Source organism: Culex pipiens, chromosome 1 (genome assembly GCF_016801865.2).
Source record: "Culex pipiens pallens isolate TS chromosome 1, TS_CPP_V2, whole genome shotgun sequence".
Lineage (NCBI taxonomy): Eukaryota > Metazoa > Arthropoda > Insecta > Diptera > Culicidae > Culex > Culex pipiens.
Window position 1 is genome coordinate 90,586,607 of NC_068937.1, and position 111,495 is coordinate 90,698,101.

General features: G+C 38.7%; 4 protein-coding genes and 3 long non-coding RNA genes across 9 annotated transcripts; 3 read left to right on the forward strand and 4 right to left on the reverse strand.

Annotated features, from left to right (window-relative positions):
• The first annotated feature begins 210 nt into the window (after positions 1-210).
• Positions 211-68,498, forward strand: LOC120418736 (protein TRC8 homolog). Of its 2 annotated transcripts, none has more exons than XM_039581209.2 (8): positions 211-996; positions 47,653-47,929; positions 47,994-48,683; positions 48,742-48,883; positions 48,944-49,118; positions 49,468-49,664; positions 64,128-64,349; positions 64,415-68,498. In XM_039581209.2, the coding sequence occupies exons 1-8, from the start codon at positions 660-662 to the stop codon at positions 64,811-64,813; spliced, it is 2,439 nt and encodes an 812-aa protein (XP_039437143.1). In that variant the 5' UTR covers positions 211-659; the 3' UTR covers positions 64,814-68,498. The 2 variants fall into 2 exon arrangements, with proteins under 2 accessions (XP_039437143.1, XP_039437145.1); XM_039581211.2 differs by having other exon boundaries at positions 214-996; positions 49,483-49,664.
• LOC120418738 (uncharacterized) lies at positions 3,154-4,591 on the reverse strand. The gene is made up of 2 exons (XR_005605615.2): positions 3,646-4,591; positions 3,154-3,534 (listed from the first exon to the last, which is right to left on the reverse strand). It is a non-coding gene; the product is annotated as an uncharacterized LOC120418738 (long non-coding RNA).
• On the reverse strand, positions 20,498-26,785 carry LOC128092535 (uncharacterized). Of its 2 annotated transcripts, none has more exons than XR_008211854.1 (3): positions 22,601-26,785; positions 21,868-22,544; positions 20,498-21,808 (listed from the first exon to the last, which is right to left on the reverse strand). It is a non-coding gene; the product is annotated as an uncharacterized LOC128092535 (long non-coding RNA). The 2 variants fall into 2 exon arrangements; XR_008211853.1 differs by having other exon boundaries at positions 21,868-22,082; positions 22,143-26,755.
• On the reverse strand, positions 40,912-43,782 carry LOC128092272 (uncharacterized). Its single transcript, XM_039581212.2, has 2 exons — positions 43,089-43,782; positions 40,912-43,028 (listed from the first exon to the last, which is right to left on the reverse strand). The coding sequence occupies exons 1-2, from the start codon at positions 43,429-43,431 to the stop codon at positions 41,320-41,322; spliced, it is 2,052 nt and encodes a 683-aa protein (XP_039437146.1). The 5' UTR covers positions 43,432-43,782; the 3' UTR covers positions 40,912-41,319.
• On the reverse strand, positions 43,806-46,159 carry LOC120418737 (uncharacterized). Its single transcript, XM_039581213.2, has 6 exons — positions 45,799-46,159; positions 45,618-45,745; positions 45,260-45,559; positions 45,000-45,192; positions 44,332-44,676; positions 43,806-44,275 (listed from the first exon to the last, which is right to left on the reverse strand). Exons 1-6 carry the CDS (start codon positions 45,938-45,940, stop codon positions 43,809-43,811), a joined length of 1,575 nt encoding a protein of 524 aa, XP_039437147.1. The 5' UTR covers positions 45,941-46,159; the 3' UTR covers positions 43,806-43,808.
• A 4,921-nt stretch (positions 68,499-73,419) lies between the features above and the next one.
• On the forward strand, positions 73,420-74,280 carry LOC128092536 (uncharacterized). Its single transcript, XR_008211856.1, has 2 exons — positions 73,420-73,950; positions 74,018-74,280. It is a non-coding gene; the product is annotated as an uncharacterized LOC128092536 (long non-coding RNA).
• Positions 74,281-90,297: 16,017 nt separating this feature from the next.
• Positions 90,298-94,624, forward strand: LOC120418749 (uncharacterized). The gene is made up of 3 exons (XM_039581225.2): positions 90,298-90,803; positions 93,317-93,423; positions 93,491-94,624. Exons 1-3 carry the CDS (start codon positions 90,746-90,748, stop codon positions 94,580-94,582), a joined length of 1,257 nt encoding a protein of 418 aa, XP_039437159.1. The 5' UTR covers positions 90,298-90,745; the 3' UTR covers positions 94,583-94,624.
• The last annotated feature ends 16,871 nt before the right edge of the window (positions 94,625-111,495 follow it).

The window sequence follows — 111,495 nt, forward strand, 5'->3', positions numbered from 1 at the left end:
CGAAAGGATAGCTGACAACCACAACTGAAAAATATCAATCAAACTAGCATTGCCGTCTTTCACAATTAAATATTTTTGTTCCTGCGCGCACCGTCTCTGACACTGACAGTGCTTTGCTGCCGTCAAATTCAGCTGCGCGACTGCACGCACACCACCTCTCCGCTCTCGGCAGTTCGTGTCAAAAGAGGTGGTCCCATCAGGCAGAAGCAGAACCTGACTCAGTGCTTTAGATCCGTACCGAAAACCAGCCAGACCACCAGCCGCGAAGACCATCGCGAAAGTAGTAAATTCGGAAAAAGTGCGTCAAGTCCCGAGGTGTTACGTGTCCGTGTACCGGTGTCCGCGTTGGTGTCTCGTTTTGTCCTGCACCCGGGGTGTGGGGGTAGCAGCGGAAGATGGTTCCGCCGCCGGAGTAGAAAATGTGAAAGTTTGACCGATTTTTTTTTCGCAATCCTTTTGAAGCAACCAGGTGGGGTGAATAAGTGGTGTGAAGGGGGGTGGTGCTACTTCCCCGCGGGGAAGTGTCTAGTGAGGAAGTGTGTGAAGAGCAGTATCACAACAACAGCAGCAAGGGAGAACAAGGCAATCGATTCTTCCGGAAGGTTTAAAACCTTTGTTTTTGTTTTTGGTCAAGGGGCGCTGCTGGAACATCAGCAAAAATGTCCGTGGTACGGACAAAGGTCCTCGGGCTGGTGGACGTGATAATGCGCGTTCCCAGCCTGTTCATCATCGACGAGATCCTGAAGATTAGCATGGGATTGCCCAACTCGTCGTCACCACCACCGACACAATCCGCAGCCACTGCGGCCGTGACCAGTTCAGAATCGCTGGTCAACCTGACCGTGAATGCTTCTGTCAGTGTGGCCACCAACATGCTGGATGCTGCGGCGGCGGCAGCAGGTGGAATCGGCAGCCCCGAGGACTCGCTCAAGGACGACATCGAGTTCTACAAGTTCATCTCGCTGACAACGCTCAAGTTTCTGCTGTGTCTGTTCGGTAAGTCCCGGTCCCGAGCAAAGAAAAGGGAATGACCCTTTTATCAGAGCCGGTTCGTGGTGACCGTGTCCACAATCGGGGTCGAAGGGAAGCTTGACGTGTAGATTGTTTTATGCAATGTAATAATGACAACGATAGCCTTGAGAGTGTAGAAGAAGGCGAAAAACGGCGTATACGGTCAAGTTACAGCCGTCTGACGACGGCTTGAGTTAAGGCTGTAGTAACTGTTCTGCTGTGCATACGTTGATGTGTGTGTGTCGGTCCGTCTACGTATGAGCAGCATGACACACAAAACAAGAGTATTTACCGTGGCTAGCAAACAGAGCTAACGCGAGTGCTTTTTCGAGCGCTAACAGCGTTAGTTTGTCCTGAGATGTACCTTGATGAATGATCGCGTCGTTATCAAATCGTTAGAAATTATGATGATCATTCATGGTATCGTTGTCGAATCAGCGCTGAAAATTGTGAATATTCAATTACGAATACTCATTAGATCAATCACTGCGTAATTGGCCTGTGTTTGCTTTGAGCTTTTAACTTAGCTCCATGGAGCATTTTGATGTCCAGGACAGCTCGTCATAAGTACAACACGGTGTATTTTTTCGAGACCTCAAAGGTAAAAAAATCGGTATGTCTGATATTTGGCACCGTGAAAGAAGAGCTCTTTCCCGGCATTTTGCGGGGTATACCGAAATATTTCGTCGGGGGGTCTAGAACAACTTTTTTTTAGAAGATTATTTTTCGATTTTATGGGATATTTGCTTTAAAAAATCACAGAAAATCAGTGCATTCATGTTGATATCACTCAAATTTCTTATGAATGTGCCTTGGGGACTCTAACCAACTATATTTGACCTCCAATAAAAAAATCGAACCAAATTACCAGATTTCTAGCTTTCTTTGAATTACCCCAAAATCCAAGCTGGAAACCTCGACCGAAAGTAAATCTTTTCTTTGTACAATTTGTCAAAAAAACATGATTTTTCAGAAAATCATACCTGCTATGGCTGGTACAAATATTTTTGCCTTCCTCACCTTACTGTGGAAAGGCTATAAAATCACTCGAAAAATGAACTTCTTAATTCGACCTCGTAGACCTACCTTCACGTATACCTATCGACTCAGAATCAAATTCTGAGCAAATGTCTGTGCGTGTGTATGTCTGTAAGTCCGTGCACCGAAAAAAATGCACTCGATTATCTCCGGACTGGCTGAACCGATTTGGGCCGTTCTGGTCTCATTCGATCCGTCTTAGGGTCCCACAAGACCTATATTAACAATTACGAAGTTTTGTTAAGTATTTCAAAAGTTATGCTAAAAAAACGATTCTGGCTAAAGTTTGAAAGATTGTAAAAAGGGTGGTTTTTGTAAGAAAACCCGTCTGATCATACATTTTTAGAAAGGTATTTGAAAGACCTTTCTAATGAGCCCAAAACATTGAAGATCTGATAACCTTATCAAAAGTTATGAGCACTTAAGTGTCATTTGTACACATTTCAGAGGCCGGATCTCAAATATTTTGATGAAAAAGTTGTCCGGATCTATCATGCTACCCATCGTTGAATAGGTAATCAAAAGATCTTTCCAACAAGCCCAAAAGATTGAAGATCTGATAACCCTATCAAAAGTTATGAGCCCTTAAGTGTCATTTGTACACATTTTAGAGGCCGGATCTCATATATTTTGATGAAAACGTTGTTCGGATCTATCATACGACACATCGTTAGATGGGTAATCAAAAGACCTTTCCAACGAGCCCAAAACATTGAAGATCTGACTACCCTTTCAAAAGTTATGGTCACTTAAGTGTTTTTTATAGACTTTTGGGAGGCCGGATCGCAGATAATTCGATGAAAATGGTGTCCGAGTCCAACATGCGACCCGTCGTTAGTTAGATAATTGAAAAGCCTTTCAAAAGAGCCTAAAACATCAATGATCTGATAACCCTATCAAAATTTATAAGCACTTCAGTTTCATTTACACACTTTTTTGAGGCAGGATCAAACAAAAAGTCGTTGCGGTCGTGTGCTGGTCATGTTCCCGGTGGGCGTGTTTTGAGTGATATTTTTGAAGATTTTACCCATTTTCACTCGAACGGGCCGTAAAATTAAATGTAAATTTTCTAATTGGATTTTTGGGTGCACTAAAAACACCATATTCATGCTGAAATAACTATTTATTTCCACTTTATTTTTATAAAACGAGTGTTTCTGCGGGAGCAGATTGACAACATTTAATCACCCGCGTTTGATTGCTCGACAGTCCAGAGATTCAAGAATTATGATCTGCGCCATCGAGATCACAATGAGCGGAGTGCTATCCTCTTGGTTCTCCTTCTTCCATCCATGCGCGCCACCGGAACACCCGCGTGCCGAAAATAATCTGGATCTTGCCACCCGGCTAGACGACCGCATTCAGGTCGGCTTCGTCGATCCGACCCCGCTCCACACCCATACAGGCCAATGGTTGCGCGTCCCGGAACAGCACCGTTGGTGTATCGATGCGGCTCCTGCTCGAAGGTGGACGGTACAGCTCTTCCTAGCCGGAATTAAGGATTCAAAATTTATATTTAATTTGAGAATTGATCCACTAGTCGATAGCACTCTTCTGATATAATTACATTTTTTAACAAAAGTTCATCACACTTACCTTAGTCATTAAAAAGCTGAAATACTTGCGCCGAAAGTTAAAAAATTCTCAAAACTTTCTAACGAGACCAATAATATTTTTCGCGATTATTAAATTAATTTAATTAATTGTCAAAACATTCAACATGACTGGCGTTTGCTGCACTGTGAAATGAAGAGCACAAAATGAGCGTATAATTTGGTCAATTCACACCATGCGACACCTAATGTTGACTAGTAGAACAGAACAAATAATGACGGTTGAAATTTTCGCACATTGAGTTTATTGAGTTTATAGGCCCCCAAAACCAAAGCTAAAAACTCTATTCGCCACCTACATTCGAGTAGGAGAACTTTGGTGCAAGGTTACGTTTACGGTTTTGCGCGATAAGTGCAAAGGGGAGTGAAAACTATTCTAAGATTTTTTAAAAGAAAATTGATCTTTTGGAATAAAATAAAGTTAACAGGAGGTAAGAAATAAAAAGTTCTATCGACTGACTTTTTGATTTTTTTTGCTAAGTTGCCTTTTTCATTGAAAATTCTGAGATCCGGATTGAAAACGCGAGAGTGAGGTTAGATTGCTAATTTTGAAAATCAATCCAATTATCATTTTTCAAGCAGATCTCTGCTTTTATGGTAGAAGTGACTTTAAAAAATAATTGTCCACTTGAATAATCTACATTCTCAATTGATTAGTTATGTTTTGGTTGATTAAAACATTCCCTTATTTTGAATCAGATAATGAACAGGTTAAATCGACCATCACAAAAATATTTTTGTTTATATCAATTAAGCTATTCATTTCTTACCTGAAAATGGTATAATTTGCTATTAATGTCGATTTTATGATGAAATAAAACAATTTCAAATTTCAAACCAATTTACTCGCTGTAGGTTATAATGAAAACATCACCCCAAGTTTGAGCGCCCTCTAGTGGGGGGTAATTTTGACGTTTGATTGCCTATTTCTGTTCTGTGAATTTCCAGCGTTCTAAACATATTTTGAGCCAAAATTCGCGGTAATCCTGGTAAGACTTTTGATACTCTTTACACAATTTTACACAATATTTTTCTCAAAATCCTTTTTATCGCGTTAATATTTTTTTTCTTTTTGTATGTTGCTGAACACTGGTGGTTTTAAATACACTTAAAGAAGCAAAAAAATACAATTTGGTTTATTGGACCTTTCATCATATCAAAATTTCTGCTGAAATGCAATAAAATCACTCGAAAAACGAACTTCTAAATTCAAATTCCTAGACCCACCTACACGTACAGTATGTAAAAAAAGTATTTACACCCCTTGGGCACTACGCACATTTTGTGATGAAACATGTAAACAATTTAAAGTATGATAGAAACCTGGTGCTACGCATTTTTCGCATTCGCATTCGCATGGAGATGGTGATCTTAGCGGGTTGCAGACTGGATTTCGTCATGTATATGTGATGATTGTCCAGCCCAAGTTGCTTAGAAATTGATTAAAGGGAATTAAAACCAATTCTACCAGAACAAGACAGGCAGCACCATGAAAGCCATCCATTGCCGGCCGCTCCCATCTCCACCATTCACCGGGAGAGGAATAAGGATTAGGAGCACGGGAAGTGTTGATGCTGAACTTACTTAGAAAAAGGTAGCGAAACCGCAGGCTCTTTTTCCCAACCTTATTGTGGAACTCGATCAAACTGACCGTTTGATCAAAATTAATCGAATTTAAACAACAAGGATGCGCAAGTGTCGCGTGGAGTTGGTAGTTGTGAAAGGTTAAGGTCTGGGAGTCGCCCTAAGCAAGCGATACGACCATTGGCATAAGTGAGGTTAAAGGGTTTTTTTTTTTATTCTCAAGGCAGACTATCGGAAGCTGCTGTTGAGACTGTTCCCGTTTAAATTTATTTGATTTTAGTATTTTAACAGGATTGAAATTTATTCTCAAGGCAAGCAATCGGATGCTGCTGTTGAGATAGTTATTATTTAGCTGATGTAATTTTTGAAAATTTTATCCCGACGCGAATGTTTGTTAATGGTCCAATATTAGACAGCCGGCTGTGGAAATAAAGGACCCGATGAGTAAATGTACCTCTTATTACTGACACATACATATTATTCTATCTAGCTACTCTCAACCAGAATTACTTTCAGAAATACGTTCTTTTGATTACAACCGGATTGTTTTGATAACTGTACTCTTTGAAGAGTTAACGCATAGTCACGATAAAATAGCTGAACAGCCCTAAAAAGTAGATTGATAAGTTTAAATTAATCCTGAACACATCGAAAAATTACTACCGCGTTCTTTTGTTTTTTTTTTTAATATTTCAAACTTAACAACAATCAACAAGCGCGCATCCCTAACCATTCTATTCATTACGACATTGCATCCGTCTGAAAAAAGTCTGCAGAAAAATCATTTATTCGGCAACTCGGTTTAGTCTGACAGATCCGCTGACGTTTTCTCCCTCTCACAAACACACACTCACTTCCCAGGCTCACACAACACAAACCGAAATTTGTTTGCCCAAGGTGAGAAACCTAACATAAAGCATACAAAAAGAACGTTCTCACCCGGGTTCTGATCCATCATGGCATGCGCTGCTTTGTGCAGCATTACAACCGCGACTCGATTGATGCTGCCTCACACTCCTCAGGCACCAGACGATACGCTCGTCGTTCAGCCAGAACGTCCCTCTAGGTGCTGCAGTCGTCGGACCGGGTTGGCTGATGCTTTTTCCGTACGCTTAGCATCGACCACTAATACGATCACAAGCCCGACCGAAAGACTTCTGAACACGAATACAACGAAAAGATAATGGGAGAAGGAATCGAAAAATGGGGTGTATCCCATTTGGCATAAAGCCATTTGGCATAATGCCGTTTGGCATAACGCCGTTTGGCATAATGCCGTTTGGCATAATGGACGTTTGGCATAACGGTCATTTGGCATAACTGCCATTTGGCATAATGGTCATTTGGCATAATGATGTTATAATTTCAAAATAAAGTTAACATTGGAATTGTTTTAAGAAGACCATATTAGGATTGATAACTGCCGGCGAAAGCTGATTTTTTCTTTCTTAAAGATTTTTTTTCTTGATTTGAAAACTGCTGGCTATTGTTCCCAGCGTAAGATTACACGTTTTTTCACACAAGAGCTGTCACCATTTCCTGATGAATATTACCATAATTTTTTCTGTGTATTTTAAGCCATTGAGCCAAATATATTCGACATTTATCCATCGATATTTCAGGTTAAAGATTGTATGAAAAAATAGGGAAAATATATGCAAGATTTAAAAACTAGTTTTTCTAAGATTATATGAAAATTCTCAAAAGTTAGATTCTCATTTGAATTCAAGAGTAAATATCCAAAACAACCTATGTGCTATAGGTTACCTATGTAGTAATGACCTTTTGAAAATTTAATCTGGAATTGTAATGCTCTTTAACTTTGTCTTACAAGTAGAATTTACTTTTTTTTATTTTGTATTTTCCTTTCTTTAAAGGAGGAATGGCTTTGGATATATCCCAAAAAAGCAGCGGGTCATTTCTGAACTCTCAACTGCTGATTCAAGGTTAATATTTTCTCTGAAGAAAGGGACAATTTCTAGACTAGCGACAACTGCACAGAACAAAAAATTGAATTTTGGAAGGTTGAAAATTTGGTTAGTTAGGAATATTATCTCTTTTTTGAGTAGATAATATTACTTTTGTAAATGTGTAAAAATGTGAACCTGTAAATATTCATCAGAAACTGATGAATATTCACCAATTTCTGATGTAAAATTAATCATTTTTTTGACATAAAACCTGTCACCATTTTTTTATGTTTGCTGAAAAAGTTGAATTTTTCTTCTAAAGTTGAATTTTCTTCATTAAACAGGGGAAAATACGCTTCAGCTGTGGTCACAACTCAAGCGAGTTTTCCCTTCTTTTTTTTAATAATAATAATGTTTTATTAAATTCATTTTATGTTAACAGTAATGTCTGTCTGTTTATTAAATTCATTTTATGTTTACAGTAATGTCTGACTTCCCTAATGAATAGAATTCTTTTAAAGGGATGTAAAGACGTTTTTAAAAATATTAACCTATATCAGCAGTTAAAGAGTTTTCCCTTCTTTAAAGAAGGGAAAATTCAGCTCATGTTCGTAGTTATCTCAAGTCAAAGAAGGTTTTCACTTCTATAAAGAAGAAAGGTGAATTCAACTTGTGTCAGCAATTATCACAAGTTAAGAGAATTTTCCCTTTTAATGGTGAGAAAATTCAAACATATTAGGGATAATTCAACTCGTGTTAGTAGTTATCACAAGTAAAGAGTCCATTATTCAAAGAAGGGAAAAAAAACTCACTGACTTGTGATGACTACTGACACAAGTTGAATTTTCCTTTCTTTAAATAATGGAAAATTCTCTTTACTTGTGATTACTACTAACATGAGTTGAATTATCCCTACACAGTCATTTTTAATTTTCGAGCTCGGCAGAATTCTGCCGAAAACAGAACAACTGATTTTTTCGGCAGAAAAATGCCGAACTTCGGCATATCAACTGTCATTTTTCGCCGAGAATTCGGTAGAATGACTTCCATTTTGCCGAGATTCGGCATATATTTCTGCCGAGCGATAAGTTGTTCTGATTTCGGCAGAATTTTGCCGAAGTTCGGCATAAAAATCTAAGTGTGTATGTGTTTGAATTTTCTCTCCATTAAAGAAGGGAAAATTCTCTTGACTTGTGATAATTGCTGTCACAAGTTGAATTTACCTTTCTTTTAAGAAGTGAACTTTCTTTGACTTGAGATAACTACTAACATGAGTTGAATTTTCCCTTCTTTAAAGAAGGGAAAACTCTCTTGACTCCTGATACAAGTTGATTTTTTCCTTCTTTAAAGAAGGGAAAACTCTTTGACTGCTGATATAGGTGAATATTTTTTAAAGAAGGGAAAACTTGAGTTGTGACCACAGCTGAAGCGCATCATCCCCTGTTTAATGAAGAAAATTCAACTTTAGAAGGAAAATTAAACTTTTTTCAACAGTTGTCACACGTCTAGAAAGTGTCCCTTTCTTATATATAAACCTTGAGTCAACAGTTGAGAGATCAGAAAAAAATTATCCGCAGCTTTTTTGGGTTAGATCCAAAGCTGAAGACGGTGAATTAATATGTTCCTACGTAAATGACAAAGTGGAATGCTTTACATTTCAAATACAAATCTCACTTTTGTGTATATTTGAATGGAAGTAGCACTACTTGCTGATAAAATCGTAGAAAAACTAGTTTCTAAATCTATTTTTGATATTTTTTTTCCTAACTAATATTCACCCTGTAATATAAATGAGTATATGTTAGTAGGATGTTACAAAATGGGTGAATTTTGCGGGCATCTCAGGGCATGATCTCCTGGATGTACTGCCCGAATCCCAAATATGAGCTTGATTGATTATGACAGGATCTGGCGCTTGAAATTTAAATGGGATTTAAACCCGTATAATCGGTGCGTTCTGGTTCTGAGTTTTGAGTCCTTTAATGATTTTTGGATTTTTCATCAACCTCAAGAGCTCATAGTTCGTGTTCCAGGGAACAACTTTGCCGAAGAGTGCGAAAAGATTCGTCAAATATTAATAATGTTACAGAATTTATAACACCACCGCTGAAAACTTCAACTCTTTAAGCTCTTCTGGCAGCACTTGCTGCTACTGCAGAAAAGATTCAGGATCGATCTCGAACCAGATCGCTTCGAGGCTCGAACCAAAATTCTCAGTGGGCAAGCAAGCTGCCAGAAGAGCTAGAATAAAAAGTTGAAATTTTTAGCGATGGTGTTATAAATTATGTAACATTCAAAAAAGTGCATTGTTTTTTAAATGTCAAGCTATAAAATGTACTAAAAACTGCTGTCCTCATTCAAAGTGTACACACTTAGATTTTTATGCCGAACTTCGGCAAAATTCTGCCGAAATCAGAACAACTTATCGCTCGGCAGAAATATATGCCGAATCTCGGCAAAATGGAAGTCATTCTACCGAATTCTCGGCGAAAAATGACAGTTGATATGCCGAAGTTCGGCATTTTTCTGCCGAAAAAATCAGTTGTTCTGTTTTCGGCAGAATTCTGCCGAGCTCGAAAATTAAAAATGACTGTGTAGTCCCGATTGATCCCAGTATATGGAATTGAAATAATTTTGAAAATTTAATATCATTATGCCAAATGACCATTATGCCAAATGGCCATTAGGCCAAATGACCGTTATGCCAAACGTCCATTATGCCAAACGGCATTATGCCAAACGGCGTTATGCCAAACGGCATTATGCCAAATGGCTTTATGCCAAATGGGATACACCCCGAAAAATGAACAACCGACGCGAAGCCATTTCAACAACAGCACTTTTTGCCAAAATTAAAATCTTTTTCCACGAATTTCGGACCAATTTCCAATATTCTTTCACTTTGTACTGATAGTAAACGTATTAATCTTCACTGCTAAACACTTTTCACATGTATTTTTGCTCAAATCTATGAAATTTTCACAAAATAACCGGGAGCAGAATAGAACAAAGCGCGCTGCCACCTAACCAGGGGGGCGGTTCAGTATGATAGAAACCTGGTGCTACGTTTTGTTCAGAAACTCATGCCGAACATTTTGCTATAAAAAGCTCATGAAAAGATGATTTCCATAAAAAGTTATATAACAAATACTTTTACAGAAATCAAAAAGGTGCAAAAAAAGTTTGTACACCTTTCGAAAAATTAACATTTGTTATTTGTTATTTTTATTTTATTGTCCATCCGACATTTATCTGTCTTAATGGACTGGGTGGTAAAAGCCCGTTCGAGTTGGATCGCTAAATTCGCCACTCTCGAATAGGCATAAAACCCACCGTCTTTTAAACATGGTCAATACATTTCACGAGATACAATATAAACTTAGATCTAAACAAAAATAGTACGGCGTAAGTTAGAAATAAAGGAATCTACAGACATCGAGTAATCAAATAAATCGTCAAAATCATTGAAAACGTCACACATCGCCCGGATAGGTTCCTGCTGTCCATATTGAGTACGATGAAAGTCTAGGCGGAGTGCGTTCCACGTTCTGAGCGGCCGCGGGATGACGTTGAAGTTGATCCTGGCGAGGATATTAGGAGCGTCGATGGCACCTAATAACAGTTTCCCCACGAAAGCCGCCCGTAAGAACTGCCTTCTCTTAGAGAGTGTTTCCATCCCTAGAGCCTCGCAGCGTTGTTCGTAGGATGGCGCTACAACTTGATCAGGCCATGAGTGGAAGCGCAATGCGAATCTTGTGAACTTCCTCTGTACCGACTCGATTCTAGTCACCCATTCATCAGTGTGCGGGCTCCAAGCCACCACAGCAGTCTCGAGGTGAGAACGAACGAGTGCGTAGTAAAGAGCTCGTAGGCAGGCAGGATCACGAAACTCGTTTGCGATCCGAAAAATGAACCCGAGATTGCGGTTTGCTTTGGAGATAACGGCGTTGTAGTGGGCGGAGAGGCTGAGCATTTCATCGAGGAGTATGCCAAGATCCTTAACGACGGTCACCCTCTCCAGCGGCTGGTCTCCGATGGTGTAAGGCCAGCAGATGGGGTGTTTTTTGCGTGTGAAAGAGATAATAGAACATTTAGAGAAACTTACTGACAACAAATTTGAATCACACCACTGAGTAAAAGACTCAATCAGCTGTTGGAGCACCCTGCAGTCGTCTACGTTGTGAATTGGCTGGTAAATCTTTAGGTCGTCGGCGTAGAGAATTCTGCTTCCGGGTGGGAGCACAAAGGTAACGTCGTTGTAGTAGACAGAGAAGAAGCTTGGTCCTATATTACTCCCTTGAGGAACGCCGGACGTCATACAGAACGGAACTGATTCGGAAGCACCGATTTTGACCGAGAGTGTTCTGCCAGTCAGGTACGATGCAACCCAGTTGACGACTTTGCATGAAACGCCGAGGTGGTCGAGCTTGGCGAGTAAGATGCGGTGGTCGATCCTGTCGAACGCAGCCTTAAGGTCGGTGTAAACAACATCCACTTGTCCTCCGCCTTCCATGTTTCGTTTGCAGAATGAGATGAAGTCGACTAAGTTTGTACTTGTCGAGCGTCCCGAAAAGAACCCGTGCTGTGCTGTTGAGATGTAACCCTTCGTTGCGTTTATCAGGAGCGTGTTTACGATGATTTCCATCAGTTTGGAACCGGCACAAAGAGATGTTATTCCCCGGTAATTGGAAACGTCCCGCTTATCCCCTTTCTTGAAGATTGGGAACATGTACGATGATTTCCAGCAAATCGGGAAGGTTTCGGATTGTATGGACAGGTTGAAAATTCGCTGCAACGGTTTTGTGACGGCGACAGCACAGGATTTCAGCACAATTGATGGGATTCCGTCAGGTCCGGCAGACGATGAGGACTTCAGCTTTGCGATCGCCGTTCGTACGTCCTCCTCCGTGATTGGTACAGCGCTCAGGTGAAGTGCGTCTGCGGGGACAGCGCGGAGTGCGCTGCGCACTTGATCCGGAGTTGCAGGCGAGGGACGAAATACGCTCAAAAAGTGCTGAGCGAACAAGTTGCACGTCTCCTCCGTGGAAGTGGAGTTAGCTTCGCCGAGGAACATTTTAGCTGGGAGCCCGGTTTCTTTGCGTTTCTCGTTCACAAAAGACCAGAAAAGTTTTGGATTACGTTTCAGATTCTCTTGAGTACGGCGAACATGGATTCCATAACGGTGTCTTTTGTAGTGCGTGTAACGTTTGCTGGCGAGACGGAAGGCGCGATGGGTTACAGGATTCCGTCTAGCTGAATACTTCCTCAAAGCAGCGGCACGCCGTCGTTTCAGTTTTTTCATGCGATCATTGGACCAGGGAGGTTTCCGAGGAGGTGCACGAGTTGGAACGTGATCTCTGAAGGCGGTTTTCAGTGTAGAGTTGAAGAATGCCACAGCTTCATCCACATTCTGCGTTTCATTGAGGGCATTCCAGTTTACTCCAAGAAGTGCGCGATTGAGGGCGGGAAAATCCGCCTTATAGAAGTTGTATGATCGGGTATCAGGTTCGTCGATGAACGGCACTGGCACCCTCAGCGAAACAGTTATCTCCAGTGGGGGATGTGGCGGGTCGATTCTAAGCAGCGCTTCCGGGGCCTCAGCGACAGAGCAGTAGTTTACAGAATCGTCATCTATGAGCACCAAATCAAGTGTGCGATTTAAGTTATTGCTAACATCATTCAACTGTTTCATTCCAAGCAGTGCCATGCCGTCGAGTAGTGTAGAACTGGAAAGCGGATAAGATGCAGACGAAGAACTGGGGTAATGTTAATAATAAATAATGTTATTTGTTGACAAATTACCACAAATCCAGTCTCCCAACTCCTGATTAAAAAATAATTTGGATTGAATATAAAGATAACTAATTACTTAGTATAAAAAATTATATAACTCTGGAAATTCTATATAAAACTTATCTAAACTTAATTTTGCAAACTTTCAATTTAACTAAATGTCAATATATTACCATACAATTGCTAAATAAACATTCTGGTGTGGGTATAACACCGTTTTGTGGGTCTTTGTATCGAAAGAATTTCGTACCAACCCGGAATTACGTCGTCGGAAAATCCGCCGGCATCCGAACCGGTCCACGATTCACAAGTCAACATATCGGAAAGGGCATAAAATTTCCGATCTTTTGATACCCATACATCTAGGTTTTCTATAAAACCCACGATTTTAAAAAAAGATGAATGGCACTTTTTTTTTGTAATTTTGTTACCGCGTGATTTTGACATTTCGGGTGTGCACCATTAAAAACCTGAATATGAATGTGAGGAAGGCACCAACCACCTAAAGGTGGATTAAGTAACGTTTTTAAACTTCTGTCACAACATTTTTTTTTGTTCATGAAATGTGCCAAATCTATTTCAAATTTTCTTCCATCACCAACGTTGGCCCGAAGATATCAGAGCGCTGCAAACCACTTTGCAATTCTCTTTTTTTTCTATTTACCACCTGTTCTACCTCAACCCCACCACAATCCGTGTGCGTTTTACCCCGCGCTCATCTGACCGGCTGTGGTGGTCAAATTATAATTTTTATTTAACTACACTTAGTGCATGAACCAGCCATTCATACAACGTTGACTAGGGTGGACACGACACACTGCACCCGAGAGCAGCTGTTTGCAAAATTTCACACCTTGAGACACAGCCGCCACACATATAAACGTGAGTTAAGCAGAAAAAAAAATCTAAACAAAACAGCACATTGAGCGAAACTTTTCATAAGGGCTCATTGAAATAATGTTAGTTGACTTGTTGTTTTGAGTAGTTAAAATTTTGCATTTTTGATAAAAAAAAATACTAATTTTAGTACGTTTTTGTATGACCTTATGTAAAATTAGTTTCGACTTAACTGTAAGGTCTTGTGTTTAACCAAGAAACTTGTTTGGAGGCACCACAAGTTGACGTCGTCGTGCTATCTTGTCGCACCCGCCATTTCGACGTTCCTAGAAAAACGCGTTTTAATGTTTGACCTTGAATAAACAAAAACGAGAGCACGTGATGTAAACAATAACAAACTCATTTTGTTTGGTTGACCATTCTGTGCATTGCCCCGAAGTTTGGTTGAATTCGGTTGCTGGAGTCCCGAGTTATAATTACAAATGTTTACGGTAGTCTAACTTGTACGTGCGTCAAACGCATTCTGACCTGAAATCCCTTTGCCCTTTGTCGCACTTTCATCAATTTTCAGGGAGTGACAAGATAGCACGACAAGATTGAAACTACTTTCATATGTAAAGTGACAAAAATGCACGGAGTTTATTCGGTTTTTGTTGAATATCTCAGGATTGAAATCGAATTTTGGGGATCTGTGAAGGTCAAAAGATGAGGCATTGCGAGCTGCACAAAATGGCGTTCTTAACTCAATTTGGACCAAAATGCACGTACGACAAGTTAGCACGACGGCGACGAAGTGCAAACTAATCACGAAGATACCAGTTTGATTGCTGCAAGCGTGACATCTCTCAGCAGAATGGGTCACATGTGTGTGTGTCGTAATTGGTGCATCCAAGAACTTCAAGGTACTAGCGTTGAGTGTTCTAAGTAGGCAACTTAAAACTAATAAAACGACCAATTTTAGATCTCTTCAAAGCAAACACCAAAAGTAGAAAAGTTGAGCCAAGTTGCGCAATGAAAAAGAAACAAGAGAAACTTCCCTCGCTTCTGAAGCTTTCCAAAAAGTCACCCGAACCGAACGATTCGGACTTGGTAGTAATTGATATATACTAAATGGTCACTCCGGGCCAAGAACCATCAAGCTCAAGGGGCGACGAGGCGGGTTGTGCAAATCGACATTGACTTGAAGCCGGCGGTGATGACTTTGAACGAGTCTTGTGTGCGTGTTGTTCAACGGCTAGCTGTCCGGCATGTAGCATTGTGGGCTGTTTTTTTTTTTATTATAAACGTAAACAATGTTTTCGCTGTTGTCGACCTCTGCTCATGCTCGCATATGAAATGTAGAGGTTGAACAGTTGGACAACTGTATTTTTTATGTTTGAAGGGCAGTCCTTGATCTTGACACTGAAGAGGTGAAATTGGATTGGTTTACTTTCGATCCAATTCGATGGTTTGATTTATATTTGTAAAATTTGTATTTAATATATGATATTGTAATAAATTGTATTTAATATATGAGTTAATTTTTTTTTTGCAATTCCGTCGTGAAACTTCTTACTTTTCCTGTCATTTTTGAACGACGAAATAGCCTACTTTTCTGTACCAAAAATAACAGAATCGAATAGCAACACTTTTCAAAATAAATGCTGAAAAGTTCTACTTTTCAGCACTGAAACGGTTCCAGGTGCCCGGGGGAAGAATTGGCCACTTTGGTCCAGTAAAAAGCGCAAGATGCATGTCAAAATTAATGATTTTTTAAATCCACTGCATAAGAAGCGTTTAAACATATTTTTTTTATTTTGAAAACGCTTTTTAGGCATTGGAATTGAAAAATCATGAAGTTTGACATACATCTTGCCTTTTTTACTGGACCAAAGTGGCCAATTCTTCCCCCGGGGCTCCTGGAACCGGTCACAGTAGGTCAGAATTGTTTGTTTTACTAATTGGACACTAGTAGTAGGCTACTCTGTTGAAATCATGACATTTGAATGTAACATGCCAAAATTACTGGACCTTCCTGGTCAATCTTCCTCTGGGGTCCCGGATTACGGTTCCTGTGACCTATTCTGAACTGTCTCATCTTGGGGGATCTTTAAACGTCATATCTTGTCAAAAGCGAAATTTTTCGTTGATACTTGGACGAAGGGGAATTCGAATACATGATCAAACTGCATGAATTTAAATAGCAACTTAGGGGACGGAACTTAAGACGGATCGATTAAAACCATTCCGGCCAAAATCGGTTGAGCCTGTGACAAGATATTCCAGTGACATTGATTTGGTACACATGTCTACATACAGCCAAACACACAGACATTTGCTCAGCTGGTGATTCTGAGTCGATATGTACAAATGAAGGTAGGTCTAGGAGGTCTAACTAAAAAGTTCATTTTCCGAGTGATTTTATAGCCTTTCCTCAGTAAAGTGAGGAAGGCAAAAAATATTAGAACAATCATTCAGTACACATTAATATTAAATATCATGAAATGTTTAAAAATAAAAACAATTTGATTCATCCGGAACAAAAAGGAAACAGTGTCAAGAGCAGCGATTTTTCGGTATTTGCCTCAGACGCCGCCCTACATTTTCTCTTATCTATAAAAATAAAATAAACGCGATCGCCTCCTTTTGCGTGGGTATGCAAATTGATTGTGTTTCCTTTCTTTTTTTGTTTGTTTGCTGCATCGTCAAACTTAAAATAAAAACAAAGCCACGCCAAATTTTGTTTACATCATCACCACTTTCTCTTGCACACTTCCTGACCGGGTCTAGTCACATTGGTCATTTATGGTTTTATTTATTAGTATTGTGCATAGTAGGGTGGCATGAAGTTGTATGGGTAAATTTCAAAATAGACTAATTCAATCAGACCAGCCTTTTTCCGGTTCCATTAGGGCCCCAAACAACCCCCGAAAATTTGGGAGCGATTGGATTTTCAAATTTGTATGGGAAACCCCTCTTTTTTACATTTTGATTTTTATTATTTTCATTTTTCACTCAATTTCAAAACTAACACCGTAGAAGTTTAGTCCTAAATGTCCTCTAAAACTTTCCGTAATGTCGATGAGTAATTCACCACCAAACCCGGAAATGGATTTTATTTATATTGTGGCTCAAACTGTCATTGGTTCACCCATAAGAGTCTCCATACAATTTTGGCAGCTGTTCATACAAACATGGTACCGTAAACTGGGGTCAATCGGGACACTTAAGGGTGAATTGGGACAGCAGTTTAACCATGATGTAGCACAATATTTTGATTTTTCTGGTTGGCTTCAGTTAGAACAGACTCAGGCCAACAAAATGTGTACATCCATTTCCAAATTTAAAAGCATTAGGTGCTCTAAAAACTGCTGTCCCTATTCAGACTGTAGTCCCGATTCACCCCAGATTACGGTACGTAAATATTCGAAAATCTGTAACTTTTCAAGGAATTTTCTGGTTGATTTGGTGTCTTCGACAAAGTTGTAGGTATTGATGAGGACTTTTCAGAAAAAAGGAGGTACGTGGAAATAAATTGTATTTTTTCCATTCGTGATTTTTTCAAATCGTGAATCGTGATTTTTTCAAATCGAAAAAAAAATTTAAGGCCAATTTAACCAACATTCCCCAAAAATATATTTTATGGTAAACTAGGCCATTTTCGAGAATTGGGGGTAAATATTATAAAAAATCTGAAATTATTTTATAGGAAAGACCAGACAATTTTACAAAGCAATAACCACAAAAATTAATAGTAAGAAAAAAAAATGTTGAGAAAATTTGCATTATAAACATTTACCAAGTTTTTAATCATGCGCAATCGATTCCCCAGGAAATTTTATGTGAAAAACTGACTTTTGACGAATTTGCGATTTTTACCCTTTTTCGCCCACTTTATAGTGATCAGAAAGGTCTTAAATAGAAGCTAGAAATGGGTTGACACCCTGTAGATGTGCCACCATGTCAAAATTTCTTGAAATAAGTAGCTTAACAACTTTTCCTAAGACACCAACGCGTTAAAAGGTCACCAGTAGAAGTTAGGGCTTGGTTGACACCCTGTATGTGTGTCACCCTGCAAGTCAATAATTAAAAAAAAAGACACATTAATATACAACAACTTTTCCTAAGACACCAGTTTGCTAGATTGCTTCCTTATTACGTTAAAAATAAAGATTTCGAAATATTTACCGACGTACTGGCTGTGTTGGCAAGAAATATAATTTTAAGCACTTATTTTGAAATGCCTCTTTTAAAAACTCTGTATCTTTTTCCAGAAGCATGATAGGACCATACTTTCTTCGGGAAAGTTTTAGGGGACATTCAGGACTAAACTTCTACGGTGTTAGTCTTGACATTGAGTGAAAAATGAAAATTATGAAAATTAAAATGTAAAAAAGAGGGTTTTCCCATACAAATTTGAATCGCTTTGCGGAAAGCCGGGTCAAATCCAATCGCTCCCAAATTTTGGGGGGTTGTTTGGGGGCCCTAATGGAACCGGAAAACGCCTATTCTGAAGAATCGATCATGTCGAGCCACCCTAGTGCATAGTTTTTTTTTGGGTGCGCAAAATTTCGCACAATCACCAAACAGGTAAGATCGTTGTTGTTTCTATAAATAACTTTGAAACATTTTAAGATGTTAGATGTTTAGGGTTGTGGCTAAACAACCTTCAATAAATATCACTTTTTAATAGAAGTGAGTAAATTCAAAAATTAATAAGTTTTTTTTTTCGAGTAAATTCAATAACGGTTACTAGGTCTCACTAAAATAAAAAGCTTCTACTTCGAAATCGAAGAATGAATAATTGATTAGTCCATCAAAGTAAAGATACAACACACATACAAGTCTAGAAAAGCAAAGTCATCGATGTGTATTTCATTAGGACAGCAGAGCGACGTGACACGATAAATGCACTAACCCCAACACCACGTCACACACGACATGGTTTGGCATTTGTTTTCATTTTACCAGGGTCGCTTTTTGGGATTAGTCTTTTTCGTCTCGTTTTGCCGGTAACCAACGCGGGAAATCAAAACCGCGCTTATTCCGCCCAGGTTTACACTTTTGCACGTCATTAAGCATTTCAATTTAAATGCAATATGATATAAATTTGCAACAATTCATCGAGAAATTAAAAAGCGAGAGTGTGTGCAACATGGAGTTAAACTTTCTGTGAAGTTGCTGTGAAGATTACCATTTGGGAGCGGCCGTGGCTGACTGGTTACGGTGTTCGCTTTGTAAGCGAATGGTTTTGGGTTCGATTCCCATCTGCTCCCAACGAGAAAGTTAAGAACACATAAATGTGAAATGATGAATATGAACGAAAAATCAAAGTCGCTCGAGGCAAAAATGCTAACCACTAGGCCATTACGACTTGGTGAGCGTGGACTGGAATTAGGAATACTGTTACAGAGAGCGAGTTGTGGCGCTATAACCACGGCAAATAGTGTCCAGGGCATTCGTGGAAATACAATGTCCCATCGTAGAGGGTCCCGGAGTTCTAAACCTTCTTAGCTTGGTGCTCCCAACGAATACAACCAAGTCTTGGAGCGTATGTAACCTAAGGCACTCTCAAGGATCCCTTCGAAAGATTGGCTGCGCTAGGGTCTGATTAGATTAGATTATATTAGTTGCTGTGAAGATTACCATGGCACTTTGAAATGTTTAACTCCATGTTGCACGCACGTACTCTCACTTTTAATTTCTCGATACGTATGACAAAAGAAATAATTTTGCATCATTAGTTTTTCCATCCAAGTCTCCATACAATTTTGGGAACTGGTCATACAAAATTGGTATGTAAATGTATGAAATTCTGTATCTTGAGAAGATATTTCTGGATTTCTGATCGATTTAGATCGACTTTTCAAAAAAAATAGGTACACAGAAAAAGAAACGATTTTTTACACTCAAAAAATGAGTTCGCGTAAACGTGAACAGAGTTCATGCCAACGGGAATCAGGAAGAAAACTGTTAACTTTCATGGTGTAATGCACTATAAAAGTTGAACAGTTTTCTTCCTGGTTCCCGGTGGCATGAACTCTGTTCACGTTTACGCGAACTCATTTTTTTTAGTGTAATTATACTTTTTATCACTAAAATTAATTACCAAAATACTTATTTTTCAAATTTTTGCGAAATTTTCTTATCATGCAACATAATTATTTCAAAATTTGATAATTGGGTCTTACCTATGAATTAGGAAAATTATTTATTTGGAGATCTTTTCAATAGCTTGATGTTAAAATTTTAAAATTATTTTTATTGAAAAGGCGTCATCCATAAAGTATTTCACGCTCTAGCGGGAGGAGGGGAGAGTACTGAGCAAGCGTGACTTTGCATAGGTATTAGAGTGTAACAAAAATGATTTTTTGGCGGGCATTCAGGTGTTTGTTCCGGTGGGCATACTGAGCCCAAATCCCAAACACGAGCTTGATTGGACGTAACAGGAGCCGGCGCTTTTTTAAAAAATGTAAATTTTTGAGGCATTTTGGCCACTAATGCGTTTACCAAAAACATCACTGGCGTGTAGGCCAGATCCTTGCGCGTCTTTTGGTATATATAACATTGAAGTTTGGAGCACCCTGGAGCTCGGTACATACCTTCAAAGTTTGGCATTTTTTTGTTTCGAAAAATCGGCCCCGACAAAAAAAAAGGACTTTTTTTTAATATTGCGGATTTCAGAGATTTTTAGACAATCGTGCAATTTGTGGAAAGCTCTCCAACAAAGTGCACACTAGCGTGGTTCACGTTTCTATGAAAAAGACAAAAGTTGTTATTTTGTCTTGCATCAACCGGAATTTCGTTCTTTTATGTCCCCAGAAGCACTCCTGAAAATTTGAGCCCATTTGGTAAGGTCTAGGAGCTCCAGTTTTAATTTGAAATTTATATGGGATTTTGATTTATTTTCCATGGGAAACTATCTTTTTTTACATTGTATTAGGATTTTTTTTTTATAAATCGATGAAATGACTTGATTCTTATAGTAGGAGATAGGTTTTGAACTGGGGAACAACTTTGTAGAACATACCAACATGCTAGGAAGTGACCCTTTAAAGATACAGATACTTTTAGATGGTGGCTTTTGAAGGGGCTTTACTGTGTGGGGTGAAACGGGCTAGCTGGCGTAAGTTCAAGATATCTTTGGTTTTTAATCGATGGTGCTTTGACTTTTTCTAGTCATATTTACAAAGTTATTTTTAGAACATTTATTTATAGACAAGCATGGGCTACGGTTTTGGCCAGCAGTGTTTTGTGAGTTTTCAACGATAGCAAAATCTTTTCCTTGGACAATCTGGCCACCGGTGTTGTTCCAGGTTATCAAATGGATGATGAGACAGTTCGGACACCGGCACTGTTCCGGGTTGGCGGTTTGCTGTTTGTCAAATATGTTTTACAAGAATTGGTGGACAGTTTCGACACCGGCATTGTTCCGGGTTGGCGGTTGGCGGGTTATCAAAGACTGTTCTTGTTAGGGGATCGACACAGTTGTCTGTCGATCAGTTAAGAAGTTTGAAAAGATGGGAGGACGGGGAGGGGCTGGTCACGCTTACGAAATTGGTCGGGATTGAAGGATATAGTTTGGGAGTCGATTTAATCAGGGGTTAGTTTCAGATTGGGAATTGCATTTCGGGACAGAATCTAAAGTAAACAACACTGTTTCGATTGTTTGTGTATTTCAGTTTTTTATAACAAATAATTAAAACAATCAACGCAATAACTCATTTTAACAGCTGTTGATAAGGTTGAAAATAGATTCAAAACTCCTACTTCAACCTCGCATGTCTCTGATGTACGGTGTTGCCGAGCACGAAGCTTTGCGTCCGCCCGACGCGTAGGATATTGTTGCGCGTACGGTGTTGGCACGCACTCCGCTCTGCGTCCACGTGATGCGCCCGATTTTCGAGCACTCCATCAGCGCGCATGGCCCTGCTCTACCAGATGCTTGGAGCGAATGAAGCGCTCTAGTCGAATCCACCAGCCAATCAGCTCAACCTGTGCACGATTGATCCGTCCTCGCGCTCAGGGACAGGAACACCAAACCTACGGAAACAGATTTAGTTAGCTCTTAATGTTCTCACTCGAACTTAGTTTGATCTTACCCCGTTCGGTCCATGGGGCGTTTTTTCTAGCTTCAGTTACTCCTGTAGTTATCCGTGTGCTTCGAGTACCGCTCTTGTTGTCTGAGTTGGGCAATTTATTGGTATCGGTGAGACTCCGCGTGGTTCAGCGAACATACATCTTGTTTCCATGTCTGCTTGACCTTGATAATGGGCCGTGCTTCACTTGTACCCGTGTTTGCGGTGGTGACCTTTAACTTTTGAGAATGAGGAAAACTTGGTCAGAGATAGGCGTCATTTGCTGCTGACTCGCTTACGGTTGATTTCTGGCGTGCGATTCGTCTCTCCTGCCGTCTCCACTCTCGCGCGTCCGATCTAGATCGGAGTCGTCCTAGGGTGCATAGCCGGTGTGTCTCCGTGTGCGTCTGAACGCTCTTGCTCACCTGAGACAGGGTCTTAATTATTGTCTGCCAGCTTGTTCCTAAATACCTTCACCTACTTCGTGCGTCCGATCCAGCTGGCGGTGTTCAGAATCGTCGTTCTCGGCGCTTCATACAGGGCGAGGTTCTCGTTGTTCTCCGCTTTGACCTTCCCGAAGTACTCGTTGGATGTTGTCGGGATTTGCGACGTGCTGATTTTTTCTGTATGGCCTTGTGCTCTTCACCTGGTCCACCTCTACAGAGCGCTAATGGTCGGTCCGGCTCAAAGAGCTGTGATATCTGCGGGTAATGTGATGGATATACACTTTGGCAGCTATAGTGGAACTAACTCTTACCGATCCGGAGTGAGCGGTCGTCTTCTGGGAAGTCATCGTTGCGTCGTTCACGTGCTGCTTAAGAGTCCGAGACGCAATCGAACGATGTTCCACACGTGTTCGTTCTTAAACAGTCTTTGATAACCCGCCAACCGCCAACCCGGAACAATGCCGGTGTCGAAACTGTCCACCAATTCTTGTAAAACATATTTGACAAACAGCAAACCGCCAACCCGGAACAGTGCCGATGTCCGAACTGTCTCATCATCCATTTGATAACCTGGAACAACACCGGTGGCCAGATTGTCCAAGGAAAAGATTTTGCTATCGTTGAAAACTCACAAAACACTGCTGGCCAAAACCGTAGCCCATGCTTGTCTATAAATAAATGTTCTAAAAATAACTTTGTATATATGACTAGAAAAAGTCAAAGCACCATCGATTAAAAACCAAAGATATCTTGAACTTACGCCAGCTAGCCCGTTTCACCCCACACAGTAAAGCCCCTTCAAAAGCCACCATCTAAAAGTATCTGTATCTTTAAAGGGTCACTTCCTAGCATGTTGGTATGTTCTACAAAGTTGTTCCCCAGTTCAAAACCTATCTCCTACTATAAGAATCAAGTCATTTCATCGATTTATAAAAAAAAATCCTAATACAATGTAAAAAAAGATAGTTTCCCATGGAAAATAAATCAAAATCCCATATAAATTTCAAATTAAAACTGGAGCTCCTAGACCTTACCAAATGGGCTCAAATTTTCAGGAGTGCTTCTGGGGACATAAAAGAACGAAATTCCGGTTGATGCAAGACAAAATAACAACTTTTGTCTTTTTCATAGAAACGTGAACCACGCTAGTGCACACCTCAAACTACAGCAGAAAAAAACTTTCCAAGACACATACCCTAGTTTGAATTTGTTCTAAAGTGTTCGAAAGCAACGAAGCTCAGTCGAGACACACACCACTCTAGGCGAGAGGGGGGGAGAAGGGGTAGGATTTCAAGTGTGCAAATATTTGGTGTGCAGATATTATTTGCAAGGGTGGAGAATTTGGTGCAAAGTGTTGTGCAATATTGAAAACAAACAACAACAACAAATTTACAACTCCGATAGTTAAAACCTGGGTGATGAATAGAGAGAATGCGTAACGTGATTTTCGAAAGATCCCACATTGTTTACATCTACAAAGTAGGAGGCTGTTCAAGCACAAGCATTACTTTTTTCTTAATTGTAAATTAGCTGTTTTATAATCAGTAGTACTTGTTTTATTTTGTCTAGTTTGTGACATTTTTAGCTGGAAAATTGAGTGTGTTTTCAAGTTTCGATCGGTTAGAAGAGGTTTTTCTTTTTTACCGGTGACGAAGAACTGCAGCGAGATTGTCATTCTGCGATGTCGCAGATAAATTCCCTGGCTGGTTTTGGAATCCTGTAGCTCTTCCTGGTCCAGCGAAAAAAACATCGCTAATTCTAGCGAAGCTGATTCAACAAACAGAGAAGATTTTCACTAAACCAGCAGGTTTTCAAACGGAATCAAACAATAAAGACAGCTTCTGGATGGATACAACCGCATCGACTCCATCAAGTTGTTTTATAATAAATTATAAAACTATAAAAAATTACGATCAACTCCAGGTCCTCAAAAACCACACATCTTTCATTCTTGCAAAAAAAAACAAATTTTAATGATCGATAACAATACTCTCTGCTTTTGGCGAATAGTAAATTGGTTCCACTTTGACAGTTTAAAATTGAGGCCGTTTTGCGAACCACTATTCAGCACCCAGGTTAAAACTTACGTGAAATTTTCCGAGGATTCCGAATAAGACAAAATTGAGACCAAAAAGGGCCGCTATAGAGGCCTACAGGGCAAAAACTAACGTTGTAAGATATTTGTTATAGAAAAATTGAGAAATACTGCAATTGGCCAAAAAGTTAATACTGTAGGCTTATAGTCCATGAAATTCCCTTACTTTTGACCTACTGGAGTATGCGTGTTGTAGGCTGTTGCAAAAAGATATTAAGGTTTTAAAAATATCCATTTTTAACAGTAATTTGCAAAAGCTATGAGAAAAAGAGTTCGGTTTGTGCTGTCACCGAGTGCGGATCGTTGTGCTTCGCGTGTGCGGTTTTTTTGTGTTTTTTTGCTGTTTTGGGAAGTGTTTATTCCATGTTTTGTGTGATTCGGCCCATGTTTGTGCTGGGATTGGTTTTGCGGTCGAGTTTTTGATGGTTTTGTGTTCGATTCCCGTTAAATTCATTTTTTTTTTCCTAGATTTTTCCAATCCATGTTGATGGTTTGCGCGGCGTCGGTTCGGTGTGTGCTTGTGTATTAGTGTCGTCGAAAAGAAAAAGGAACGAGTTTGGTTGTCTGTATGCGTGCGTTGTTCAGCGATGACACGAGGTTACAGCGTATGTTGTAGCGCGGGCTGCGTTGTGGTGTAAGTGCGCTGTAATGTGAATGCGGTAACGGGACTCTGGACGAAAGGAAAAGGGCGAAGGAGACACGCAGCACACATGAAGCCGAGGCGAGGTTTTGTGACAAATTCTTTGGTCGTGCCTTGGGACTGGTGTTGAGTTGTCGGCGGAGGCAGCGGCAGAAACTGGTGAGGAAATTCCAATAGGAATCCAGAGCGAGAGTGTGCCAAACAACCGGACCCTAAGATGACAGTTTTCGTGAGTTGCGCGTATTCACCGACAGATGGCAAGTGGGCCTCGTCGGAGTCCGCCAAACAAATACGCAACTCAAAATTTGCAAAGGAAACTTTGTTTTCGTGACGGCTTTTGCGGTACGCTCACTTCAACTGTTCTAGACTAATATTTGAACGTGGCGCATCTCTAAACAAGTTTTTAAAGAAAATGATTCCAGAATGCTTATTTTGTCGTTTTAAACCAAACAAGGCAAACACTATATTTATTTAAACTATTCACCATTTTAAAAGGTTTGGCTAGATAATATCGAAGGCCGCCATCTTAGGCCCACTGGGCCCACAAAACGGGGTACGCTCAGTTTGTATGGGAGCTGTCAACATGCTCCCGGGCTGGTGCCAAAGCATGTATGCGTGTGTGCATGTGATTTTAAAGTTCAGGGTTGCCGGATTGTCTAATTTTTATTTTTACAACATTTTTTTTTTTTACGATTAACTAAAAGATGAACCTTTTTACGTTTCTTTTATTTTGCTATTCTTTGGCGCTAAAATGCATCAATAGCTAAAATGAATTGATATTCAAGCATATGTTTTATTTCTTACTATCGCTGTTTGTGTGCCTAAAACAGTTATTTAAATTAATTAGTTTTTTGTGTGATTGGTTGAGTGAATGAAAGAATGATAGAGTATAAAAATTACTAATGAAATATTTGGTTTCAGGTTAGCTTACTGCTGATATAAAAACAAACGGGTAGCGTTTTTCGGTAGTCGCGTGAGTGATTTTTATATTAATGTTCATAAATAAATAAAGAAATTAAGTCCGAGCAACTCGTCGGGTCAGTTTTGTTTTGCGCGTTCGTCGCCGTGTTTGATAAATGTTATAGCAGTTTTTCCTTGTATTATTTCTACAACCTGAAAATATGTGTTTTGCAGGTGCGCGAGGTATAAATTTTTAAATTCGAAAAGACGTTTCCCGTGAACGCGTGAAAAAACTCTCAGCATTATAGCTCGGAGCTTCGTAACTCATCAGTTATCGGTCGCTATTCTTATAACTATTCAAAAGCTGAAATCGTCTATGATCCACTCGAACTAAACACTTTACGTAGAGTTTAAAATCTTACCTGTTAAATACATTCTTTGTGGTTTTATCTTTCCACAGCCGGCTGTCAAAGATAATCCATCTAATCCTAAATAAATCACAAATAAACGGGAATAGTCTCAACAGCAGCATCCGATTGCTTGCCTTGGGAATAATACATCACTCCATTAAACAAAACTTATCGACTATTTGGGTCACATCATCATCTTCTATGATGAATCCTGACCATTACCCTTCCCTACTAACATAATCCCAAGTAGAAGTAGTTTTCCGGCACACGCGGGGGTGTGGATATCGTATAGAACCCACCATTGGTAGCAGCCTGTGCTAACTAACATTCCCGTCCCATCCCCGGTCCTGTTCAGCAACGGAGAAGGACAACCATTGGTGGTCTCTCATGCTCATGCTCATGCTCATGCTCATGCTCAAAATCGGCCTCGACAAAAAAGATATGCGTCGCACCTCGCGACGCCCGAGACGCCGTTTGATTTTGCTGGGACCGATTTTTCGAAAAAAATGCCATACTTTGAAGGTCTGTACCGAGCTCCAGGGTGCTCCAAACTTCAATGTTCAAAAGATGCGCAAGGATCTGGCCTACACGCCAGTGATGTTTTTTGGTAAACGCATTAGTGGCCAAAAAGCCTCAAAAATTTACAAATCTTTTTTTACGGGTTAAATCCCATTTAAAATTGAAGGGTGGAACGCCAGCTCCTATTACGTCCAATCAAGCTCATATTTGGGATTTAGGCTCAGTATGCCCACCGGAACAAACCCCTGAATGCCCGCCAAAAAGTAATTTTTGTTACATCCTAATAGGTATATGCTCAAGTACATTATAATAATTTGTTAATAAGCCTTATTATGTGTTGTGTTTCAGAATGTTTTATATTTCTTTAAACATACAGTATGTAAAAAAAGTATTTACACCCCTTGGGCACTATGCACATTTTTTGATGAAACATGTAACAATTTAAAGTTTGACAGAAACCTAGTTCTACGTTTTGTTCAGAAACTCATGCCGAACATTTTGCTACAAAAAGCTCATGAAAAGATGTTTTCTATAAAAAGTTATATAACAAATACTATTACAAAAATTAAAAAGGTGCAAAAAAAGTTTGTACACCTTTCGAAAAATTAACATAAATAATGTTATTTGTTGAAAAATCACCATAAATCCAGTCTCCCAACTCCAAATAGGCATCCTTGACTGATTAAAAAAATAATTTGGATTGAATATAAAGTTTACTAACTACTTAGTATAAAAGTTTATATAACTCTGGAAATTCTATATAAAACTTATCTAAACTTAATTTTGCAAACTTTCAATTTAACTAAATAAAATTGCTATTTAAACATTCTGGAGTGGGTATAACACCGTTTTGGGGGTCTTTGTATCGCTAGAATAGATTTTTCGTTGGAATTTCGTACCAACCCGGAATAACGTCGTCGGAAAATCCGCCGGCATCCGAACCGGTCCACAGTTCACAAGTCAACCTATATGGCATCGGAAAGGGCATAAAATTTCCGATCTTTTGATACCCATACATCCAGGTTTTCTATAAAACTCACGTTTTTAAATACCTAGGCAAAAAAGTTGTTATGGTTTCATTTGAGCAACCTGCCAAAAATGTATGGAATTTCGTAATTTTTGTTCTCGTGGATCAAACTAACTTTTTGCCCAGGTATTTAAAAACGTGGGTTTTATAGAAAACCTGGATGTATGGGTATCAAAAGATCGGAAATTTTATGCCCTTTCCAATGCCACATAGGTTGACTTGTGAATCGTGGACCGGTTCGGATGCCGGCGGATTTTCCGACGACGTAATTCCGGGTTGGTACGAAATTCCAACGAAAAATCTATTCTATCGATACAAAGACCCCCAAAACGGTGTTATTCCTACTCCAAAATGTTTATTTAGCAGTTCTATGGTAATATATTGAAATTTAGTTAAATTGAAAGTTTGCAAAATTAAGTTTAGATAAGTTTTATATAGAATTTCCAGAGTTATTCAAACTTTTATACTAAGTAGATAGTAAACTTTATATTTAATCCAAATTATTTTTTTAATCAGTCAAGGAAGCCTTTTTGGAGTTGGGGGACTGGATTTATGGTGATTTGTCAACAAATAACTTTATATATGTAAATTTTTCGAAAGGTGTACAAACTTTTTTTGCACCTTTTTTGATTTTTGTAATAGTATTTGTTATATAACTTTTTATAGAAAACATCTTTTCATGAGCTTTTTGTAGCAAAATGTTCGGCATGAGTTTCTGAACAAAACGTAGTACTAGGTTCCTGTCAAACTTTAAATTGTTACATGTTTCATCACAAAATGTGCATAGTGCCCAAGGGGTGTAAATACTTTTTTTACATACTGTAGATTTGGGTAATTCTCTACCAACTCACACGAAATCGGGAAAAGTTGCCCCGACCCGTCTTCGATTTGCGTGAAACTTTGTCTTAAAGGGGTCACTTTTGTCCCTGATCACGAATCCGATGTCCGTTTTTTGATATCTCGTGACGTAGGGGCGGTACGACCCCTTCCATTTTTGAACATGCGAAACAAGAAGTGTTTTTTAATAATTTGCAGCCTGAAACGGTGATGAGATAGAAATTTGGTGTCAAAGGGACTTTTATGTAAAATTAGACGCCCGATTTAATGGCGTACTCAGAATTCCGAAAAAACGTATTTTTCATCGAAAAAAAACACTAAAAAAGTTTTGAAAATTCTCCCATTTTCCGTTACTCGACTGTAAATTTTTTTGGAACATATCATTTTAAGGGAAACTTTTCCGTGTGCTACTTTTTACGTATAAATCTCCCATGGGTGTTTTCGATTTATAATCAAGGGTCCTGATTTTCGGTTCAAAGATCTGAAATCACTCACTCATCGCCGAGCGAATCTTTGCCGACTGGAGCTCGCAACCGTTCACGAGCGAACACTACTCTCAGGCTGAAAGCGACTTGCTCAATCGCCATCTCGCGTTCTCTCATTGCAGTTTTAGGAGAGATTGAGAGACTCAGCGGTGAGAGAGCGTAGTCGAGGAAAAGTGGAGGAGTGATAGAAAGAGAATGACATCGCTGGGAATCACGAGACACAAGAAAAGATTTCACAAGCTATAGTGACGGCCGCTATACTCTCGGATTTTTTTGGAGCAGAGATAATCAATTGATAGCTTTTCTATCACTCATTTGCAACACTGATTATTCACTAATAAAACCGATTTGAATTGAAAAAAACATTGAAAATTGAAATGATAATTACATTATAAGATGTCAATTGATTTTTTTAATAAATGGAATGACAAAAAAAAATCAACTTTCATAAATACATTTATTGATAAATGCCGTTAATTTAAAATCATTTCCAATGTTTGTCCAGTTAAAAAAAGTAGTCTATGCAACAAGCTGCATTTTTCCAATTGAGTTTACTACGTGTTCCATACAACTAGAGGGTGACGAGCGGGAATTCCCGGGAAAAAAAATCCCAGGAAATTGACAATTATTGGACCTCTCGATTCTCGGGAAATTTGGTCGAGACTCCCGGGAAACTTTAATTTTAAAAATATCGAGGCAAAATTATATGAACTAGTCAGAAAATCATTTGAAAAAAATCGAAATTGTTTAGAATAATGGATGTTTAAGTTTTTATAAACCAATGCTTATTTAAACTTATAATTCAGAAAGTGTAAATTTTACCTAATCAAAAATTCGAATAACTATAATTGAGAGATCCTCAAATAATGTTGACCCCATATTTTACCTTAAAGCATACTTAGCAATTATTGCACACTTTGCACCAAATTCTCCCCCTGTGAAAATCATTACTGCACACCAAATATTTGCACACTGAAAATCATACCCCTTCTCCCCCCCGCTCGCTTAGAGTGGTGTGTGTCTCGATTGAGCTATGTTGCTTTCGGACACTATACTGTTTCAAACTACGGTGTGTGTTTTAGATAGTGAGATAATGATAATGTTTTTTTTTTTATATTATTTTTATTTCTAAGGGGAAAAGCCTTTTTCAGATAAGTATAATTTCCATATCCTCTCTCGAGCATAGCAATCCTTATTCTAAGTAAGTTAATATCGCTGTATCAAGATGATTTCCTTTTTTGATGTCAGTAAGTAATATTGTGTTTCGCATCAACCTCAATATTAAATTATATTTTCAAAGAAAAAAGCTCTGTCAAGCTTTGTAAAGTTAAGGTGCGCCAAATGTGTACATCCGGGATGTTTTTTTTTTAATTCTTTGTACTCTATCTTAACCTATAGTCAAATTGGCTCAATCGGCCTTGCCATCTCGGAGCCGTGCGTCTATTTATAGATCCGAGATCTATTGTTCTTCGTCATGATGGATGTTGTTGATCTCCTGTGGGTCTTGTTGGAAGAATCTTCATTCCTTCCTTGACGCGTTGTGGTGTGGTTGGTTGGTCATCTTCCCGTCCATTCCCCACTCACCCACCGCTAGTTGTTGTAGTGGGGGAGCGGCATGTGTGTGTGTGTGGTAATTAATTACCGAGTATCTGTTGCTCCTAGAGGGAGCAGGGAGTTCTGGTTGCCACCGAAAAATCGGTGGCGAGGTGACCGGGTGGGATTCGATCCCTGATCGTCTGCTTGAAAGGCAGATCGCTTAACCATTCGGCTAAGTACCCGGACCAACATTTCGGAGTTCCTGATTACTATTTCTTTAATGAATATTTACAGTTGACCTTAAAAAAGAACAAAACAACTTTAAAGTTTTTTTTTGAGTCGTTATTATTATATATTCAGATACTGGGATATTATATATTCGCTATTTTTACTTCCCAAAAATCTAATATCAAGTTTAACAAGTTTGTGCAACTTTGTGCAAGTTTGTTGTTGTTGTTGTTGTCTTTACTTCCCAAAAATCTAAAAACAAGTTCAACAAGTTTGTGCAACTTTTGAAAAATCACTCAGTGCGAATTAAGATTCGAAAACATTTTAAACTACAATTTTGAGTCCCAAAAAGCTCAAGAAACGTATTTGCAGATTCAGAAAAAAAAATCAAAAGGTAGATGATAGTGCCCAAAAATAATGAAGCTATAGTAGGCAAAATTCTACCAAAAACAAACATAAACTAAACAAGATAAATGCAAATTAAGATACTAAAAATGAAACAACAAAATCATAAAACAAGAGAAGTAAAGTTTTTCGTAGAACAAAAGTTGCTCAAAATGACCTCCTGAACAAGGGAAAAATAAAAAATTTCGAAAAAAAAAATTGGGCAGTAGAGGGTTAATTGGCATAGTTTGGTCCCGCATAAACAAAGAACAAACCCTTCTCCAAAAATGATACCATTCTGGTTAGATAATATTCAAGCAGTAATCCCCTACTGAGAATAAAATAAATCTTACGGACACTGACTACTAGGGTAACTTAAATAATTGAAAACACTTTTGACTGACGTTCGTAAATATCACACACTGTTGAAGCCAGTCAGCCCTCTACGACAAAGGGAAGTGTGTAATAACTCAAATGTTCGGCAGTGCGAGGCGTAAGAACCGCGGGGAAACCTGCAGGGACTTTCTTTGCATTAAGAGCTATCCAAGGTGTGGTAGACTGCGAGGAGCAGTAACCAGCTCGGAGCTCGAAATAAAGTAGACAAGTCGCCTTGATGTTCCAGCCGAAAAGACTCCTTTTTGTTTATTTGAACTCGGGTATTTATACTAGTCAAATTTGTTGCATCACATGTAATTTGAGTGGTGACACTTACGTGCTACAGTATAGACTTCTGGAGTTGGCTTGTACTGGGTTGAACCCTTGCGCTGGCTCAGCAGGAGTCAGCGTCCCGGCCAATTGTCGATGAACCGAAATATGGTTCGAAAAAGGCTATACGCAAGCATCAGCAATTATGCTTGCGCCAAGTGGTTCTAACTGTGTGTGAGCTCTACAGCCAGGCAGGGTTTGTGTTTTGAAAGACAAAACCTGGTCTTGTTGTGCGAGGTCCGGGTATGGTAATAAAAATGGAAATTAAGTGTGAATGGGTATGTTGGGAATGCAGTGGTGTTCAGACTATTACAAGTGGGGTAAAACGGGCATTGAAGTTTGAGGTCCAAAAAACATGAAAAATCATAAAATTGCTCCCATTTGCGTAAAACTTGATCAATTCCAACTCTCTTAGATGTATTCGAAAGGTCCTTTGAAGCACTTTAAAATGTGCTATATACATCTTAGATTGGTTTGACTTTTTCCCATAGCTTTTGCAAATTACTGTTAAATTTTTTTTTTTTTAACCTTAATATCTTTTTGCAATAGCCTCCAACACCAATACTCCTATGGTTCAAAAGATAGGCAGTTTTTCTCATAGATTTTTTTCTATAACAAACTTTTTACAACGTTAACTTTTGCCCTGTAGCCCAAGAAGACGGCACTTTTTGGGCTCAATTTTTACATATTCGGAATCCTCGGGAAATTCCACGTAAGTTTGAAGTATTCGAGTCGTAAATTTGATTTTGAAAAATAATTAAATAAAACATTTTTGACAAAAAGTTAGATTTGGTTTACCCTGTGATCTATACGTCAAATGCTGTATCAAGTAGGCGAATATCTGTTTTACCCCTAATCTGACAAAATGTTAAAAAATATTTTAATTCATTCTAAATAGCATTTTTTTCAATCAAATTAACAACTTTTTAACTTCAAACTTACGTGGAATTTCCCGAGGATTCTGAATATGTAAAAATTGAGCCAAAAAGTTAATACCGTAGGCTTATAGTCCATAAAATTACCTATCTTTTGACCTATGGGAGTATGGGTGTTGGAGGCTGTTGCAAAAAGATATTAAGGTTTAAAAAAAAACATTTTTTTACAGTGATTTGCAAAAGCTATGAGAAAAAGTCAAACCAATCTGAGAAGTATATAGCACATTTTAAACGGCTTCAAAGGACCTTTCGAATGCATCTAAGAGAGTTGGAATTGATCAAGTTTAACGCAAATGGGAGCAATTTTATAATTTTTCATGTTTTTTTGACCTCAAACTTCAATGCCCATTTTACCACACTTTCATTTGTCGTAGAGGGCTAATATTTGGTATGAGTTCATCTCATGTATAGACAAACAAACGCTGAAAGTTTCATCCAAATCGGAGCACCTCGATACGACCTGTTACACACTGGTGAGAAACTCGCTCTTAAGAACACCATTTTGTGCAGCTCACAATCCCTCACCTTTTGACCTTCACTGATCCCCGCACGGTGTGTTTTCTAGAACAAACTTTTCAGGAAAAAATATAGTCATAGCTACTTTCAAATACGTCTTATAGCAATTTTTTCAGCTTTCCAATGCTTCTTAGAGCGAAATGTTTCATCGCGAAATTTCTGAGATATCATTATTTTAAGTTTTTTTGTTTTAAAATTCCTTTATTATTTATTGGAAACTTTATATTAACAGTTCAGAAAACTTATCAAATGATGTGTTTTATGTATCATTTACTCATCAAAATGTGCAAAATAAGACAAAAAACAACTTTGTAGAAGGTTGCAAACCGCTAAAATTTTTGAAAATTATGTTTTGCCTGAGTTTTTAAATATAAGGGATTCATTCAGAAATTAAAATCATAAAACCGTGGTGAAATATATTTTTACGAGAATTATAAGATTATTACAAATTTTATGTACAAATATCACGAGTCTGCTCTGATTTAGCTTGTACAACCAAAATTTTGGCAGGTTTGAGTTTTTTAATGGTATTATTGGATTTTAATGAATTAATTCGATATTTACTGAAGCAAACATTAACCAGGAACATAAATTCAAACATGATTTAAAATCGAAAATGTACTACCTATTACTGTTGCAAGCTTCAAAAATCATATTTTCATGAGTATAAAATTAAGATAAAATTTTATAAAATGTTGACTGTTGAAAATGCACTGAAAAGTAGCAATTAAAACTTGAGTCTTTCAACTCAGAATGCTAAAAACACCGTCACAGACCTTTTTTTTTTGTCTAAACGCAAATTAAATATTATTTTAACAAAAAAAAAAACATACCGAAACTTGTTTTCCAAACTATTTGAACAAAGATCAAGGTATATGTAAAACATGTTTAAAATAATGAGATTTATAAGACTTCTATAATATTGCTAATTCCTTGATCATTTCATACAAAACAACTAAAACAGTCAATTCATACTCATGAAAAGTATTTCTCCTTATTTCGAGTATTAAACATGTTTTGTATCCATGCAACTGGCTTATGTTTGGTTAAGGAAATATGATATTTATTCATAAAAATCTAGTAATATCCTATCAATCTCAAACCCCGTGGGCTTTGGTGATGAATGCTAGTCTTAAAGTCTTTACGCTTAGGGACGATAAGATTGGTTTTCCCAGGTCCTGTGGGTCGTCAGGACTTTGGCAACCCTACGGCGCGTGCCTCCGGGTGGCGGATGGAGGATAAAGGGATGAGTTAACTGTAGTGACAGGCTGCAAGGGATCCGGATCCTCAGCAGTCTTCAAAACGGTAAGCTATCCTATGGGCAACGCTTACAAAGATGTTCTCTTAAGAACAAAACGACCTCTTTGAAGAAAAGCGCTCACGCGGACCAGATTACCACATGACGGAACGTGCTTTTACTCTGTAGTACTAGCGCGAGTACTCACACGATAAGCTACGATGCGCGACGAAATGTTGTTGTTGTAATTTTTATGTTAGTCTTTTTTTTTCGGAAGATACTGCTGTCCTTTTTGTTCTGTTCTTTTCGAACCAGTTCCAGATCATACCAGAAAGGAGAACAAGAACAACCAAAGAAAGCAGCATACACCAGAAGGAAGGAAGACGAACACTAAAAGGACGATGAGAAACTACGGCGTCTGCGTGATGCTCCGGATGCGGCTGTAAGCGATTGAAACTTCAACTTGGGGATCGCCAAGGCATGTAGGCCATCAAGCAATTGCAGTTCCCGCAAAAAGTGCCTTTTTCCAGTGAGCGGTAAGATGGGTATTACCCAAGGTGTTACCCATCATCAGGTATGTGACTTTAGTTGTCTTTATTGTTTATAGTCGGCTCACTGGTTGTCAATCTCTCTATGTATTCCTCCTTCTGTAGAAGATTAATTTAGTTTTTCAAATTTCATATTTCGATGCTTTTTTTTCCATTTCTCTTTATCCCAACTTTTCTCTATTTTGACGGTCCTTATGATTTTATTTTAACTTTATTTTTGTTGATATGATCTCAAAATGACGATCATGCTTTGCTTAGATTTTCTAATCGAATCGGTTTTTGGATTCTTATTTTATCTGTCTCGATGGTCCCTTAGTTATCGACAACATGACAACCAGAGAGTCGACTCTTATTATTTTTCATAACTATAATTATTATAACTTTAACAGGTTATAATATATACAGTAATTTCCATTTAAAAAAAAGTTTTGCTGGCATTTTCCCTTAACAGTCAAAACCCGAAGCCTGCAGAATGCGTTACAGTAAATTTTGGCAGGCTTGGGAAATATGCAAAATAACACCAAACTTCAATGTTTTATAGTGTTTTGGAATCGTCAGGATGTCTACTTTAAGTAAAAAATATGCAAATTAGTGGATTTTGGGGCGGGGCTCAGGGGGGAGGGGGTGAACGAAAAAATATCCGAGCAAAATGCGTTACAGTAAATTTGTAAAATTTATATCTCATCCAAACCTGACCAAAACTCAAAGTTTTATAGTGTTTTGGAAAGGTCTTCATCTGAACTTTATGTTAAAAATTTAAAAATACTATGTTTTCAATAAAGTTTTACTAAAAAAGTTTAGTAAACTTTTATTGTTCTACGTACTTACATCAGTAAGAGAATAAAAACATGACTTTTCATAAGAAACATAATCATGCGACATATCTAACTTCCCAAAATTTTATGACTAGTCATTCTGAAACAAAATTGAACCGATTCAAATGAACCGGTTCATCAAACCGGTTCAATAGTTGTACCGGTTGAACGTTTCTGGTACAAAATGTATCATGCGACATATCTAACTCTTTCAAATTGCCTGAATAGTCATTCTACAACAATATTGAACCGATTGTGCTAAACCGGATCATCCAACCGGTTCAATAGTTGTACCGGTTGAGCGTTTCTGGCACAAAATGTATCATGCGACATATCTAACTCTTTCAAATTGCCTGAATAGTCATTCTACAACAATATTGAACCGATTGTGCTAAACCGGTTCATCCAACCGGTTCAATAGTTGTACCGGTTGAGCGTTTCTGGCACAAAATGTATCATGCGACATATCTAACTCTTTCAAATTGCCTGAATAGTCATTCTGCAACATAATTGAATCGATTCAGCAGAACCGGTTCATCCAACCGGTTCAATAGTTGTACCGGTTGAACGTTTCTGGCACAAAATGTATCATGCGACATATCTAACTCTTTCAAATTGCCTGAATAGTCATTCTGCAACATAATTGAATCGATTCAGCAGAACCGGTTCATCCAACCGGTTCAATAGTTGTACCGGTTGAACGTTTCTGGCACAAAATGTATCATGCGACATATCTAACTCTTTCAAATTGCCTGAATAGTCATTCTACAACAATATTGAACCGATTGTGCTAAACCGGATCATCCAACCGGTTCAATAGTTGTACCGGTTGAGCGTTTCTGGCACAAAATGTATCATGCGACATATCTAACTCTTTCAAATTGCCTGAATAGTCATTCTGCAACATAATTGAATCGATTCAGCAGAACCGGTTCATCCAACCGGTTCAATAGTTGTACCGGTTGAACGTTTCTGGCACAAAATGTATCATGCGACATATCTAACTCTTTCAAATTGCCTGAATAGTCATTCTACAACAATATTGAACCGATTGTGCTAAACCGGTTCATCCAACCGGTTCAATAGTTGTACCGGTTGAGCGTTTCTGGCACAAAATGTATCATGCGACATATCTAACTCTTTCAAATTGCCTGAATAGTCATTCTGCAACATAATTGAATCGATTCAGCAGAACCGGTTCATCCAACCGGTTCAATAGTTGTACCGGTTGAACGTTTCTGGCACAAAATGTATCATGCGACATATCTAACTCTTTCAAATTGCCTGAATAGTCATTCTACAACAATATTGAACCGATTGTGCTAAACCGGTTCATCCAACCGGTTCAATAGTTGTACCGGTTGAGCGTTTCTGGCACAAAATGTATCATGCGACATATCTAACTCTTTCAAATTGCCTGAATAGTCATTCTGCAACATAATTGAATCGATTCAGCAGAACCGGTTCATCCAACCGGTTCAATAGTTGTACCGGTTGAACGTTTCTGGCACAAAATGTATCATGCGACATATCTAACTCTTTCAAATTGCCTGAATAGTCATTCCGAAACATAATTGAACCAATTCAGCAAAATTGAACCAATACAGGTAAACCGGATCATCTAACCGGATCAATAATTGTGATTCTTTAAATTCTTTAAATTCTTTAAATTCATTAAATTCTTTAAATTCTTTAAATTCTTTAAATTCTTTAAATTCTTTAAATTCTTTAAATTCTTTAAATTCTTTAAATTCTTTAAATTCTTTAAATTCTTTAAATTCTTTAAATTCTTTAAATTCTTTAAATTCTTTAAATTCTTTAAATTCTTTAAATTCTTTAAATTCTTTAAATTCTTTAAATTCTTTAAATTCTTTAAATTCTTTAAATTCTTTAAATTCTTTAAATTCTTTAAATTCTTTAAATTCTTTAAATTCTTTAAATTCTTTAAATTCTTTAAATTCTTTAAATTCTTTAAATTCTTTAAATTCTTTAAATTCTTTAAATTCTTTAAATTCTTTAAATTCTTTAAATTCTTTAAATTCTTTAAATTCTTTAAATTCTTTAAATTCTTTAAATTCTTTAAATTCTTTAAATTCTTTAAATTCTTTAAATTCTTTAAATTCTTTAAATTCTTTAAATTCTTTAAATTCTTTAAATTCTTTAAATTCTTTAAATTCTTTAAATTCTTTAAATTCTTTAAATTCTTTAAATTCTTTAAATTCTTTAAATTCTTTAAATTCTTTAAATTCTTTAAATTCTTTAAATTCTAAAAAAATAGTTCTTTAAATTCTTGAAATTATTTCAATTATTTAAATCCCTCAATTCATTAAATTCTTTAAAAAATGTAAATTATTCAAGTTCTTTAAATTCTTAAAATTATTTCAATTATTTAATTTCTTTAAATTCTCTAAAACAGCGATTCTCAACCTTCTTCTAGGCCGGTATCCCCTACCATGTATATCAAGTAGGCCCGGTACCCCGTTGAGAATCGCTGCTCTGAAACAATGTCTATAAAATGCAACCTGAAGAAAGTTTTTTGGTCTTATAGTTGAAAAGTTACGAGTAAAAGAATACAAAGGTTTTTAGAAAATCGTCAAAAAAAGAAGGCGGTGCCACAGAAAAGGGATGGCCACATCGGCCCTAAGGGGTACACAGTTCAGACTCGATTATCCGAAGCTTCGATTATCTAAAGTTTCGAAGTTCAATTATCAAAATACGAAGTTCAATTATCCGAAGGTTTGTATGGGACTTCGAAGGGTGCGGGACATTTCGCCGAAGGTCGTTTCGACGAATCGACATTTCGCCAAATGGACATTTCGCCGAATTTAAAAAAAGAGAAAGCGAAAAAGGAAAAAATAAAAAGAAAAAGAAATGGATAAAAAAAGTACTAAAATAGGGTTTGAGGATACTTCTGTGAGTTTTTGCATCCTTTCAAACAAGAATCGTTCTTGGTAATTTTGGTGTTTTTATATTTTTGTTTACCTTTAATTTTAATCTTTTTTTTTAATTCGGCGAAATGTACATTCGGTGAAACGACCCATTCGGCGAAACGACCTACGGCGAAATGTCCATTCGGCGAAACGACATTCGGCCTGCCTTGTAAATAAAAAAATGCATTTTTAATATATCTTGGATTTGAAATTTCTGAAATATTTCAGAGTAGTTTATGAGTTGTTTGTGAGGTTTAAGCTCGACCATCAAAAATAAGAAAACAAAAAAAATATTTTTCGTGATTGGTTATCCGAAGTGATTTTTTCCGAGGCTTTCGGATAATCAAGTCTGGACTGTATAGGCGAATTTTAACTTTTTAAATCCCCCCCCCCCCCCCCTCCAGATTTTTGTGCTGACTTTGAAAGGAGACAAAACCCATAAATATTTGTTTTACCAGCCTGAGAGATTTCAAGAAATTTTACAGAAATTGGATAAATCTTGGTGAAAACTTATTATTCAGGCATAGGATATGTTTATTCTACAACAATTGAAGTCGTTTAGTTTAGCTGAAACGGTTCAATTATGTTGCAGAATGCCTATTCAAGCAATTTGAAATAGTTAGATATGTCGCATGATACATTTTGTGCCAGAAACGCTCAACCGGTATAACTATTGAACTGGTGTGATGAACCGGTTCAGCTGAATCGGTTCAATTTTGATTCAGAATGACTATTCAGGCGATTTGAAAGAATTAGATGTGTCGCATGATACATTTTGTGCCGGAAATGTTTAACCGGTACAACTATTGAACCGGTTAAGCTGAATCGGTTCAATTTGGATTCATAATGACTATTCAGGCAATTTGAAAGAGTTAGATGTATTGCATGATACATTTTGTGCCAGAAACGTTCAACCGGTATAACTATTGAACCGGTGGGATGAACCGGTTCTGCTGAATCGATTCAATTATGTTGCAGAATGACTATTCAGGCAATTTGAAAGAGTTAGATATGTCGCATGATACATTTTGTACCAGAAACGCTCAACCGGTACAACTATTGAACCGGTTGGATGAACCGGTTAAGCACAATCGGTTTAATATTGTTGTAGAATGACTATTCAGGCAATTTGAAAGAGTTAGATGATGATGATACATTTTGTGCCAGAAACGCTCAACCGGTACAACTATTGAACCGGTTGGATGAACCGGTTTAGCACAATCGGTTCAATATTGTTGCAGAATGACTATTCAGGCAATTTGAAAGAGTTAGATATGTCGCATGATACATTTTGTGCCAGAAACGTTCAACCGGTACAACTATTGAACCGGTTGGATGAACCGGTTCTGCTGAATCGATTCAATTATGTTGCAGAATGACTATTCAGGCAATTTGAAAGAGTTAGATATGTCGCATGATACATTTTGTGCCAGAAACGCTCAACCGGTACAACTATTGAACCGGTTGGATGATCCGGTTTAGCACAATCGGTTCAATATTGTTGTAGAATGACTATTCAGGCAATTTGAAAGAGTTAGATATGTCGCATGATATATTTTGTGCCAGAAACGTTCAACCGGTACAACTATTGAACCGGTTTGATGAACCGGTTCATTTGAATCGGTTCAATTTTGTTTCAGAATGACTAGTCATAAAATTTTGGGAAGTTGGATATGTCGCATGATTATGTTTCTGATGAAAAGTCATGTTTTTATTCTCTTACTGATGTAAGTACGTAGAACAATAAAAGTTTACTAAACTTTTTTAGTAAAACTTTATTGAAAACATAGTATTTTTAAATTTTTAACATAAAGTTCAGATGAAGACCTTTCCAAAACACTATAAAACTTTGAGTTTTGGTCAGGTTTTGCATGCACGCAGAAAAATCGGATAGTGCATCCAGCAAAATGTTGGTTTGTGCCCACAAACATGATTGTCATCTCAGGGCCAGCAAACATGTTTATCAGATTCAACCTAACAAGTTTGTGGGTTTGATAAACGAGATAGTTGCCATTCAAACGTAACTTGTTTGTAATTCCAATAATCATTATGGCCAGAGTAACAAACATGTTTGTTGAACCTACAAACATGCAGGGTTGAATGAATTATCACGATTGTTGACTCAATAAATTATTCAATTGTTTATTAATGCTACAATTCATTGGGCCAAATTGGCAATGCTAGCAGCATTGTCAATGTGGCCAATGAAATGTCTTGCTGAAAGACTTTCTTTGGCTTTATACTATAGTAAAAATAGAAAAATAGATTTTAATTGTTTTATTCTCAGTTGATGCTAACGTTCAAGTTACAGTAACGATAGTACAATTTTCCGTTTAACGTGTGTAGATTAGTGGCCCTAATATTAACATGGTTGATGTTGCTTATTAATTCTGCCTCGCTTGTTTTGATAACCTCAAATGATTGTAAATGTTCGTTGAAGTGCTGGTACTGAATTTTCAATCCGATCAATGAAATGTTTTCGTCCCTGTCAATTAATATTCTTTCCAATTCAAACAACTTGAACATGCTGCCATAATCAATCACAAAAATTGTTCCTTGTGCATACACTGATCCGTACTTAATAAATTTGTTGAGGTATTGTGAAGATTGGTCGTGTGGCGTTCGTTTGGACTCAGATAAATCGATTGCAGGTGGAATAAAAACATTATTGACAACATTATACGCAAATTTGTACCCTACTTTGATACCTAATGATTTGCAAAGATTTAACTTGTTGTTGTTGCTTCTGCAATACTGCTTTGCTTCCTTATGCTTTGCTTCTCCCCTCATAGCCCACTGGTGACGAGGTGTTCCAGAACTTAGTATAAATGATGAGTAGTGTACAAGGTTATGGTGCTTAGGTTTAAGTGTGTCGTTGAACAAATGTTGGTATTGTTCATGATGATTACTTACTAAATTTCTTAGAATATGGATTAAACTAGCATTAATTTGACGCAACATTAAAATATGGCAAATTTTTAAAAGATTACAAAAGTATAACCAGACTTCATCGTTTGTTGGAATCTTATCTCCTATTATCAGTGGAATAAATGTAACAAAAGTTTTTACCTCACTCGCGGTCATTCGCAGTTTGTTCTTGGCAAAATTCAATTCTTTAATATCATTCGGAATATTTGACGAGTTCAGCTTTCCGAAAACAAACAAATTTTTCCTCCTGTTAAGATCGTCTAAACTAAAGTACTTTTTGATTGTTATAAAATAGTGAAGACAGTGTTGTAGTCCGTAAAGGCAAACTCCCTCCCACAGATCATGCATAACGTCGAAATAAACATTGTAGACTAAGTGAAACGAGGGAATTTTGTTGAACACACACTTATTTTTTATGCCTGTCTGCGATGGGTCTGCCAGCTGTAAGTCACTTTCGTAGTTTTGTCTAGTTCTCAAACTTTTGCTATATTCGATCAAATCCGTCTGCCTCTGCTCGTAGTTTCTCTTACACATTCGACAATAGAAGTTGGCTCGCGTTGATTCCACCAGATCGAGTATTCCTGACAGACCTAGATTATCTCCTGTTATGAAAGCCAACATAAAATAAACACGAATGGAGTTTCCTTCATAACTAATCTCTAGACCGTCAGTTTCTAACTCGATTAAAATGTCTATCAGTGAGGTGAACAGGACGTCGTTACTAAACAACTTGCGATCTTCTGTCAGCACATATCCAGCAATTAAAATGTTAACAAGTTTGGATAGGACGTAGCTCGGCAAGCAGGGAATGTAATAATAAATGCCACAAATAGATGTTGATGCTGCATGGGGCGAGACTGTGTCGGTTGTCGTAAAGTCATCGAAGAATAGGTTTAAAGGAATAACGGTTTTGGCTGGGTCGGTTCTTGCTTGCCACACGGTACCGTCAACGACTGTCCTGACGTAACCGTCTTTCGAAGGCGACAGATGATCCAAGATTGTTTTTAACACGCCCGCCGACTCAAGATATTTCCGTAGCTGAAACTTGATAGGCATCAATATTCCTAAAATAAATTAAAAAAATAGTCAATTATTTATAAACTTTTATTAGATCGAATGCTCACCTGTGATCGGGTCGTTATCCATCTTTAATTCGTTCCTAACAACACCTGGCTGCAGATGATTACTTATGACAAACTCTCTAGCATCGTGGTACAGGTCAAGTTTTTGAAGTTTTTTCTTGAATAAATACTCGCTTTCGTCTCCTTCGAGACTACATACTAAATCGTCAAGAACCTTTCGTCCTTCAGGTGTGACCAATCCGATGGTTGCCAGTTGAGCAAAAACTTGATGAAACGGGTCGTAGATTCGCTCGTGCAGGTCCTTTTTCAAATCAAATACAGTACCACGGGGCATTGAACTAATGTCGAGCCATTTTAAGCTCAACTCGAGATTCATCATTTCCATTTTTGCTACTAACTCGTCTTGAATGGGGAATCGGTTTACTCGGTTTTGAACATTACTTTCCAAATTAGGTACTATTGCAAGTAGATCATGATCTGGGACGCTGACGTGTTGTTGTGAAGCATTATCTGGTCTATTGTTTACTGTAGTGGGAGAAATGAGTTGTGTTTCGTGTGATTGGAAAGAGTCGCTTGTGTTGTCTGTATTTTTGAAATGACTGTTGAAATGTCGTATAAAAGATGCTCTTAAGCCGAAAGTTCGTGTGCACCTTCCGATGTTGCATCCGTACTTAGTCAACGCGCCGTGAAACTTGTTTAAATGATCATACAAACGGTGGAACTCGGCAGCCTTCCAGGTGCACGCTGTTACGATGCAATGAATCATTTTTCTTCGGCGAGTCTCTTCAACGTACGGTTCAGTCCAGCAATGGCCGGTTTGGTGATGTCAAACTCGTACAGATATCCGGCCAGAAGGCTCCAGATATCATCCGATTGTGGTGGGTAGCTGATATCGTAAGCTTTGAACAGCTTCAAACACACGTCCAACGCTTTCAAAAAACTGTTGAACTTGAACGAGAACGATTTGTGCCACAACGTGAAGCCACTGGGGGCTTGGCCACCGAGTACGACGATGACTGGAGTAACCGGTAAGCCTTTCTCGTCGAAACGGGCGGATACCCGCGACAAGTCTTCTTGAAGTAAAGCAAAATCCGTGACTGTCACGCACATTGTCTCCTTTGTCTCGGCAACTGACGGTTTCCAGGGTTTGGATTTGGCGGTCTTGCCGACCGGATGTTTGCACGCTAAAAAGTGAGCCAGCAGCGATAGCACGGTAACATTTTTAGAATCTGAAAAAAAAGAACTATTTTTTTATTCTTTTTGGTTTCAAAATGATACTATTTACCTTCTGAGCAGTTGCCGTCCAGTGAAGTAAGAAGCGCCTTTCCTTCTGCGTCAGTGATTTCCAGTCGGAGAATCCGGATGATTGCACTGGAGAAACTTTCCCAGCGATCAAACAAGCTGGTCTCTCTTTCGGGAAAACGTTTAGCAAAATCGATTTGTATTAGTTGATATCCGAGGTGGTTCTTCAGAGTAGGATAAAGATCAGCAATCGTTTCACAGGTTGGGTGGTCCAATTGGGATAGTTGCAGCAATCGAATATGGCTGGTAGCTTTCCACTTCGTACGCAAGTCTTCCCAATCGTCTTGGTTGTGTATAAACCACTGCTTGAGCTTCTCGTACTGTTCAACTAAAAAGAAAGAAAAAAAAAATCAACATACGTCTACAGTATAACCGTACTGTTTCGGCATTTTGTAAAACGAAATGTTAAAATCGATGCACCATCGGTTTAACAAAGTGATTCAAAAGGTGACCACCTGTTTCCTCTTTTTCACTTGCACACACACATACACACACACACACACACACACACACACACACACACACACACACACACACACACACACACACACACACACACACACACACACACACACACGCTTAACTTGTGGACGTTGTTATTGTCCATCTAATTTGATTGATTTTTCGAAGAAATTATAAAGATTTTAGTACCTTCAGATTTGGTTATTCCGCTGGCTTGTGCTGAACTTGGTCCAGCCTCGGATGTCGAACTGATCGCAGAGGCTGTCGTCTTCTTTTTCCCAGGGATGTTGGCATTGCGGTCATACAGACAACCTCGCGCGTACCTCCGTTTCACGATTTTTCCGGAAGCGTCCTTGTACTGGGAAGGCTCGTACCACGTATTCTGAAATGAAAAAAGAAAAATATTGATTAATAGGCTGAAAAAACTATGAATCAAAGAAAAAATTTACCTCGGGAACGTCGGGAAACAACTTGAAAAGCTCTTCGGCCCTTTGCTTCAACTCCGACGGCGTTAGTTTGGAAAAGCGGTAGAAGAACTCGTCCACAACGATGTTTGTAATTGCAATTCGGTCCTTCCGGGTTAGAAACTTCAGTTCCGATGCGTTGTAGTGATCAATTATCGATTTGCCTCTTGGGGAGTTCGTGAGCAGGTAAGTGGCCGTGCACTGCTCTCGGCCGACAGCGGTTTGTGCCGTCGTTTCCGGATTGACCGCTGGAAGAATCACTCCGGTCGTCAACGCTGGAAGTCCCTGAAAATATATTTTTCGAGTTATTGTTAATGAAAAACCAGTTTAGCATAATTTTTACCTGGCTAATCCGCCAATTACTCAATCCCGCGATAATCTTAGTCCTTTCCGCCAAGAAAGGTGGCTGAACCAAGGCTTCCACTTCTGGCCGCTCGATAATCCGTAGAGTAGAAAGTGTGTAACGATTTGCTTTAAAAAAAACGGATCAGAACTAATCCTTTTAACAAATAATGAATACTTACTTATGAAAGCTGAAATCACCTCCGCCTGCACTTCAAACTCACTAAGCAAATTGAACACTTCTATTTCCTCTGGACTTAGCGATTCAAAAACAAATTCTTCCACAATTTCCACGGCGTCTTTGGAATCGGTTTCGTCCGCCATATTGATCTGAGTAACGGTAAATGCCACAGCGAAAAGTTTTCTCAAGTACACTGTCAAATTTAGCTACACGCTGCAAAAAAGAAACGCGAAAACGGCAAACCAGTTTGTTGAACCAACAAACATCATGGAAGTGTCGATAAAATCTGTTTATTAAATTGGTAAACATGGTTTGTTGCCTTAATAAAACATGATTGTTGGTGTTAAATAACATGTTTGTTGATTCAAGCTTACAAAATTTTTGTGCGTGTGAGATATAAATTTTACAAATTTACTGTAACGCATTTTGCTCGGATATTTTTTCGTTCACCCCCTCCCCCCTGAGCCCCGCCCCAAAATCCACTAATTTGCATATTTTTTACTTAAAGTAGACATTCTGAAGATTCCAAAACACTATAAAACATTAAAGTTTGGTGTTATTTTGCATATTTCCCAAGCCTGCAAAAATTTACTGTAACGCATTCTGCAGGCTTCGGGTTGTACAGGGAAATTTTTTCCTTCGGGTCTTGACTGTTAACTGTTAATTTTGCTTTTATTGCTTTGTTGGAACAGTCAAGTTGTCAATCAGTAAAAGTCCGTTAGCGTATGGAAAATGTACTCCGTTTGCACGTGCTACTTGATCCTGGTTTTGGGAGTTTAACAGTTTTACTTTTAACAGTTAGAACCTTCAAACCTTCACTGTGGGGGAGCGGCGATAGAGAACGAAATATCAAATTAGAATATTTACAACAATACACACTCTCACATACACAATCTCATTATAACCTACCCAATCATGTCCTCTTTCCCCGCTCCCCATGGGGTGTAAGTGGCACTTCACAGGCTAACACATTCATTACCTTTCCTTGACAAAACCGGACTGACTTGATCCTAGCTGTCCCACCTCGCTCCGCAAAAAAAAAAAAAAAAAAAAAAAAAAAAAAAAAAAAAAAAAAAAAAAAAAAAAAAAAAAAAAAAAAAAAAAAAAAAAAAAAAAAAAAAAAAAAAATCCTATCAATCTCAAACCAGCAAAAATTTCGGTTGTATCAGCTAATTCCAAGCTAAATCAGAACAGACAGGAGTTATTTGTATACAACAATTATGATAATCTATTTGTTCTTGTGAAAAGCATATTTTAATACGGTTTGAGGATTTTCATTTCTGAATAAATCCCATATCTTCAAAAATTCGGTTAAAACTTCATTTTTAAAATGTTTAGCGGTTTGCAACCTTCAACAAAGTTGTTTTTTATCTTATTTTGCACATTTTGATGAGTAAATGCCACATGAAACATATCATTTGACAAGTTTTCTGGACTGTTATTTAAAAGTTTTCAATAAATGGTTAAGGATTTTAAAACAAAAACTTAAAATATAGATTTCTCAGAAATTTCTCGATGAAACATTTCGCTCTTAGACGCATTGGAAAGCTGAGAAAATTTCTTGTAAGACACATTTGAAAGTAGCGATGACTATTTTTTCTCCTTAAGGTTACCCAGAAATTCGATTTCAATCCTGAGATATTCAATAAAAACCGAAAAAACTCCGTGCAATTTTGTCACTTTTCATATGAAAGAAGTTTCAATCTTGTCGTGCTATCTTACCACAGCTTGAAAATTGATGTAAGTGCGACAACTGGCCAAAGGGATTTCATTCGATTTTCAGCGTCGATTTGAAATGTTAACTTGACATCGTTTCTAATGACGTCCTACTGCCTTCTTCCCTTTTCACTTCCAGGTTGCATCAGCGCGGCATGCGTGTTCATGCTCTGGACGCGTCACCTCGTCATCGTGTACATGTACATCGTGTCGGTGGGGCTGATCTTCCTGTCCTACTGGAGCAACGTGTCGGCGCTGTCCGTCATCTCCGACGGCCCGAGCCTGCTCGAGGACATCCTGTCGCTGAACATGGAGCGGCTGCTCGACCCGGGAGGTGTCGCCCTTTCGATTCTGCCCCATCTGCTGGCCCAGTGGCTGATGGGGGTCATCTTTGCGTACATCCACTTGGGACCAAAGTGAGTCGGGGGTGACGTTAGCCCCTTTCTTTTGAGGGTTTTTTTAATGAGTTGCTTTTTCCAGATACAAAATCATCCAGAAAGCGCTGCCATTCAGCTTCCTGATGCCACTGTTCCTGGCGATGCTGCCGCTGCCGACGGTGGTGCTGAAACATTCCCCCGCGTTCGCAGCGATTCTTCCGCTGGTCCTGTCCAAGATTGCCCTGTGGAGTTCGTCCTTTGACGTGGTCAAGACGATCCTCAACGGGTACCAGCACGCGCGCAACTTTGCCAGCAACTTTGGCATTTCCGCCCTCATCGAGAACGAGTGGCAGCGGCTGAACGTACCGTGCGTGCTGCGAGCCTTCTGGACGCTTCGACTGCTCGAGCAGCTCGTCAGCCTGCTGGTGGCGTCGGATGTGCCGCTCCGGTTTGCCGCCACCATCCAGAGTTTGCTGGTGAGCGGGTGCGAGACGCTGACCGCCGTTCTCGGCATGACCAGCATCATTTCACTCATCTGTCACTACATCGGGAAGGCGTTCCAGCTGTTTCTGCTGTCGGAGGACTACGACGAGGACAAGTCGATCGGCACCGTGTCGGCGATCCTGTTCTACATCCTGGCGCTGCAAACCGGGCTGACGTCGCTCACGCCGGACAAACGGTTCGTGCGGCTTTGCCGAAATCTGTGTCTGCTTATCACGGCCCTGCTGCACTTCCTGCACAACATTGTTGCACCGATCCTGATGTCGCTCAGCGCCGCGCGGAATCCGTCGAGGTAAGTTTTGAGTTTTGTCGGGCCAGCAATTGTCTTAACATTTCAATCGACCTTGCAGGAAACGTCACGCCCGCGCCCTCATGGTGTGCGCATTCCTGCTGCTCACTCCGGTTGGTCTGCTGAGCATCCTGTGGTCACGACACTCACCGTCAACCTGGTTACTGGCCGTGACGGCGTTTTCCGTGGAGGTCATCGTTAAGGTATGTCCTTTTGCCTTACTATGCTGAATGTTGAACCCAACTGAAGTCACTATTTTTAAGGTCCTGGTCAGCCTAGCGACCTACACGCTATTCCTGCTGGACGCCCGGCGGCAAACGTTCTGGGAGAAGCTGGACGACTACGTGTACTACATCCGGGCGTTTGGCAATTCGGTCGAGTTCTGTTTCGGCATCTTTCTCTTCTTCAACGGCGCCTGGATTCTCATCTTCGAGTCAGGTATTTCCCGCGCAAACTTGTGTGCCCATCAATTGGTTGCTTTCTCTCTGCACTTATATTTTTTGGTGAAGCTCATCCGTCTGGGACGTTCTTGTGTTTAGTCGTACTGTTTGTTATCTTTCTTTCGTTTTTTTTTATAGTTTTGTTTCAAAAGTTTTATTTTTACTTTTCCCCCTTCTCTCCTGTACCCAAAAACGACCCGTCTTTTCTTTTGAACTTGCTTTCCCCCTATTTTTTCCTTATACTATTTCTACGAAAAAAATGAAAAAAAACCAACACAAAACTTGCGACTGTTTTTGCACACAAACCCAAACAAAAAACTATACCCGTGCGACTTGACAAAACTCAGCTACCATTCCTGTAGGCGGTGCGATCCGGGCGCTGATGATGTGCATCCACGCGTACTTCAACATCTGGTGTGAGGCGCGCGCCGGCTGGGGCGTGTTCATGAAGCGCCGGACGGCGGTCCACAAGATCAGCTCGCTGCCGGAGGCGACGCCGCAGCAGCTGCGCACGTTCGACGACGTGTGCGCCATCTGCTATCAGGTGAGTCAAAGGGGGCCAACGAAGCTGAGTAGGTACCTACTTTGAATGTCTGAAAATTACCAATTTTGTGTAATGCACCAAAAGATCGCTGTCTAAGTTGCCACAGAATTCATCAAAACTGATCCGGAGCGTTTGGTACGGTATGTCCACGCATCCTTCCTCCTCTGTTGATTCTATGAAACATGTGATCCGTTCACAGAGTCCGTTTCTGCGGCCCGGCCACTAAATGTTTTTGCTGTTCATAACGGCTTACTGTTACACGTTTCAAGAGAGCGTTATTTTATTACGTAACGCAGATGGGGGGGAGGGTTGTTCGATGGCCGTGTTACGCTCCATTCAAAATTTTTAAAATAAGTATGGAAATATTGTTAAGAGGGAGGGGAGAATTGATCCCAAAATCCGAATTTTTGCGTTACGTAATGAAAGAATGCTCCCCAAATAACCCCAAATTTTTATGACATGGCTTATACTGCCGTTCTACGCATAATTGTCCCATGTTCAAAAAAGTGCAACTGAGAAAAACGCGATTGAAATTTTTCGACCGTTTTTTGTGTTTCTACGCAGAATTGTCCCTATTCACCCTGTAAGTCCCTAATCATCCCAGTTAGCAGTTTATCACTCTTATTAGTATTCCTCTTGCTATACAATAGGTAAACAAGACACAATACTTCGTCAAACTGATAATTTCGTGATAGAAAATACTTGGTGGGACAATTATGCGTAGAAGTACAACGATGGGACAAACAGACTTGGTGTTGTTTTCAATGAGTTTCCGAACAAAGTACTTGATTTTATGTGTTTTTCGAAAAGTAAACGTCAAACCAAACCTAAAAATGTCAAGAAGTCAGAATCGACCAAAAATGACATGGGACAATTATGCGTAGAACGGCAGTATAGGTCAGGTAACTACCTTTCAAATGCAACTGGAATCATCTGACGGTTGAACCATTTCAAAGATACAGGCTTTTAAACTTGAGAGTTCAAAATTGAATCTACAGATTGCATCGATTTATATATCAAAATAACCATTTGCAACAAGAACCAACCAAATTGGTTGTAATTTCTATTTTTGCGAGCCAAATACTTTTCTAGGTCCGTACGGACCCGAAACATAGACGCTTATATTTTTTTATCGAGAAATTAAAAAGAGAGAAGTGAGCCGGTAACATGGAGTTAAACTCTCGCAACTATCATGGTAAATTTCACAGAAGCTTGACAGAAAGTTTAACTCCATGATGCACTTTTAATTGCTCGATAGCCGGGTTGATTTCACTGACATAACGGAGTTTTTGCCTTCCTCGCTGAGAGGCTATAAAATCATTCGAAAAAGTCAAAGTAGTTATGTCACAGACATAACCGGAATGGCGTAGACCAGGGAAGGTATTTGCCGATGGGCCTCCAAAAAGCTTTTTTAATTTATTTCCTTCCAGTTAAGGAATTTACTATAATCATGTATGGAGCACTTGTAGATATTTTACTAATGAACAACTTTGTAGAACATTGTTTTGTTCTAAACTGAATGCTATTGACATTAGAGCGTAAACAAAAATTCCCTCACCATCGCGAGTGAGGGACGCAGATGGTGGCATTTTTAGACATTGTTTACGCTCTAGTGTCAACAGCATTCACTTTGGAACAAAACAATGTTCTACAAAATTGTTCGTTTGTACAAAATCTACAATTGCTTCATACATCATTATAGTGAATTCTGTAACTGGAAGGTAATAAATCAAACGAGGGCTTCGCGATGGTTTTTTGCCATTTGCCATCCCTGGCGTAGACTACGTAAAGTTTTGAGATGTGGACATAGAGTTTTCCATATCTTAATTTTGAAGAATTAGCTAGATACTTGAAATACATTAACGGAATAAGATCGTAAATGGGAGATGGACCCCCCAACAAGACAGAACTTACACACTCCAGTCAACTCAATCGGACCGCAACTGCCATGTAACCATACTTTGAATACATACTTAGAAAGCCTTATTTAAATAATGGAAACATCGAATGGAGGAGAGAAGAACGAAAAACGATTTTTTCGCGAACCGAATGAAAGTTTGGTAGCATGTGGGGGAGATAGAGGGGTTGGGGGGGGGGGAGCAGCCTCAGAAAGCTGTGCAATCCGTCACCCCCGAAGACCAACACTAGTTCCTGAAAGGCATTTCACCGACTCATCACGGGTGGGACGAGGGACTGGGGGTGAGGCAACTCCGAAGAGTTGGGAAGTCCTCACCCCCTTCCTGATTGTTTCACAACAACGACCCACGAGAGGCAACTGTTCGGCGAGAAGGCAGCAGGCGTGGCCTCATCTTGTTGCTGCCTCGTCGTGGGTGGGACGAGGGACGGGGGGTGAGGCAACTCCGAAGAGTTGGGAAGTCCTCACCCCCTACCACGAAAGATCCAAACGGTCCGGCCATCGAGAGGCTACTGGCTGACGGTGACGACGAGAAGGCGATGCGCGCTTCTTTTGCAGTTCTGGTCCCTCTCTCTCCTGCTGCTGCTGCTCTGGTCTCTCTCCTGCTGCTGCTGCTCTGGGCTGAGCTTTCCTGCTGCTGCTGCCGGTCCGACGTCTGAGACGTGAATGATGGTCTTAAATCTGGCGCAGTTTCTTATATATATTTTCGGCCTGCTACTTCCCCTCCTTTTTCGCGACCTGTACCGGTCGCGCTGCTTGTGTGATTTTCCCCTCAAAATAGGTACTTGCCTTCCCGTTCGTGAGTGGGAAGCGCTCATTTTGCTTGCAAAATCTCTGCATTTTGAAAACATTTTGAAACATTGAGTTGTTACAATAGTAAAACTATTTTGCCAACATTGAAAATTAAAAGCAAATTGCTGAATAATTTTCGAATCGAATGGAACCAAAATCGTGCCGATTCGATTTGAGGGAAGGAAGATATAAGCGATTGACGGATGACGCAATATTCCAGGGCCTTCGGCCCGGGTTTTTTGGAATGACACTCCAGTACCTTCGACAAAGACGTAAGTCTACGTCAAAATGAACTTCCTCATTAGACCTCCTAGACCCACCTTCACGTATACATATCGCCTCAGAATCAAATTCTGCCCAAATGTTTGTATGTGTGGTTGGATGATGATCAAAATAATTGCACTCGATTTTGTCAAGACTGGCCGAACCGATTTTGTCTTTGTGGATTCATTCGATCCGCCTTTGGGCCCCATAAGTCACTATGTATCTATATATCATGATGTTTAGTAAAATACATCGAAAGTTATGTTTAAAAAACGTTGTTTACTTAAGTCCGAAAGATTGTAAAAAGGGTGGGTTTGTAAGCAAATCCGTCATGTTATACATTGTTAGAAAGGTATTTGAAAGAAAAAGGTACCGTAAAACGGGGTGACTTTGATAGCCGGGGTGACTTTGATAGGTTTGCGATTTTTCCGCAAAATGCAGAGTACAATTAAAATACGTAAGGAATGGTTTAGAAACATACTGACCGTGGTCGAGAAGTGTTTTGAAAAGTTTAAATAGTTAGTTAACTATAATTAAGAAAATGTTGATGAATTGCATTATTTTAATATTCTCAAAGTGTCATGATTTTCTCAATGAACATGATTTTGAATTGGAAAACGGAATGCATTTTCGGATTCTTTGGATTAAACCAGGTTAAATGAGTTTGTGAATAATAAATAATGTGTTCTTGAAACACAATTAAAAAAAATCTCCAAATTTATAGGCAATTTCAGTAGAACAAAATTCATGTAAAATGTGAAAACGTGTGATTCGTGCTTGGTATTCAGTATAAAATGCAATATAAATCGATTATTTTATAAACAAAACTAGTTTTAACAAATTTCAGGCAAATTTCCGACTTTTTAACAATTTAATAAAAACATTGATTTTTTTTTCTGAAAAACTATATCAGCTACTTAAGTGATGGTACATTAAACGAACAAATAAAGTTTGAACATCTTAAATATGATTTTAACAAGAAAAACTATGCCTATCAAAGTCGCCCCGGAATTAAAACTACGAATTTTTAACGTAACTATATTTTTAAACACTATTGAAAAAACTTTTTTTTCCAAAATTGTGCATGGACTTTGTGTGGCCTACCCCAGTACATGTTTTAAAAATAATAATGTTGAGAAAAACCTTACCTGTTGGAAAAAAATCTAAAAACTAGTTGAAAGCCTATCAAAGTCACCCCGGTTTACGGTATTTCCAACGAGCCCAAAAGATTGAAGATTTGACAACACTATCAAAAGTTATTAGCAATTGTGCTAAAACATAATTTCGACGAATACAAAAAGGGTGAAAATTGGGGGGAGGTGTCCACGTGCTTCCATCCCGCCAGTTCATATGTATAGCCTTAGTGTTGTGTTCACTGTATTTGATATTTTGTGAACCACACCGTATGCTGTACTCGACAGATATGGACTGGTTCCCGGCCGGGCTGATGGGTCTCGCAGCTGGCTAGTTGAACGTACCTGTTAGAACATCAAATCATGATGTTTTATCCTTTTGTTTCCTTAGTAACAGTAGCATAGTTAGTTCAGCAAGGGAAGCAATAGTTTGATCCGTTCAGCTGTTCAAGCAATTGCTTTCGATTCAAACTTGTGCTGAACATTGTTGGACTACCTAGACTACTGTTCAAAGGAAACAAACACGAGGGTACAAAGGGATAAGCTCCCCCCGGATGGGGCTAAATTGTGGAACGCTCCCAGTAAGTTTTACTGAGCTGCTTTGGACATTTTAGGTAATAGTAGTAGGAAAATAGTTAAAGCTCGGTATTAATTCACTGGGAGGTCGTGTGGAAATTCCCGTGCTTGTGAAGTTCTGTTTCTGTGTCACTGTTGTGTTAGTTTGTAACATGTTCGACATGAAACTTCTAACCAGCAATGATTAGTTATGCGGAATTCTTCAAGTACGGGAGCACGACGAAAATTAGACGACCCGAAGAAATAGTGAAAGTGACAGTGAAAGCAAATAAATAAAGTGTCAATAAATAATCATAAAGTGAAAATATTATTATAAATATATTTAATATTATATTACACTTTATATCTGTGTGAAACTCACTATCAGAATCTAATGTTTTCTCGTGTTCTCTTTTGTTCTTCTCGTTTCAAACCGAATGAGCGAGCATCTGACTTGCTACACAGCTGCAGGACAAATTAACACCAGCTGTGATCAATACCACACCGACTGACGAGGTTTGCTACCAAGCTTGGTGTCCACGGCTATATGTCCAACCGAGAGACCTCCAAGGTCGCAGGGAAGTATTAATTAGTATCGTCTTTTTATTTTTGACCCTTTTGTTAATACAAATTTCTTTGCAGATACCACTTTAAAAGTATGCCTCGCGGCCTGCTTTGATCTTTTGCTTATTCTATCCGCTTTCTACCCCCAATGTGTCCTGCACTGGGGGTGCCTGGGGTAACTTCGAGTTGACCTGGGCCGCCCGAGGAATTATGTCGTAGGTGGCTCGTGTACTGGTTCACTCACCTCTCCTCGCGGCAAGGGTTTCCGTAGGTCTACACTCGAACATGCAACATGGGACAGCATGAATCTTCAGCTGAAGCCGGACGAATGTATTCCGAAATTACAGAATTACAGAATACAAAAAGGGTGAAAATTGCAAAAGATCCGGCTGAGGCAGCATTAGGCTTTATGGAAGCTTTTTTCATGTTATGGCTTAAAGACTAATGCCGGTTTTCCGTGCATGATAAAGCTGTCAGACCAAATTTGTCGGACCAAGACTGTCAGACCAAAGAGTAAAAAGTAAACAATCTTGGTATTTGACGTCGGTGTACACAAATGAAGAAAAGAAAATTTGAAAAAGAATTTTATTTTTTCAATTCAATAACTAGGTAGTTTTAGACTGCAAAATTAAATGTACGCCAGGAAATTATTAAATAGTGCGTTGTCCTGTACACCGACGATTAAATAAGCAGTTAAGAACCTTATTCGTCCACTTAAATTTTTGATCGGGTTTTCGGTTTACACCTGAACAATCTTGAAATTATATATGCGGATTTGTGATTCCTCTCGTTCCATCATTCCCTTGAGCAATTCTCTACCAAAACCGGAAATGGATTTTATTTGTGTTTTTTGATTTGGCTCAAACTTTGTGGGGGCCTTCCCTGTGACCAAATAAGCTATTTTGTGTCATTGGTTCACCCATACAAGTCTCCATACAATTTTGGCTGCTGTCCATACAAAAATGGTATGTAAATATTCAAACAGCTGTAACTTTTGAGTGAATTTTCTGATCAATTTGGTGTCTTCGGCAAAGTTGTAGGTATTGTTGAGGACAATTGAGAACTTTTTTTTCACTAAAACTCAATTTCCCAAAAAACGTACTTTTTGATTTTCGATATTTTTTGATATGTTTTAAGGGACTCAAATCCGCAACTTTTGAGCTATAGATAAACATGGTCAAAAAATCTGCCGCCAAGTTATGAATTTTTGAAAAATAGTGATTTTTGGAAAAAAATCCAAATTTCATGCAAAAACAAATTTGAAGTTATTTTTTAATGCAAAATTGAATTTGCAATCGAAAACTAGGGGAACATCATCTAATTCCAGCGTGCCTCTAATGTTGGCAGGTCAGAACTTGGACATTCAATTAAAGCTAATTAAAAGCGTTTTCAACTGAAATCGAGTGATAAATAGTTAAATAAGAAGTGAGCAAGCATGTTTCTATCAAAAGTTTTGCAAAATTAGTTGTTTAAATAGTGAAAACCAGCTAATTGGACGGAATTAGGAGCGAGTGCTTAACCTGCCAAACATACGAGAATTTCCCCTACTTTACAATTTATTTGATAAAGGGCTTCGTTTTCAAGATATAGGCACCGAAAGTTTGATTTTAGCAAAATATTTGCAGTTTTTCGATTTTTAAAAATAGTGACCATGAGCGACCATTTCTAAAAATATTTTTTTTGAAAAGTTCAGAAAGTTTGCTATAAAATTGTCTAAGAGACATTGAAGATTGGACCTCGGGTTGCTGAGATACAGCCGCTTTAAGAAAAAGAAACACGAAAATTGAAGTTTTCTAAGTCTCACCAAAACAACCCACCATTTTCTAATGTCGATATCTCAGCAACTAATGGTCCGATTTTCAATGTTAATACATGAAACATTCGTGAAATTTTCCGATCTTTTCGAAAAATTTTTTTGAAAAAAATTAAATCAAGACTAACATTTTAAAAGGGCCAAACATTGAATATTACGCCCAAAAATTCATAACTTGGCGGCAGATTTTTTGACCATGTTTCTCTATAGCTCAAACGTTGCGGATTTTAGTCCCCTAAAACATATCAAAAAATCTCGAAAATAAAAAAATACGTATTTTGGGAAATTGAGTTTTAGTGAAAAAAAAGTTGTTTTGAACGCTGGAATTTAACCCGGGCATGGTCTTCGGGTCTATAGGACCCAGTAGCACTATAAAAGTGATTGTAACTTTTGACCAAAAACACCTAGAGATCTGAAATTTTGTGACTTTGTGTAACTTATTAAGACACACATTCTGGCCAAAAATGAACTTCCGGTGGCCACCGGAAGTGCCCGCCAAAAAAAAAAAACTGACACCAATGGTATTCCGGGTCTATAGGACCCAGAAATGTTTTCGGCTGCCAAAATTCGAGATTGTAACCGATTTTGGATGTCTTGACCTCGAATGAAAGGCTAGGATGTCTACTTTTTGAATCCGACCGGCAGAACCGGTTTTGGACACCGTGGCCACCGGGAACCTGCTATAACCGAAAAAAGTCCTTTTTGAGGCCCCTACTTTGAGGAACTGTATCTCCGAAACGATTGCACATAGCAGGTTGCTTCCGGTTGCATTCGACAGATAATAACCTGAATTTTAAGCCCCAGAAAAAATAATTGGTCCATAGTGGCCACCGGTTTCGGTAACCCGGAACTTCCGGAAAACTTGATTTTTGAAGTTTTTGACATAAAACCGTCACACGGACCAGTCTTTTGAAACGGATTATTTTGCAAATCATTGCAGAAGGATACTACATACTACCCCTGACTGTTTGGTATCGGTTCTGGCCAACTGTGGCCAATCCGGAACCGGTTCCAGGGGTACCCTAAACGGTTCCAATAATTGTCACGCTAGAAATCCGTCATGTTGCATATCAAACTTCATGAAATTGAAAGTTATGACGATCTGAGGTCATGTCGATGTCCTCTGACCCAACCTGGTCACTCCGGAACCGGTTACCGGTGGCCACTGAGGGACACTATCGGAATATGCAATGAACCCTATCATCCGACGTATCAAACTTCATGAAATTGAAAGTTATGACCATCTGAGGTCATGCTGATGTCCTCTGACCCAACCTGGTCACTCCGGAACCGGTTACCGGTGGCCACTGAGGGACACTATCGGAATATGCAATGAACCCTATCATCCGACGTATCAAACTTCATGAAATTGAAAGTTATGACCATCTGAGGTCATGCCGATGTCCTCTGACCCAACCTGGTCACTCCGGAACCGGTTACCGGTGGCCACTGAGGGACACTATCGAAATATGCAATGAACCCTATCATCCGACGTATCAAACTTCATGAAATTGAAAGTTATAACCATCTGAGGTCATGCCGATGTCCTCTGACCCAACCTGGTCACTCCGGAACCGGCTACCGGTGGCCACTGAGGGACACTATCGGAATACGCAAAGAACCCTATCATCCGACGTATCAAACTTCATGAAATTGAAAGTTATGACCATCTGAGGTCATGCCGATGTCCTCTGACCCAACCTGGTCACTCCGGAACCGGCTACCGGTGGCCACTGAGGGACACTATCGGAATACGCAAAGAACCCTATCATCCGACGTATCAAACTTCATGAAATTGAAAGTTATGACCATCTGAGGTCATGCTGATGTCCTCTGACCCAACCTGGTCACTCCGAAACCGGTTACCGGTGGCCACTGAGGGACACTATCGGAATATGCAATGAACCCTATCATCCGACGTATCAAACTTCATGAAATTGAAAGTTATGACCATCTGAGGTCATGCTGATGTCCTCTGACCCAACCTGGTCACTCCGGAACTGGCTACCGGTGGCCACTGAGGGACACTATCGGAATATGCAATGAACCCTATCATCCGACGTATCAAACTTCATGAAATTGAAAGTTATGACCATCTGAGGTCATGCCGATGTCCTCTGACCCAACCTGGTCACTCCGGAACCGGTTACCGGTGGCCACTGAGGGACACTATCGGAATATGCAATGAACCCTATCATCCGATGTATCAAACATCTGAGATCATGCCGGAAGACGAGGGGTCATAACTTTCAATTTCATGAAGTTTGATACGTCGGATGATAGGGTTCATTGCATATTCCGATAGTGTCCCTCAGTGGCCACCGGTAACCGGTTCCGGAGTGACCAGGTTGGGTCAGAGGACATCGGCATGACCTCAGATGGTCATAATTTTCAATTTCATGAAGTTTGATATGCAACATGAAGGATTTCTAGCGTGACAATTATTGGAACCGTTTAGGGTACCCCTGGAACCGGTTCCGGATTGGCCACAGTTGGCCAGAACCGATACCAAACAGTCAGGGGTAGTATGTAGTATCCTTCTGCAATGATTTGCAAAATAATCCGTTTCAAAAGATTGGTCCGTGTGACGGTTTTATGTCAAAAACTGCAAAAATCAAGTTTTCTGGAAGTTCAAGGTTACCGGAACCGGTGGCCACTATGGACCAATTATTTTTTTTGGGGCTTAAAATTCAGGTTATTATCTGTCGAATGCAACCGGAAGCAACCTGCTATGTGCAATCGTTTCGGAGATACAGTTCCTTAAAGTAGGGGCCTCAAAAAGGACTTTTTTCAGTTATAGCAGGTTCCCGGTGGCCACGGTGTCCAAAACCGGTTCTGCCGGTCAGATTCAGAAAGTAGACATCCTAGCCTTTCATTTGCGGCCAAGACATCCAAAATCGGTTACAATTTCGAATTTTGGCAGCCGAAAACATTTCTGGGTCCTATAGACCCGGAATACCATTCGTGTATGTAGAAAACGAAGACCATGGCCAGGTTAACAAAACAGAATTCGCAAACATAACCTCAAAGGGCGGAAATTTCAATCGACATTCTTCGCTCTTCGCATTGATCGTATCGTCCTCCATGCTTAAAAATCTGGAATTAATCATCTTAACCCACCGGCGTACGTGTACTTTGTATACACTTTGTAAGAAATGCCAAAACACGCGACTTCCGAAAGGTTAAGCAACCATAAGAACCAAAGTTTATCTGTGCTCCCGTTCTACGCATAATTGTCCCATGTTCAAAAAAGTGCAACTGAGAAAAACGCGATTGAAATTTTTCGACCGTTTTTTGTGTTTCTACGCATAATTGTCCCGTGGGTTCCTATTCACCCTGTAAGTCCCTAATCATCCCAGTTAGCAGTTTATCACTCTCATTAGTATTCCTCTTGCTATACAATAGGTAAACAAGACACAATACTTCGTCAAACTGATAATTTCGTGATAGAAAATACTTGGTGGGACAATTATGCCTAGAAGTACAACGATGGGACAAACAGACTTGGTGTTGTTTTTGATGAGTTTCCTAACAAAATACTTAATTTTATGTGTTTTTCGAAAAGTAAACGTCAAACTAAACCTAAAAATGACAAAAAGTCTGAATCGACCAAAAATGACATGGGACAATTATGCGTAGAACGGCAGTGTGGGGTTAGCAAAAATAAGTCGAGTTGTGTAATGATTGTTGTTTTTTTTATAAAACACGAGGATATTTCAAATATTTTTAAAAGTTTTTTTTCCTCATACTGTATCTCGTAATTTTTAGAATTTTATAATATATTGATGAAAAAGACTACCAGAATCAATCCCTTGGGCCTTGCCAGGGGAGTATTATATAGATCGTTATAGTACTCATTTTGTCAAGGGGCATGGATAGTTCCGTCATGGTAATGAAATTGAGGGTTTAATTGTATTGTTCCAAATACTGTTAAAACTTCCATTTTATTAACACAATGGATATCGTTCCATGCTGATGAGAACCCGCTTTGCCGTAGCACCAAGGCTTATCGATGTCTTTTGGCTTAACCATCTAGAAGTCGCGTATTTTGGGCACTCTTAAAATGTCCTTACAACGTGTGTACAATGAATACTAACGCGACTGCTGGTGAGTTAAGCTGGCGTCGAGACCAAGAGGTTCTCCGATAGTGGAAATATCACAAATGTACAACAAACCGCTACATATGTGACATTTCCCCTATCGAAGGTGGGAGTTAGGTTAGGACTTAGTTTTCAAAAAAATAGTTTCTCATTCGAATTCCAAATTAAAATTAAAATAGGGTCTTTGAAGATTTTACATTTAGTAATTTTAGGATTAAGATTAAAGATAACAATTATCAGAATTACATTAGGCAGTCAGCGGGGCAAGTAATACAGCCAGAATCGTTAATTTTCATTCATGTTGAGTACTGTTCTGATTTGTCAAAGTTGCCATTGCATCTCGATCAATCAATAATGAAATGATATCGGACAAAATTCGTTAATCTGTTGAACTAACGGTTCTCGGATTATGGTTGTATCGACCATTGTTGCGAATCGAGGATCTACTGGAGTTTTGACGATCAAATGGAGCCTAACATTTCAAAAGGGCGCATGGGTTTTGTGAGCAGGATAGTGTGTCCCTTTCACTTAAATGATAGTTTTCATATAGTGTGAGAGGGTTACACTCTTGTTTACAAGAGTTATGTGCCCTAATGAAATGGAAGGCATGAAATGGTCGTCTATTTTCTCATTCACGACGCCTGTTTAACTGTTCACGTCGACTCCTGGAACTGTTCATTTATGTTTATTGGTTTTGGAAGCGGCAAGACAGGTTTAAAGGCAAGATAAAGGAATGTTTGGCTTTGTTACTAAAAATTTTGGGGATTTAAGATTAAAGTTATTTCAGATAGTTTAGTTAAGGTTTTGGCAGAAATGCTTCTAGGTGCAATGTACGACAAGACTACTGACGGACGTGACAGGACGAGGACCCCGTTTATAGGTGAGCAATTCTCTACGAAATCGGTCTTTTTTCTTCAATTTTAATTTTTGTATTTTTTAATCCGGCTGAAACTTTTTTGGTGCCTTCGGTATGCCCAAAGAAGCCATTTTGCATCATTAGTTTGTCCATATAATTTTCCATACAAATTCGGCAGCTGTCCATACAAAAATGATGTATGAAAATTCAAAAATCTGTATCTTTTGAAGGAATTTTTTGATCGATTTGGTGTCTTCGGCAAAGTTGTAGGTATGGATACGGACTACACTGGAAAAAATAATACACGGTAAAAAAAAATTTGGTGATTTTTTTATTTAACTTTTTATCACTAAAACTTGATTTACAAAAAAACACTATTTTTAATTTTTTTTATTTTTTGATATGTTTTAGAAGACATAAAATGCCAACTTTTCAGAAATTTCCAGGTTGTGCAAAAAATCACTGACCGAGTTATGAATTTTTTAATCAATACTGATTTTTTCAAAAAATCGAAATTTTGGTCGTAAAAATTTTTCAACTTCATTTTTCGATGTAAAATCAAATTTGCAATCAAAAAGTACTTTACTAAAATTTTGATAAAGTGCACCGTTTTCAAGTTATAGCCATATTTAAGTGACTTTTTTGAAAATAGTCGCAGTTTTTCATTTTTTTAAATTAGTGCACATGTTTGCCCAGTTTTGAAAAAAATATTTTTGAAAAGCTGAGAAAATTCTCTATATTTTGCTTATTCGGACTATGTTGATACGACCTTTAGTTGCTGAGATATTGCAATGCAAAGGTTTAAAAACAGGAAAATTGATGTTTTCTAAGTTTCACCCAAACAACCCACCATTTTCTATCGTCAATATCTCAGCAACTAATGGTCCGATTTTCAATGTTAATATATGAAACAATTGTGAAATTTTCCGATCTTTTCGAAAAAAATATTTTTGGAATTTTCAAATCAAGACAAACATTTTAAAAGGGCGTAATATTGAATGTTTGGCCTTTGTGAAATGTTAGTCTTGATTTGAAAATTCCAAAAATATTTTTTTCGAAGAGATCGGAAAATTTCACAAATGTTTCATATATTAACATTGAAAATCGGACCATTAGTTGCTGAGATATTGACGATAGAAAATGGTGGGTTGTTTGGGTGAAACTTAGAAAACATCAATTTTCCTGTTTTTAAACCTTTGCATTGCAATATCTCAGCAACTAAAGGTCGTATCAACAAAGTCCAAATAAGCAAAATATAGAGAATTTTCTCAGCTTTTCAAAAATATTTTTTTCAAAACTGGGCAAACATGTGCACTAATTTAAAAAAATGAAAAACTGCGACTATTTTCAAAAAAGTCACTTAAATATGGCTATAACTTGAAAACGGTGCACTTTATCAAAATTTCAGTAAAGTACTTTTTGATTGCAAATTTGATTTTACATCGAAAAATGAAGTTGAAAAATTTTTACGACCAAAATTTCGATTTTTTGAAAAAATCAGTATTGATTAAAAAAATCATAACTCGGTCAGTGATTTTTTGCACAACCTGGAAATTTCTGAAAAGTTGGCATTTTATGCCTTCTAAAACATATCAAAAAATAAAAAAAATTAAAAATAGTGTTTTTTTGTAAATCAAGTTTTAGTGATAAAAAGTTAAATAAAAAAATCACCAAATTTTTTTTACCGTGTATTATTTTTTTCCAGTGTAGTCCGTATCCATACCTACAACTTTGCCGAAGACACCAAATCGATCAAAAAATTCCTTCAAAAGATACAGATTTTTGAATTTTCATACATCATTTTTGTATGGACAGCTGCCGAATTTGTATGGAAAATTATATGGACAAACTAATGATGCAAAATGGCTTCTTTGGGCATACCGAAGGCACCAAAAAAGTTTCAGTCGGATTAAAAAATACAAAAAAAATCGAATGACCGAAATCCTAGAGAACTGCTCAGGTTTTAACATCGAGATTTGTATTCCATAAACAAGTTATTTTATTTTTCGTTTTCCAGTGCGATTTTTTGATTCCATTTAGAGTTGGAATGCATAATAGTGTTTTGCTTTTTTTTTTTGAATAACTGCTTTAGAGTTCCTTTATTCGGTTTTAAATTTAGATAAACGTAACCGTTCAATCAATCCAAGTTCTTACCACTCACACCTACACTAATTTTCTTTCACCTTCCCCCTCCCGATCCCCTATATCTTCCGGTGGTGTTCATTTTGTATGCAATACTAGTTCGGCCACTACCCTTTTTTCCACAAGAAACCGGACTTGGATTGACTTGAGGCCGCGTCCCCCACCTTGCTCCGTAAAACGAAAACGAAAACGAAAAAGACTACCAGAATCAATTTATTGTTCATCATAGTATAAATATTTAAAAACCTCATGAAAAAATAAAGTTTGATAACCCTGTAACCGAATTTTGGAATATTTATTACCAGAGGAACATCTCTTTTCACCACCAGGAAATGACGTCTGCGAAGATCACCCGCTGCAAGCACTACTTCCATGGCGTCTGCCTGCGGAAGTGGCTGTACGTGCAGGACCGGTGTCCGCTGTGCCACGAGATCATTATGAACCAGGACACGCCGGCGGAAAAGGGCGCCGTTGAAGGCAGCGCAGCGGTGGCAGCCGAGGACGAAGCCATTCTTCAGGCCAACGTTGCTGCTGTGGTCCCAGTGGGACAGGTTGGTTGATCATTTTGTGGGAAAATTTAAATGGAAAGAATAATTTTTGGTTTAATTTCTCTCAGGGAATTCTCCAAAACTCCGCGGTGGCCGGTGCCGCCCCGGACGCTTCCTCCAGCTCATCAGTCAACGCTAGTAGTAATAGTAGTAACAGTAGTATAATGGCTGCTGCGGCCAGCAGCAGCACCAGCCGGAACCCACTTTCCGTCAGTGGCTTCCGAATCCCGTCGACAGCCAGCGGTTCTTCGACTTCTTCGTCATCGTCGTCGTCGTCGGCCTCGTCTTCGTCCAGTTCTTCAGCGACGACGACGATGGCTGCGGCCCCGACGTCCGGTCCTGCGGGTCTGGGAAGTTCCGAAACGGCGGCCGCCACGGCCGCGGCCATTTCGCAAATCATCCGGCAGCACCAGCACCAGCAGCTTCGGTCCTCCGTCGATCGGGACTTTCTGGACGAACTGGAGTAGAGTACTCAAGGGACAAACTGACCGCCCGTCCGGGGGTGCACTAGATTTATGCTTCTAAACTGTTTTTAAATCTAAACCTCGGCTAGCCTCCTGAATCCGTCGTGTACATTTGTCCCCGTTAGGTTTCTACATAATTGTTGTGTTATTTTTAGCCAAAATTTGCGTAATTGTTAAACTCTTCTAATTTCATGTAGTAGAACATTGTGTCCGGTTAGGTAAAATAGCATAACACTGGTAACAAAAAACGGTTCGGTGGACGGGTTCGGACAGAGTTGAGAGTGAGGAAAAAAGGCGGCGGGAAATTATAGGCTTAAATGAAGACGAAATTGGCCGCTAAAATTGATTGTAATTAGCTGCCAGTGATGGGGTAGTAGAGGGTGGAGAAAATTGTAAACTCATTTGTGGCTGTGTTTGTGTGACGAGAAAAGACGAATAGCGCGAGCGTTGCGCAATTGTCGTTTTGGTTTGATTTTGTTCGTTTTCGGTTACGTGGTCAATTGTGTTATGTAAGAATACAAAATTGTCGCAAGCGAGAAAGAATTTGTTGTGCGTTTTACTGGAAGATTCGATTACAATTCAAAGCACAAAGCTGGTTGGAGATTTTCTTGTTTCCATCAAGGAAGAAGTAAGTTTTATCCATTCCCTTGTTTATTTAGAAAATTGCTTCGGTGTACCGTAGTGCAATACAGTCCAGACTCGATTATTCAAAAGAGCCTATAACATCCAGTACTTTGTTCTAGAAATCAGGAGGAAATCCAGTTTTTTCGTGAAAATTTAACACGTAGCCTTATGTGTGGGACAAACTTGTTTAGCGTTTTTCTTAGCTAGCTGTTTTTGCATATGGGACATTTATGCGAACATGGGCAGTAAACTACTCTAAAGTGAATTTGAATTTTTTAATCCAAGATGGCGGGGATGAAATAAAAAAATGCATTATTTAATTTAATTGGCTATCAACCATTCAAATTTGTCGCGTAACTAGAATTTGATTTCAAAAATAAGTAAATAAAAAAATATGAAAAAAAATTTTGTGATTCGATTCTCCGATTTCCGTGTTGTTTCTTTTTTAACAATACTTTGTTGTACAAAACTGGTGGATATTCGGACTTTCCGCGAAAGGTTAGTAGGTTATAGAACCGAACAAAGTTTTGCTTATAATATCAGAGTTTTACAGTCGTTTACGCAAAATAGGAGAAGGGTTAGTGCTACAAGGATAACCATGTTGACGAAGAACTTTAGGTACTTGAATAACACGTCCCAAGATGGGAAAGGATGTTTCATCTTCAGGAGTTTCATTTCGTTGCGCGAAATTTTGGATTGCTACCTCGTATAGAGTCCTAAGACGAAGTTCTTCTTCAAAAATACGAAACAATTAGCTTTACAAGCAAAGGTCTTGGCGGTCTCTATTGCAAGATTTCTACTCGTTTATGTTTTTTGTAGTTTAAAGAAAAATGATCCAACGTGGTTTCTGCTAATACGACGAGTGCTGTTGCAAAATCATGTTTTGCAACGAGTTGAGTACAACTATGTTTTGTAATTCCGGAAAACACCCTTTGAATAGATTTTTTTCAATAAAACTTTAGTTTCTCTGCTTGATTTTTTTTGCTGTCAAGTTAATCGTTAAGGTTCAAAAGTAAAACTTTACGATACAAGCGCAGAAAAGTTGATCTTTGCATCTATTAAGTGGATGCTGAAAGGGATGCTGAGGGAAACTATTTTGATCTATGCGCCGGTATTTGTAGCACTAAAATTCGTGCAAAAAAAACTTATGCACGTTGGTGTACAGATTACGGGGTAAAAGATGATCGAATTGTTCACCTAGCGCTCACATGTGTTTCGGGACCAAGTTGCCTTCGGGTATGGGGATCATACATATAGAAAAGTAGGCTGATTCGTCGCTTGAAAATTTCAGGAAAAGGAATTGCAAAAACAAATATTTTATCACTCAAATGAGTTCTATAACGAACTTTTCAGCACTGTTACTTTTGGTGATAATAAGTAGGCTTTTTCGTCACTATTGAATGACAGGATAGGTAGATATTTTCAAAACGGAATTTCAAAAATATTACCATAGCCTGCTTCCACTCGTTTCACGCTTTCAAAAAAAACCTACCATTTGTTTTTTTTAACTTATTTTTATTAGGTCCTCTTTGGTGCTACGACCAGGTTGGGACCGAGGATCGATCTATCAATAACATCAAATACAACTCCTTACATCCCATACTTGGAGATCATGTAACTGACGAGGGTTACTTGGTCCAAGCGGGTCTTGCAGGTCTTGAACCTGCCGATGTACTCGGAGAAAATGCCCCACAGCTCAGCCGAACTGTAGAGCACCTCCCCGGCTTCCTCCTCCGTGACTCCACCGTCTCGGGAGCCACCTTGACTGCTTCCTGCGGGTTGAGGGCGATCCTTCGATTTTCCGTCCGGAACTGCGCTCGGCAGCGGAGGGAACTCCGCCGGCGAGAACACCGGAACTGCTGGACTCTGCTTCTCCGCCTTCCTTACCGGCGGGTTCGGTTTCGACGCCTGCTGGCGCCTCCGGATGAAGTCCGCACGCTTGGAACAGCTGCGGTTCGTGGCTTCGTGTGCACCAGAGCAGTTGGCACACCGCACCTACCATTTGTTCGAGGTTCAGAATTTTATGAACGCTTGTTCACGATTTTGGGAACTGATATTTCTCCGTGTGGGTTTTTATCTTAAATATCCTATTTAACAAAAACATATGGGTCATTCTCCACCAACTTACACAGCAGTTGCCCCGACCCCTCTTCGATTTGTGTGATACTTTGCTCTAAGAGGCAATTTTGGTCCCTGATCACGTATCCGAGGTCAATTTGTGATACCTCGTGACGGTTGGGCGGTACGACCCTTTTCATTTTTCTTGATTTTTACTAAAACACGTTTTTCAGTAATTTGTAGCTCGAAACCGTGAAGAGATAGAAATTTGGTGTCAGAGGGACTTTTGTGTAAAATTGGACGCCCGATTTGATGGCGTACTCAAATGCCGATTTATGGAAGTTTGGGAAATGTTTTTGCTATCCGAAATTGCAACTCACAGGAAACAAGAATTCCAAACTTCGGATTTTGACGATAGACATTTTGAAACTTATTAACAAATAGAATAAAAAATGTCTCTCAAAATTAATTCAATAGCTTCTTTTTGAAAATTCTAACGACGTCGTTCCATTTCCACTCTAAATTTATTCGAACCTGTTTTACCACGAACCACCCAAAAATCAATCGTTCAGGATTAAAAAAAAGTATCCGAACGAGTACGACGCCGCAAGTGATACTTACTCACACATACAAACGCATACACTACACAAACACACACATCTGTCTATTTATGTGCTTTCTTTATTTTTATTTAAATCTTTTTTATTTAGACTTCATTGTGGGTGGGCTAGCGCAAAGTGGTAAAGAGTAATGTAAACAAACATTTACATAAATAAAGATAAAATACTGTTTTTTTTTTATCAAAACGCGAAAGCGTGTAAAAGTTGTGCAAATCATCGAGGAAATAGTCAAAGAAGCGTGATTTGCGCCATTTTTGCGCTTTTTTTCACATGAGTTGCAATCTGATAGAGAAGAGAAGGTAAGCTGGAGTGAAACGTAAGGGAAAATCATCAAACGTGTAAATATATATGAACAGACAAAGCTATCAGTAAATGGTTAGAGAAAATCCTTGGAAAAACAACAAACCACAAGGAAAAAGAAGAATGATTACTGCAAATATAGCCCTTAAGTTCTTATTAAAGAAAGTCAAGTTTAATTTTAAAAATCCGAAAGCACTCCAAATTTGCCTCTGCAAGGTCGAACACAAAAGAAAGGAAAAAAGAGGGGACTTTGACCCCAATCGTCGTCGCTTATTTTTCTCCGATTATTTGCAAATATATTTGAAAGTGTAACCAGTTGAAGAGGGGTGGTAGGTGGGAGAAAGATGGTTCAAACGAAGGTGAAAACCAGCGAAAATCTTGGCGTGTGTCAGGTTGTGAAGTAAAGGGTAAAACAAAAAAAAAATAAGACAATGCCCAGAATCGGACTGAAAGTGAAGAGTTTCGGTTGGTTGCACATTTCTTCATTATTTTGTTGGTTATTTTTGCTTCTTCTGGTGAGGGAGTGAAGGTCTGAAGACGCTTCAACAAAAACAAAAAAAGCCCGCTGGAAATTGGCCATCACTTTGTACTGTTTTGGGGTCATAGGGCGTGACAGATTTGTGGCTCAAGTTAGTGATGGCGAAAATATGAGGTTGCGAATTAGGCTTTTTACCTAACCTCAAACTCGAGGTTGCGAAATATGTGGCATGAGTGTGTGTGAGAAAAAAAAGTTGCATGGTTTGTTAAGTTTGGTCAATTACATCATTTGTTGAAGATTTGCAGGCGTAATCGTTTGAAGTAATGTGGTTTTTTGTTAGTTGCAAATAGAGGCATTAGCCTCGAGTCCATTGTTCCAGTTAAATTACTATGAAAGAGTACTTAATCACTTGATAATAACAGTGATAATTTCATAAGCATAGCGATACTCAGATTGAAATTAAGATTGACCTGGTCCATCGAACACTATCTAATTTTCATGAATTTCTTAGACATCCTAACTTGAGGAAACCATAAAACAACGTCCAAAAAGTCACACCAGCTGCCACACCATCCAATTTCCCTTGCTTTCTGATTTCGAAGGTTTTTTTTTAAACCTCAAACTTTATGAAACAATGGTGCTAGAGAGATAACTTTCCCAAACGCCAGGCCCTTTTTTGTCACATCAAGTTAAGTGACTTTTCGGTTCACTGGCTCGTTTTTTGCTGTCATTTCCCGGGAGTAGCATTTTTTGGCCCTTTCCTTTCACTGACTGACTGTTGAATTTCACACTCCAATTTCTCAGGTTGAAAGCCCGCTGCAAGGGCTGGTAACCCTTTGCGTGAGTACTGCAGGGCACGGGCGGATTTGTTTAACTATTTCTCACCTAAATCATTGGAACCTTTTGTTTATAACATTGTCTTCTTTTTAAATTTTCAACATATTTAAAAAACAATTTAAAAAAAATCACGATTTTCAACTATACCAAAAACATTAGGAGCGAGTCCACGAGCAAAGCATACCCATCTCGCATCGACCTCACCAATACGCCTGAAATTTTCAGGGGTTGTTTGTTCATATAAAACTAGCATCTGGCCAAAATATGAGCACTCTAGGTCAACGGGAAGTTGGGCAAATCGGGACACATAGTTTTAAGGTTCAAAAACGTCAAAAATCTTAAAAAGGCTATAACTTAAATTCAATTTAATTTCAAAATTCAAAATGCATCTGAAAGGGCTTAAAATGCAACAAAATGTAGGGAGAAGCATCCTAATTGGTTAAATCTAAAGGGAGTTATTGGCATTTTAGTGAAAAAAAAGCATAATTTTCAAACTCAAATAAAAAAGTGTTCCATCCAAATATCAATTTATGCATGTTTCTATTGTGAAATTGTCTCAGGAACACGAATATGATAAAATTATCACCAGAAAATTAGATCTAAGGGGTCCCCCGAGCAAAAATTTACAACCGAAAAATTCACTAAAAGTAAAAGTGTCTATTTAATATGTTAAACTGCCTTACCCAAAGCGTTCTCAGTCTCAGATGGTAGTCCCAGATGTCCCCTACAAGCTGCAGGTCGAACCGAATTGATATCTGGATGAAACACTTTTTTTTGAGTTTGAAAATTATGCTATTTTTTCACTAAAATGCCAATAACTCCCTTTAGATTTAACCAATTAGGATGCTTCACCCTGCATTTTGTTGCATTTTTTAAGCCCTTTCAGATGCATTTTGAATTTTGAAATTAAATTGAATTTTGCCTAAGTTATAGCCTTTTTAAGATTTTTGACGTTTTTGAACCTTAAAACTATGTGTCCCGATTTGCCCAACTTCCCGTTGACCTAGAGTGCTCATATTTTGGCCAGATGCTAGTTTTATATGTACAAACAACCCCTAAAAATTTCAGGCAGATTGGTCCAAACGACGTCCCATACAAAAATCTTTAAAATCGTTTTTTTTCAATTTCAGTTTTAGTCAATCGAACAACTAGTTGCTGAGATGAAGCCTTTAATAGAATTCAATAAAAAAAAGTTATTAGTTTTTGCTGTAAATTTTACCCGATAAACCTTTATTGTTTACCTGACTAATAATTTGATTGATTTAGATCTTTTCTTCTTTTTGTTTTATAAATTTTCATATAATGATCAAACTTTTGATAGGGCCAAAAAATACATTATTCTTTCAAAATTTAGACGTTTTAATTATGTTTTTGTTTTATTCATTAATCTCCGGTACAAAATCATGCACTACTCGATAGCATGGCTAGATAAAAACCGTGGTTGGTTTGTTAAAAATTGGCAATTCTCACCGATTTTCACAGAAAAATCATATCTCGAAATCCTGTTAATGAACTCCTCCCATTTTCGAGTATGTTATGTAGGAATCCGATAAACCTGTTTCCAGACAAATGCCATCGCCACCGTCAAAACGGCATTTCAATGTTTCATACGACCTTTTCAAATGATAGGCTAGATTGATAGACCTCAAATTCAAAACCTGAATTGGTTGATCAATTAGAAGTCATGATTTTTTTAAACAAAATGTTTTTTTTTCTAAAAACGGTAACTTTTTGGACCACCCTAACACGGCGTAGGTCACCCTAATGGCAAATCGTAAAAAAACGGGTTTAATTATTTCGGCCAGGGAATCCCCTGGCCAATTTTGGGATTGATCTGAGCACTTTTGTTTTTTTTCATGCTGTTTTCGTGGGGAATTGCTGTTTATGTCTTTTGCATTTGGACAGCTGAAAAAAATATGTGGAAGCTTGCTGGAAAAGCCAAAAATGCTTGCCAGAAATAAGTTGATTTTACTTTAATCTGTCTAGAAAGTGTTTTTTGTAAATAATTAGAATTTTAATAAAATTTGTGGTTTTCTCAAGACTCATTTTTTTTTTAAATTTAGGGAGATTTGCACTATAATTTCTGTGTATTTGTTATCACTGAAGAAATGCTGAAATATATTTGAATTAAGGAAGGATTGAAAAAATCATTGCTTACGATTAAATCATACAAAAAATGGTTTTGATTAATTCTTGAACAAGAGCATTCTTTAATCGATCCCATTTCTCAGCCCCAAAGAGCCGTTTTCTGCTCAGACTCCATAACAAATTAGCCCATCAGACGGTCTCCATCTCAGATGTACCCAAACCAAGTAATCTCGTCTACCCCCAAGAAACCTCAAAAACCGAAACCATTCGTTTTAATTCTGTTTTCAGTGATTCGCCCCCCAGTCGGAATTTTAAACATAATGATCTCCGTAATAAGGCGCCTACTTGGATGGAAACCACCAAAGCCTACTTTTTTCAGCTGTGTTATTTCTCGTGACGATCGTCGTCGCGTCATCTGTCACCCAGTTTTTCCATTGCAACATGGGCCCGATGCTAATCGTCACATCAGAAGGTACATTGTGCGACTCGAGGGGTTAGAAAGCATCTTACTTGTTCACTTGTGATTTGCATTGAAACTCAGCCAACCCGAACCCGGGCCACAAAGATCTCTGCGGCGGAGATTGCGTCGTCGTAACGGTTGACGCCGAGAGCGAACATTATGAACACAGTCGTGTTGCACCGCACAAAAGTTTGTTCCGTCGAGGGACAATGGCCTGAATTTGCTGGAGATCTAACTAGAGCTTGAAGTTAGTCAGGCTCAGGAAAGAGTTTGCAATGGTTTGGTCGTTTGAAATCTTTCCTAAAATAAAAACTTTTGCTTTTTGCCAATAAATAATAAAAATGACTCCAAGGTTTAAAGAAAGTCTTCGTAAATTCCATAATTTCTTTTCCTTGAATTTCCAATTACCTTTCTCCCATTTCATGCAAATTTTCAGTGCCCATCAACCCAATTCTCAAACTCATCATAATTTCAACGATCCCAAGGTTCGTCACCCATGACAAAAAGACACCTTTCTAGGTTAACCCACCGACCCAAAAGTTGAATGACATAATTCGACACCGCCCCCTGAAGTGACGATTATTTGGCCATCAAAGTGGGTCCTCCTTCTTGCCGCAAAACAAACCTTATTTTTGCAATGGTAATTAACCTCCAAACAATGCGCTTGCAGATTTAGACTTGCGAAAGATGGCCATATCGCCGAAACCCGGTGAACCTAACAGCACACAATGGGTGGTGAAGCCTGCTACGATTTCGGTGAGCTTTTCCCAACGATTGCGAAAGGTTTTGCTGGGGGGGAAGGGGGGGGAGGGTGTTGAACCAGTTTATAACCTACTGTGATTTGAGGTGTGTTAACTGTATTTAAGTTAAACAATTTTTAGCATAAAAAATTAAAGAAAAAAAAGTTATGTTTTAAATCAAATGCAATGCAATGTGAACAATTTCTTCCCTCTCAAGAAATAGTAACAGGTCTCCTTTCCAGCAGAAAAAAAACTAGAAGAAATCAGCTCCAAACTGCAACCAGGTGCTGGCATTGACCTGGCGACGAACACGGTTTTCCACCGCGTTGAAGTCTCTCAATGCAACTTGTTGCACCGCTAGCAGACTCCAGTATTTCCCGTTTCTAATCAAAGCTGGCGTCCACTCAAAAAACCTTTCACCACAGAGTTGCATGAAAATTCCGGTGGCAACCAATTTTCGATTGAAAACAACGTTTTGCATGAGTCATGCAACTGTCACATTACATTCATGTCACCTCTGCTCGATTTTCACGCAGCTTACACTCACACAGCAAAATACTACGTGAATTTCATGCCTGAAAATTTGGAGGCGTGGTGTGCAAGTCAGATGATTTTGGTTTGCATGAAATTCATGTCACATTCGCAAGTAAAGTGGTATGGAAAATATTCACTTACCATTTCATGCAACATTGTGGTGAAAAGTGACGACGATGAGCCACGCGATGAGCAGAGTTGAAAGGTTGCGTGATTTTCCTGTCTGAAAATTTTTAGCCAGGCCTGCAAGTCTGAGGACAATCAGTCTGCTGGTGATCCTCAACAGCTAAACATTCAGTCGGGCACGGAATCAAAGTTTAAGTTTTTTTCTGTTGCTGTGGGTTTCAAGAACCAGAGCAATTGTTCATTCTGCAGTCTTTCCCTTTTTTGAAGATTCATTTGTAAGTATTTTCCGCACCATTGTTGCTTTCTTTTTTTTAAATAATTTTCTGTGTTCTTTTTTTCTAGGCATCGGATTCAGAAAATCCAGCGCGATTGTCGGTGCCCTATCGTGGCCAATTGTAGTTTGCCGGATGTGCACAAAGTACAGCGGGATCGGCCATCAAGGTAGCCAAGGAATCATGAATCAAAAAAGGCCGAGGAGAAGGAGACGAATGTGTCGCCGCGAATGGCAGAAGGTAAAGGTAACGAAACTGCCCTTCAAGACTTCCCCGGAAGCCGCAGGCGCGCCGGAATCGTAGACAATTCGCCTGTGATAAGGAACTTGCTGATGTCGGAGAAAAATATTGTGTGTTATTGAACTTTTTTGCGTTCATGAAAATTCCCAAATTTTGTAAATAAAAGGTTAAATACACAACTCCATGTTTTCATTCTTCAAAAATCACCAACAGCAAAAAAAAATTAAGAAATGAATGAAACCCCCCCACCCCAAACCGCCGTTTCCCACTAAAAAATCATGTGATGGTCACATTCTTGGAAAGTAGGGGCTGACGTGAAATTCTTGTGATGTTACTTTTGACTATATTGGTGTGTTGGAAATGGATAAAACCAAGACTCCTGAGGTTCACGTAGATTTCGCATGAACATCCATATGGAAAATAATCACTTAGATTTTCATGCAGCATTGTGGTGCATGGCTTTCTACCTAAGGTACTCGCGATTGAGTGTGTAGTAGTGCGGTTGTCAAAATCGTTATCTCTGACTCTCTCACTCCACTGACACTGACATTGTTTATGTTTTGGTTTTCCTGGCACGGTCCATTGTTCGTTTGTTATTGTTTTGGTTTTAGTGGCACGGAGTCATGCACTCACACTAATGCAAAGCAAGATCGCGAGTACCTATGATATACAGCCTTGATTGTGGTGAACATTATTTTGAGTGTCGCCACTACCAATACTACGTATTGCGAGGAAAACTCTTTCGCTTTCTAACCTTTCCATCTAGCCCGGTTTGGCCTACTAGATTAGTGTAATAAAACTCGTTCTGAATAGTAACGGGTTTTTGGAATGATAGAAAAAAAAAATCAACTTCACTTTTCAATGCCAACTGTGTCGCACACGTGATTTTTTTTTTATGTTAAAGGTTTGTTTACAGTTGACGCACTGCTGATTGTTGTGTCTGTAAAATAAATAAAAGCAATAATTATAAAATTTTCTTAATTCCACACTAATGAACATGTAACTTGGAGGATGGTGGGAGGGTCTCACGACAGAGGAAATTAGCTGCATACAATTTTCCATACAGATCTTATCGGAAGTCTGGAGATCGTTTGCCCACGATGCGGAACAGGGAAGTACCAACCGGCTGGGGGGTTCGAAACAAAAACAAAGCTATCCCCCACCACCCACGCAGCATAAAACATAAAATGCTGGCGGCACTTGCTCTGCGAAGCATAGCCCATTTCACGGCCCTTCGACACGCGTTACATAGAAAGTCTATACTGCCGTTCTACGCATAATTGTCCCATGTCAGTTTTGGACGATTTTGACTTAATGACATTTTTAAGTTTAGTCTGATGTGTACTTTAAGAAAAACACATAAAATCTAATACATTGTTCGGAAACTCATTAAAAAAAACACCAAGTCTGTTTGTCCCATCGTTGAACTTCTACGCATAATTGTCCCACCAAGTATTTTCTTACACGGAATCATTAGTTTTACTAAGCATTATGTCTTGTTTACCTGTTGTATAGCAAGAGAATCACAAATAAGGGTGATAAACTGCTAACTGGGGCGATTAGGGACACATAGGGCGAATAGGAACCCACGGGACAATTATGCGTAGAAACCCAGAAATGGGTCGGAAAATTTCAATCGCGTTTTTCGCAGTTGCACTTTTTTGAACATGGGACAATTATGCGTAGAACGGCAGTATACTGCTTGTAATGTCATCCTCCTTAAATGCTACGTCATTTGTGAACAATCCTTTAATGAAAAACATATTAAAAGTTATTTTTATTTTACCCATTGAAATTTTTTAGTATTTTAGCAGATTTTTTTTTTAAATTTCGTAAATCAAACTTTATTTAAACCCCCAGCTTTGCTTCAACATAAAATTGAACGTCACCCAACGCTGAGAGCAAACCAACATAAATTCCATTACGCCAAACAATATCATCAAGAGACTGAGAGAATGAGCGATTTTCACTATACCATCAAACAGTAGTTTTCGATGAGCAGAGAGTGCATAATAAATTAGTGTGCGAGTGCACTTGCCGCAGACACCTTTGCCACTTAAGTTGGTTCATAGAAATGGAGAGGGATTTTACAACCTTTTTTACTCTCTCGCTCGTCATTTTTCTATCCGAAGCAAACGCAACCAGTTTTCCAGTCGTTTATGGCTGCATTGTTTACTCTTCTGTTTCTATGATTTATTATAATTTCATGTAGACCCCACTTTTTTGTTATTGGCTTCGGTTGTAAAGTGCATGTTAAAATATTTGAAACTATACTGAGCATTTGATGTAAACATACGTACCTCAAATCGATTTTTTAGAATCATCAACAATTTTAAAGTTTTATTAACTTAACATAAACAGTTTATAAATAAAAGCAGAAAATGAAACAAATAAGTTACGGAAATTGCTTTCCGCATAATTGATCGACGCCACCAACATCGTCAGCACAGCCGACAACAGTAACCCAAACTGCGAACAAAGCTAAACTTCGTTTACCTCGCCGCGATTAAAGCAAGTAGCTCGATTAATGCTCAGTAAGCAAAACCTTAGTACCTCATGTGTGAGGCTCTGGGGGACTTTTCGATTACAATAAAATCAGAACATTTTGGACAGTGATTGGTGCGCTGGAAGTGGGGACGCGAAGTCGTGATTATTCAGGTTAATTTTTTTGTGTGCTTTTGTGTCGCTATTCGTATGGGGTGAGTGCATAATTTGTAAAGGGAGCGCGTGGTCGTAAAAAATATTCGGAGTGAAAAGTGATTTTTTTTGTGCCTTTTGTCGTGAATTGTGTGTGTCGCTTGCGGGCGGTGGGGCTTGACTGTTATGAAAGTCCTCCCCATAGCGTCGTAGCTCGGGAGGCATCGAAAAGCCAATACCTTATCCTACTAACCCAAAAAAATATTAATCACGTGATGCTTGAAGGAGATGCTGTGGATTCAACGGTCTCAAGCGGTATCAACAAGTATATAGCGAAAAACTATGTGCTTGATGAGTCTGCAACTTCAACTATCGGACTAACATTCCTCCCTTTCGTTGAACTGCAGGCTTCTTGGGAGGGCGCCGGTATTGACTAATAAAGCAGGGATCTTCAGAGGTTAAACAGTGAACGGATGGTTGGCTCCCACTGATCATTTTTGATTCATTGTTTAACTTCAGCTGATCTGTCAATAACGGAGTAGCAGCTCATTGGCAGTCAACCATGCTCATGCTCATGCTCATGCTCATGCTCAAATCAGAACATTTTGGACAGTCTTACTAACCACATCGGCGTTATTAATTTCGAAACATCTTCCCTTCTACCATGGACGTTTTATAACTAATATATTTCAACAAATGCTGAAAATAGTATTGAGGCAACTTTTGTTCCAAAAAATGTTTCATAAACCAAGTCAATTTTTATTCTAAAATTAGAACCTTAAATTGTAATAAAAAAAACTTTTAAAAATTTAAATGGTGAAAAACATTACATGTACCGTAAACCGGGGTGACTTTGATAGGATTTCAATTTGTTTTTGGAATATTTTCCGACAGGTAAGGTTTTCTAGAGCGTCCAATTTCCCGTCCCGGGAAAAAAAATCCCGGGAATTCCCGGGATTTCCCGGAAAAAAATATTTTCCGTTTCCCGGGAAATTCGTAAATTTCCCGGGAATTCCCGAAATTCAAGCGGCAGTATACATTTTCTTACCCTTCTGGCACCAATGTTTTGAAATTACACAAAAAATAATAATTAGAGAACCTGATTTAATACTATTCATTCCAAAACTCAAATTGAACTTATCAGCATGTCTGTAAACTTCATGTCAAGGTTTAATTCAGATAATATTTTTTTCTAAAGCATTCGACAACAAAAATTACGCTATTATGGAATGAATGTTAACTATTTTATTTTCAACAACCTATTTAAACGAAATTTTCATCTCTTCACATCTTTCGGCCAAGGTCAAAATTGAGATTTGTTTACCATTTTGGTTTACCTTGACCATATTGGATGAAAATGAATTGTTATACAGAGAAACCTCTTTTTACGCGGAGGCGTTACGCTTTTTATCTCGTCGATTTCTTTAAAACCATACAATATGAATATGAAACCTTCAAAAAGCGTTTTGTAGATCTGCACAAAACCTACAAATTGCTTTTGAAAGATTGCGAAAATTTTGCGTCGTTCCAGAGGAATCGACAAATTAAAAAACATAACGCACCGCGTAACAAGAGGGTTTTACTGTAATTAAAATTTTCAAAAAGGGTTGTTCGAGAACAATTTGTTTAAAGTATTCGAGAAATCACTGTTTGAAGTTATAAATTTATGAATCACGTGAGCTACCAAGGGCGTAAGAGGGTTAAATATGAAAAAAATAGCGTTTAATTTCAATCACTTTTACACTGCGAAAATTATTTTAATCTAATTAATTTATTACCCATATAACCATTTATCTAAAATCATACCATAAAAGGAACCATGAAAAATCATTAAAAAATAACCTCGTATCATATGAAATTTACCCAAAGAATGCAACCATATTCTAGAACTCGCTTCAAATATTTTAAAACTTTTAGTTGTAATTTCAGGAAATATTTTTAAAGTTAAATAGCGCTTGAAATTAGATTTTCAGGACAAATTCTATGATTTTTAATTTATTCACAAGTTGAAAATACTTTTGATTTTGTATAATTTGGTATAATTTGGAAGACAGCATAAAAAATTAAAAAAAGTTTTATATTTTTTCAAAGTTGTATGATTTTTTACAAGCAGTCAAGCCATTAATTGATCCTCACACTCATTTTGACCATTAAAGTTGCTGTTCTATACAATTCTGTTGCAAAATATTAATCAGAAACAGGATCAGAATAATTTTCGTTAAATTTCAAATTTCCCGGGAATTCCCGGGATTTCCCGGGAAATTTGTTGAAAATTTCCCGTTTCCCGGGAATTTTGTAACCCCGGGAAATTGGACGCTCTAGGTTTTACTCAAGATTATTATTTTTAAAACATGTACTGGGGTAGGCCACACAAAGTCTATGTACTATTTTGGAAAAAAAAGTTTTTTCAATAGTGTTTAGAAAAAATAGTTACGTTAAAAATTCTTAGTTTAAATTCCGGGGTGACTTTGATTGCCATAGTTTTTGTTGTTAAAATCCTATTTAAGATGTTCAAAGTTTATTTGTACGTTAAATGTAGCATCACTGAAGTTGCTGATATTGTTTTTAAGAAGAAAAAAATCAATGTTTTTATTTAGTTTACTAAGTTTATAAGCTTTTTAACAAAATAAATATAAACTTTAGGTAAAATTGTTAAAAAGCCGGAATTTTGCCTGAAATTTGTAAAAACTAGTTTTGTTTATAAAATTATCGATTTATATTGCATTTTATACTGAATTCGAAGCACTAGTCACAAGTTTTCACATTTTGCATGAAATTTTTTCAACTGAAATTGTCTATAAATTTGGAGATTTTTTTAAATTGTGTTTAAAAAACACATATTATTTATTATTTACAAACTTATTGTACCTTCTCCTACTGGAAAATTGTCCAAAGAATCCGAAAATGCATTCTGTTTTCCGATCCAAAATCATGTTCATTGAGAAAATCATGACACTTTGAGAAGTTTAAAATAATGACTTTCATCAACATTTTCTTAACTATAGTAAAGTAAATTTTTAAACTTTTCAAAATTTTATGAAAAGTTCTTTTTAAGGTTCTTTGAACACTTCTCAACCACGGTCAGAATGATTCAGAACAATTCCGTAAGTATTTAAATTGCACTCTTCATTTTGCGGAAAAATCGCAAACCTATCAAAGTCACCCCGTTTTACGGTACATGATTTTGAAAAATCAGATATATGTTCTCTTTTTCAAAAAGCAATTTTATTTTAAATTTAAAGCAGTGAAAATAATTACAAAACACGCTAATTCTTTTTAAAGAAGATTTGTTGTCAGAAATATTAGGTTTTAAATTACAGTCCAGACTCGATTATCCGAAGGCCTAGGCAAAATTTCAGTTCGGATGATCGAAACTTCGGATAATCAAATCACTTTTGTTTTCGTTGTCTTATTTTTGATTGTTGAGCTTTAGCACAACCCCTAAGCTACTCTAAAGTGATTTAGAATTTTTCAATCTATGACGGCGGCCAAAATGGCGGAGATGAAATATTGAAAAAATGCACCATTCAAAATTGACTGAAATAGGGTCACAGAAATCTAAGGCCAGTGCAAAAAAAAAAAATTAAGAAATAAAGAGAAACAACTTTTTACGCGATGGCGTTACGCTTTTTGTTTCATCGATTTCTCTAAAACCATACAATATTTTTGCAAGCTTCAAAAAGCGTTTTGTAGATCTGAACAAAACCTACAAATTGCTTTTAAAAGATTGCAAAAATGTTGCGTCGTTCCAGAGAAATCGCCAAATTAGAAAAAACGTAACGCACCGCGTAAAAAGAGGTTTCTCTGTATAAATAATGAAATATCAAGCCATAGTTTTAGATTTTGCATGAAAAAAGTGTTTTTAAGTGCATTTTACACTAGTTCAGGTTTTTCAAAAAAATTAAGATTCGACGAAAACAAAAATTTTAACAAAAAAAAACTCTTTGCGATAATGAACATCGAAAATTTTCAAGAGTTCAAAAGATTTTTAAATCAACCCAAACATGTTAAAAATGATTCTGAAAGCAGGGAATGTACTTTAAATTGATTTCTGCTGATTGCACTTAAATTTACATTGAAATTTTAAAGTTTTTTGAAAAAATATTTTTTTTGCTCCCTGATTTTTCGGGCCAACTTTGAAGGAGGGGGGGGAGGGAGGGGTGAGACAAAAACTTTTAATAAAATTTCAAAAAATCAAAAATAATAAAATTTGTACCGGCCTAATGTGATATTAAAAGTATAAAAATTGAATTTTTTTTTCGTGGTTCGGTAATCCGAAGTCCCATACAAACCTTCTGATAATCGAAACTTTGGATAATCGAGGCTTCGGATAATCGGGTCTGGACTGTATTGCAGATTGCAGCGATTTTTAGACAATTTTTGCGCGGCCAGATGTAAGGGGCTATTTAACATCGATGTTTATTTCCAATTCGTACACGCACGTGCTCTCTCTCAGGTTCAAACTCTCTCATGAGCTTGCTCGCCTGACTGCCTGCCTGTTTACCTACAAGCGCGCGTGCTGTTTCTCTGCTTGGACTTTTGTCGTCGTCGTCGTCGTTTTCGTATGCCATCCGCTGCGCTGCGTTCCTGGCATGTTTATTATAATTTTCACTAGCAGGTTGATTTGAGATATAAAGTTAAATGTAATATGTTATGAACAATAGATATCATATTATCAGAGTGTGCATTCCCTGTTCAACTTTCGTTGGGTTCGGTCGTCTTTCGAGCTAGCTTAGTGCGTTTTTGACGGTGTTTTTTTTTTAATTTCGCCGACGGCCATGGCGGCGGCCGCGACGGCGGAGATTGAGTGGACGGAGCACAGGGCTCAGGATGGAAGGCCGTTCTACTGGAACGCGGCCTTGAAGAAAAGTGTGTGGGAGAAACCGGACGGGTTCCAACCCAAAACGCAGGCGGCGACGGGAGGTGGAAGACTCCGAAGGAGGAGGAGAGGACGGGGGCGAATTTCGTCCCGTTAACAAGGTTCGGCACAGGAAGGCTAAGGAGGAGATCAACGGCGGCGATGGCCTGGACGTGGAGAAACTGCTCAGCAAAAACAAGTTCAGCCCACTAGCGGAGGAGAGCAACAACAACAACAATGCGAACCCAGCAGCAGAAAAAACCACCCCCGTAATACCAGCACCCGGTAAGTCGGCCGGGGACAAGAAGCAGCCACCGCTGGTGGTGAAAGACGCGAGCTTCGCCCGCCTTGCGAAGGTGATGTCGACATTTGATGTCCAGCCGGAACACAAACTGACGCGGTACGGCTCCAAAATTACGTGCTTCTCGAGCGACGACTTCGACACGGTGCAAGCCCACCTGAAGAAGAACAAGGTGCAGTTCTACACGCACGGAAAGCGCAGTGTGAGACCGCACCGGGTAGTAATGCGAGGTCTCCCGAACGTGGAACCGGATTACATCAAGGAGCTGCTCCAGACGGAACATCAGCTGGACGCCTTGGCAGTACACGCTATCAGGCGGAAGCAGCAGAGCAACTCTCTACGAAATCGGCCGATTTCGACCATTTTTATTTTTTGTATTTTTTTATTTGGCTCAAACTTTGTGGAGGCCAAATAAGCTTGGTTCACCCATACAAGTCTCCATACAATTTTGGCTGCTGTCCATACAAAAATAGTACGTGAATATTCAAACAGCTGTAACTTTTGAGTGAATTTTCTGATCAATTTGGAGTCTTAGGCAAAGTTGTAGGTATTGTTAAGGACTGTTGAGAAAAAATAGGTACACGGAAAAAAAATTGCAGATTTTTTAATCAACTTTTTTTTTACAGAAACTCAATTTCTCAAAATACGTATTTTTTATTTTCGAGATTTTTTTATATGTTTTAGGGGACAAAAACCCGCAACTATTGAGCCATAGAGAAACATGGTCAAAAAATCTGCCGCCGAGTTATGAATTCTTAAAAAATAGTGATTTTTGAAAAAATCGAAATTTCATGCAAAAACAAATTTGTCGTAATTTTTTAATGTAAAATTGAATTTGCAATCGAAAGTACTCTACAGATTTTTTGATAAAGGGCTGAGGTTTCAAGATATAGCCACCGAAAGTTTGATTTTGGCGAAATATTTACAGTTTTTCGATTTAAAAAAAAAGTGACCATCAGTGACCATTTCTAAAAATATTTTTTTTGAAAAGTTCAGAAAATTTGCTATAAAATTGTCTAAGAGACATTGAGGATTGGACCTCGGGTTGCTGAGATACAGCCGCTTTAAGAAAAAGAAACAGGAAAATTTAAGTGTTCTAAGTCTCACCCAAAAAACCCACCATTTTCTAATGTCGTTATCTCAGCTACTAATGGTCTGATTTTCAATGTTAAAACATGAAACATTCGTGAAATTTTCCGATCTTTTCGAAAAAAATATTTTGAATTTTTTAAATTCAAGACTAGCATTTTAAATGGGCGTAATATTCAATGTTTGGCCCTTTTAAAATGTTAGAAGCATAGCATCGCATTGCATAACGAGTCTGCACTACGCTGTAGGGGGTGCCACAATGGTCAATTCAATATTCTTAGACAATTTGATTGCTGCCCGGTACAATCAAAAATATCTAGGAACGTAAATTTCCACACTGTGCTCCAAGGCTACGCCCATACAGTCCCGTGGGGATTTGGGAGGGGATGTTTTTGTTGTTCACTAGTGGCAAAAGTGCAGGGAACCCATGCGACTTTTAAAAGTGAACGGAATATTTTTGGGAGGTTTGGAATGGGGGTTAGGGGAATTTCATCGGGCCGATGAAAATGGTTGAATGCGTAATGTATTAAATGATTTGGAAGTTTGTACGTGTAAATGTGGGTCTTTAGTGTATTGTATAATAAACATGTAGTTTTGTAAAAATAATAAATGAAAAAAATATAATACATATAAAAAATATAATAAATAAAATCAAGATGATTCCAGGAAGCTGTAAAAAATAGCAGTAATTTAACCCTCTACTGCCCAAATTTTTTTTTCGAAAATTTTTATTTTTCCCGTGTTCAGGAGGTCATTTTGAGCAAATTTTGTTCTACGAAAAACTTTACTTCTCTTGTTTTATGTTTTTCTTGTTTCATTTATAGTATTTTAATTTGCATTTATCTTGTTTAGTTTATGTTTGTTTTTGGTAGTATTTGGCCTACTCTATCACCTCCTATCATTACATTTTGCCTATCTAATTTTTTCATGTTTTTACAGTAACTTTTTCAATTTTTTGCATGTTTTTCAGATTTTCTGCTATAAAATGGAACCATTATCATTTAAATTGTAAGTAAATGCGTAGAGGCATAGTCTGGGGCACTAGAAAAATTACTGCATACTTCTTTTTACTTAAAATATAGGAAATGTTAGTAAAAAACACAGCCAAAGTTGACCCCTAAAAAAATTACATTTTTTAAAACATTGGCAAAGTCACATAAAACAAGTCAAACTTCCAACTCTAAAATTTTCCAAAATTTTAAAAGTTCTTCTTTCCAATGCATTTTTAAGATCAAAAATTGGTTGAAAATTTGATTTTTGGCGATTTTTTAAATCGAAGCCCGTCTAGAGGCGGGGTTGGGTTGTAGAGGGTTAAAATATAAATGCTCCAGATGGTTCCCATGCTGTTCTAGAAAGTTTCATTAATTTAAACAATTTGATCATATATGGTATGAGGAGATGGTATGTAACAGGAAAGGAAAAGGATAAGGAACAATATAAACATTTATATAAATCATATAGTGAGTTGATAAATTTACATGCAGACAGTAAAATTACCACAATCCCTAACCCCATACGAACAGCGACACAAAAGCACACACAAAAAAAAAATAACCTGAATAATCACGACTTCGACTGACGCGCAACAATATTCATTAGCACAATGACCCCCCTCACCGCATGCATGATATGAACATGAACACGATCACGAATACAGCACAAAAAGAACACCACAAAAATTCATCTTCCCGGCACTGCTGCTCACGCGATACTCTTGGCCCTTTTAAAATGTTAGTCTTGATTTAAAAATTTTGAAAATATTTTTTTTTCGAAAATATCTGAAAATTTCACGAATGTTTCATGTTTTAACATTGAAAATCGGACCATTAGTAGCTGAGATATCGACATTAGAAAATGGTGGGTTGTTTGGGTGAGACTTAGAAAACTTCAATTTTCCTGTTTCTTTTTCTTAAAGCGGCTGTATCTCAGCAACCCGAGGTCCAATCCTCAATGTCTCTTGGTCACTATTTTTAAAAATCGAAAAAGTTGCAGCTGTTTGAATATTCACGTACTATTTTTGTATGGACAGCAGCCAAAATTGTATGGAGACTTGTGTGGGTGAACCAATGACACAAAATAACTTCTTTGGTCACAGGGAAGGCCCCCACAAAGTTTGAGCCAAATTAAAAAATACAAATAAAATCCATTTCCGGTTTTGGTACAGAATTGCTCAGCAGCTTCCCGCCATCGATGAGACGCCTTGCATCGTGCTCTTGCTCAAGGGGCACACCAGTATCAAGGAGTTGAGTATGAAGGTGAAGAAAGTGGGACCAGTCGTCGTCCGGTGGGTGGCCTACCGGAACAAAGCACCGCACGTGACCCAGTGCAAGAACTGCTTGCAGTTCGGTCACGGAACCAGTAACTGCCATCTCAAGCCCAGGTGCAGCAGCTGTGGGGGTCCCCACAACACAGAAAAGTGCAAAGCGGAAGAAACGCAAGCCAAGAACTGCTCTGGATCCCACGAGGGTCTGGCTGGACCGCAGCTGTCCCAAACGTGCGCAGTTCATCCAGTCGAGGCAGCAGGCGTCCATGCCGAAGCCGCCTGCATGGAAGAAGGACAAACAGTGTCCGGCAGGAGCCGCGTTCACCGTGGCGGATTTTCCTCCGCTACCTGCACAGAAAAAAATATTCCTATAAATTTACATTATTTATCATGTACCAAAAGGTTTCATGATAAATTATGTATATTTACATTAAATTCATTGGAAATTTACATTAGATTCATTGGAAATTTACATTAGTTTTGAAAATTTACATTAGTTTTGGAATTTACATTAGTTCAAATCAACTAATTCTGATTGGCCAATGGGAATGAGAAGCTCGACTTGGATTGCAGTAGGAAAAAGGTGTGGCCTATGTTCTATTTTAAAATGATTGAAGCGGGCAGCAAAAGGAAATTCTGATTTTAAAAAGTTGTTTCACAGGTAGGGGACGCTTTCTCGCCGACGGCCAAGTAGAATAACGCTGGACTGGTATCGAACAGACGACGGGTAGGATGTTCGGTGTTACTGCTGCTACCCGCTGCCGACTGAGCCATCTTCGCATTTTATAAACGAGCGGCAAAAGCATCAACTTGTTCAAGTCGAGGCGCAGGCAGTGGGCCAGCGAAATGTGAGAGCGATAGAAAGAGAACCAAATATAACTATTTTTAGTCCGGGTAGTTTTGAAGTCAACGTTTGGCACAAATACATTGGATATATGATTTACATTAAATAGGAATTTACAGGAAGCCGAACGCGGGTAGAAATTTATCAGATTTGAGTTTCCATGCTCAACGTTTCCATTAGATTCATGATTTACATTAGATTTAGATTTACATCGGAGTAATTTCCATTACTTTATGCTCATTACATCATATTTCAACATTACATTGAGTGAGTTTACATAAGAAACAGCAATTACGTGCTGTGTAAATTTACATATTTTTTTCTGTGTGGAGCGGTCCCGTCCGTCGAGCCGGAAGATAAACATCCTCGTCCCGCAGGAAGAAGTCGAGAATGGCGCCGGCGCCGGTGCAACCCCGGAGGAGCAACAAGGTGAACGGATGCTGTACAGCGAGTCGGAGCTGTGGGCCATTTACCGAGAATACAGAGTTCGCTTGAGGCAGTGCAAGACACCCGAGGAACAGATTGACGTGATTGCACACTTGCTGACACATGGCACGAGAAAATCATCATCTAATTCAGTAACGGTTTTATTTATTTTATTATTAATTATTTTTTGTACTTTTGATCCTCGATCCTAACCTGGTCGCAGCACCTAAAAGGACCTAATAAAAATAAGCTATGGAAAAAAAATTATCAGAGCGTGTGAGAGAGAATAAAAATTTCTATGAATTATCCATGAATCGTCATCTGTTATTATTGAGTAAATTTTTATATGTAAAGTAAATCTTTCCCAGTTCCTGAGGGGAACACCCTTGAAGAGTATCGGGGCCGGCATTTACAAAGCGGATTCAGTGGCAGTTTCATTCTCAACTTAATGTTAACATGTTAAGGTTAATGTTAACATTCCATAGGTCGCCTCCCTAAGGTGTCGTGATAAGGTCCAGTTTGTGACGATACACTACCTTCCCTTTACTAAGCAATCGAATCCAGAAGAGAAACGATCACCAGTTGTGTTGGTCCGAGCCGGGATTTGAACCCCGATCTACCGCTTACGAGGCGGAAGCGTTACCACTGGGCTACGTGGCTCGGTCTAAATTTTTTTTTTTTTTTTTTTATATGGGGATATTGAAATTGAATTTTTGACGAAGAACCCGAAGCCCCCGTTATCCAACGTTTGCTGACATTTGCTGTATTTTTTTAATGAGCCTAAGCTGTCTTTTCTTTAAATCCAACGTTTGCTGACATTTGCTGTATTTTTTTAATGAGCCTAAGCTGTCTTTTCTTTAAATTATTTTTTTCAGTGCATTTTTTTATTTTGACATAATATAAGAATTTATATGCTAAATATATCTCAAATCAAACCTGCTATTTTAGTTGAAAATTATAATAAACATGCCAGGAACGCAGACCAGCGGATGGCTTCGCTTCGCTTCGCTAGGAGACGGTGATTTTAGCGGATTGCAGACTGGATTTTCGCCATGTGATGTGATGATTGTCTAAGCCCAAGTTGCCTAGGAATAGAACCAATTCTGAACCAGATTCTCACCACCATGGCAGCCGTCCATTGCCGGCCGCTCCCATCTCCACCGCGCACCAGGGACAAGGAAAGGGAATTGGAAGACGGGAAGTGTTGATGCTCCACTTTTTTAAGAGTATTAAGGGAAAATCTCCACGGTATCCTCAAGTAAGTTTCGCTTGGAGTTGGACGGTTTTTGGGAAGGTGAATGGTCTGAGGAGCCACCCTAGGCGAGTGGTAACGACCGTTGGCATTGTTGTTCGAATTCTTCGTGTGTTCTCATTTCTAATGGGAATGCTTTCAATTCTTCTCATCTCTTATTGGATGAATTCTAGCAGTCGCCCAGGCTATTTATAGCGAGGTAATGTAGGTTCATTTCAAATGCGCCTGCATGCATGCAATGCAATGCATTCTTGTATGTTCTGATTCAACTTGCATTCAACTTTATTCTCGTCCGTTTCTTGGATTCAACTATATCAGTCTAAGTCCTACTAAAGCTACTAATGCTCCACGGTAAAGTGAAAGCATTTTGCTTGCCAATCCTATGGACAGGGGATCGGATCGAACCCGTGAGCTGAAGTTTTTTCATTAATTCCAAAATTCAATGAGTTCAGAACTTTCTCGTTGCGAGCAGATGGGTATCGAACCCAGAACCATTCGCTTATAAAGCGAACATATCGTAACCATTCAGTTACGACCGCTCCTGGAACGCAGACCAGCGGATGGCAAACGAAAACGACGACGACGACAAAAGTCCAAGCAGAGAAACAATTTCTATTCTGTTCCATATTAAATTCACATTTGCGCAAAACTGAACGCTCGCGCAATTTTTTTTCTGCTGCAGTCACTCATTCTTTATTTGATTAATCCTTTGTTATTTAAATCCAAAAAGGGAACAAAACAAATAGTTCTTATATAGGAAATCATCAATAAAAAAACTATTTCAATGGATAGATTGTAAAACCATTACTTTGTTCATTTTGTATCAAAAGAGTTTTTTTTTAGATTTTAAAAACAAAAATAAAAAAACGACATAAACATTTGTGAAAAAATCATGAATTCTTTAAATTTTGCATATATTTTACAGCATCATGTTCAAAGTATTTTGCGATACTTATTTAAAAAAAAAAAACAGCTTGAGATTTGAAATCTTTTGATTCCTAATATTTTGACGGCTCTCTAAATTAATTTTCAATTGCCCTCACTTGGAAGAAAAAAAAAACAAAAGAAAAACCTGAAGATTTTTTAAAATTAAAAATGTTTATTCCAAACAAAATCAACAACATGGTTTGTAAGTTACATTGCATTCAATAAACATTTACTAATTCATGAGGAGTCTCAAGAACCAGTCGCTGAAATTTTTTCAGGAGCTGTCGCGGGTTGGACGAAAAGGCACCTCTTTACTAGAACATTTCACATAAGTTATTTCACATTAGTTATTTTTTGCAATGAAACCCGTTTAATAAAATCGAAACATTGCAAAATTTCCCCAAAAATCAATGGTTCTATCCTATTCCGTTTCGCATAATGCCATTTCCAAGAATAATAATTCCTATGGCAATCGCCAGAATGGCCCATTCCCTAGAAGTGTATATTGTTGTTGTTTTTTGCTTGTTTAGTTTTTTTAACAGTGAAATTCATAAAGATTTACCCCTCTTTTTGGTTTTATCACATCTTCAAATTTTATAAAAAAGGAGGATTAATCTATATGATTTTACTAATTCTCATTGACAACATTTACCCTCTTTTTGACATCTAAATCTCCAAATTTTAAAATATGTTCAAATTTTATTTAAACAAATAAATAATAATAAATCGTTACAAAATCCACAATTTTCATAAAAATTGATCCTTCCTATTGAATATTTAATGATTTGAAAATTGAAATTCGAATCTAAAAATGTCTAACAAAACAGTGAAATTGGGCCAAAATGAATTTGTAAACAAAGAGTGTATCCTGCTAATAAAATTCAGATATATCTTATATTTTGTAACCAAAGAGTGTAACGTGTCAACCGCTCACAAAAAATGACATTTTTAACGATTTTTTTTTAAATTCATAGAGATTTAGTCTTCCTTTTTATAGGATTTGAAGATATCAATTAAAATCTTATAAAAAAAAAATTCTTTCAGCGGTTTACTTCGGGGGAATGGTTAATTAAAGCAAATCGATTACTTGGGAATGAGATAGAACCAAAACCAATCTTTAGGTGGATTTATCTCGCAAACGGTACAGATTTTCAAAAATTTAGGTAGCAATGTTTTTGTTAAGTCACTTGAGTCACCATGCGTCTCCACGGCTATACATTCAAAATTATAGAAGTTTAAAAAATCAACAAAGTTATAAATTTTATTCTACAAGCCAAGCCTAAGCCAACTTTTGTCACATCAAACCAAGGAATAACCTCAAGCCACCGACAGAAGAGTTCAACCGACATGGAACTCTCTCGAAAAAGTTCGCGCGCCCTAAAGAAGAAAGATACGCTTCTTCTGTACCCTATGTTGCACGATGGCATGATGGCTCTCGGTAAGTTACGATCTGTAGCTGCCACCATTGCAACAACTTTTAGTCTAGTCCCCAAGTTGGACGAGCCCTCCAGGTTCAGTCGGTTGCGGTCGCTCAGAGCATTCGGTCGGAGTTCTTCTTCGTTCGTACGGTCGAATTGGTTCGGTTGCGAGTTATTCGTTTTGTGGGGGAGTACATCTGCGTGACAACGGTTTGTGGTGTGCTGCACAACCACGACCAACTTCCAGGAACTAAAAGGCACCTGCAGCGAGCATATTTGCATAACTCAGTACTGCGGAACGTTTGTTGTTTCGAAAAACAACAGTTTATTACCATTTGTGTTTTGTTCGACTGTAGTGGCGTTGACGGGAGAAAGGGGGGTCTGGCCCTGAAAAGGGTCCCGTGAATGCCAAGAACAAACCGATTGCGAAGAGAGAGTGATGTTATTTGCGGTGACTGATGATATTGGCAAGAGGGAATTTGAACTCTGCGTGGAACAAGTACTCATGTGAGGGACCAACGTGTGTGGACTTTGGTGAAGAAAATGAACTCTAGGTGCTGGATCTTCCTGCTGTACTTTTTGCTGTCGGATAATGTCGTAGGTGAGTCTTGAATGAATAAGAATTCAGAATATATGTAACAGAACATTATTTTATTCAAGTGTTGCCAATGTCATATTTGTAGGTGCTACCAAAATTCAAAGTTCTATGAAGAACTGATTTAAATTAAATAAAATGGTTTCAAGTGTTGCAAATCAAAATTGTATAAGTAAAAAATAAGTTGCTCAAATGAAATACAATCTAGAATGAAATAGAATTCGCAATCTAAAGGTGGTCAGTTTGAGGCCTAAGAAAGGAAAGGTACTCGGTGGAAAGTAATGTTGTTTGAATTACGGGCTCTTATCAGTATTTTTCGGTACGATTAAACCCTAAAATAAGAAGAAAGAAATGAAACTGATAGGTGGATAGGTGACTAGTGTCTTAGAAAAAGATTGAAAAGGACGGAAACTAAGTCAGCGAAAGGGCGATATGAGAAAGCTTTCGTGTGTGATGTGTAATTTCTGTTTGTATCTTTTTTGTTTGCTTTCTTAACTTCTCTAAATTTGTTACAAGGAATAAGAGACAGTTCCAAATAGTTTATTGATATAAATAAAGCTTTAGCAAGCTCCACAAATCATTTATGTAAAGAAACTTAAATCGCTTTTTCAAAGTCTTAAAGCAGGTGGTTGTTTGCGATCCCGAGAGGTATAATGGTGGGGTAACAATTTTATTATCATTTTCGGATCTTTTGTAATTTTATTTCTAAAAATCCAGATAAAAAAGTTTTTTAGTTAGAAGTATTAAGTGTTATTGACACAGCATTAAAAAAATATCTTGCAATTTTAAGAAATTTTCAGTAGAAAAAATATTAGAACACAGATGGAAACAAGTTTAATTCATGCTTCAAAATCGTTTTAAATGGCAAAAGAAATCACTTACTTTCCTGTACAACTGACATAAAACACGCAACAAATGCATTCATTAAAATTTAGATAGAAACATTTTGCTTTATAAGCCACAGCTTTATTTCAATTAAATATTAACAATGGTTAAAGAACTGTTATTTAGGAACGATATCCTGTAAGTAAGACTTTTTACCAGAACATTCTAAAACCGGCTCTATAAAAAAAGATATTTTTTTATGTATAGACAATTGTTCACAAAGGGAGGGGAGATCTCAAATTTCCAAAAAAGTATTTAAGTGGTTTGGATTAGCCTTTTTCATGTAATTGCAATAAAATTGCAAAAGTTGAAAACGAATTTTGTTCCATTTCTCGCTTAATTTTTCTAAAAGGTCCTATGTCTATGGAAACTTATAGCACGTTTTGAAAAAGCACTCTAGATTTGTAATTGCCTCAATCGGATTTTACTTTCAAATTATCCTTTATTAAATGATGTAGGTTATGAAGGTAGATGAGTTAATGATGGCTTTTTCTTGCATCGATTAAAAATTACTTAATCTTGTTTAAAATAACAATTTTGTCAATTTTTCAGGTGTTTTTCAGTGCACTTTGATTTTTTTTCTGAGGCCTGTGAAATTTGTCGTTTTGGCACAGTGGACCCGTGATTTTTTTTAATTTTTTTTTTCATATTAATGGAAACGCCTGGTATTAAATTAAAATTGTTTGTTTTTAGTAAGAAATACTTTCGTTTAAAGTTTATGCTAGTTAAAGGTAAAATAATGACAAAACATTTTGAAATGCAACTTATAACAAGGCTTATTTACAATTCATTAAAATTTACTTGAGCCACCATGCGTCTCCTCCCATGGTACTTTGTATGTGGAAACACGTTTTATCTGAAAAAAAAAAAAACGAAGTTGACTTTATAGCTGTCGGCCACTATTGCTAGTACCAACCACTAGTGTCTTCCTTTTTATCTACAAGGACTTCGCCGCCCTGGGCCCCTAAGTGTTTGAGTACACAAAGAATTTAAGAGTGCCTGCCGCGGGATTTGCACCAGCAACCTCTGGATTGTAAGTCCAGTGCGCGGTCCGATTGATCCACACGGGCGGGACGTGTTATCCGCAAAATGCAATTTTCACCGATAGAATATTTTGAGTTGAATATATTCTAAATCAGGAAGGTGAAACACAACTTTCTACGTATAAATCTCCCATGAGTCATCTCAATTCATGCCATACCATGCCATGCGAGCATATTTTAAATAATGTTTTGACCTCACCATCGTACCCTGACAAAATCTTTATCTGGAAACATATCTGAATCTTAAAACATATTGGAAATTTTTTTTAAAAAAGTCCTTCCAATGTCTCCACTGTTTACGATACTTAAAAATGTCGTTTGTCAAAATGTAGATCATTCTTCGATTTTCATGAAACTTTATTGTAAGGGATTTCATTTCCACATTTCCACTTTAAAAAAAAAGAAAAGACCAAATCCACCAATTATGATCAATTATCTAAGACAAAATGTCATTTATTTCGAAAGAGTAATGAGAAAAAAATGTTGTTCCGATTGCACCAACAAGCGTTTCCATCTTCATACCATTAAAAGGAGACGCACGATACTTGCAGAAACCAAATTTCTAACAGGAATTATTTCTTAATCTTTTAGGACGAACCCGCTCAATCCGTAACAGCTACAGCCAAAAGTGTGCTTCACGGCTAGAATCAGCGCTCGATACCACCCTGAGACGAAGTCAACAGAGGTCTGGTTCAGGGGTAATATCTTTTTAACGAATTTAACACAAAGGTTCTTTGTATTTTTAAATGATTTTCACTTTTCCAGTCCCTGATCGACTTCTCCGACAGTGGCCCACAGCGGCAGGCCCTGTTCAACCGATCTCCGTACAACAGCTATGATGATGACATCGAGCAGATCGTGTCCGAGTACAAACAAAAGTTCAACGGTCACAAGTACCACCAACAGCACCCTGGAATGGGGGGAACCGGTGGCGGTGGCTTCTTTCCGCCAACTCCATCGACAACAGCGTCGGGCGTAACGTCGACGGCCCAGGTTGAGGTGGCCAATCTTAGGGTAAGAATTCCGCAAAATTTGCGCTGGGTGGTCGTGGATCGGTGTAAGTTTGTCGAACAGAACCGGACGCTGGACACGAAGTTGGAGTTTCCGGATCTGCAGATCAGTGGCCGGGTGATAATGCATCCGACTGGCGGTCGATGTGATATGATCTTGAGGCTAAGGCGGGCCGGGATTGAGTTTCGGACGATCCCGCTGCTGCCGAGTGGGCTTGGGGAACGCAGCCGGACGGCGAATGTCCGCACAGATTCCCACTTTTCCGAGCCGGGCTTCATTTCGGTGTTTGCCCACAGCTGTGAAGGTCCGACCGGGATCAAGTACCGGATCAACTCGAAACGGCGCCACTTCCTGTCCAAGTATCCAACAACGACCGGTTACGATGGCTTCTACAACCGGAACGAGTTCACCGGAAACGAGTACCAACGGAACATGGAGCACAAGCGATCGCTGAACTTTGGCGAAGAAGACGACGGACTCACGGAACGGGACATCTTCAAGCTAACCGACGGCGATTCCCTCTTCCTATCGCCCTCTATGAGCACCATGGTGGACATGTCCGACGAGTCCCCGTCGGGTGGTACCGCGGAAGCCGGAGATTCGGCCTCACGAACCATCTACTCCGAGCGGAATCCGTTTGCCTACAGTGCCTATGCTGGCAATGGTGCCGGATGGCAAACGGTCGAAACGAACGAAGCCCTCGACGAGGCATATTCCAACGAGATCGACAACCTCTTCTCCAAGGGAGTCCGCGGACTGTTGACGACCTACATGCAAAAGGCCCTGCAGCCGGCCATCAAGGAGACGCTTATGGAAAGTATGGGGTACACGTTGTCGTACGGGTGAGAAGCAATGTTGGGTAATAATAAAGGTCTAATTTATTTTAAAGTTGTTTTTCCCTGGAGATGAATTCTGGGGAAATGTGTATGATTACGATGACACTCCTCAACTTTCGTTGTGATGAGTAAATGTACTTTTTTTAACGCATGTATTCAAATAGGTCAATTTATCTAAACTGAACCGTATTAGCAAACTTAACTGTATAAAAACGTTAAGATTACTTTTAGAAAGAGACTTTTGGAGTAATTTAATGAAAACTTATATTGATGAGAATGTTGCAATAGACCTCCAACGATATGCCGATTCAGCCCTTAAAATTTGGGTTATAATTTATAGCCATTGAAATAATTCAAAATACATTTTCAATCCTGAAATAAAGAAAAATTATAATACGTACTACAATTTCGTGGAATATAAAATATGTTTGAAATTAATAAAAGACACAATTTTTAAAATCTTTCCGTCTTAGAACGGCTCTTTCAATAGAACGGAGTTTCAAGTAGAACCGCGGCTCTATTTTAAGGAACCATGGTTCGTTCGCTCTTTTTAGTGAATCGGCTCTTTTAGCGGGTTTTTTGCCCACCTCTAATTGGTAGGTTATTTAGAAAATCTATCAAACGATGAGTTGAATGCTGGACTCGAACATAATTTTTATTTATTTATAAAACCGCTGGATTCTAAAAAAAACATTATCATCACTTCAGTTGCAAAAACAAAATGATTCATTGTGAAGGGCTTTTGATTACTTACCGTCATCTGGGCGAACTGGGACAGCTTGTTTAGCACTTTAATGCACAATATTTGGATATTTTTAATTAGTTTCGGATAGAACAGACACAGAACAACAAAAATAGAGCATCGTTTTCCTAAATTTAAGCTTTTAAATAATCAAAAAACTGTTGTCCCTATTAAGACTGTGGTCCCGATTCGATGACGGCAGCTTTTATGATTTTTTCAATAACTTAATTGCTCTCGGTATTGAACGGTATCGAAATTTCCGTAAGAAGACAGATCTTACGACATGTCTATGTGAATTCAAAGTTTTGTCAACTCTGAATTTATTTCAGTTTTGCCTTCCTCACTGAGGTAAGGCTATAATCCTGCTCTAAAAATGAACTTTGTATAAAAACGTCGAAGACCCACCTTCATGTATACATATCGACTCAGAATCGAAAACTGAACAAATGTCTGTGTGTATGTGTGTGTGTATGTATGTATGTGACCAACAAACTAGCTCATGTTTCTCGGCACTGGCTGAACCGATTTGACCCGAACCTGTTGCATTCGACTTGGTTTAGGGTCCCATAGATCGAGTTTTATACAGATTGAAGTTTCGATAAGTAGTTCAAAAGTTATGTATAAACTTGTGTTTTCACATATATCCGGATCTCACTTAAATGTATGTAAACTATGTCCGGGTCCACCATCCAACCCATCGTTGGTTAGGGTATCAAAAGACCTTTCCAACGAGTCCAAAACATTGAAGATCTGGCAACCCTATCTCGAGATATGCCGACTTAAGTGATATTGATGTACTTTTTGGATGCCGGATCTCACTTAAATGTATGTAAACTATGTCCGGATCCGCCATCCGATCCATCGTTGGTTAGGTTATCAAAAGACCTTTCCAACGAGCCTAAAACATTGAAGATCTGGCAACCCTGTCTCGAGATATGCCCACTTAAGTGATATTGATGTAATTTTTGGAAGCCGGATCTCACTTAAATGTATGTAAACTATGTCCGGATCCACCATCCGACCCATCGTTGGTTAGGTTATCAAAAGACCTTTCCAACGAGTCCAAAACATTGAAGATCTGGCAACCCTATCTCGAGATATGCCGACTTAAGTGATATTGATGTACTTTTTGGATGCCGGATCTCACTTAAATGTATGTAAACTATGTCCGGATCCACCATCCGACCCATCGTTGGTTAGGTTATCAAAAGACCTTTCCAACGAGTCCAAAACATTGAAGATCTGACAACCCTGTCTCGAGATACGTAAACTTAAGTGATATTGATGTATTTTTTGGAAGCCGGATCTCACTTAAATGTATGAGCATGAGCATGAGCATGAGCATGAGAGACCACCCATGGTTGTCCTTCTCCGTTGCTGAACAGGACCGTAATATCCTATCAATACAACCGACCATACGCTTGAACGATCTAATGGTGTTTCCCTTATCAACAGCATGTACACGGAGAGACTGTGCCCAGAAATTTTAACAATTAAAATTGTTGATTTTACTTTCGTAAATTTTAACAAAAACGCACTTGTTACTGCCAATATTCCGTTAAAATAACTAAAATTCAGTATTAATTTAATAACCTGTTTGTTGAAAATGCTAGAGGCAAAAAGCTAACAGATTTCCCGAACTCGAATGAACGTGCTCGACTGTTAGCTTTGGTTTTAGGAAAATCAAAAATTTTGTTGGTTGAATATAATTAACAATTGGTTGAATATTTAAAAGACGAACTTGGGTTTGTTTACGTCTGTCATTTGAAGCCAGGATTCGAACGAGAGCGGTCGATTTGTTGAGTTTATGTTGTTAATTGTGAAGTAAGAGGATGTGAAAGGTGAAAATCACACTATTTGGCTAAGTTGAAGTGGCAAATCGAAGTGCACACTGCTGCAACTGTGGAGGTGCAATTGGTGAGTAAGTTTGTTGATGATTTCTTTGCAGGTGATAAACTATGAAGAGCAAGACGAGGACATTCGCAATGGGGACCTCTGATGCGAGGGGACTTTATGATAATGTTTGGAGGAAAGAGGGGGACAGTGGAAGGAAGAGGCGGGCCAACTCTTGCACGACAATACTTGCCCGGACAAATTTAACAAAATGTTGGTTAATCTAAGTAAGTATGGGTTTAATTTTACACAACAATTTATCTATTGTGATTTTAATTAATAAAACTAAATCATCAAAAACCTTCGTGCTTAAGATGGATACAATTTTAATGAACCATTATTTTTTCAGAATCATCAACCATAAAATACATGGAAATACGTACACATGATATCAAAATAAAAATTCGATGATGGGAAATGTCTAAAAAGTAAAATTTATAAAAGATATACAAAAGAAGATATTATTTTTTTTTTAATATGCTGTTGAAAAAGACTGCCCAATAAACTGGTAAGTAAAACTCAAAATATTGTTTTCAGGAATCGGAGTACATTGAACAAATTGAAGCAAATGCAATGAAAGTGTTTTGCCAAAAGTAGTTGTTAAATTAGTGCAAGCTTGGTAAGTAGCATTATTGATATTTCTTGTTTCCTCTTAATAATTACATTTATTTACGTTCCTTTTATCAGTTTAGAGCCAAAATTTAGATTTTTTTTATTAAATCAGTAATAAATTTCATATGTCTATTTGCAGCAAAAGGTTCGCATTGGTGTAAATTCTGTGTCCAACCACAAGAAAAATAACTAAACCTGAGACCGTTGTAAATGATGACGACTTATCGGATGATTTCACAGTGATGGTAAGTGAATACAATACTTAATTGTACACAACATAATAAAAATATAAGCTTAAAACTTGGGGAAAATTTTGCTCGGTTTTTACTTTTAAGGAATTCACGAGAAATTAAACATCTTTTTCAAATATGCTTAACAAAATTTGCAAAATGCTTTTTTTATTATAATTTTTTTAAACATTAATCAAACTTTACATGTTTTATAATAACAGTTAAAAGTTTTGTTTTTATGCTTTTTAATAGTAATTGAATAACTTCATGCAAAAAAAAACAAATAAGTACAAGTACAACAAATTAATTTTTGAGGCATTATTATAAAATTTACTGCAAATTCAATAAAAATATTGCTAACAACAGCTAATTATCGACTACATGTACGAATATTTTTCTGTATTCAAGTAAGACATTAGTTAAAAATATAGCTAGAAATTCGGCCCAGCCTGTATCGTTATATAATTAAAGAAAATATATACAGACACTAACATAAATTATGTTTAATTAAGAAATGTTTTGTTATAAACCACTAACAATTTGCTGCGTGCAAAAATATTTCAGTTGATACAACGAAAAAAATGTAAAAAAAAATAGTTGAAAAATATGATCCAGCCTTTTTTTTACAGACTATTCCACTATATTTCAGCTGAAAACAAAAAAAAATAGTTAATTTTCTGAAAAAAATATTCTAGCAGTCGACAGCTAGAATTTTTTTTTCGGTCATTTAACCAACAAAAATTGCAATTCTAACTTTTTTTAGTTACTTTTAGGTATTGGTGGTCAGCAATTTCGGGTCTCTCCGTGTATGAATGCGTTGAAAAGATAAAACATCAAGATCATTAAAACTAGATCTGAAGCAAATAGGTAACAGTCATTGGCCACCAACGGCGCCCGCCATGTCAGTTTGTAGATCTCGGGGGATCGGGACGGGAATGTTAGTTAGCACAGGTTGCTACCAAGGGTGGGTTCTATACGATATCCACACCCCCACGTGTGCCGGAAAACTACTTCTACTTGGGATTTTGTTAGTGGGTAAGGGTAATGGCCAGGATTCAACATAGAGGATGATGATGCGACCCAATAATCAATAAATTTGGTTTAATAGTGTGATGTATTATGCATTCTCAAGGCAAACAGTCGGAGGATGCGGATAAGATTATTCCCGGTTATTTGGTGTTGAGTTTAGCATTGTAGCGTTCTACAATTATTATTTATAAATACACTAGTACAAATGAAACGAACATGGCTGATTTTGAATTCGAGCGAAATGAATCCAAACTTGCGTGCGAGCTTGCATGCAAAGCATTAAGATCAAGATGGATTCCGGCGGATTCTCTCTGCTCGTGATCGTCTGGAGAGAAATCGCGGACTTCGTGACCTAGCCTCTCCCATGGAAATTGCAACTCATGCAGCTTCCCTTGTTCGATGCAAGGTCAAGATCAGGGGTAGGGCCTTAAGTGGTTATGTCATGAGCTGAGCGAGAAGGCAGATATAATTGGGCGGTAGAGCAAGTAGCTACATCACTAGCCGGTCCCGGGGTCAAGGGTAGGAAGTAACGAGCGACAGATTTGCACTCGGCTTGCCGATTACAAGTCCCCGTAACCGAACGTACAAACACTCACCTTAGGTCTGAGGGCACACGGAAGGACTCGGTCATTTCAACCGTGACAGTGAAAGTGACCGGATAGGAGTTCTTGGTTTTGCTTCGCGTCTTTCAGTTTTCAAGTCCAAGATAGGAACAAGTAGTGCCAGTGTGCGAACGTGTGCCGTGTGCGTTAAGAAGGAGAACCCCAGTCGTTCGGCGGCCCTCTTACTCCCCGATAGAACTGGTGCGTCGGCACCCGCACTGCTGGTGTTCCAGCATCCCCGTCCGTGCCCGCAGGAGCCAATTTCCATCGTCCCGGTTGAAAAACCCCCCCGGTAGGACGCCGTCCGGAAGAGGGCTGCGCACGTTACCATCGCGCCCTGAACACGCCATCCACCACGCGCGTGACCAACTTACACCCATTTGCGCGTCGGCCAGCTAACCCCGCCGAGAGCGCCGAGAGCAGGACGCCCACCTGGCGTCGACCGTCATCGGAGAGCGCGTGAACTAAGTTCACCGCGCCACGCGGATAGATATCGAGTTGCCGCCGGAAGCCGGCAGGCACGACGCTGAGGCGTCTCGAGAGAAGCAGCACAACCGTGTCGAGAGAAGAGCAGCACTGAGCGTCAGGAGCATCGTCGAGCGTCGCAGAGCATCCGATCGTCGCACCACGTGCGGCCCCGTTCCTGTGAGAGAGGTTAGGTTGCAAACCGCCTAACCAAGTAGTGAGTACCACTCCCCCCCCTAAGAGGCTATCTCCATGCGCATGTGAATTTGGGGTTTAGCGAAGACACGCACCACTAAGAGCTCGGCCGAGCCAAGAAACGAACGAAAAACGCACACGTAGGGAAAATCCAGCTAGCTATGTTTCGGGAATATTTATATTAGAGGCCTCAACTATAACTATGCTAATCCTAGGTTAATCTGTAGTTTACGATCGTACCGCTGTAATAAAATCATGCTTTACAGTACCGTGTTTCCTCTAAACATGAAGTAGTTCGTTCTTTAAGCGATTTCCCGAGAATTGAGTTGTCCTGGCGTAGGGGTTTTCTCACATCCGTACCGTGGTAGTTTAGCTTCTTGTCGTACTCCGAGTTGGACTGCTCGGGAATCCTAGTCCCTCCCTTCCGATTTCTAGCACGTTACGGGGTCTTGGTTGGGAACCTTCTGCCGGTGATGATGATCGTGAGTGTGAGTTAGGTTGCTGGTAAGTTCGTGAGGACCTATCAGATGATTTTTGGTATCGGTTATCGGGTGTGTCGAACCCTCTACCGCCTCTTTATCTCTCCGGATTGCTCTGTCTGATGGTAGGACGATTTTTGATTACCCGCCCTGAGGTCTGGGTTTCATGCTGGGCAAGTTAACCTGCACGAGTGGTCCTTTTTCCAAAGGTGGCGCTTAAGCCACTCGTTACAGTCCTGCGACAATCCGAAGACGATCACGTGGCCGCTACCCAGCGGGCTACAGCATAAATGATTCTTAGACAGCCGGCTGTGGAAAGATAAAACCAAATAAAATGCGAAAACGCGAAACCGCCCGGACCGAAAAACCCACACAATCGAAAACGGCAACGAAAATCCTGCGTGATAACCGCGACGTGCACCGTTCAAATCCGCCAAAGCAACTGTCAAACAATCGCGAAATCACCCGGGTCGAAATACACACACAATCGGAGGGAAAACAAAGACGGAAACGACAACGAAAATCCTGCGTGATGACCGCGACGCGCACCGTTCAAATCCTCCAAAGCAACTGTCAAACAATCGCGAAATCACCCGGGTCGAAATACACACACAATCGGGGGGAAAACAAAGACGGAAACGACAACGAAAATCCTGCGTGATGACCGCGACGCGCACCGTTCAAATCCTCCAAAGCAACTCTTTTTGGAAGCCGGATCTCACTTAAATGTATGTAAACTAAGTCCGGGTCCATCATCCGACCCATCCACTATGGGGTACCAGGCGGCCATAAATCAAAAAACCAACACAATCTTATTATTTTTTTGGTATTTTTTTTTCGATAATAAACATTCTAACTAAGAAATATTCGGAGTTTGAAGGTTGTAAGTTCAAAATTCACTGAATGGCAGGCCTTCAAAGGTGAAAATAGTAAGAAAAAACATGTTTTTTGACAAAAAAAAAATATTATTTTTCATAGTTGTACTGTGTAGCTGTTTATGATTTTTTCCTGCATCATTATATATATTCAGAAAGGGAATTGGTTCAACTTTTCAATAACATTTAACAAAGCATGCTTTTACAGGCTAAAAAAAATACTAAAAATAAAAAAAGATGGATTTTTATTCTTTTAGTTTTTTTTAAACTTTGTTAATGAAGTACTTTTTTGTGTGCATTTGTGCGATCTGAAAATTTCCCAGCTTGAAATTTGAACCATGTCCTAACTTGTCTCCAAATTCACAGTGCACAAATGTGCACTTTTTGAGTTATGCCATTTTAAACATTTTGATTCATACGAAAAAATAATGATTTCGCGTATACGCTTGGTTAAAAGCACATTATTTTACCTGTGGAGGCAGAAATAACACGGACGAACGGACATGACACCACGAACAAACTTTGCTTATTTTTGTGAGGCAAAATTCAAATTTCAGCCGAATAAAAATAAGTTAAAACCGCGATGAAACACTAGCGCTGCGGTGATTTAAAAATGTCTATATTTTATCCGCTATCAATAGTTTCGCACTGTGCGCTGTTCGTTTTGCGGTGAACGGTGGTTGTACTATCTGGAGCGAATCATGACATTGTAAATAAACAAATCAAGCAGGATGCAACAAATTTCCCGCAGTCATAGACGGAAGCAAACCAAACCAAATTTTGATGCAACTTCTACACGGTCCAGATTCCCAGCATCAAAAAAATAAAAAGATTGTCAAGATATGGCCAAACAGAGCGTCATGGGACAGAAGGGCGCGGAACTCAAGGAGTGGTCTCCCATCGAAAGAAAATGGCAAGTTCATGAAATCTGGTCCAATCCTCTTCCACAAAACGGCTTATTCAGTCAACAATTCGATCTGGTCAATCCTGGATCCGGCTATCTTCTTTCGAAAAATGAACTGATCATATGTTGTGAATAATAAAAGACGGCTTCCTTGCTCCTGGTAATTATTTGAGAGCTATTCTGAGCTGCAAAACTCCACCCACTGCGTAGAAACTAAAGGATCTAGAAGCTCCATTTAGTATCGTTTCGTTGTTAGAACACGTCGAAACTTCGCACCTCCGTCCCATTTTGTTTAAAACGTAAATCTACGATTGAAAACGTTTTATCAACTGACAAGCCAAAAGCGAGCTGGCAAGCAAAGCAAACTGTCAATTTATTTTTGACATTTGCGATCTCGTTCTGATGGCAAGCAGAAAATAGTAATAATAATAAGAAGAAATAGACCTGCTTCAAAATCAAAATGCTGGTGTCATGTCCGTTCGTCCGTGGAAATAACGTACCTGCTATGCATGTTTTGAAATTGAGTAGATATCATGACTGTTGGTACTTAGATACGTTTTATAAAATTAGAAATTCATATTCTAAGTATTTTATAGAAACGATTCTTCGAATATTCATATCAGTTCGTTGTTATGTTCTTTTGAAAGTATGGATTATAATACCGTAGTGTCCCTGTACTATGTAACGAAGCACTATTCTGAAAACGTGAGAACTGCTTTCGAGTATATTTGTAAGAATTACAACATTGCAGAACCATCACATGATCAACTCAGGGAAAAACCACAGAGGAAAAACTACGCATGTTGTTCTGTAGCTTCAAAACGAGGTATACAAAAGCCCATAGAAGAAGTTCATATTTTGAGTAATCTAACGACAATCGGTTACATAGTGATTTTGATTTAGAATAATTTATCGTGGAAAACGTGAATTAAGCATGTGGATCAACAAAAAATGTGGACGAGAACCCATACAATGTTCCATAAAATAAACCGTCTAAAATTCTAAAACACCGAAAAAATCGAATTTTATTTGGAGGGGGAGGGGGGAGGGGTCTTCAAAGAGAGGTGGATTTTAAATCAAAAGGAAGGGGAGGGGGGTTGAACGTAAATCAGAAACTGTAACATAGCATAAGCCGCCATTCAAAAAAAGCAGCAGCCGCTCGCTTCTATGGAAAAACCCCATAGTGCGTCGCAGGTGCTGGTGGCGCGGCTGGCGAGATTATTGACCTTTCTTTCGGCGGCATTTATCCGTTCGTTGATGCCTTTTAAACTCAGAATCCCGAACAAATGTTTGATTGCAAGTTTCACATTTGAAACTATGTGGCTCGTGAGTTTTGACGTGCTTCGTGTATACATCTCTGCCTTTGAAATTCATGCCACATTTTTCGCACTTGTAAATAGTAACAATCCCCATGTGTTTCACTTTGAAGTGGGACGACACACGAAGTTTTGTCGTGTACTTCGCTGTACATTGTTTGCAGTGAAACATTCTTTTATCGTTTTCATATTTTACTTCAAACATCGCTGCTGACTCCGCATTGGGGAGTCGTCGAACCTTTGGGACGGGAGCCAACGGTTCTTCTTCGAGGGGTTTTTTTTCCAGCAGTTCATCTCCTAGCGCCAGCACTCCAGCTTCCAGCGCCGGCGTTCCATGTTCTTGCAGTTGGGGCGGATCTTTAACCGGAGTCCTGCGAGCGACGGTGCTGCCACCGGCGCCTGGTCGACGAACTCCTTGACGAGCGGCGCGACGGTGTACTTCTTCCAGCGCTGTCGTTCCATCTCCCAGGTCTTCTCCCTCCGTCCCATCTTCACCCTCGTGTAGTGAAGTTTGCTGTTGGGGCGGATCTTTAATCGGTTCTAGCGGTTCCTCCGGTTGGGCCGGATCTCCTCCCGATGGCTTCACAACCGGTTCTTCTTCCAGAGCTGCCGTTCCATCTCCCAGATCTTCTCCCTCCGTTCCATCTTCTTGCGGTTGGGCCGGAACTTTAACCGGAGTCCTGTGAGCGACGGTGCTGCCACCGCCGGCTGGTCGACAAACTCCTTGACGAGCGGCGCGACGGTGTACTTCTTCTTGTCGTTGAACTCGGTGAGCAGTAACCATAACGAGTTCACCTTCGTGTAGTGAAGTTTGCTGTTGGGGCGGATTTATAATCGGCTCCAGCGGTTCCTCCGGTTGGGCCGGATCTCCTCCCGATGGCTTCACAACCGGTTCTTCTTCCAGCGCTGCCGTTCCATCTCCCAGATCTTCTTCCTCCGTTCCATCTTCTTGCGGTTGGGCCGGATCTTTAACCGGAGTCCTGTGAGCGACGGTGCTGCCACCACCGGCTGGTCGACGAACTCCTTGACGAGCGGCGCGACGGTGTACTTCGTCTTGTCGTTGAACTCGGTGAGCAGTAACCATAACGAGTTCACCTTCGTGTAGTGAAGTTTGCTGTTGGGGCGGATCTTTAATCGGCTCCAGCGGTTCCTCCGGTTGGGCCGGATCTCCTCCCGATGGCTTCACAACCGGTTCTTCTTCCAGCGCCGCCGTTCCATCTCCCAGATCTTCTCCCTCCGTTCCATCTTCTTGCGGTTCCTCCGGTTGGGCCGGATCTCCCCCCGATGGCTTCACAACCGGTTCTTCTTCCAGCGCCGCCATTCCATCTCCCAGATCTTCTCCCTCCGTTCCATCTTCTTGCGGATCTTGAATCGTTTCCAGCGGTTCCTCCGGTTGGGCCGGATCTCCTCCCGGCGGTGTCATACCCATCTCACATTCCATGAAAATGATTTCGTCGGAACCCATCTCTTCAGATTTTGGTGTAAGTGTATTCTCGACATTTCTCATGTCCGTGAAGATTCTTTTAATTTGCGTTTCCATCGGTACTGTGAACTTTGATATCACCTTCGTGGCTGTAACATCCTCATCTTTAATATATGTTGTATGCTTTGCAATTTTCCTCCAACGTAGGTTAGCTCGCAATCTACAAGGTCTCGTTCCTGACGTTCCCTTTTGTGGATTAACACGTGGCTTCCCATAGCTCTGTAGTTATTTATTAAGTCGGTTTTACCACAACACCTACATTGAAGGCAGTTGGCAGCTTTGTTCAGGATAACCCAGGTGCAATCTTTGTTCTTTTTATTATGAATTTTCAAAGATGTTAAATTCTCAAACGGAACCCCGCAAATCTTGCAGATGTAGGGTAGGGTAGTCATCAATGAGACACTTTTGGTTTTCAACTATCAACGATTTTTCTAATTTTTTCATCAGCATGTTTTAATGAGCTTTCAGTTGCATTATCATTCTTTTAATGTGTTCTAACATTGACAAAAATATGAGATCGATCCGACATCTACAGCCAGAGTTATTCAACTGTCTCATTGTAGACGCACTTGGCAGGAACAATGAGACAGGTGGGGAACAATGAGACACTTTACGAAAATCAACATTTTTCTAGCAAAACATCATGTTTTTGTATTGTTCCATTGCAGGTGACTTGCCTTGAACATTTTAGAGCAATTTTGCCAATCTGAAACTTTTAATAACAAAAGTTACACTAAAAAGTATTTCAATTTTGTAAAATCCATATATTAATACCAAATAACTTTGTATTTTTGGTTAAATGAAGTTTAAACTCTATAAATATGCCAAAAATCACTTTTAATTCATGTTTTGAAAGATTTCCATCGATTTTGAATAGTTTATTGAAGAAAAATCAAAGTGTCTCATTGTTACCCATGGGCTGAAATGAGTGGGGAACAATGAGACAGCCCTGGATTCTGAGTTTATTCTAAATTTTGGCCAAATCTAATGAAAGGACATTGTAGCCCAACTTAATCCCTTTAGAACGTCGAAAGAAATTTTAAGAAATATTAGTTTTGGTGTAAATGGCAGCCTACGAGCGAAAAAGTTTTTTTTTGTCCATAATTTACTTTTACACCCCAGAATCAAACATTTATGAATTACTTTTCAAGGGAGCGTCCATAACCAAAGCCACTAATATGGCAGATGTGTATCCAGTAGACACACCTTTCCCCCAAATATGAGCCTGATTGGTTGAAACTACGACTTGTGAGAGCCATTTTATCATTGTTCCCCGTGTCTCATTGATGACTACTCTACCCTACATCTCGCACTCTTCGATGTTGTGCTTGTTCATATCGTTCATATCCTCGATATCACCCGTAAACATGCATTTCTTGCATTGAATGAATTCATTTCCAATCGTAATGAAAGCGTTCAGCATAAAGCTCTATTGATTCAAAAAATCATAACTCGGTCGAAGATTTCTTGCCCATTCTGGAAATTTCTGAAAAGTTGGCATTTGATGTCCTCTAAAACATATCAGAAAAAATAGTGTATTTTTGCAAATCAAGTTTTTGTGACAAAAAGTGAAAATAAAAATCACCAAAAAAATTTTACCGGGTTTAATTTTTTTTTCATTGTAGTCCATATCCATACCTACAACTTTGCCGAAGACACCAAATCGATCAATAAATTCCTTCCAAAGATACAGGTTTTTGAATTTTCATATATCATATTTGTATGGACAGCTGCCAAATTTATAAGGAAAATTATATGGACAAACTAATGATGCAAAATGGCTTCTTTGGGCATACCGAAGGCACCAAAAAAGTTTCAGCCGGATTAAAAAATACAAAAAAATCGAATGACCGAATTCTCAGAGAATTGCTCTTTTATCCTCTGTCTTTTGCTCGATTGGTACCTCCGTTTGACAGTTCTCGTGCTTCGATTGGAACTTTTGGTTTGAGATAGCCGTTCTCTAAATAGAGTTATTTACGTGCGTATGTATTGCGTGTACGTACACGAAAAAAAGTGAGGTTAAATTTTGTCCGGCCAGCAAAATCAAATGGTGCGCTAGTGTGCGTACGCGAAACGTCATAAAGCTCTATAGGAGTTTCGCTGGTGTGCACGCTGGTGCAGTGTTGTGGTTGCCAGGTTTTTAGATAAAAGAGTTTTATTTCAGTCGCAACTGGTTTTGATGCGCGCGCTCGTGTTATTTGTTGTTGGCTTTGAACTATTAATGCATCGAAAAGCAGAACAAAAAAAAACGCCGTTGTATATGTTTCGATGAGTTCAGGACTAGATTTAAATTAACTGAAGTATTGTTTAGGGCTGTTCAGATATTTCTTCGTGATTTGTTTGTAATCAAAATAACGTTTTTCTATAAGTGTTTCTAGTTGAGTAGCTCGATAGAATTGTTTGTATGTTTAAGACAACAGAATTGAATTTACCTATCGGGTCCATTATTTCCACAGCCGGCTGTCTAATATAGGATCTTAAAAAATGATTCGCGTCGGGATAAAATATTCAAAAATAACAAAAACTAGATAAAAAATGTCTCAACAGCAGCATCCGATTGTTTGCCTTGAGAATATTTTTTTTCAATCCTGTAAAAATACTAAATTTCATTAATTTTAAACGGGAATAGTCTCGACAGCAGCTTCCGATAGTCTGCCTTGAGAATAAAATTAACCAACCTTTAACCTCACTTATGCCAACGGTCGTATCGCTTGCTTAGGGCGTCTCCCAGACCTTTACCTTGTACAACTACCAACTCCACGCGATGCTTACGCAGCCTTGTTGTTTAAATTCGATCAAATTTGGTCAAACGGTCAGTTTGATCGAGTTCCACAATAGGGTTGGGAAAAAGAGCCTGCGGTTTCGCTACCTTTTTCTAAGTAAGTTTAGCATCAACACTTCCCGTGCTCCTAATCCTTATTCCTGTCCCGGTGTATGGTGGAGATGGGAGCGGCCGGCAATGGATGGCTTTCATGGTGCTGCCTGTCTTGTTCGGGTAGAATTGGTTTTAATTCCCTTTAATCAATTTCTATGCAACCTGAGCTGGACAATCATCACACATACATGACGAAATCCAGTCTGCAACCCGCTAAGATCACCATCTCCATGCGAATGCGAATGCGAGATAGCCGTTCTCTAAATAGTGGGGAAGGCAAAAAAAATGGCGCAGGGGTAGCGGCTTCGGCTGCCGATCCCGATGATGCTATGAGACGCGGGTTCGATTCCCGCCTTATCCACTGAGCTTCTATCGGATGGTGAAGTAAAACGTCGGTCCCGGTTTCTCCTGTCTCGTCAGAGGCGCTGGAGCAGAAATCCCACGTTAGAGGAAGGCCATGCCCCGGGGGGCGTAGTGCCAATAGTTTCGTTGCAAAAAAAATGTGATGACTGTACAAGAAGAAATAATTCTTACCTAAGTTTTAAACTAAAACAGGAATTACATTGATTTTTTTTATATAATAAAAAATCAATGTAATTGGAATACAATAGAATTTTGCCGTAACTCAGTACATCATGGCCAATTTTGAACCTGTTTTGATTATTTGAATTTAAGTTTATTTTAAAAATACCGCTTGAATTTGCATTTTTTTTTCCATAACTTGCTCGGGTAAAAACGATCAATTTTCACAATTTTTGATCGTCAAAATTACAATTGCCCATTTTTTCATGGTCTATTTCTCAGATGACCAGTGAACGTAAATTTGACAAAAGTTTGAAAAAATATTTTTTCAAATCGCTTTAATATAAGTTTTAAGCGAAAAATGGTCCGGCCCGCGGGCCGGATTGATTTTTGCCGTAAAATGTAGATAAAAACGACTTGTAAAAATGTTTTTACAAACTTTTGGAAATGTTATGTTCACTGGTCATCTGTGAACCGATTCCATCAAATAAACCATGAAAAAATGAACAATTGTAATTTTGACGATCAAAAATGTGAAAATTGAGCCAAAAAGGTTGGGCAGGCCTGAGCTAAACTATTATAAAACGTCAATTTCCGTAATGGCATCGATTTAGCAAATCAAACATTATCAGCTTGATGACCATCACTTACCTCCGAAGCCTTTACAAAAATTAACTATTTTAAAAGGCAAACACTCTCCGCCAATTCCGTCAGGCCAACTTGAAATAAGAAAGTGAACCTATTCCGTAATATAGTGGCCAGGTGTGTAAATTTTGCATCAGGTCGGAGGTAATTAGCGAGTGTCATAACGATTATATATTACCATATATTGAGCCACGGCTGAGCTGGATCACTTGACACCCATACTGATGAAGCATAGCTTTGTGATTTCTTTTTTTGAATGGCGCCTTATGATTTTTGAACACATATTTTATGTTTATTCAACGTAAACAAATTATTTAATAAACTCCTAAAACTTATATTATCCGTTCTTTTAAAAAGTTACTTTGAACATAATTTGCTCACCAGCCGATTAAGTTCGTGACCACCACAAATCATAACTGGGCGTCATCGTTACGACTACATTTTTTAATCGACATTTGGCTTCCTCTCTCTCTATCTTTAAACTATTTCCTCCCCAAAACCAGTTTAATTGGCAATGCAAAACGAGTGCCAGCTCGCGGAGTCTCATTTTGCGTACAGCAGAGGGCGACCAAAAGATTGGAATCGCAGCAGGCTGGCCACCCCTCGGGACTGAAGAAGACAAATAGAGACAGAAGGTCTTGGAGGCCCGAGAGTAGTAGGCGGTGGCGCCCAGCGGGTTGGCACGGCTTGTACTTTCACTTCCACTCGCGGCTCAAGATTGAGGGTGAAATGCTCATTTTGCTTCAAAATTCATATTTGAGTTAAGTAATTTCTTCACGGGGGGAACAGACGTTTTTTTTAAGATTTTTTTTTTCGAAAAATCAGTATTCTCATGTTAAACAAATCTGAAAAAAAAACAAAAATTTAAAATGGTAAAACAAAATTTTAAAAAGTGTTCTTAAATTCCAAATAAATGAAATAAATCTTTTAAAAAAATATTTCAGTCAGTCAATGATTTTATGTTACATTTTTTTTGGGCCTAGTACCTATTTTGGGTCTACCAAACTTAATTCAATGAAATTGAGCATTTCACCAAATCTGGCAGGGATCTGCCACTTGAGAATGGTTCGTGCTGTCATTATCTTCATTTTGGTGGGCAAGAATTATTCACTTTTTCCTCTTAAATTAGAAATAATGCAAAAAATATATCACTCTTCACATTTTTCTTAGCAAATTGCAACTTTTGCTTACCGCTTCTTGGCACTCAGCGTCAAGGCGTTCATCGCTCAGCACACGAATGAGAGCCGTCTACCGAATCTCCAACCACCGACAATATGTTTTTATTGGTGGGTTGCACAATCCCGTTGCAAAAATAATCACTATACTGCCACTAAATCAATATAAAAACTGATTAAAGTCTCTCGAAGAGAATGGCTCTATTTTCAGTCCATTTGACACTTCTACAAACTGTGACAGTGTGTGTGCGCTTTTCACAAGTTACAGTCTTTCTTGCATATTACGGGCTTGTTGTTTGGCTACGCAACAATTGTTTAATTAAGTTTAAAACTCGCAAAGAATGATATAAATCATGTCCAAGCTAATTATGCACGTCATGCAAGTGAAATCAATCATTCTAATGTTTATTTGTGGCTTAAAACATCACAATGATTTAGCATATTTGTCGACTGAATTTGTGCGGCTGTACTGTACGAGCTGGGGCTGAACCGTACGTCAAAAAAGTACGCCACGTGCTTCGAGATTTCAACCAATCAGAAGGTACGCCGAAAATATGCACAATGAAGGTCGTATGCTAGAAGCAATACCCCCAAAATAGGGGCAAAAAGTGTTTTAGTTTTTCGTGCTTTTACAGCGATATAAGGTATTTTTATCAAAATGTTGATAATGTACGAGCTTAAGCATTAAAAACCCAACTTATTCATGTAAAACAAACTAGGCTGCCAATAGCAGCCTTTGAGAATACATCAAATTAAAAGTGTTCTCTGCTTAGTAGGCCCAAAATAGGGACAAATACCCTAATTTCCCTAGAATTATCCAAGAGATATTGATTCATTTTACCTGTAGCTTTTTTGCAAAGAATGCTTAAAATATTAAATAC

What these genes read in the sequence shown, in the direction of transcription:
- LOC120418736 (XM_039581209.2), top strand. Translation starts at nt 660, where the DNA reads ATGTCCGTGGTACGGACAAAGGTCCTCGGGCTGGTGGACGTGATAATG. An exon ending in TACATCCACTTGGGACCAAA is followed by an intron (nt 47,930 to 47,993) that starts GTGAGTCGGGGG and finishes TGCTTTTTCCAG; the next exon opens with ATACAAAATCATCCAGAAAG. An exon ending in CCGTGGAGGTCATCGTTAAG is followed by an intron (nt 48,884 to 48,943) that starts GTATGTCCTTTT and finishes ACTATTTTTAAG; the next exon opens with GTCCTGGTCAGCCTAGCGAC.
- LOC128092272 (XM_039581212.2), bottom strand. Translation starts at nt 43,431, where the DNA reads ATGGAAATGATGAATCTCGAGTTGAGCTTAAAATGGCTCGACATTAGT. An exon ending in GGATAACGACCCGATCACAG is followed by an intron (nt 43,029 to 43,088) that starts GTGAGCATTCGA and finishes AATTTATTTTAG; the next exon opens with GAATATTGATGCCTATCAAG.
- LOC120418737 (XM_039581213.2), bottom strand. Translation starts at nt 45,940, where the DNA reads ATGGCGGACGAAACCGATTCCAAAGACGCCGTGGAAATTGTGGAAGAA. An exon ending in CGGAATAACCAAATCTGAAG is followed by an intron (nt 44,677 to 44,999) that starts GTACTAAAATCT and finishes CTTTCTTTTTAG; the next exon opens with TTGAACAGTACGAGAAGCTC. An exon ending in GGACGGCAACTGCTCAGAAG is followed by an intron (nt 44,276 to 44,331) that starts GTAAATAGTATC and finishes CTTTTTTTTCAG; the next exon opens with ATTCTAAAAATGTTACCGTG.
- LOC120418749 (XM_039581225.2), top strand. Translation starts at nt 90,746, where the DNA reads ATGAACTCTAGGTGCTGGATCTTCCTGCTGTACTTTTTGCTGTCGGAT. An exon ending in GCTGTCGGATAATGTCGTAG is followed by an intron (nt 90,804 to 93,316) that starts GTGAGTCTTGAA and finishes TTAATCTTTTAG; the next exon opens with GACGAACCCGCTCAATCCGT. An exon ending in AACAGAGGTCTGGTTCAGGG is followed by an intron (nt 93,424 to 93,490) that starts GTAATATCTTTT and finishes TCACTTTTCCAG; the next exon opens with TCCCTGATCGACTTCTCCGA.